The 144179-nt window shown below is 35.0% G+C and overlaps 1 pseudogene; it reads left to right on the forward strand.

Moving 5' to 3' along the window:
• The first annotated feature begins 19777 nt into the window (after nt 1–19777).
• Nucleotides 19778–94121, forward strand: LOC113183172 (coiled-coil domain-containing protein 43 pseudogene; annotated as a pseudogene).
• The last annotated feature ends 50058 nt before the right edge of the window (nt 94122–144179 follow it).

Here is a 144179-nt window from a genome sequence, read left to right on the forward strand (position 1 = left end):
CCATCTATCTGAAGACTCAATTGACTCACTCTTCTTCTAGATTATATATCTATGTCTTTCTTGGATTACTCTCTTGTTTACTCATTTTCAAGTAATTTCCTGAGAAGGGTATATAGTAGTTTAATAACTTGTAGTTCACTTGTCTGAAAGATATAGCAAATTCACTTTACTTTGATTCTACTGAATACTATAGATCTGGATATTTGTTAAAGTTCTGGGCTAGTTTGCTTGTTTGTTTACTATTTATTTTTAATAGCATACTTTTCTTGTTTAATGAATATAATACCTTTTGTTTAAAATGGCCTCTTTCACTTTAGAGTTTCTTTTCCTTTTCTTCTATTTGTCCTTAATGTTTTATTATTGAATATGTTTAATTGTAGTTGTGCATGGTTCTATTTAAGTTGAGGATAATTTAGCTATACACACGTCTGTTGATCTTTTCACTGAGTTATGAAACCTGAGGTAAATCCCTATGTATAATTAAACACAACTAACTGAGCACTTCTGTGAACTTATTGTTTTTTACCATATGTTTGGATATTACCTTGGTAACACTAAATATTGTTTTACTGTATTTATGCTCCTGGCTTTATTGTAATCATTAATTTCTTAAACATCTTTTTGTCTTTTCTATATAGTCACTAATATTTCATCAAGCCTACCTCATTGTCATAGTCTGTTTGTGCTACTATAACAGAGTACCACAGACTGGGTGACTATAATGAATAAAATTTTATTGGCTTAAAATTCTGGAGACTAGAAAGTTCAAGTCTGAGGAGCCAGTGTCTGATGAGAGGCTTCTTGTTTTCATAAAATGGCAGAAGACAACACATGAAAGCATGGCAAAGAAAGGTGAGAGAGAGAATATGAACCCATTCTTGTGACATGGGCACTAATCCATTCATGAAAGATGTGCTACCATGACCTTAACTACTCTCATTAGGTCTTACCAAACAACACCTTTGCCTTGGCAATTGTATTTCAACATGACTTCTGGAGGGGACAAACATTCAAACCATAGTACTCACTATTAGGAATGTGATCCTTGAATAAGTTAATTTTTTTTTTCCACATTTAATTGTAGTGGTGTTCTTTTAGTTAGGTAATCTTTATTTTCAACTAAATTCTCTAATTATTAACTCACTCATCTTTGATACTTAATTTCATTGGAATTTAACCTTTTTTGCACACTGTGAATCACTCATCAGAAATATTATTTTAAACTTTGGGTCATATTTTTGTTTTTTGTCTTCACCCCATTTTTACAATGTCTATTCATTTTTTTTTCTTTTCTTAAAACTATGTTTTCATACTTTCCTTTGCATTTTCTGTTATTTTCATTGATTTAGCTTGACATGAGGACTTTGATTCAAACTTTCACTTTTAATATGAAATCAGTGGATTTTTCTGTAACCTTTTCCGATCTTATTTAAGAATAGGTTGTCTTCACTTCAGCATTCCAGTGTGTTATGATCTGCTTTCTCTATGTAGCCTGAGGTACTGGGAGGAGCCTTGTGTGTTTATCAGGGTCTGTGGGGAGCAAAGGACAAAAGGAAAAGGTCTGTTGGAGAATGGGCCATCTTTGATGGAAGCTGTGGATTCTAATCTCTTTTGTTCGATTTTTAACATACCAATAGTTGGGAGCATCCCAGCAATGATCTATTTAAGGAGTTTGAATCAATCATACAATTTCAAGCCCTCTCCCTTCACTGCCCATAAACTTAAGATCTATTTTCTATCAAGGAATCACAGTGAGTTGTTAACTTCACTTTCTCCCTAAAAGATTTTGTGAGCCATCATTACAAACATCACCTAGGAGCCTGTTACAGGTGCTGAATCTGAAACTCCCTGGGGAATTCCTGACTGAGATCCTGCATTGACACAGGGACCATAGTAGGGTACCTGTGGCCACAATGTTGATGTATGGGAGGAGGGACTGTCACCCACCAACAGGGGTTTCTTATGTGTCCTCATTTTTTTGTTCTTCTAAAGAGATCATCTTATTTCTCTTGATATTCAATTCTATTATATTCCATTTCATTTCCTGACACTCAGATTCATTAGATTTGGATTATTAATCCCCACCTCTCTTGCTGTACTCTCCTCTTGCCAAACCAAGAGGCGAAGCCCAGGTGACTCTTCCTCATCACAAAGGTCCTTGTCTCCCAATAGCCTGTCTGTGATTATTTTTCCCAGACAGTCATTCAGTCCCTCAGCTGGCTTCCCTCTTAGTCAAGTAGTTCCTTTAAATTCACTTGTTTGCTTTCTCTTTCCAGCATTCTACTGAAGATGAGAGGGGCAGGAGAGAAACAGCATGGCAAAGCAAAAGCCAAGTCAGATACATCTGCCTCTATGCTGAGCTGCCATACTGCTGCTTACCATTACTGTCTAGGTACTGTCTAGGTAGTCTTGGTGTCCTCCGTTCCCTTTCTTTTTCTCTTGGTTTAGAGGAGATTTTGTGGGAGAGAGGTGCCAGGCTTTAATTTCACTCTGCTATCTTTACCCTTAGGCCATTGAAACTCAGCCTAGAATTCATGCAGATTTTACGAAAGCACTATCTTGTTAAGACAAATGTTAATGGACAGTGTCCTCTTCCCAAGGAGAGCTGAAATAAAGATACCAGAAAGGAGTGCTCTGAATTTCAAATCTATGGTTTACCTTGAAGTGCTTCAGCAGCCGGGTGATCCTGGTATTTTTACATACTGTGTATTATGGCTCTTAATCTGAACAAGTTTTCAGGCAAGAACACTTGATACATGCCTTTAAGTCCACCACTCAAAAATGCCCATGCACTTGTCTTTGCAGGGGTTGTGTTGTACTCATAGTCTGGGAAACTGTGAGGGTCCTAGTGTGAGCTTCCATATATGTCTTTCAGCCTTTACCAGGAAGGGCAAACCTCTCAGGGTGAGAGATAATTCTGTTTTTATGCTCACTCCTAATGAACTGTGCTGCATTATGCGTGATCTGACTGGAGTGGTGCAGGTCAGTGGTGTGCTCCATACTTCTTACTGAGGAGTAACAGAACATGTAAGGACAAACCAAAGTTTGTGTAACCATAGAGAAAGTTAGTGTAATCGTAGAGAAAAAGCTCCAGGGTCTATGCACAAAGGTAGGGTTGTAGTAATTCAGGATACATTAAACGCTCATATTCTTTGATAACCTGTGAGGAATCTGAGGCATTTCCAAGTGTACTTGAACAAGTGACAGCAGGAGACAGCACAGAAATGAAAGGACGGTAGGAAAGAAGGTGATATGCAGGATCAGTGCATTTCAAAAGCCGATGTGATTAAAATGATCATAGCCTATCCGAGACTGACATTTAACTTATGCAAAACTTGCATTCTGGAGTCAAATTGTTTTTATACTCTTGCCTCTCTGAATTGAACTCAACTAATCAAACCTTGAATTTTTAATTTTAGAATTAGAAGGAACATTTTGATGGCATGGTTTCCTTCCAAAAATATTTCATATAAAAGATATGTCTCCATTTTTTTGGAATGGGTCTTTAGGCATTAAATTATTTGGATTCCTTTTTCTGTATTAACTTCCTAATAGAATTGTTTTCGTCAGCTTCTTTTTTTTTTTTTTTTTTTTTTTTTTTTTACTGCTGTGACTAAAGGAACCGACCAGAATAGTTTTAGAGGAAAATTTTATTTGAGGACTTATGGTTTCAGAGGTCTTAGTCCATAGAAGGGCAGCTCCATTCCTCCAGCTTGAGGTGAGACAGGACATCATGGAGGAAGAGCAGCAGAGGGAAGCTACTCACCTGATGATCAGAGAACAGAGAGAGCAGACTCCATACTCCAGATACAAAATATATACCCCTTAGCCATGTGTTAAGGTCTGTAAACAAGTCAGGATGGTGCCTGGCAAATGTTAGAGTCTGTAAACAACTCTGGATGGCGCCTGGCATTTTGCCAGAGGGAGTGGTTTGTGAAGTAACTCCAGGGAGCCATTAAGTGTGGAGATTCCTTATTGGTTGACTGATGTATCTAGTTTATGTTAATTAAGATAAGCTGTATGGAATGTATAAATACCTCTCCTGTCCTACAATCAGCGGCTCCCACTCCTGCTGTATCAATGTACACAAGTTGTTCGTCACCCCCCCCCCGCACCCCCCCCCTTATTTTGCTGCAGCCGGACTGCAGCAGCCATGCCCCTAATGAGCCACTCCCTCCAGCCACATCCCACCTGCCTATAGTTAACACTTAATTAATCCCAACAGGGATTAATTTAGTGATTAGGATAAGACTATCACAATCCAATCATTTCTCCTCCAATCCTTCTTGCATTGTTTTCCACATGAGCTTTTGGGGGACACAATATCTACACCATAATAAGAACTATATGATTCAAGTAGAAGAATCATCATACCTTACTCAATGTATCTAATAAGGCAGGTAAAGGGTAGAAGTAAACAAAAGAGAACTTCAGTAGATTGTTTTGTAAAGCTAGAAACTATTTGTTTTACCCTCTGTGCATGTTTTCCAAATTCTGCTTTTCCCTAAATTGAAGAGTCACTGTGAATTTATAGACCATCTACTCCATTTAGCAGGATACTGTTATTATGCAGATAGGTTTCACAAGCAAAATTATCACAGGAGAGTAACTAATGATTTCACCATACTGCTCAATTTCTATGTGGAGCTAAGCTTACAGGCAAATAGCTTGCTTAGAAATACATCATGGTTGAAAGAAAGGAACTTTACTCATCTCCCAGCAAAAAATGTATTTGCATCATTTTAGAAAGAATCACAGAAGGCAAATCCTCCCAAACAATGGGAACTCTTTTGTTTGTTCATAGTACAAATATTTACTGAACACCTTTCAGCTGCTGGGCATCATACCAAAAACCAAGATCATTCTAAGACATCAATAAACCAAAATATAAAGATACTAGCACACCTACAACAGCTTCCATATCACTGAAGCTATATAGTTGGAAATGAATTGGTACATAGTGCTAAAATATTTTGTTTTATTATTGTATTACTCAACATACTCATGTATATTGTTTATTTTTCTGTTTACTTCACATTATTTCCCCTTCCCTTTGTGAATTTCTTTTTTTTTAATTTATCTTTGCTTCTTTTTTATTTTTTTAATTTACTTTTTGCTTGTTTGTTTTTTAGATATACGTACAGTGGAGTGTAATTTAACATAGTATACATACATGGAGTATAACTTATTCTAATTAGAATTCCATTCTTATGGCTGTACATGATGTGGAGTTTTACTAGTGGTGTATTCATATGTAAATAGAGGTGTAATGATCAATTTGAATTATGAATTTCATTGGATTAAGAAATAGAGAAGATTAAGAGGCTTCTGGATGTGTCATTGAGGTTATGTCTAGGAATGATTGGCATATGGGATAATGGACTGAAATGGAGACTAAGTGTAAGTAGCACTGTCCAGTAGGATAGTGTCTTGGATGTGATAAAATTTGGAAGAACAAGGAACAGTGGCAGAGGCCAGCTCAATTCTTCTTGCACAGGTTCTTGTTCCATGTTGGGATCGCCTCAGGACATCAGACTTTCAATCCTTCAGGCTTCCAAAGTGGATTCTTCCAGTGATTCTCCAGGGAGTTTCTAGAAGCTTTTGGTTTTGAGCTGGGGTAGCATCATTGATCCCTGTTGTTCTGAGGTTTCAGCCTCTTGGACTGCACAGATGAGGGTTCCTCCAGCTCTCCAGCCTACAGATGGCCATTGTGGACTTTCCAGTTTCTGGTCATGTAAGCCAATCTAATAAATCCCCTTTTTAGAGTCATACATACTCTTTGTTCTGTGCTTCTAGAAAACCCTAACACAAGAGAAAAGTGACGTCAGTTTTACTCTACTGTCTTTCCTACTCCTATCCTCTCTTCTTTGTGAATTTCTGTTAAAAAAAAAAATGTCGTGATTGTTTGATCTAGCCTGCTTTAAAAATGGAAAAATAGCTAAGAGATGACATGGCCTAGTGAGACTGGCTTGGAGAAGACTGCACTGAATCCTGGAGCACTCCAAGAATTGGTGAATCCAGGGAAGAAGTGCTAGAAAGTGGAATTGCCCAGGAATACCGTATGGAAAAGGTAGTCTGCCAATTACCACAGTTTTCAGTCTTTAAATTTGCAAAGTGTGTATGGTCCTTTTCTAGAGCCTCACTGTCGTGCTTGCAAGACTTCTCTAATTATGCCCCTAACTCAAAGCTTCTCAGTCACAAAGGTGTTGACATTTGGGGCTAATTCTTCTTTACAAGCAGGGCTGCCCTGTGTATTGCACTGTAGAATGTTTAGCAACATCCCTGTTTCTACTTGCTACATGCCAGCAGTAACCCCTAAGTTAACGTTTTTGGTAAAAACCAAAAATAATTTGAGAATTTCCCAAATATCTCATGGGCACAAAATTACTCAGGTTCAGAATTGCTGCTCTAAATAAATGTAAATAATCTGAAGAAATATTGATTCCTAATGGCTAAAACAATAGAAGAAAATGGAAATAGGTGTCTGTTCCCATAGAAAAATTAACTGAACTATTTTGGAAATATTTTATAGCTTGTTATCACTGTTTTTTTTTGCCAAATAAATGTGATGCATGTTTATGTATAAACTTAAGTATCTATATTAATGAAGAGTTCTGTAAGCTCCTGCAGGATTTGGGGAACATAAGCAAAAGAAAACCTTTCTTGTGGTTGCCATCATTCCTTTAAAAGTTATTTAGTCAAAGAAATTCAGAAAGATTTTCACTAGATGAATCTCTCTCAGCTCCATTTCTCTTCTGAGCTTTGACTGCAAATACAAATCTTCTGGCTATTTTTTTTTGTTTTTGTTTTTACTTCCAAACCCAGTCCTAACTCAGATAATAAAACATTCATTCTTTGTAACAATGCAGATTCCTAACTTGACCTAACACTGATTCTTCTCCTTTCCTGTAGGCTCGGGCCTATTTAGGACAGGTGTAGACATGGAAGTATGGCTTCTTTCTGGCTCCTCTTTGCAATCCCTCTTCCTTCTCTGCAGCATGATGTTATTTTCCCCGACCTTCTGAAGTTTAGGTTTAGGAGCAGATGATAGTGATTATGTGGAAAGAGTAGAGCCCCATGTGGCAGATCCCAATGTCGACTAGCATCAAGATCCTGTGGCTGGCAGATACTTAAGCTGTCTTTCATATCATCGGTACTTTTATGAATTCTTCCTGTCCCATAGGATCCTTCTGACAAAATCCCATTACCTGGCTCTTGCATCTTTATGCCTCTGTTTTCGGATGATTCCCAGGCCATGGTTTTCCAGTGGTCCATTTCTATCACCCTTCTCTCTGTTGAATCCATTACCTTTCCAGACAGTTTTCTTAAGGAGAAATCCAAAAGGCTGCACATGGGCTGTCTTCTATGTGTGTTCCCTATCTGGGGCATGAATATATTATATCCTCTGTCCAGTCAACTTCAGGAGTACAGCCACTGTTCTTTACTGATACAATATTAAAAAACAAACAAAAACAAACAAATCTTACTTTGTATTCTTTAGTTTTCATCAGCTTATTTTTCTTATTTATTAGTAAAGGAATTCTATTTTTAATATTAGGTACGTTTAGAAATTTTAAAACATGGGTGGGTTTCCTTAATCCATAAGTACATATAGAGTACCTATCATGGAGTATCTAGAATTTGCTATTAGAACATATGAATGTCAATGAACAGCTGAATTTACTGCTTTCAAAGAAAAAAAAAGACATTTCTACAACTTTTTACCATGTGTAGAATAAATTATCTTAAAAGAATCTCATATCAAGAGTCATCACATAAGAAAATATCAGTTGATATGGCCAAAATACTCTGTAAATCTTTAGGACACATGTACAACTGTGGTCTTTATTTACGAGAATGGCTGTTTAAAATTGCTGACTCTTTCTTTAGCTATATTTTGTATTCACAATAGTTTCCTGTAGACTTAGTAGAAGTTTTTCAACAATTCAAACAATATTTCTAGGAAGCATTTTTCTAATTTTCTCAGCTTTAATTGAATTGTCCATATATCTTAATACTATAATATCTAGTAAGGTGAACCAAACGATGAAATTAATGGTGTGAAAAGACTTTTTCAGTGTTGTTGAAAATGTACCCTTTCTTCAGTTCTATCTCAGGAACATGACTAATTCATACATCTTTAGAATTGCATATCAGTTACCTTCATCTTCATTCTTTGGCATGCTAAGGAGAATATGAACATTTTTTGACATTTAAAAAATTCTCAACTTACCAGTTTATTTTACAATAGAGAGATGATGGAGAAAGGGGATATGTATGAAGGAGAAAAAAGAAATGCATGTCTTGAAGTTTGACTTTTTATATACTGACTTACATGAAATTTGTCCTGCTAGATTTGTAGGTCTACTCGTTTTATAGATAACAAAAACCATAATGACAGCTAATATGTATTGCATGATTTTTTATGTGTACTAATTGCTACAACATCATCTTAAGACAGATACTATTATAACGAGTTTTTGAATTTCATTTCATCTTTCATGTTCACTTCATTCATGGTTTATCAATTTGATGGTTTATTTACATTACCCAAGAAGCCCATCTTATTTCATTGAAGATTTGCTTCTATAGATTATTTGGCATTCTTTTGATCAATAAATATATAGAAAGGCATATGATGCAACATGGAAAGAAACTATTGAATCTTTGGTTGGTCCTGCAGGATGCCATAAACAGACAAAACCTAAAATGTATGCATAAAAGTACTCACATTTCTTATAAGTATTTCCTTTTTTTGATCGCAGAGGGAATTATGAAGAAAACAGTAACTCAAATGACTAAGGTATTTTTATAATTCTGCTGATGTTTGAGAAATTCATTGATAGCAGGGATTGTTTGAATCAGCTTTAGTTTGTTTAAAAGGATTATTGCTATTTTCTTCATTGTCCCTTTTTGTCCATTGGACAATGGTCTGGCCTAAATGATGAGGCTATCCTTCTATGTTTTCCAAAGCTAGACTGTGGGATGGGAGAAATGCATGATGAGCTTGTTAGCGGAAGGGTACTCCTAGTTGACTCCATTTATTTCCATGAGAAGGTAGGGGGAAGGGATGGGATGGAATGATTATTAGAGTAAAGAGAAGGAGAAAACAACTCTGGGTTCATATCAGTGTAATGTTGGCATGTTCACCATCAGAGCCTGGCCCTGTCTGTTATCTCATAGCCTCATCCCTTCGAGTTCTTCTTTTCAGTTTAATTTTTTAAAATATTCTTTTATTTCTTATTTATTTATTTATTTATTAATTATTAAGATCCTTCTATTTCCCTGCTCCCATCTACTTAAGAAGTATAATTCATTCTTTGAACATTTCTTTTTTCTCTTCCACACACTTGTTTCCTTTTAAAGTCTACCTTTGTGGTTGATGAATTCCCTTCATTTTAGAGTAGGTCAATCTTAACCAGGACATGGAGAATGCTGGCTCTACTCTGGAAAAGAACTAGACCAAACTTTCTTCAAGGACAGGTAATTAGATTAATTGGGCTTCTGAGAAATTTGTAGCTCAGAGTCTTCTTAATCTACATAGAGTCTTGGCTTTTTCATCTGAGGGAAAAAGCTCTTTCCTATCATTCTATGGAAATAATCATTATTTTATTATAAGTAAACATATTCCTTAGTATATTGGTTGTGAAATAAGTAAACAAAGGTTCTTTCCAGTGGAAAATTTGATTCCTCTTTAGTATAGATTTTGGTGTAAAGGCATTGTGTTCAAATATTATTTAGCCATAACAACTTTGGTAAATTAAAATTTGATCTTATAATCTGTTAATTAAAAGCAATATATAGGACAGTATAGATACGTAATGCAAATCTTTTGATATTTTCTAAAGTATCATATGGAGTACAGTAGATAACTTGATAATATTAACTTAAGGAATAAGAAATAAATGCAGATTAACTAAGAATTTTCTGCTTCTATTTAAATTTCATTAAGTAATCAGTATTTAAATTATACTTTAATTTTAATAAGCTTTAACTATAACACAGGTTCATGAAATTTAAGAAATATCTAGTTGCCTTAGAGCATCTATAAAAATTTTTAATTAAAATATAGGTGAGCCAGGTATAATGGCACATGCCTGTAATCCTAGTGAATCAGGAGGCTGAAACAGGACTATTGCAAGTTTGAGGGCAGCCTCAGCAACTCAGCGAGGCCATAAGCAATTTAGGGAGACCCTGTCTTAAAATAAAAAAAAAAAAAAATTAACAAGGGCTGCAGATGTAGCTCAGAAATTAAGGGCCCTGAGTTCAATTCCTGGTACAATAAATAAATAAATAAAGTATGTGGGTGAATATTTGATTCTGTGGCCCAAATAAGTTATATCCACCAGGAATTAAATTTTTATAATGAAAATCATATTTTGAAGCATTCTCTAAAATAAAGGTGCCTAGTGTTTCTTTCGTTTATGTTATTATATTTTTTAACAGATCAAATTTTTCCAGGTCATTACAGAGCTAATATTGCAACACATATAAACAGCTTTCACAACAATAAAAAAGTAACTACCAATTTGCCACAACATAGGCTGTAAAGGAAATAGGTTAAGTAATTTTAAATAGCATAACAACATAGCTATGTATCATAACTCTTTCCAAAACCTCTGTTCTGTTGCCTTCACCTTCCCAGAAAATGTTCAAACATGAACATAATCAATAAAACTGGCAGGTTACATGAAAAAAAAATCTAGTTGAAAGCATTATTGAACATTGGGGAAAGGGCCTGAGTGCAAATCGTCAGATAACCAAGTTTAAATGCAACTTAAGTGACATTCAAGGTGAAGGTGGCTCCATTAGGGCTCTAACAATGACAACACTATACTGTAGTGGCAAATAACTTGATCTAGTTTCTTTCTTGAGCATCAACTTAAAATAGTACCATATGTTGCATGCACAATTCACATACTCAATGTCTTTCTTAATACAGTGCTTAGGGAAATCAGGGAGACATTTTTTAAAACAAACAACAAAAATTTAAAGACAGATCAGATAAAGTTGTGGTTAAGAGGAAACGAGGTATACCATGGCTTTATAATCATAGACACTGAATTTGTATCCTAACTGTGGAAAAATATTTTGTAGCCTTTCTTCTCAATAGTAGGATTTCCTTAGGGAATCTAGTTTGAGAGCCATAAAAGGGGCTTGTTGTCATGGACTATGGGGATGTAATTTGGACACTCATGTTTGTAACAAAGTGTATACTTTGAAATGTGGCCAAGTATTGAAGCTTTTATGCATCAGAGAATATAAGTTTTAGTATGTAAGTTTTGGTAAAAAAGAGGTGATATAATTTCCCTTTTAAGCAGTTTAATGAAATGAATACTAGTATAGAAAGGCAAATTGCTGGAGAGCATTTTGGGGTTAACCCTGAACACCAGTTACATTTTCCATGAGATTAGAATCATCAGGTTGGTCGCCTGTGTTATCCAAGACCACATGATATCAATTCATGTTTCTTACACTTCAAGGTGTTGCACATGTAGGATGAAGTCCCTGGTATAACACGCTCTGAAGAGATTGTAACACACAATAAGCAGAACATTTTAATCTAGAATGTCTGACCTTCATTTTCATTGGAACCCCTGAACATTTCACATGATCAATGTTCTGGCCTTTAAGTTAGTTGCTGGAAAATTATATGACCAAACTAGACTTTAAACCACACTGTGTTGTGTCTGATTTATTGTAACCAGTAAACGGAAGAGGGTCATTTGCTTCCTGCCTTGGAGGACCTCTGTTCGCCTGTGTCTTTTGCACTCTCCCTGAGATGTGTTCCAAAGGGTCAGACACTGAGCACTCAGGCGGATGGCATGAACCAGGTGTTAAAAATGGAGGCTGCCTGTGCAGTTGAGCTCTTGACAAAATGGCTCTTTCTGTCAGCTGCAGTGATGGACTATGCTACTTGTTTAAGTCATTCTTTCCCAGAAGGCTCCTTGAGGATTACTTTGTGGTCCTTATTGACACCTTTAAACTTTCAATAGCCATTATACTTACACTTTTTTTTTTATCCTGTCATAACATTTTCCATCAGAATTATATTGATTTCTTTTTGTGAAAAATATAATGATCCTCATAGTGACTGAATTTTTCTATTTCTGCCAGAAAGAAAACTATTAACATGCTTGCACATCTTCTTCCAACTGATACTATGCATTTAAAATACTTTTGTAATAATAAATACCACACAGACATATGTATCCAGTAAAGGGTTTCCATTTTTTATGACACTTGCTTCTCAAGAACAGACATATTCTTTAAAGGAAATAAAAAGTTGCCAGCTCTGAATTGATTGACATTTGTTTACTTAACTCTCTCCTTTTGAAAGCCTGCACACCTATTTCAACCTTGAACAGTTTCCAACTGTGGTATACTGGAACATTTTTTCATTTATTAAGTTCAGTGTTGCCAACCCAAACAAAGTATAATCAGCGATGATCCGAGCAGACCAAGCTGTCTAGCACCATACAATGTATCTGCATACTAATTTCCAAATTCCCTCACATTTCCAGGGAACTAATGGGATCATTTTCATTCTGTTACAGCAACTCAACAGTTACTGAATCACCATCTGTGTTTTCGTTAACCTGAATCAGATATGAATTCTGTTATTGCAAGGTAGAGCAGCTTGTTTAATGATTCTTAATCTTTTCTTTAATTAAATCATGCAGCCAACCTGAAAAATCTATCTTAATGCAAATTAGGAGCTTTTTTGGCATTCGCTTACAGTAATGCACTAATAAGGTTAATTTATGAAGGTTCTCTTCCAGTCTGTACAGATGATATTTGTTCACTGCATATTTTTAGCATATTGTCCCTTTTTGTAATATTTTAAGTAATAAAAACATAGTTATTTTTCACTTACACAAATGAAAGATACTGTAAGCAGCACTCTCTGCTAACCAAAACTAAGTACGAAAAATATAAAGAATCCTAGGTAAGAGGAGAATTCATTTTGCTGAATTTCAAATGCCAGCTTTCTGGAAATAACTGTCTCTCTCTAACCATTTTTAGCTTCTTAAATGTGTGAGAGGAGAGAGCTGAATAATTAGTTGAGGGTTCCCTTGAACTATTTTTATTCTTTTGGACAAGAGTTCTTAGTACCAAAAGTAAACAAAAATATCACAATTCTATCAGAATTTGGCCATTACCTAATTATTATAAATTACATTTTGATAATCTGAAAATACCTTTATCTTAACAAGTTTTTCTCAATTATGTATTATGATTTTTATTTCTCATATGCTAAATCAAATAAAAACAGCATCATGGAGATAGAATAGATGATAAGAAATTGTGCAGGATAAAAAGAAATGGCAAGTTATGAGACAGTGGGATTAAAATTTAATAAACAAAAGAATAATCAAACTCTGTAATTCCAATGCTTACCTATACATGTTGTCTTTATGTTCCCGGCGCTATTTATACTGTCATAAAACATATCATTTCATAATCAAGATACATAAATACCTACTGTTTTCCAAGTTTTTTTCAAATCTAGAGCTAATGTTTGATTAAATGACACTAAGAATGATTAAAGTAGTATACAACTTATTGGCATAAGTGTGTTATATTAAATGTAAGAATTTATTGAGAATCACATGCATGCAAAAATATTATGCAAGCATATACATAACATACAAATACAAAGAGGGCATAATATCTGTTCTCAAAACTTCAGAATTTAATGGGAGGTTTATTAGCTTGGCATCCAGATCTGGTAGTGTGATTTCGAGTTAGATGCTAGTATTTCCTCAAGTGTTAGTGTCTTTCTTGTAGGGGATGGCCAATTTGCCTGATTTGTCTATAGTTAGGTGGTCATTTGTTAAGAATGGATGAAATTCTTAATAAGTCATTAATAACTTCTGTTCACATGTCCTATAGTAACATGCTTTTTAACAAATTAAGAAATTGAACCGTGTAAGGTATTTTTTGTTGTTGTTTTGTTTTGTTTTAAGCTCATCTATTCCCATGATATTTAGACTCAATCTCTAAATGATTGTCTGATTAAGTATATTTTAATATTATAATCTATTTCTTGGAACACCTCAAGTATTGGTTATTTTGAAAACACAGTTTTAAGCACAACTTACTTGTAACTAAATTACCCATGAGCCATTCGTCATTTGTAAAATTAAAATTAAAGTGGGTTTTTTCTTTTTTTAAAGCATGTTGGCAGATGGGGTTGTGAAGTATGAGTATGTCATCCGTCCCCAAAAGCACTGGGAAACATGTAGTAAAAGATGAGTACTCTGGCCTTAAAAAAGTAATAAATCGCAGAGCACATTGCATCAGTCATGACCAGGCCCCTAAGCTGACCTCTTTCATGCATAGTATAAAATATGCAAATCTTGACCTGGTTTGTACCTCCTAGACTTGGAAAAGATAAAAACACACTGATAAATGAGGTAACAAATGTATTATTGCCTTTAACTTGCAAAGTCCAGTAAGGCTGTTGACTCTATTTATTATACCTTCAGGTAAAATTCAGTCTAGGGGGACCTGAGACCAATAGCAAGCATCAGTCATTTGGAGAATAATTATATGGCTTAATTATAATTAGAATCAAAGCAAGACACTGTTGTTTAATTTGCTACCAGAAAGCACAACAAGGTATTTCAAATATTTCCAGTCAAGGATTAGAAGATGTATAGGCATTACAAATATTTTTTGGCCTGAGAGAGATTTTTGTTTTCAGAACCAAAGAACATAGTAATGGCTTTATCCAACACTTTGGTAAGTCACATTGCTTTTTTATTTCTTTGAGGCAGAAACTATAAAATACTGAATTATTACCTTAGAGCAAAGCTGCTAGTTTAAGAATTTTAAACTAATATTGACTGCTGTCAGATCAGTTTCTAGATTTATTGACTTAAGAAGTAGATATAAACTGAGGTGAAGGCAAGGTCAGGTCAATATTTATCTTGTGAATCAATAGATTTTGATACTAACAAAAAATAAAGCTCAATATAAGAGCAAGGTTGATAGGAAAAGGAAACATCTGATCAAAAAGTTTCCAATTTTGAAATTTCCTTAGCAAATTTAACTTGTCAGTTTCAAGTATTATCAGATATTACTTCCCCTAAGGGTATAAAAAATAAAGAATTCTGAATAGTAATCCTGAGAACATAGGCTACGTAATATATATTGTTCTGTCTCCACAAGACAGATGATTTTCAATCAGTTTGCATTATTAGTTATTCAAATTCTTTCCTTGTTTTAGCTTTTATTTATCTACCACAGAAGAAAAAAGAAACTAATGAGAAAATATCTGTGTTGAAATTTGCTTAATTTTTTAAACCAAATGTCATTTGAAATATAGTTTTTGAGAAGGGAGCTATAATTGCTTAACTTACTTTTATCTTGTTCATCTTTATAGTGCATGTACCAAACCACCTGAAATATGATAGACTCATAAACCTTTAATTAAAAAATACATAGTTTTTCTGTAGTCACAGGCTTGATACTCTTAAGACTTCCCAATAGGAAGAGCAAATCTCTGACCCCAAATCAGTTCCAGACAACAGAAAGTTGGTCAACATCTATTGATGTCCACCTCTAAGTAGAGAAACATTTAAGAAAAAATTCCAATAAATAAATAAATAAATAAAAGAGATGGTCTCTCCTCCAGGTTCTTACTCATCTACTCTGGGATGACAGAGCATACCAAACATTAAAGTGTAATTAGAGAGGTTTGCATTGTAAAACAGGAATCGGCATAGTGCACGGCATGTGCAAGGGGCCAAGGGATACAAGATGTGGTCACATCAGGAGAACTGACCAATATTCCTTGTATTTCAAAGTTACAAATGAAATCAAAGAGAACAGAGAAGAGATGAACAGATCACCTGTTGCTTTATCAGAGCATTTCTAGAAACAAATAATTTGGTTTAAAAATTATGACAGGAAAATGTATTCAGAGAAATCCATGAGATTTTATTTTTAATGTCTAAGCCAAAATATACCTTCAATATTCTACAAGTTCACATTTATTTCTAACCTATAGGGTATGTACCTGCCTGAAATCTCACATTGTGCTAACTAGATTGTTCTTTTTACACGTACAACCTCCTACTTTCCATATTACAAACAATGTCTTCGACTTTTTGAGGGCAGGAAGCGTTATGTATGTGACGTTGCTATTACCTCCAGCACCAAACAGCGTGATCTGCACATATGATGTTCTTCAACAAATGTTGAAGTTGAATGAAACCTTCATGAAAATTTCATTTCTGTAATATACCACTATTGTCTTCAACTAGAATTTGTTCTAATCAATTCCCAGACAAAATGATTTATTACCTAGATATCCAAGAAAAAAGATAAAATTAGAATTTTTTAGAGTGAAAATGGAATGAGTTAAACATTTTGTATATTCCCAGAGTTTTGCATATGACTCCAACTAAACAATTATTTTATGTCTACTTCTTATACCAAATTGTGTCCTTTCAAGAAAATAGACACTGTTTTCTTTGCCTTCATAGCACTTTTAACACATTACCTTCTGTCTTGGTTCATTTCCTGTTGTTTTAACAGAGTACTGTAGACTGGGTATTTTATACACAATGTTGGCTCACAGTTCCAGAGGCTGGGAGGTCTAAAGGCAGGGTCCTGGAATCTAGCAAAGGCTTTTGTATTGCATGATATATATGGAAAAACAGAAGAGCACAGTCAGGCAGGAGGCAAGTGAGCACACTTGAGACAGTGAGAAGCAATCTGGCCAAACTTATGTTGTATCAGGACCCACTCCAGTGATAACTAACACACTGCCATGATAAAAGCCTTCATCCAGTCATGAGTATAAAACCTTCCTGGCCTAATCACCTCTGAAAGTCCCTCCATCTCTTAATATTGTCACAGCAGTGATTAAAATTTAACATGGGGTTTTGAGGGGACTTCAAAACCTGCATAGAGTGGGAACTCAATATGTGATGAAAAATAATCCTTAAATAAAATCTTGTGATAAATGACATGTGTTCTATTCAATCAGGAGGGAAAACTTTTAGGACTGCTTCTCCTTGCTGTGAAAACACCTACTTAATTTGTGAAAAGTGGGAGGAAAAGATGGAAGACTGTAAATTTCTCTGTTTTTAATGTATCCTCTTTTGTTTTGTTCCCATTGACAGATTCATCAGAGTCTTTTTGCACATAGCTGATTCCCTTTGAAGTATATAAACAAATTCTTATAGGTTTGTAGGCTCACTGAAAAATTGTGCTTTAGTGTGAGTCTAGTAACTTATGTGAATAATCCAAGCACAAATTAATAAGGTTTGATTGCATGAAGAAAAAAGAAGGAACTCATGGAACTTCAGGGTGAAGTGGCCAGGAGAAGTGGAGAAGAGGGGAAGAAGGACCACCATTCAGGATGCCGGACTCTATCATTAAGAGCCTGATCCAGTACACATCCACTTGCTGCTTTCCAACTCCGGAGTCACACTCCACTGAGAGGCAATGCCTGTGTGCTCCTTGAAGTGTGGTCTGTGGGTAGGACGTCCCTTTTATTATCATCTAAATCAAAATACTTTTAAGAGTTAAAGAGGGTACTCTTAATGCCCTGTTTCTTATTAATATTAGAAGCACAGCTGGGACTCTCTAGTGAGGCCAGGATAGATGGTTACCATGTGGGGACCACTTGTAACAATTCTGTGTGCTTAAAATGTGAATTATGAGCTCTACATTCATTTCATTGAATCAGACTCTCTAAAAACTGGGCTGGTGTTCCACTTTTAACAATCACCCTGATGGCTCCAAGCCACAGTGATGCTGGGCAAGTTAGCACTGAAACAAATACAAACAGGGTCAAATCAGGGGGGAAAGGCAAGTAGTAACACTTCATTCACATTTGCCCAGGGCACACAATATTGTTCCTTACCATACATAAATATGTTACATCAAGATTCAGTAAGATTTGCATGAGTCAGAATATAGAATTTTAATGGTGGGACCTTGAACAGCTTTTGGTATATTATAAATCCCCTATTTTACAAAGGTAGCCAATAAAATCAGGCTGAGTGGAGATGAGAGCTCAGGTCTTCACACGAGCTGTGTTGTTTTTGTGCAATATCACTACGGACTCCAAGAACAAATGTGGGAATTGAACAAGCCAGCTTTAAAAACCTGCTTCCCTGTCACTCCAACTGCAATCCTGGGAAGTCCAATGCAATAACTATAAAGTAGAAAGACACAAACTTCTGTCCTTAAATAAATTAAAAACTATTGAAAGCATGTGTTTTAAGATCATAGTCTTAAAGTCAATATAAATCCTTCACTTTAAGATCATATTATTTTAACTTAAAATACATTCAAATAGATTCAAGGAAAATATATTATTACTCAGAAAAAAAAATGTTCAGAGCCTCTGACTATTGCACCCATCACTCTTATTTTATACAGTGAACTTGAGCTTGTAAAAGGCAAAGAGTGCTTCATCCAGAACCAAAAAAGAAATCATTTCATTTATATTCAACTTTTCCAAAACATGACTCTTTTCTTGTGGGTTTTCTGAAGAAGACTGATCTGCCAAGATACAAAAAAGGGTAGAAACAACCTTCTGCAACATGAGGAAAGTTGTTTTCTTAGCATCAATTGTGATATATGCAAATTTCTATATTTAAAATGAAAACATTAAAATTATAGCTTAAATGATTAAATATTATTTGACCCAAAATAAAAGAAATAAATTCACCAATTGTAGTTTCTCAAAGCCGAAAGGACTATTTCTCATCCAGAACAAAAAAGGCACCATTTGTTTGATATCATTTTGATGAATTATTAATTTTATCACAGCTAAGATGACAGCTAATATTAGAACATTGAATTATTAATTTTCAAATGTGCAATAAAAAGCAGAATAAACATAAACTGAGATGTGTTTTACGTATGGGTTGCATTGCTTACATATTCTATTTAAGAAAAATATCAGGGGAAACAGAAGGAATTAAAAATCTTGTCAACACTTCTGATGAATTCTTTTACTCAGTACTTTGTATGCCTTTTCAAAATGCAAAACACAAATAATGTGCATTATCTGATAATAAATGTGATTACTGAACACTAAAGATATACCTTATCCATATTACATACCACCTTTGAGTAGGTCCAAATATGATAGTTAAATTACAAAGCCATTGTAAGAGTGCAAAGCATCTGTGATCTTGCAGGATTCACCTGTAATCCTCCCAGGATTATTTTACTGTGATTTACATACAAACTTTTTTTTTTTTTAAAAAACTTTAATTCTTTTTAAATTCTTTTTAGATACATGAAAGTAGAGTGTATTGTGCCATATTATACATTCATAGAGTAAAACTTATTCTAATTAGGAACCCATTTTTGCAGTTGTACATAATGTGGAGATTTGCTGGTCCTATATTCACATATGAATATAGGAAAGTTACGTCAGATTCATTCCAGTATCTTTTCTATTTCCATCCCCCTTAGCTTAATTTCTTTTTCCCCCTTTAGCAGTTTTTCTTTCTACCTTACAGAATAAGTACTAAAAAAGGCCCCCGTCTGCTTCAAATGCAGCATTGGTGATGTTTCAATCCTAAGACAACATAAAACTATACAGTTCTACTGCACTCGAGGCAATTATTGGTTGTCCTATCAAATACCTCCTTAAAAACATCCCCTGGACTAGAGCCTTCAGGCCAAAGCCCCTGACTCTTTAACAAGAAAGTGTCCCCATGAGGACTGCCATCACAAGCACTCAGTGAAGAACAGAGCCACTGCTCAGAGCAAAGAGACAGTTAGGGGACATGGAGAAATGGCTTCCTGGCAAAAACCCAATGGACAAGTCCAGAGCATGATTACCTGGCAGAAGAAAGAAAAAGCAGGTAATCATCCAAGAGTTCACAGGGATTAAATCCAGACAAAAGATGGATTCACTTCCATTAAAAAAACAAAATGTGTGGTTTTTTGTTTTTCCTCTATTATTACATTTTCTATTTAGGCACGAGGATCAGGAGAGTACGAAAAAGCGCAAGTTGCACAAATAAATGTCTTTTTCATTGACGTAGGACCTAGAGGAGAAAATTATATGACTGATACTTTATCTAAGTTAGATAAGAATGATCTTAACCAGAAATGCATCTGTGATGATAATATTCAAAGTAGGGATGTTTAATCACTGTTTTTCACACTTCCTCATTGCTGTGTATGCCCCCTATGGGGGTTCTGTTTAAGCTGCCAGAGGACTGTTATTAAGAAATTGAAATATGGTATCTACTAATTAAAACACATGCTCTGTATATTATAATTACATCATCAAAAACCAAATTCACTAATAATCCTGTTCACAAATGACATGAGAAAACCTAGCATTATGTTCAAGGACTGTCCACATTTTGTAAAATGGATTTTCTATATGCATCTATATTTTAAGAGATTAAGTAACTTGTGCAGTATTACATAACTGGTATGAATTCAAATGCACATCTGTGTGAATACAAATTTCTTCTTTTTCATATCTCCCTCTTGAATATTCACGTTAGACTTAATGTGTCTGAGAACCTTAATATCAATTGTGTATATGTACTTAATTTAGCATTATTTTCCTTTGCTTTACATAATTGAGTCATTCCAACAACTCAATAAGCTAACATTGTTATTATTTTATTTTTACTTGCAAGATGGGTGAAATATATGAGTAGTTATGGGAGGGCTAAAATTTGAACTCAGGTATCTGAGTCTCTGAACCTTGGTGTCGTACATAAATGTTCATGTATAGAGTAGATGATATTAAAATCTACATAATATGACATACTAAATTGAAGGTGTTAAAAATCAAAACCAATAAAGACTATTAGGTTCTGTGGCTCCTTGGCTCATCTGGATAAAGAGATATGAGCTGCTTTCCTTAATCAAAGAGAGATGAGTTGACTTCTAGAATATGGAGATTCTCTCTACCTTTCTCCCCCATAATTTCCATAAGTTGGTTCAGAGACTCTTTCCTTCTGCCTGGCCTCTGCTTTTTCATGGTCATGAGCCCACATGGGGCCCAGAACACTGTGTGCCTGGAAGGAGCTGTGACTGCTCATGACCCTTGCTGTTACAGGCTTTCCACCAAGTAGACCAGGGGGTCACTCTACTTGTGCTCCTTGTTGATGTTTACATCATTTAGCATGATAAATCCAAGTTCTGATTCCCTGCCCTCCAGTGCACATATGTCTCTGTGTATCCATGCTTGTTTCAACTTCTTCCTGTTCTTCATGTGCAGCATTCATAGGGAGACAAGGAGGGAATTATGGAGAGGTGATACTCCCATCTTGTGTCTGAACGTCTAAAGAGTGCTGAGCACATGACTTTATACTTCTTAAAGCTAAGTCTAATTATTACTGAGACCTAGAGATCAGTCATCCTGGTACTTCTTACTTTAGAAATGAATTTGGTTATCCACTGGTTTGTTCATAAATCATTCAGATTATTTCCAGCAGATATTCACTCCCTGCTCTTCACCAGCTTTCTCTTCTGTCCCCAAGTTAGTTCCATGGTCTCATGGTGGGGAGAATGTACTTTCCCACTCCTTGGCTGATGTCTAGTAGCTGGATGTAAGAGGAGGGCATGGAGGGAAGCTTGAGAAGTGCTTGCATTATTGAGCCCATGTTTTATGCTCCTGCTTTTTTAGTTTGAGAAGAACATGCCTTAAATAGATATTGCTGTTGACCCAAAGAAGATCAGAGACATGTGCAGCAGATCTGAACCAAATCCACATCTTGGAGTCAAATCAAACTAAGCTTAGGCAAGATCAGCCCAACTTTGAAGACCTGTGGATTGTGACTGACAAGTTAAATATTTGTCATAAACCACTGAGTTTAGGGATGGTTTTAATAGATGATTGTTGTGAAGAGAACTAACTGCCCTTTCCCTGTCTCTCCTTTCTAAAATTGTTTGAAGGAATTTGGGTTAGCCCAGAGAAATCATATTACTTCAATATCCTTAATAAAAATAAAAGAAATGCTGCTTGTGCCTAACACCAAATCACTGAGAAATGGAAAAAGGTTGTGGTAAGTCACATAGCGAGTCTTTAATTTTTGTTGAACCCTCCTAGATATTCCTTCTGTGAAATTACAAAATACATATACATTAAAATGTCCAATGCGGCTTCCACTTTAAATACAGAAATCAATTATTCCACTTGTCACCAAAACCCTAGGTATTCACTGGAGTTGTTGGTAACGGAACAAAAACAGTCAGTTGAGCCTTATGAAAGTTGCCAGTTCCTGAAGCTGCTTGGCTAACTCTAGAAATCCAAGAATGTCTCAAAATAATAGGTAGCTATGTGGAAAATCGAAAGGGGAAGACTAAACTTTTCTCAAACACCACACAGCCTTTGTGACAGCAGGCTACCATTTATTTCTTGAAGTACATTTAGCACAACATTCTTGTAGCCCAGGAACCTTTGGCCATGCAAAACAGGATGTTATTCTCTTACATCTGCTGCCAGAGGGACTGGAAGAGCAACAGCCTTAAAGGAAGTGTAAACATCTTTTATTTAGCTAAATGGAGTGTGAACTAGCATTGCTATATTAAAGAAGGAGCCAAGATAGACACACATAAACACACACACACACACACACACATGTGCACATGCATGCACACATACAATTATCTCCTGCTTATATATTTTTTTAATCAGATACCTTGGAAGACTTAAATGAGAATTTTGAAAGCCTGTCTCTTTGTACTGGATGAGGCTTACCTTACTGGAATTTACTTCTGTGTGTAATTATTGTAATTTTGAATTAGTAAGGAAACATAAAGTTCTTGCTTTTTGTAAGACCCTTTTCTGAGCAATTTGTTAAAATTAATTCAATGCATTTTCAAAGTAACCCGATAATGTCGATAATGTCCATCTAACCCCAGTAGCAGCCATGTTCTTCTCAACTGCTCACAGAAGATTCTGTAGCATAGTCATATGAAGTCACCAATCAAGTCTCAACCAATTTAAGTTGGATATAATACCAAGTATCACTTTCAACCACAGTGGTAAGAAACTAGAAGTCAATAACAGGATGGATCTTAAAACATTCAAAATAACTGTAGAAGCAAAGTAATTTTATTATCCTCATATGACTCATAATGTAAATAAGACACAGAGAACCCAAGTGGTTTGCCTAGCATCACACAGTAAATAGTTGAAGTTAGATTGCTTTTCAGAAACTTTGTCCAACAAAATGAAATTCTGTTGCACATTACATCACTACAAAAATAGGACAGTCTGCAATAAAATATGTAATTTATTTAACAATAATTATTTCAGATCTCATTGTGTTTATAACTTAGAAAAAACGATTTAAATGTGTTTTTATTTTATTCATTGACTACTTGGTTTTATTTAAGTCTAATTATAAAAAAAAGCATTTGCCTTTTGTCATGAACACTTTAGTGAACTAACTGATGTGCATTCATAATACACATAGAGAAAACTTCATTTAATACGTGAAGAGGGGAGAGTGGGAGGAAGGCAGAAGAGAGGGGGTAGTGTTACCCAAATCAAGTAAACAAAAATCATATAATTGTTACTTTAAAAAATAAATCAAGCTGAGCATTTTGTCATGCACTGTGGCATCCCAGGTACTGGAGAGACTGAGACAGGGGGTCGAAAATTTGAGGCCAGACTCAGCAATGTAGTGAGACCCTGTCTCACAATAAAAATGTCTGGAAATATAGCTCGAGCATGGTAAAGCATCCCTGGCTCCATCCCGAACACCAAAAGGGAAAAAGGAAGAAAAAAAAAATAAAAGAGGAAATCATAAATTTTAGTACCGTAAAACCATAAGGAATATGGGAGACAACAATATGAATTCAGTGAGGTTTTAGCAGGGACTGTGTTATCTTCAGGTCATTATTGGAGGCTTCGCTCTGAAGAGTAAATAAGCATTCGGTAAGAAATGTAATTATAGGTGGTTGGACACTCAGGATTTCAGAAGTTTTAACTCCTTGTCACATAATAGGCAGTTCAAAGATAGAGTTATATGGTTTGGGGTATTCAAGATGTGTTTACTTCTCTTAGGTCTGATCTCTTGTCCCACATTGGATAAGTAGCTGTTAAAATTCCATGATGCCTGAGGAATGCTGAGAAGCAGTAATTGCTAAGATGCCTTTCAAAGCTACTTTAGGGGCTAGGGACATAGCTCAGTTGGTAGAATACTTGTTTTGCATACACAAGGCCCTGGGTTCAATCCCCAGCACCAACTAACAAAAAGGCTACTTTATATTGAACACTGCTGTTCAATGCTGTTATGTTGCCTGTGGTCTCTCCTTCAATCTTCATGACCCAGTGAAGTTAGTGATGTTATTACTGTTCCCATTTTTACCGATAGGGAAGTCGAGGCCACCTGGTGCTGAACATGATCCCACAGATGCACATCCAGCCAATCTTATTACAGGAACTGTGCTATTATCTAGCCTTTCTTTCTCTAATCCTTGCTAGAGGAACTTCATTATTCAGTGTTATGGCTTTAAAAACGTGACAGAGAGGTCTCTGTTGAATGCATATATTTCATTTGGAAGAAAGATGAATGCAAAGTATTAAAAGCTGTAGTAGGGTACTGACTTGGGTGTGAGCACCGGGCTGCCAGGAGGGTGCAGCAGGGTAGCAAAATCATAATTACCCAAGAGCCCAGCTCAGAAAGGAATGAGATACACATGAGGATAATTGATCAAGTCAACTCTCCTTGTCCCATAATTACTTCCATGATTGGCTTTAACAGCTGCCAAAGTTCTTGCGGCAACAGTCTTTGATTTTTCCAGGAGCTGAGCCACAGTGCTCAGCCAGCCTGGGAGGTGAATGCAGCTTCATTTCTATCACCAACTGGAGTGGACCTTTCAGCCCTAAGCGTGGTAGTTGTATCTGTGTCGAATTCAGGACACCCAATCAGCCAAGAGAGCTTATGTTCACCTGAACCATTCTTCAACCTCTAAGGCCACACATTCTTGATGACTGCATCCTCCCTGTTTTTCAATTATAGTCCACCAATCTTCCCTCTGGAAATGAAGCATCGTTTTGAACATTACATTCCTTAACTGGTCCAGGCACCTTTCAAAGAGTAACTTGGCCTTTTTTTCTGACTCATTTCTTTCTACAGATCAACTGCTTACCAGGAATATGCTTCAGCCTCCCCCACAATAACCACCTCAAAACGTGGGACATGGCACACCTAACATGTTAAGCCCTGCTATTATTTAGCAAACATTGTCATTTGGCTGCGCCTACTAGATTATCCCCTTGGAAAGAATACCACCTAAAGGGTCATTTAGTTCCCCGCCACAGGGAACAGCTTGTATGGGTTGTCCTATTTTCTGGCTCCTGATTATTTTTTAATTTTTTTTTATTTTCCATGTCTCCCCTCAGCCTTTATTTGGGTTCCAAAGTGTCTTGAGTGCCAGGCCCACACAGGCTGTGACAGGCTTTACTTTTATCACTAGCTGGAAATGTAAAGAAAATCTACATTGAAGGAAACCTTTTCAAGTTGAACCTCTGTCAAGCACTTGGAGGAGCATGTGGTTTTGTGGTAAGATTTGTCAGAGTGAGTTGTGGAAGTGGCTAAGTGTTGCAAGTGGTAAATGACTACTTCACTGCTCACAGAGCTGTGTGAAGGGTGCCTGCTTCTTACCCATCAGTTTCTGATTTTTTTCTGAAGCTCAGAAAAAGAGTCCTTCATTATTTGAAAAACAATGTCACAAACTACTTTTCAGTTTTATTAACTTTATTATTATATAGAGAATAGCCCATCTGCAGTTTAAAACTATAGTTTCCTGATGCAAATTATTTTGAGAAATTACACTAATGTGAGGAACCCATACATTGTAATTAGAGGATCTCTAGAGTGTTCATCTTTTCTTAAGGTAAACTTAATAATTCTGTGGTAGGGGCTTAAGATACATGTTGCTTGAGAGAAAAAGTAGAATAAAAGTTAAAAAAAATAAAAACAAAGACATGTCTAAATTTTAAGATGATCAGGTTTAAGTTACACATGACAAGCAGGCAGAGGAGACACCTTTGTGAGTGAGTTTAGCAAATGGAAACAAATGAAAGCAATTCAACATGGCTGCCGCAAGGTGGAAGAGTAACAGCAATGACATGATGATCTTTCAGAGAGAGAAAAAGAGAGCAGGGGTCAGATGATTAGAGCCCATGACAAGTGGTAAGTGTTAGGGACATTTTCCTGTTCAATGAGAAATTATTTTAAGGTTTTAAGCAGTAGCATGACATTATTGAATTTTATTTACTATTAAAGGATTATGCTCATTTCAGTAAAAGGATAAATAGGGTAATTAGGAGAGATACGTACTGTCTTTCATTAGAGCTGGTGATAGAGGGTAAAATGAGTTGAATGAAGAGATTAGGAAAATTGGACAGAATTGAAAATTGTTCAAAAGGTTAAATCTTTTAACTACAATAGAGCTCCATTTTCATGATCTCACAGAACCTACCTCACCAGCTTTAGCTAAAACCATTTTCTTTTTATTCTCCAACCACAGTCACCTTGCTTTTTCCTCAATCTCAAAAACCTCTTTCCAGCTCTAATATTTCTACATATACAATCCCCATGCCTGGAATATCCTCTCTACCCAATGCCTCTAATTTCAAGTCTTCCCAAGATCTTGTCCTGGGGCCCTAATTCAAGCTCCAGTTATATATTCCCATTATACACTGATTTGTTGTTGCCGTTTTTAGAAGACCCTTAAATTATACTTTAGTACCTTGGCATGAATAGAGATGGTCCTTGTCTATTATAGCTGTGGTCTTGACTACCAGGCTCTTCACCATATTCTCAGTATTAGAACACTCTACACCTAACACATGCTCAGTATATATTTGCCAAATAAATAAGTGGACTTGGATAAAGCATCTTTATTAAGTCTGCCTTAGCAAATATGCCCACCAATGTAGTAGAATAACTGTTATAGAAGGTTTGCTTCCTATGAGATTCTGCAGGAATAAATGCTTGACAATGACTATCTACTGCTTATAAGAAAGGCTCATGACTTCTGATCAATAGCATGGGCAGCTGAGTCTGATTCCAGTGGTTCTCCATCCCTGGTGCCCAGTAGCCTGAGTAGCCTTTGAAAGTACTGATGTTCTAATTGCATCCCAGAGTTATTGACTCACACTCTCTGAGACTAGAAGGTATATGCTAATATTTTTAGATGATCATCCAAATACCAAAAGGCACAAGAGATTATTACTAGGTGATTTTCACTCATCTGTATCAAATAAAATATCACAGATGTACAGACCTAATATTCAGATACATTATTTTATATATTAAGCTCATAAAACCAATGACTGCATCTATGTCAGCTTTGAAATTTTTTTGCTCAATTTTCCAGATGTTTTCATTGAGTACCTGTTATCCATTAGACAATAGAGATGCAGGCATTTTCAAGATGGAGCTTTAGAAATAACTTTGATTTTCTACCTGAGATTTTTTAAAATAGTGATTCTAGATCTGTAAAATGGATGGCTGTGTATGTATACCCACTTCAGTTATCAATATTTTCATTGACTTGATTTTGAAAGGCCATGTTTTATTTTATCTTCTAAATCAGTTATGCTCATGGTTATTTTTATGTGTTCACATGTTTTTGTCACAGATCTTCCCAATATACTGGATTTTTAAATGTTCTTAAATTAGACCTAATCATAAAATAAAAAAGATCTTCTCCTAGCCTTCTCCTAGCCTTCTGTGTCTTTTCCCCTTATTTAAACTATAATGGAAGACACAAGTATTCTAAACACTGTTCCTTTTTATGAAAGAAAATTACCTTATACATAATTTTACCTAGAAAGTATGTTCCTTGGAATGTAGAGAAAGAAAAAAAATAGTCTACTTTAGTGAATGCTGAGCAACCAGGACCTGTATACACTGTAAAGCTAATTGATGCTCAATAATCTATAAGGAGTCTAAGACTGTATCCATACATTTTTTTTATGACCCTTTGTTTCTTTATAAATGGATCTCAGGATACATGGTAAAAACAGATCTTTGCAAGGAAATTTCCCTCTGCATAACTTTGAATGAACTATGCGTCAGTCAGCAGCTTGTAATGTGTCTGCTTCAACTTCTCAGCCTCATCCTTAGGTTTCTTGAATGTATTCAAGTCATAACTGATTTGTAAACATCATTACTAATGGAACCATTTCCCTCATTCTAGGAGCCCTTCCAGAACTGCTGTGTGACAGAGAGGCACATCCTCGTATTTTTTCATGTCATTTTCTTATGATTTTAACCAATTACACAAAGTCTCAGGTCTGTTACCATGCAGAACCCTCGAATCATTCCTTTATGGTTATGTGAATTCCCTGCATGGGATAGGATCGAAGGATTATTTTAATCACGAAATCATGGACACTATCTTTCTATCTCTTAGAGATTTATGTAAATTTTTGCCAAATTTCAGATAATTTTCTTGGCCAATGAATGTTTTCTAAGTGTATCTTTTCACAGTCCCTTCCTTTCTTCTCAACATTCATTATTGAAAGAAACTGAAATATAAGAAGTGCTGAAACACTGATTTATTATGACAACTACATTTAAAGAAGCGATCCAATCAAATGAATTTCCATGTAAAGAACATATTTTCAAAGAAGGTTTTAGAAATCATAATAGCCAAATGGGAATGTAGTGTATTACAAAGAAAAGAACTAAAACTTAGATGCTGTACAGAACACAGATTGAAACTAGGACATTCCATTTGCTAATTCTGAGCTTTTAAAATAATAATCTCAAATTTTAGCTTCCTAAAACTGTTGACTCACTTGTAAAAATTAATTAAAAATTTGTGTTTACTAAGGAAGTTGTTTCCTGTGCCAATATATGGAGTGTTGGACCTCCATGTTCTCCTAGAAGTTGAAGAATTTCAGGTCTACTTCCTAAGTCTTGCTCCACTTTGAGGTGACTTTTGTTCAGAGTAAGAGATAGGGGTCCAGTTTCATTCTTCTACACAAGGATATCTAGTTTCTCTAACACCATTTTAAAAAAGACCAACTTTTCTTCAAAGTATATTTTTGGCACCTTTGTTTAGTATCAGATAACTATTTCCATGGATTTGTCTCTGTGCCTTCTATTTTATTCCATTGGTCTTCATATCTGTTTTGGTGCTGGCACATGCTGTTTTCATTAGTATAATTTCAGGTCTGGTATTGTGATACCTTGAGTATCATTCTTGCTCAGATTTGCTTTAGCTATTCTGGATCTCTTATTTCTCAGATGAATTTTAGTATTTCTTTTTCTAGTTCTGTGAAGAATTTCATTATTATTTTGATGGGAATTGCACTGATTCTGTATAACTCTTTTGGTAGTATGGCCATGTTGACAATATTAATTCTTCCCGTCCAAGAACATGAGAGGTCTTCCATTTTCAAAGGTTTTCTTTAATTTCTTTTTTGGTGTTCTATAGTTTTCACTGTAGAGGTCTTTCACCTTCTTTGTTAGATTAATTCCCAGGTGTTTTTTTTTTTTAAAGTTATTGTGAATGGGATAGATTTCCTAATTTCTTTTTCAGTGGATTCATTATTGGAGTATAAAAAAGTCAAATTCCTAACAGGATCCTTAAAGCACAAGAAATAAAACCAAAAAACATTGAATGGAATATCATCAAATCAAAAGGCTTCTGTATAACGAAGAAAAACAGAACATAAAGTGAGAGCCTGGTGGAAAAAAATGTTTTGCCACCTGCTCCTCAAAGAGGACATTAATATACAGAATATAAAATGAACCCCCAAAACAGCATCAAAACCCCCACAAACAAACCCAATTAATATATAGGAAAGAGAAATAAAAATACACTTCTCAAAAGAAGAAATACAAATGGCTAACAAATATATGAAAAAAATAATCAACATCCCTAGCAATTAGGTAGATGCAAATCAAAGCCACACTGAGATATCATCTTACTCCGATGAGAATGACAGTTATCAAGAATACATATATTAGTGTTGTCAAGAATGTGGAGAGAAAGGTACACTCATTCATTGTTGGTGGAACTACAAATTAGTGGAAATGCTCTGGAAGGCACTATGGAGATACCTCACAAACTAGGAAGGGAACCCACCATATGACCTAGCTAGCCCATTCCTTGGTACACATCCAAAAGATCTAAAAGCAGCATACTTTGGGCATACATCCACATACATTTTTATAGCATCCCTATTTACAATAACCAAGCTATGGAAGCAACCTAGATTCCTTTCAACAGATGAACAGATTAAGAAAATATGGTATATTGTGGGCTGGGGATGTGGCTCAAGTGGTAGTGCGCTCACCTGGCATACATGTGGCCCAGGTTCGATCCTCAGCACCACATGCAAACAAAGATGTTGTGTCCGCCGAGAACTAAAAAATAAATATTAAAAATTCTGTCATCTTCAATTTCAGCTGTTAGCTTTTCTTTCTAATGCCCTTTTCCAGTCAAGTTCAAACGAAGGAGCAAAGGTAGCTGGAGTGTGTGTCTTCTTTGCAGTTCTACAACAGTTCAGCACAATGCTCTATACCTACTTTTGAGAACAATTTTGAATATTAATAAGACAATGTCTATGGGATGATCTCCATGTAAATGCAATAAATTATAATTTATTACTTCTCCTATGTTACATGATATAAGGTATTCAACTGGATCTGTGTTATTAATAAAAAAGTAAAACATTACAAGAAATAGCAATTCAGAATCTGCAAAAATTTGGAATGCATCATCATTGATATAAAATGTCTGTTGAGTCATTAGTTATTCTGGTTTCATGAGCTACTTTGTGGATTGTGATTTCTGCAACATCTAGAAGGGGAGAACTTTGAGATGCACATGGAGGCTCTTCTGAAGCAAAAGAAAAACTAAATAAATTATTTTAATATTTTGAATGTACTAGAAAGATTCACATATAATTATTTTTTAAAATTTATTTTAATGGTAATTGACACAATACCTTAATTTTATTTCTTTATTTTTATGTGGTACTGAGGATCAAACCCAGGAACTCGCACATGCGAGGTGCACACTCTACCACTGAGCCACAACCCCAACTCCCACATATAATTATTGAAACAACTTTTTATGTCCTGATAATTTTATTCAGTTTACCATAATTTGTTCTTAATTTTTTTTCTTGATTCACCATTTTTTTTCAATTAGAAAATATATTGAATGAACCTGACATTGTATCATGACAAATTTCTATTAGTCATAAGAAATAATTAATTTATTTCTTGGTTTATATCCAAAAGATTTAAAATCACCTTAAAATATATAATGGCTGGAGATGTGGCTTAGTGGTCAAGCACCCCTGGGTTAAATACCTTGTATTAAAATAAAATAAGAGAGAGAGAGACTAAGAAGAAGGAAGAAGGAAGGCAGGAAGAAAGGAAGGGAAAGAGGAGGAGAAGAAGGAGGAGGAGAGAAAAACCTGTACAGGGGATAATTTAATCAGAATTAAAGAAAAATCAATAGAGTAGATGAAGGGAATTGTGGGGGATGGGAGGTAATACAGTCACATCACTGTTTACAGCAGTTCAATACACAATAGCTGAACATTTTATTTTTATTTTTTATTTTTATTTTTTTTTTTATTATGTAACCAACCTAGATTCCCTTTAGCAGATGAATGGATAGAGAAATTGGGGAATTGTGGTATAGACACAAAATGGAGTATTACTTAGCCATAAAGAAGAATGACTTTATGACATTTGCAAGTAACTGGATGAAACTGCAGACTATTTTGCTAAGTGAAATGAGCTGGTCTCCCCAAACCAAAAGTTGAATGTATTTGCTGGTTTGTGGAAGCTAACTCACAGTAAGGAAAAAGAGGGGAAGAATAGACATATTCAGTAGATTAGACAAAAGGGCATGAAGGGAAGGGAAGGGGATAGAAAAGGGAAAGACAGCAGGATGAATCTGAAAAAAAAAAATTTCCTATTTACTTAAATGAATACACCATCATGTAGATGCATAAGAATGGGATCCTAACTAGAATAAGATATATCCCATGCTTGTACAATTATATCAAAATGAATTCTACTGTCATATATATCTAAACAGAACCTATACAAAAGAAATAACTAATTTAGTTACTTCTATTGATTGGAGTGACAGATCTGAAGATATTATTATTGAACTGAACCAATAGATCAACAATATAGAATGTTCAAACTCGGGCCTGATAATTTGTATTCTTAAAATGCTCACCAAGTGATTCTGACATACAGCCCAGGAATTGAATACAGGTCACAAGTTCATAGTATTATCAACAAGTACATCTCCAGCATTTTACCTGATCTTAATATTGACTACATTACCTGCCAAGTCCACAGACCTTTCTAAATAAAGCTGTCATGTCCAGATGTTCTAGTAAATAAGAATGATTTTGCCATGTGGTCCATGGACAATTGATTAATGGAAAGGCAGAGATCTTACATTTGTACTCTGGCTCAAAATGATTAACTGGATCAATTAGATTATTTTTCTATGGTCTATAAATGATCAAGTATGGAAAGAAAGATGGAAGTGTTCATGGGTTCTAAAATGTAAAGGTCACAACAGAGACACTGATTGGGTCACATACAATAAATATGTATAAGGGTGCTGGGAAAAAAAAAAAAAACTCAGTTCAAGAAGCTCTGAGGTCGAGGACAGAACACACACTAAACACTGGCCAATGAATAAAGTAAATAAGAATGCTATGAGGAACTGACACACAGACTTGCAAGTAGTAAGTGAGTGACTAGGAACAACTGAGTCAAGAAAGAAGATCCATTACCTCCCCTGGCTGGTGCCTCTAGTGCTGAATCCAGACTACATTCATATTTCTGGTCCAAACATCTGCCCCAGCACCCCCACTAACCCCTACCCCACCCACCAGTCTTGGAATTCCACACCTTTGTATTCTTAGAAGAAATGATTTACTATTTGACATAACTGTGTTCTTGTGTTTCATAATCAATTATCAGTAACATCCATTCCTTATACTTGCAGATGAGACAGACAGAAACTTTTTAGATAACCAGCTCATCCATTAACATTAGATCCTCAGAAATGGTATTGATTTCTAGCACCTACACCACCTTCACCACCTTTAACTGAGAACACTTTCCAGGTGATGTGTGAAAATTAATAATGCATTCATTTTTTTTTTTTGCCTATGTAATTAGGCAATTAGATTTAGCAAATTTCCTTGAGTGCTTATTAAATACATGGCATTATGTTAAGTATTCATAGGAGTAGTCTCACTTTATTCCAGAGTGCCATCGTGGGAGAAGGGACGGAATGGCATGAATGATGACACCCTGAGAGTTCAGTGAAGGACAGTGAAGGAGAGACAGACCCGGAAGTGGAACAAGACTCCGGGACAAGCTTAATTCAAGGAAGGGGTGAAACAAGACATGGGGTCATGTCATCTTTGGGTTGCAGTGTTTGCAAAAGACAATATTTTAGAATTATTGTAATGGTCACTTATACCTATTTTAATTGAGTGACCATATTAAAAAGGTCATGTACTAAGTACTTTAAAAGCCAAACTCCACGTGTATTGAATAATGGGAGGAAAGAGAGATTTATTTTCTTCTAGTAACTTTATACAACTCCCCTTTTTCTTCACAGCTAAACTTTTTATTTATTTATTTTTTTTTTTTTAATATTCTACATTCACCTTACTTTTTTGGTAACTTTAAGTCTCCCTTTAACATCTTAGGCCATAATTACTTCAAAAAAAAAAGTTCTCAGTAAGGTCAACAATAATCTCAAAGTCACTCAAATCAGTGAATATTAATTTTTTAAGTATTCTTCTTTCTTTACATTCCTTATTCTGGAAATACCTTCTTGCTTTGACTTTATGCCCCAGTTTCTCTCTCCCTCTTGCTCTCCATCTCTTCCCCTCTTTCTTTTTCACATTCATGTGTGTTCTTTATTCTTCTTTTGTTCTTTCATTCTTTTAATTTATTCTTTTATCGATGCATTATAATTATACCTAAGAGTGGGATTCACTGTGATCTACTTGCACATGAACATAAGCTAAATAGGTCAATTCCATTGTCCAGCACCTTCCCTCTCCTCACTCTTGCCTCCCCTTCCCACCCCTGTTCTCTACTCCTACTCGTTCTCTCTTCTATTTTCCTGATGACACAGTTTCTTTCTGAGAGATTTTTTTTCAGTATCCTTTTCAGGCTCACCCTCATCCACCCACGCTGCCATGGACTTCCAGAGTCCTTCCTGGTTTGGTCTCAGTCATCTTTGTCCTCCTATTTTCATTCATTCTCTTTGTTTTCTCATCCCTGTGGTTTCAATGACTGTATTCGGATGCTTCTCAATCTCTATTTCCAGGCACACCTCTCCTGTGAGAGGGATAACCAGGTACTGACTCAAAATTCAAAGGTACTTCAAATTCAACATGTATATCCCTTGACCACAAATTTCTTCAAACCATGTAAATTAAAAAAATAATGCAGGAGGGGCTATCACCCTTAATTTAGCTGCACTGGCCAGAAAACTCAGAGTCATTTACAATTCCAACTATTTTCTTACTTCTATATAAAAACACAACCTGTTGGTTTAACTTTTATATTCCTCTTCATCCCTACTTCTTCTCCAAGGCCCCATGTCATAACTAGCATTATTGCCTGATGGGGAGTACTTCATTTGGCAATTAATTCTTCCACATTATTCAGTCTGGTTCCTCACTAACCCCTTCTCAATAAAGCTATAAAAATATTTTCAAAAAACTAAACTGATTATATGACACCTACTCAATTCTTCCAATTCCTTCTATTGTATTTTATTATTTTTAGGATAAAATTCAAATTCTTAAATGCTCCATGGGATCCCTCCATTTGTATCTTGCATTGTCTCTGCTTGCTCTCTTGTTCAAGTCTTATTTGCCCGTTTTTAATTCCCATTTCATCCAGATTACTCTGTGGCTTAAGAAACATTGTTTGAGATTCACTTTGTTTTCCTTAAAACATTTCCAATCTCCTGCTCCAGCCCCCCCACATAAATCCATCCCTCCTTTAGCATCAGATCTTAAATGAAGTGACCTTTCTTATAGGGATCTTTCTTGATCCAGGTCCTATGTCAATTTTTTTTCATATATATAATCACACAAAAAATGTTCTTTTCCTTTGGAATCCTTATCTCTATTCATTATTATATCATCATTTAATAGAATGAAGTGCTTGATAAATATCTCACTAAATTCCACTTTCAAGAGATAAGGCACTGAATGTTTGTTCAACATTATTACTCTATGTTTAGAGGTATGCCTAGCACCTAGTGATGGCTCAGTTAAATACTGTTGAATAAAAGCACAGTGCATATAAGAAAATTTTTGAAGTGAGATGGTAACAGTGAACATGTTAGGTGCAAGGGAAAAGAAAGAGTATTCCTCACAGTGCACTTTACACAACGTGAGGAAAGGTACTTTCTAAAGACATAAACCTTCTCAATTAAGAAAGTTGGGGGATTTAGCACCATGGTTGGAGTCCAAGGTCAGAATGCATCTTTGGGTTTCTATCAGTGCTGAAATCAGGACTGAAAATATAGGGATTGAGATGGGCCTATTTATTTTTTTAGGGCTATATCATTTTACATATCTTCTGTCTGAGTACTTTTATTTTATTCTTAGTTTTAACAAGATTGGCTTTCTCTTCTTTAAGTTCCATTTAGAAACCTGGCAACATTTTGTTAAAATGATCATACTAATCATGGGAACTATTTCTTTATCTGTTTCTTTAAATTCTTGAGAAGACATTGCTACAAGTATGATTTGATTGGAGTATCTACACCTGATCCAGAGAGCTAGGACCAGAGGGCTAAGATCACCAACGTGGTTACATATTTTTCCTTATTCCACAAAAAAACAGATTGCAGTCATTTTCCCAGAATTGTAGTTGGATAAGTAACACTTTGGGGTCTGCTATGCTAAGCAACAGAATGGATATGGGGGATACTAGATTGACTGATGGTGGGAAACAAGTCTAACATTTATGGGCTGACTTATAGAAAAGATCACGGTGCTGTTGGCAGAACTAGGAAGTTAGAGGTAGGAACTAGAATGGAGAGGAGGGTTAAGAATAGGGTCCTGTAACATTGTAAGGGAGACATTGTGAGTTTCATTTGAAGAAAATTGAGTCATTTATCATGGGATCATAAAGATCTTTTACCTTCATGTGTGAGATACTGACCTGAATAAGACATTGCGTAAATAAAAGTCCCCATATATCTTGATTTCTCATTCTAACCTACGGACTCTTTTCCTTTGCTCTCAATTTACATATATGGACTGGATTACCTATTTTCTCTACCTATCATCTTAGGCATCATTGCCACTTTTTACTGATTGACATTTGAAATAATATAACAACAGATGAAGTTGTGAAAATTTAAGCACGGCATGAATTAAGACAATCCTCTGAAAAAAAATGACGACAGCAAATTCAGTGTTTCTTCTAATGACAAGATTACATCTATGTGCCACCTTTAAAACTAAGGATGATGAACTGGGCAGTGCACTCTGAATCTAGGAAAAGTAAGTCATAGGATAAGACATGCTCATTTTCATTGAAAACATTTTTTTTTATTACAAATCTAAAAATATTTGCCCGAAATATTTGAGTTGGCAGTATAACTGCATATGCTGTGGGCAGCTGAACTGAATGGATCGTGCCTTACAATTAGATGGTATTTTAAGGATCATTTTCAAAAGCGCAATTGCAATTGACTTTGTTAGAAAATGAAACAATATGTGATAGAAAAGAGTGAACTACTCCTGTCACATTTCACTTTTTATGATGCTTTTTAACACCGCACAATATTTTTATTCAGAATGATAGCTTTAGTTATATACATCTTTTAAAACTACCACGGCAAAAACACATCAAGGAATTCATCACAGAATAAAATAACATGACAAAGCATATCAGAAACCGAGATGAGAATTTATACACAACAGCATGTGTTTTGTGGGTAGCGATAGCCCACTGAAATCTAATTTAATCAAATATTTAAAGAGGTAATAATTAATTTTTAAAGAATTGAAGTGAACCATAACCAGGAAGAAATGTTATTGTTTATTTTTAATGCCAGAAGAGTATTCCTGATGCAATTTTAATATTTCATTAAGGCAGTAACTTTCATATTGTGGGTTTTATCCCAGGTTTTTATGTTTGATGATATATTTTTTTCTCATGAAAAAAAAAGTTGGAATTTTATTGCCTAGCAGTGGTGGACTATGGGAAGTGCTGTTTCCCTATTCATTTGATTATGTTCTAGTATCACTAAATTACTAGGGCTTAATCAAGCAAACTATGAAAAGCATATTGGCTTATGTTAAAAACAACTTACTCTCATACACAGTGCTCCATATTTTAATGGGAACTACCCAGAAATACTTTTTTGTGTGCCTTTCTTCAAAAGTTTTCTTATGCTGAATAGCTCTTAGGTGTGTCAGTTAGAAATTCAGTGAATTAGACAAAGGGAAATGAAGGAATGGGAGAGGAGATAGAAATAAGAAAGACAATAGAATGAATCAGACAAAACTTTTTTATGTGCATATATGAATACAATACCAGTGAAATGCTACCATCGCATACATCTGCAAGAATGGAATCCTAAGTAGAATAAGTTATACTTCATGTTTGTATAAACATGTCAAAATGTAATTTATAGTCAAGTATATCTAAAAAGAACAAATTAAAAAAGTTTAAAGTGTGTGAAGTTCTTTGTCTTGCATTTTTTATTAATTTTGAAATCCAGTATATTTTTCACATTTTGAACAAATGTTTCAGAGGTACAGGCAATTCATTGAACATTCTAATCTTAGCCATTGTTAAATATGTGAATTACTAAAGCTGAAAGGGTGTGCACACATTAACATGGCTGTGGAAACAGTCTTTGGAGAAGGATGCATGTGAAATGGGTGTTTGACTAAAGGGATTCATTATTAAAAATTGGTGAAGGAAAATAGCACTATCTAAATTGACCCAAATAGATGTCAAGAGTTTTTCCCAGCTGATTGGACAGTAGGGATTATGTAAAGCATGACACTTGTAGGTGAGAGGCCTTGGCTGACAAATTTCTCTAGCACTTATGGATGACAATTACCTTGGCAATTAAGTTTTGTCCTCATCTTCTGAGATTTTCAAAGTGGATAATATTAGAAGCTACCTTACCTGCATATTGTAAGGCAGGCATGAAAAAGCAGACACAAATTCTGTAAAAGAATTTGTTTAATTAATGGTAGAAATTTGTTAGAAATTATTGGACATTCACTCTATACAATCTATACTTTGTTAATTACATTTATATTTGCTGTCTGGTATTTTTAATATACTTGTCACTTCTTATATTCTTGTTTTGAGAAGATTTCTAATTATAGAACTTGCAGTTAGATATCTGCTCCATGAGCAAAACAAGGATAGACACAATATCTCACTTCTTTCTCCTTCACTTTCTCTTCAGTTCCCAGTAAAATTATGGACATATATTTACTTAATCACAGTAAGGGATCAGCTTATCTATGTCTATATCTATATCTATTTCTCATGATAAACTCCTTACTTCACAGCTTCAGCCATCCCAAATAGTAAAGCTTGATTCTCACTCTCGCACAAATGGTGAAATAACAAACCAAGAGTAAAAAAAAATCAACTATATCACAGAATATTGAAAATATTACCTGAGCATCTTATACCTAACTGGACTTAACAAGGCATCTTGGATCTTTGTCTAATGTTCAGAGTTCTATAATCTTAAAGTTTTTCTCTTCAGATATGCTGTTGTTGCACCTGTTCTAATAGTGTAGTTTTGAAGAATATGTTTCTTCTTATGTCTTAAACTATAGGTAGAAATATGTAATTACAAGTACATGTTTATGTATATATGGGTATATATGTACATACCTGCATATACGTATGTATATATATATATATATACATATATTTATATATTTATTTCCATTTATTTTATAATGTGTTAGTAAAAACTAACTGATCGACATTTTGATTTTCTTTAACATTGGAGGTTTTTTTTTGTGTGTGTGATATATGCAAACACAAATGTGCCTTTTTTGAGCAAAGGTACATATGATACAGGGTATGCTCATTAATAATGAAGTAAATGCCACTCCTATATTTGTTCACTGTTTCTTCATTTTCATGCTTTTAGAAAGATTATTTGTCATTTTTTAATATTTACTTAAACCAAGCCAATATACCCTAATTATTGCACATTTTATTACTTGTAATTTAAAATATAATTGTTCCAACAGTGAAAAAAGTCCTCACTGGCTAACTTTTTTCCCCATAGTTTTTAATGGAAGTTTTTCTCTTTAATCAGGATTTTGAGCCCTTCAATTGCTGAACTAGCAAAGTGTTTGTAAGTTACATACGGTACTAGCCAAAACTGCAGACTTTGCAAGACTTTCCAAGAATTTCAGAAGTGGCACAAAAGGAAATATTAAGTGTATCTAGTAGTAAAGGTATGATGAGGAAGACACATTCAATGGCAAAGTAAATTTGCTCAGAAAAGAGCTGCACAGGCAATCAAGATAGCCAGTGTCACCACATGACTCCCAAGGGAGGTATTGAAAATTCTAGCCTCCATCTTCTCAAGAGATAAACTCATCACTTCACACTTCAGCCATCCCAAATAGAAAAATGCTTGATTCTCACTCTCTTACAAATGGGTGAAATAACAAACCAAGTAAAGGAAGCATTTTTCAATAGTCAGAAAAGCCACCTTCTACCTTCTTCCAGAAATCCTTCAGACCAATCCATGTACCATCCAAAATTAGATGTATTAAATTTATTTTACGAGATCTTCATAATAGCTTTGGTCCAACAACTTAGCAAACTAATGAAACTAACTTCTGACTCAGTAACATTTATTTCCATCTGCAAATAGTCCAGCCATGGAAATTTCTTTTTTGGAAAATAATATAGAAGGCAAATAATAATCTTTTAAAAGTATGATAAATGAATTGTGAATAAAGTAGCATGCCAATGGTGAAGAGGAAAGAGGCATGGCTGATTTTGACAGTGTCTATATAGCTGGGTCCTTTTTGGAAGTTGGGGATGATTGGACAATCTGTTTTGTTGTGCATGGAGCTTCCTGTCGGCTGGCCTCACATAGTGCATTATTAAGTAGTTTGGGCTAGAGCATCATTATTCTCCATGAAGAATTTAAAGAAGGTCTTTACTTGAGCTGACTGCAAGAGGAATCATGCTGTGCCATGGGGTACAAAAATATCATCAGTCTTATGCCCCTGGCTCATTTGAACACCTAGTGGGATAAGCCAGGCATCATGTTCAAGGTTTTATATAAGGTAACAGCTGCTATGGTCAGACAGTTAATTAAATATGTTAATTTCCCATACAACCAACAGTAGCGACCACAGATCAAAGAGGGATTTTATGATATTTCTGGGTTCTCTCCTATACCCAGGACGATGGACTGTGCCCACATCATCTCCAATCTCTTTGTGGAGTGATGCTGCCTTTCTCCTTTGGAAACAACCCTGTTCTATGACACTGCAAATATTGTACATGCTTTGGAACCACAAAACCCCTGCCAATTGTCACCACTCCAGTCCTGAAAGGCTATTTGGTTCTGATCCCATTGCTGTTGTTTGGTTAGTCAGTAAATATCACAAATCATGCTGAAGGCAGAGAATGGGCTCTTTCTCCATTTATGTCATTCTAACTTGGCATTTAGGTTTTATCTTTATGGAATTGATAGGGCTCAGATTGTAAATCACTGCAAGAGTGTTGACTATATTCTGTCCTAGATATGTAGAAGCACCAAAAGATTGTTCTAGATGGTGTTATGAGTTAACCACATGGAGTCACAAAATTCAAGTGACATTGTTTAAACATAGTAATACTCAAATGTATTTTCTAGCAAAATTTGGCAATATAAAAAGAAAGAAAATGTTTTCATGAAAATCATCAGAATTGGTAGCTAGGGGTTATAAATATAACAGTGACTTGGGATCATTTATAGTATTTTAGGGGTCACATGGGAACCTTTGAGGATTGCATAGGAAGATTTCATTCTCTTCATGATGACATGTTTGCTTCTCCAGACCCATGTTATACACCAGCATGAAGGGCTCAGAGAAATACTGTTGAATAACAATTGGAATAAGAGAGAATTTGGTGATTAGCATATAGTTTCTCAGAGAAATTCAAAATGTTCATGATTGATGATTAATTAATCACTAGAATATATATATATATATTCTCATTTATAATTTAAAAAGAAGTACAAGGATTATGTAGTACATGATTGGTAATATTGTTTAAAAATATCTATAGTCATTACACCTGAATGTAAAGCAACTTGGTAGGAAAGTTTAATGAGTCATAATTTTTGTCATAATTGTCAGTATGTATTTATTTTATTTTATATTTATTTATTTTCTCATTTGATAAGTGAGAGGCTTGAGGAAATGAACTTTGAGATTACAACCAGGTTTTATATTCTATTTGAGGCACTGTAGCATAATAAAACTACTCTGCCTATCATCAACTCCTGGTAAGTCTGAGAAATTCACTTAACTATTCTGATCTCCAAAATTCTTTGTATATAAAGATGTATATATATGAGTATATTAGTGAATTACAAATAGATATAAAATATTATTTATAATATTTTAAGTAATTCTGTTTTAAAATTTTAGTTCATTCTTTCAAAAAAAGATACAAGCTTTGGAACAATGGTGAACACTAAAGAGGAACATATGAATATCTAAGCTGATGGACAGAAAGATTGAAGATAAAATATGTAGAACCTTTTCACAAGAAAGTGTGATTTCTTAATTAAGTTTAAAATTTGAGTGAATTAGATTGTTTTCTGGAAAATAACCATTCTATTGCTTACCACTAGGATGATATACAAGAATGGAAGCATAACTATGCACAATTTTATATATATATGAATATATATATATTATATATGAATATATAATATATATATATATATATATTATATGAGAATAATGAATATTTGCAGAAATTCAGTAAATAAGAAATAGTATAATTTATGCCAGTAATCCCAGTGGCTTAGGAGGCTGAGGCAGAGGATCCTGAGTTCAAAGTCACCTTCAGCAACATTGAGGCAACTCAGTGAAGCCCTGCCTCTAAATACAATACAAAATAGGGCTGATATGGCTCAGTGATTGAGTGCCCCTGAATTCAATTCCCTATTTCTCCCCAAAAATTACAATGGAGTAACTACAATGATATTGTGGGAATAAACTGCACACTTCCAAGAAACAAATGAAAATAGGAATGACCCTACCTCATTAGATACATTGTAACAATAACATGTAATTGTAATGAAGAATTCATCTAGCCATGAACCTCAAGAAGAACCATTACTTTTGTCTTTGGTCATGTCATAAATGTTTATCTATTTTGCTGAAATTTTTCTATCACTACAAGTGAAGGAAGCAATGGAAGCCATTGTTCAGCAAAACCAATTTCCAAATGCCAAGGAAATGGTTGATGAAATGAATATGATAATTATTTCAGGACTACATAATCACCCTCTCTGAGTTTCTAATGGTAGAGCAAACTTAGAACATGTCTTTGGGAAAACACATTTGTAAAAGTTTAGAAAAAAAATATAGATATGATCACATGGCTTGGAACGCTAAGAAGAAATATGAACAAAATCTAGGAAGTCTTTAAAAATTAGACTCAATTTCCTCTTAAATCAATCCCTAGCACCATAAGAAAAGGAAAAAAAAATGTTAAGTATTTTAAATAGTAAAGTTAAGTGTTTTAAAAATAAATGAGCAGTGGAAAAAAATGGAAATTCTAGGAAAGAATCAAAAATAAGTTCTAAAGATACAAAAAAATTGTAACAAAACTGAAGAGTGCCTTTGATTACTTATTGGTAGAACAGAAACCACTGAGGATAGAATCTCTGCCATGAGAATCTTTTAAGAGAAATCACTAAAACTGAAAAGGAAAGAGGAAAAAAAAACTGAGGAAAAATCCAGAACAGAAATTTTAAAACTCTGGGACAACTTACAATGTATATCATATGTGTAATGGTAATTCTAAGAGGAAAAAAAAAGAGAATAGAAGAGATATTTAAAAAAAGAAGATGATTGAGAATTTCCCCAGAATTAACATCAGACACCAAATCAGACATAGGAATTTTAGAGAATATTGAGCAAAATAAATGAAAAAAGAAAGAACAACAATAACAACAACAAAACAAAACAAAATAAAAACACACTATATCCAGGCATATTCTTTTCCAACTGTAGTCAATCAAAGATAAAGGAAAAATTCTGGATCAGCCTCCAAAGATGAGCAGTTGGTGGGCCTTTGATGGAACACAATCAAATCATACCCAAATCAAATAAAATGTCAACCAAATACATTCTGAGAGAAACAAAATTTTAAAAAGTCTGAAACTCGGGTCTATATAAAGAAATGAAGAGCATCAAAGCAGGAAAAAGTGAAAGTAAAAACTTTTATTTATTTATTTTTATTATTTATTGATTTAACAGATCAAAACATAATAATATCAATGTATCCAATTATATTAGATGAAGTGAATAACAGCAATGATGGAAGAAACTGGGTAAATAAATGAATTAACTTGCTATGATAAGTTATCATAAAGTTCCACTCATATTACAAGGTACTCGTTATATCCATGAAGTGGTAGTTTTACTTGAAGTTAAATTTAAATTAATTATAAATACATACTGAAAACTTTAGGGCAATTATTTAAAACAATTTTAATGGCTGGGATGTTAGTGGCAAAGTGAATTTGGCAAGAATGAGGTCTTGGGTTCAATTCTCTGCACCCACAGAAGTTTATTTTAAAAAGAAATGTAAATGATAAGCTGAGAAAAGAGAGAAAGTGGCAATCATATAAAATGCTAAGTTAACACCAAAAGAGAAAAACATTAGAACAAAAAATGAGGGGAAAAATTGGTTAGGGATGTAACTTTATTGATAGTGTTTGCCTAGTAAGTGCAAAGGCCTTAAGTTTTATCTGAAGCACTGTCAAAATCAAGCAAACAACAAACAAATAAAAATAAAAAGCAACCCAAAAATGCCTAAAAATAAAAAAGCCTAAAAGGAAACAGTAAAGTGTACTAACTGAAAATGAAAATAAAATTGGTTAAATTTGTGGGTTGCAGCAAAAGCAGCACTTAGAGGGCAATTTATAGCTTTAAATACATTTCTTAGAAAAGAAGTTTCCACCAAGTAAATCTAGTGTAAGCAGGAGAAAAGAAATAAAAATTAGAGCAGAAGTCAATGATATTAAAAACAGAAAATCAATAGAAAAATCAACAAATCAACGAAATAAAAAGTTGGATCTTTGAAAAGATCTATTAAAAACCTTAATCATGTTAAAAAAGAATAAGAGGACATAAATTATTATATTGGAAATGAAAGAAGAATCATTGCTATAGATCCCATAGACATTAAGTGAACAATGCAGGAAGTTTTCTGTTATGAACAAATCATAAAGGACATTTAAGAAAGATGATTGTAAAAATATAATCAGAGATGCATATCAAATCTAGCATAGGCCTTTTGAGTATTATTATATAGCTAAAGTACAGAATAAGTTGGGGTCTACAAAATAAATCCTGAAGGAAGAACAAAGCCATTGTTAGAGTAAGAATGGGAATGATTCAGGAATATATATATTAGGTGCTAATTTCCCACTTTCTAACAAAAGAAACTTTTTTGTTAGAATGTGGGAAATTAGCACCTAATCTAGGAAGGCATAATTGTGACTCTTATTGTCATCAGAAAGATCAGTGAAAATTCCAATCAGGAGAGAGAAGAATCAATCTCTCTCTCTCTCTCTCTTTCTCACACACACACACACACACACACACACACACACACACACACAAGATTTTTAAGGCAAATGAAGGACAAGAAATTCAATAACTAATTATTTCATTTGATTTCAAGGTTCTAGGTCCATTGGAATTTTCTCCTAAGGGAACAAATGTAGATTCTAACTAGGAATAGATATTGCATGAGACACCTTACTGGTTGGAAGAGTGAGAAGAGGTGTGTTTATTGAAATTATAAAAAATGTGATCGTTAAGTTGATATTCAGCATATTTAATGTATACTTTAGAAGCCATTTAAAAATAATAATGATAGTTGATTTGAAAGTCTTGTCTTCTTTCTTAAATGGGAGATGTAAGGGACACACAGCTAGCCATTTTCTGCAGCCACAGTTCTGCATATCAATCCAAGGCACAAAGACTAAAGGAGGTATTTTGAGATTTCCATGTCAATACCAAGTTAACCAATATTGAGCTGGTTTCCCCAATGCAAATATGCTTAATGAAATAATTTTTTTAAAAAAAATTAAAAAGTATAAAGATCCCAAATCACAAGATTTCAGTTCATGAATAAGAAATTGTACAATCACAGTCAGACATTTGCTTCAGTTTTGTGTGCAGTGACTGCATCTCAGCGATGGTTCTCTAAGAAAACAGTTAAAAAAGAATATGGGACTTGTGAACTGGCTAACAAGCATCACACTCAATTGACCTCATTTAAATTCAGGGATTCCCATAATCCCTTCAAGATTGATAATTTAATAAAACAATTTACAGGACTCTCTGAAAGCATTGTAGTTATGATTGCACTTTTATTATAAAGAATATAAATCAGAAGCAACTAAACATAGGGACACATAGTGTAAGACCTGTGTGGGGAGCTCTTAATGAGGAGCTTCTGTGCCCTCTTCTAATGGGATCTCACATATCACTATCCCAGAGCATCAACATATTGGCCACCCAGGAAACTCCACTGAGCCTTGCTTTCCAGAATTTTTAGTGGGGTTTCATTAAGTAGGCATGATTGCATCACTGTTCACCTGACTGAACTCAATCTCCAGTTTACTTGCCTCTCCTCATTTTGGGAAGATCCAAACTTCCAAAGTTCCAACTTTTTAACCATGTGTTTGGGCTTTCTGGAACCAATTGTGCTAAAACTGTCTAAAGTCCCTCCAGGAGTCACCTCATATTAATGTAAAAAACACCTCTATTACTAGGGAGATTCTAAGGGTTTTTGAAATTCTGTGTCAGGAACCAGGGGCAAAGATAGATGTATGCTTTATTATTTCTCTTCTCTCCTCTTCTCTCCTTTTCCCTACCCTCCCCTCCTCTCCCTTTCTCTACTCTCTCTTCCCCTCCCCTCCCCTCCTCTCTCTCTCCCTCTATCTCTCTCTGTGTCTTCTATCATTCTAGCAGCTTAATGTAGTTATGATTAAAAAGACAAATATTCCTTATACAACCACATTTAACTTCGGGAATGTATTTAGTAAATTTGGTTTGGTTATGGTCAAGCATTCAGAAATTTCATGTTTAAAAAGATTTTCCCATTTGTTGATGAATAATAGAAAAGTTTTGGTGTTTTTTTTATTGATTAGGTATATGCACGGAGTTTCCTACCACTGTAGGCACATTGCACCTTTCAAAATAAGTTATTTACTTGAAGGAAAAGTGGTCACATGGGAGTAAATCCAAGTTGCATGATTAGAAAGAGTCACAATTTCTTCCCCTACTCTTTTGTAAATGAAGCACTGGCTTTAAGCTTTCTCTTTACCATGAAGCATTCACTGTGATATTTTAATTAAGCAGCTCTGTATAACCAACAACTCAATCTGATGCTTTTCATGGAGATTTTTTTTTTGTCTAAGTATATATCTAGGAGCAAAGGTATATTATCTTTTGTGTCAGGAAGTGACATGATCTTTCTACTTGTTAATCTATAAATAAGGATGTCTATCACAGGCAGAGAAAATGAAGGGTTGGGGAAGAGACTGCATAGCAGCAGGGTTCCTGTGTGTGTTTAGCGGAGCATGAGAATATGAGGATGACACTGGCTTAGTTTTCATTCTATTCATTACTGAAGTTGTATAGGTAATAAACGACTATGTAGTTCCTTTAATTCAATATAATGTGCATGCACTTTACAAGGTTTATAGCTTTCCTCAGGTTTTGTGGCAATGCTCATAGAACTTTAAAAAAAAATGTGAGACCTAAAGGGGATGAATTCTCTGAGAAATGAAGTGCTCTGTCAGACAGGCTGAAGACTAAGGGCATTCATCCTGCTTATGCACGCTGAAGTTTTGATGCAAATGCTGAAATGGCAGGTAAAGAGACAATTACCATGACTCTTCTTAGTCCTGAAATAACCTCGGTTGGATAAATCATCTTGTCACGGGAGAAACAGACTATCTGGTATTTTGACAAGGAAGAGTTTACAAACAGTAGAGAAATCTTGGACCTTCGGCAAAAAAGAAATGACAAGAGGAGGCAGGTACACAGAGTCAAACCAGGGGATGTCTACATGAAAATTAGCCCATGATAAGCAACATAGCACAAGAAGCTAATTATGGAAGTGTTAGTGGCAGAGAAGGCAGGGTAGCAGTTTGGGGCATCTATTACTTGTGTATTTTATGCCATAAGAAACACAGCATGAACTTTTATTAAAAATCATTCTGAATAATTTCTAACTAAGTTGAGGCAAAGAGGGAATGTAAGACTTAAATAGAGATCTTTATATCTTGAGAATAAAATGACTTCATGCTGATAGACTGACTTGAGTGAGCTACAGTAGCCACCTTGATGGAGAACTTGTATAACTGTTATAACTCTTTACATTCTTTATGGCTTCTATAACTCATTAAGTGAAGGAGGAACAAGAGGAGAGGGGTCTTGACTGAAGGCTCTGCCTCAGCCTCAAGGAGGTTACAAAAAAGGGAATGCTATCTTGGGTGACACTTGCAGTTTCTTATATTGACAAGTTCTCATTTAATTTGCTGCCATGTCCTTCTGTGTAACCATAGCTACTGCAAAGGTTTCATTATTCATTAAATAAGTGATGAATATACTCAAAAAATTGTAGCCACATGGGCTGCACAAATGCATTTTCATATTATTAACATGTTGCCAACTTGCAACTCTTGGAAGTCTTAGTAAATGTTTTGACAAGAAGAGACAGCAAGGACAAATAAGAAGTTGAGGTCTTGAAGAAATTCAGCCCCAGTTCTAACAGCTTTAAAGTCTTAAGAGTGTTTTCACTGGGGCAGTACCAGATAAATTGCTCTTATATGTGCATGCAAGAGACTAAAATTCCTTTGAAAGTTTATAATTTCTCATGGGAAAACACAACATAAAAGTTACTTTTACTCATAGAAAAACAAAACCATATTTTCTTGTCAACCTTTGCTGTTGGGAATTTCAAACTTTTTGCATTTTTTCCCTGTGATTCTTAGCTGGCCCAAGGGACAGGCGTTTACAACATAATTTACTTTCAACGTGTCTCTGTAAATCATTGTAATACTCTCTATTGCTTGTGGAGAGAGAAAAAAAGAAAGAAAGAAAGAAAAAAGAACCCTCCCCACAGAGCTTTTTGTCCCACTTTTCCTAGATTTCTACAGCCCGGCATAAACAGAAACTTCCCAGACCCAAAGACACACACACACACAAAAAGATACATACACACTGAGTGCAGGTAAACTTAGAACTATGGGCAGCCTTCTAGGAAAGAAATTATATTTCAAGGTTAATTGGGAGAGGGGAGATTTTCCCCTAGGTGATATGGCAATTGTAGAAATATTGGAGTCATTCTGAAGTAGATAGGTTGCCTTTAGCCAAATGACTTCAAACCTTTCCTTTTTATTTTTTCACTTTTTTTTTTTCATAAAAATCCTAAGGACCTCTTAACACACTTTTGCCAAGCTATTAATATCAAGGATCATTCAGTTTTATACGAGAATTTGATGACTATCCACTAGTTGAACCTTCACCTTTTACAACCTTAATGGGGATTTATTAGCTATTTCACAGTGTATAAATTTGAATCTAGGTCAGACGAGAGAAAAATAGGGCATATCCAAGTTTAAAAAGTCAGCTGAAAAATAATAAAAACACGAAAGAAAGAAGGAGTACAGAATTAAACACACTTAAGTGTCTTCAGCAACCTCAGATTTGAAGATGGAACTTGGTAAATTAGGACTCATTATAGAACATGGGAGCTCAAATGCAGGTGCCTTGTGAATCTGATTCCTACACAAGTACTGTAGAATAAGGAGTTAAACTATCTTAAGGACCTGATTCTGCTAACTGTCCATAACAGGAAATGTAACCCAGGTGGGTTTGATATTCACAAGATTAAAGCTTATGTCTACCATCAAATGGTGACCACATTAAAGCTCTTTTAATGAGGCTGTGGGAGATAATGAATGAATGTTGCTAATTCACTGCAGAGGAGACAGCCTGACCTTCTTCTGACCTCTTTGCTGCCAGGTATCTTAAACAACATATTAGTTCTGCTTAAAGCCAAAATGGGATGGTCCGTAAGATAAAAACAAGCCAAATGCTTAGGAGAATGACTTTTGCCAGTGCTAAAGCCAGAAATATTTTTTTTTTCTCCCTGGAGTCCATATAAAAAGTACACTGTGTAACAGGATGAAAATCATCCTTACTGTCACCTTTATCACAGATACAGCTGTCAGTTTCATGAGACTGTTTGTAATAATAGTGCCCCTCAAAATTGTCAGGGAATATTACTGAAGGAAAATGTCACATGGGTGGAGGACAATTAATTAAGAATGTAACTTGATCTGGAGAAAATTTTAGAGGATTCAGAGGGACTACTGATCCTTTCAGGTAGGCCTTTATGGTATCTGAGAAAGTGGTGTATTAGAGCTTGCACTTGCTAGAAAATCTAGCAAGTACAGTTCTCTGTTGCTTAATTTATTGTTTTCAGCATCCCACTCAGCAGGAATAGGGGGTTGGTTTGGGTGAAAACCGAGGACCCAGTGATGGCTTTTCTTTAATAAAGCTAAAATGTGGAATAATTATAATTAATGAAGAAATGATAGGCATAGAATATACTGTCACCTATTTTGATCATTGCATACAAAAACTATCAAATAAAGTAAACCTAATACAAGTAAGAATATATTTTATAACTTGATTAACATGAATCCAATAAGCACTTGAAGGTACAAGTTACGATGGTTTCATTTTTTTTTTTCCTGTAAGAAACTCATTGGGTGGAAAATTGATGGAGGTTACATGAGCTTAGTATTGAAATAGATTTTCTCCTTATAAATTGAAGAAAGTTTGTAGATATCCTAAATGAATACTACGATTCTCTATATATCACAGTCTCAGCTTTTTAAGTATATCTGTAGTTAAAAATACTGAACAAAATTTAAGAAAGGGGAAAATCCTCAAAATTATTTTCCAGGCCAGATTTATTTTGGCAGTCAGATTCAGGAAACTATGTAGTGTACCAAGTTTTGAGTATTGTATTTGGACACTAATCCATAACTGTAGTCATCAGTTTACTGACAACCATCTGCTTGGACACCACTCCCTCCTCCTAATAAGTAATGTTAAGTTAAAGTGGCAACAGACAATTTCAACAGTAAAAGTAAAAATGGCAATAGCACTCAAACACTCACAAGGGTTATGAGTCAAGTAGTGATCCTATTTTGTCATTATCTAAACACCTTTAGATAAAGCTATCTAAAGCTTTCTATCACTACTAAGATCCTTGAAAAAATGACTTACATTTATCTTTGCTTCTTTATCTGTAAATCTCTACCCACAGAAATACTTTTCAGTTAGTGTATTTTCCTGATGAGCCCTTCTATTAGGTAAAAAAGAAAGTTTAATGTCCTTGTCTTATTTGACCTGCATCATTTGATGTTATGGAGGTAAGATAAGAAGTTCGGTAAGTGAACCTATCCCCTCTTTGATGTTTCCTCGGTCCAACTACCATACATATCTGAATGGCTCTCCAATACCCGGGCCTTACCTACTCCTCTCTCAGGAGAAAAAGACCTATATAATCAATGACTTATAAGGTATTTCCTTTTAAATGTTTCACAGGCACATTTAAGTAGAAATGTTCAAAATCAAACAGTTTTTCCATTCCCCCCACATCCACACCTACAACACTCAACAAACCTGCCAAAAATCTCAGGGGGAAAAAAAAATCACTGTCTACTCATTTACCCACTTCAAAATCTAGAATTATCCTGTTTTATTTTTCATAAACCAATTTATCACAAGATCCTGCAAATTAGATTATAAGCCATGAATGTACAATATAAATTTGCTTAAGAATAAGAACAAAATAAAAATATGACTCATTAACCTGAGAAGTTCAGGCAGAACTAGTGGTATGGCTTAAATTCTCCACCTCCTTTGAAGACTATCCATCTCATGGTTCAGCAATCTTCCATATTGTTTCCTTTGTTGGTAGAATTTCCACTGAGTGTGGCTAGATGGTTGCTAGCTGCTCATATCCCACCCACTTAAAAATTCCAACTTAGAAAAAAGACCCCTTCCTAAAATCTGAAATCTAATCTTACTCTCTGACCTGAATTATATCAAATATGTATCCTTGGATCCAACCAGTGTGGGTAGGAAGATGTAGTGATCTGATAGATCAGGTCTGAATTACCATCCACACCTGGAAGAGAGCTGAGGCCAAAGCCACTTAAAGCACAAGAATGAAAATGGCAGTGGATCCATAGTATGAAAATCACGAGGGAGGTGGATACTTGCATAATAGTGCAAGATTGTAATTTTTAAACATTTTCCTCAATGTGAAGCAAAAGAAAAATACATAAAGAGAAAAATAAAAGTATGAATATATTAAACCATGACCTTAATATGACTTGAATTATACCTTGGGAATCGGTGAAAAGTAGGCATAACTTGGAAGTCATCCGGGCAAGTCTGGTTACCAGGTGGGCTCCTTGGAAAGCTTCTCTCTGAATTTATCTCCTGAACAAACACCACTTTTTATGTGCAATAAGTGTTGTTGCACTTTCTAAAAGGATTCTGGCTTTAAAATTAATAGGTAATAATTTGAGCTTTTCCCACCAAACAGTAAAATAATATTTCAAGATAGAGTGAAAATAACAGAAAAAGGTGTTTTTAGTTTGAAGGAAAAAAAAAAAAACTCAGAAATGACTTAAATCATGGACATGGACATTATGTTTATAAAGATTTTTCATACTAATTCTGTCCACCAGCTGTTTCTTTACACTGCGTATTAGACAAAGGAAAAGGCTTAATTTGCAGAAAGCAGATTTAGATTAGGCATAAGGAATATGATGTATTCAGGCATATTGAGTGCCCCTATAGCAAGGGCAGATAGCTCTTCAGCCTTGACTTGAAGTTGTTCCTTACTTTCCAATAGGATGATGTTATCATCTTTTTTTTCTTTTGAGAGAGAGAATGAATCTTTTTTGTAGATAGACACAACACAATGCCTTTATTTTTGTGTGATGCTGAGAATTGAACCCGAGTCCCGCCTGCGGTAAGCAAGCACTCAACTGCTGAGCCACAATCCCAGCCCGTCATCTTCTTACTCTATGCCCCTCTCCCATTCTTTCTGAATATGGAAGCAGGAAAGCTCTCAAAGGTTTGGGGTTCTAAAATACACTTGCCATGAAAGGGTCTGCGTCTTTCTCTTCTGTTTCATTTCTAATAAGTTATGAAAGAGGCAAACTGCTCAGAATGGCTCATACTTGTAGTTCTCAAAAAATCAGGCATCAGAGTCAACTTGGAGAGCTTATTAAAACAAATGGTTTTCCACCCACACCCTTATCGATTTGATAAGTAAGTATAGGATGGATCTGGACTTTCCATTTATAAAACCTTCCCAGATGAGGCTGAAGCTGCTACTCTGGGCATTCATTTTACCTTGAGAACCACTAGTTTCAGTTTTGCCCTGTTGTGGTTAAAACAAACAAACAAACAACAACAACAAAAGATTAACCCTGTTGTGGTTAAAAAAATAAATAAATAAGAGTGTCTAGGTAATTCTATATGTTTAATACATTTATTAAAGTATTTCTTAGAATCCTTTTAGTAAACTGAGTCCATATAAAAATTTTCTCACCATTTCTTAGAAATTAAAGGCACTGGAAATCTTACTTTTAGAGAACTCGGCCTTGGGTTTTTTTCCCCCAAAGAATGCACATTTTCCTATAAGCCTAGGTCCACACTATTTCCTAACCTCAACAAAACAACGACCTAATCAGAATTTCAGATGAGGTCTAGGTCTTCATACTTTTATAAGTCACCCTCTGCAGGGAAAATAAAATGCCTATATGTCCTAATGTTTTTCCAGTGGATTCTCATGGTTCAGTATAAATATCCAGTGATGCTATTAGACACAGATTCCAATGCACTACATCTTCAACTACTTAGATGTCAATGTAGGTGGGGTTCTTTCAAAATCAAGTTTATGTGAAAAGTGGTTCTGTTGTGAAGAAGACACTGCTATCAAAAAGTCAGACAGGGACTCTGCATACAGTTGTCTCATGATGTGGGAGTATGAGATGAAAAGCATATTTCTAAGAGAACATATTTCATGATAAAAGTGATTTTATAAATGTGAAAAAATAACATTATGAATATATTAGATCGCCTAATGAGGAAACAAAATGCTCCAAACATACTTTCCTTTTTTTCTGAAATGAACTGGTTCTTGGCTCCATTGAATACTTCACTCATGGACTCATAACCTACTCAAGCTAGATTTACAAATTCCAAGACACAACATTGCTTCCAGTTCTGTTTGAGAGAGACTGAGAACACTTTTGTTCTAAGTATTTAAAATTTACCCTTTCCTATTTTTGTCTGATATGTAAAGTCAAAGGTACAGAGAACAGGAGAACCTTGAGAGATGTAACCTGTTTGTCTATATTTTTCTTTAGACACCCCCCCCCCACACCCAACACTGGAGGACGAGGGTCTGATTTACTTGATAACACTTCTGTGTCAGATGAAAAGTTTCCCATCATTTTGGAACTTTTCTCTTAAAATTAACAGAAAGAGATGTCTTATTGCCCATTTTCTGTATGTGGAAATTAGGTTCTTAGAAAAAATAATCACTGAAACAATGTATGTAAAGCAGTCCTTTCAGAACCCAGCACCTGAAATACATAAATCACAGCACATTTCTGCAGAAATTTATACAGATTAAGCAATTCATGGCAATAAACTCTGTAATAGGTTTGAGTATGAAGAGAAATGGGAAACAGAGAAAGGACCAAATAAACCTGTATGAGAGGCTAGCAAGTACATCTCACAAATGGGATTCTTGAACCTGTACTGCAGCATGAGGTAGGAACAGTACTAAGTCAATACATACGAACATACATGATTTGACCATGAAATTTAAATAACATGATGTCCTATTCTTATGCAATATAAATAGATGAACTTAATGGAACTCCTCTTCTTCTATTTTTCCCCCTGTCCTTTTCAGTTGAATTGCAGTGTCTAGTCAATGGTTTCCAAAGCTTATGACTCATCCAAATAATAAAGGAACTATTAATGAACACAACTCTGAGACACTTTGCAAATTAGTTCAATTTCATAGATAGGAAAGAGCATGAGTAGAGGCAGCAAATGCGGCTATGCTTTTCATGAGCTCCCAGGAGTTCCTGGTTATCAGCCTTATTTAGAAACTGTGGCTTAAGTATAGTTGTTCTCTTCCCTGGCTGAACCTTGGAAGCATGCGATGCTCTTTTCAAACTACTTAAACCTTAACCCTGTCCTAGTAACATTTTTTTTTAAAGTTCTATAGGTAATTTTAATGTGCAATCAAGGTTGAGAATCACTAATTAAAAGTAATCCTATAAATTACACATAACAAAAGACAAGAATAAAGCAAACATTAGAAATAACAAGGCCTTCTCCTGAAAATTTTATTACGACTCATTAAAACTTGTAATCTATTATTTTACAAGCCCCCTGTTATGGCTTGGATGTGAGGTATCCTCCAAAGGCTCCCATGTGAGACAATGCAAGAAGGTTTGGAGAAGTGATTGCATAATGACCTTAACCCAATCAGTAAATTAATTCCTGATGAGATTAATTGAGTAGTCACTGTAGGCAGGTGGGGTGTGGCTGGAGGAATTGGTTCATTGGGAACGTGGCTATGGGGTATATATTTTGTATCTGGAGGATGGAGACTGTCTCTCTCTCTCTCTGCTTCCTGATCATCTTGTGAGCTGGGTCCTTCTGCCTCACTCTTCCGCCATGGTGTTCTACATCACCTTGACACCACAGGTATGGAAAAGCTGCCTAAAATATCCCCCTACCACCTCCAAACTTTGAATCCTTTAAGAACACAGAGGGCAGCAGATATTAGTTCTGGTTCTAATTTCCACTAAGCAATTCAGTCTGAAATGTTTCTTTCAGTGAATGCTTGAAGGTTTTAGTGAGAAGAAATGAAGACTTGGTCTCCAGAGCACCTCAGTTTAAAATGATACAGCTCTGTCTTTTCAATAAGTAGGATGTTTTATCTAGTCTTTGTACCCAAAAAGTTATATCTAGTCAGTCACCATTTCTAATTTTCACTGTGGTCAAAAATGTGTTTCAGAAAATATCCAAAATTTTCACTGCCCTCTTTTTTAAAATGTTTATACAACTCATTTTGAAGGAAAGAAAGAAACAGAGTTATAAGGTGAGAGATGAATCAAGTGATTATCTTTCAGATGGCAAATTTTAAAGACTCAAGATGAGGACACACTTTGGAAAGGATCATAACTGACATTTCTATTTTAAGAACCACTGAACACAGGCCTTTAGAAAGATGGGTCTTTAAGGAGTCTTCATTCTGGATGGTCTCATTGTGAACGAATGTATGAAAGCTGTTTTTCAGTTTGCTTGCTCATTTTCATATCTGTTCAATTTCATATCTGTTATTTGGGCTTTAAGAAACTTTGAAGACTTTGAATGATTCTGAGGACTTCAGCTATTCTATTTAAGGTTGTTATGATTTTTCTCTAATTAAGTATGTAGTTCAAATACCACCATAAAAAATAAAATGTGAAATTTTTTTCCCTTTAAGGCATTTATTCTACAGTTCTGAAGAAGGGAATAAGAAAGTCCTAAGTAGATGGAAGTAACAGTATAACTTAAATTTTTCATATTTATGTTGTATGCTAGTTATCTTTCCATTGCCATGACAAAATACTCGAGGTTGATACTTTAATGTAGAAAAGATTTATTTTGGCTCATAGTTTCAAAGGATTTAGTCCATCATTTCTTGGCCCCATTTCTTTGGACCTAAAATGATGTCAAACATCAAATGCAGAGTGGAGTAAAGCTGCTCACATCATGGCAACTGAGAAGTGGAAAGAGACAGAGGAGGAAGAGCTGAGGGCATGCCCCTGGTAACCTCACTTAACTAGGCCCCATCTCCTAAAGTTTGTGCCATCTTCTGATACTACCTCAGGCTGGGAAGCAAGCCTTTCTTTATACATGGACTTTGGGGCACATTTAAGATCTGATTCTTAACATGTTACAGTGTTGGTGACAATATTTCCAAAGTGTACAATATATTTAAATAAGTAAAAATTAAGCAGTATCCCTTCAATTCCTCATATAATTATTATAATTATTTGGCCTCTGCCCATTTTCTTAAAGCATATTTACCTGTAGTTTTTTCTGTCTGTTATCTATCAAAGTGTCAAAGTTAAAGAGCCAACCATGAGTGAGTATACATGAATTTTATGAGTTAACTCTAAGGCTAGGTTTTCCAGAGAAAATGGAGCTATATAATATATGCCACTTAGAATGTAAGGTGGATGCATATAATTTATCATAAGAAATTGATCACAGAAGTGACAGATGTTGAGTGGTCCAAAGAAATGCAAGATATGCAGTTAGTCAGCTACAGGTCTGTACCTGTAAGAACTGAGGGTATAGTTCCCGTCTAATTGTGTGTGAAGCCCAATGCCCCAGCACAAAGATAATCGGGCAGAGAGGACAAATTTCCCCTTAATTCATTTTATGTCTTATTTGTGCCTTCATTGGATTAGATGAGGTCCAATCACACTGGAGAGAGCAATCTAGTTTACTAAGTCTACTCTTTCAAATGTTCAATCTCATCCAGAAACATCATCACAGATATATTCAGAATAATGCTTAGCCAAATATCTGGGTACCTAATGGCCTAGTCAAGATACTTAAATTTAGACATTACACTATATATATAATTTGTTTGTAAATGTGTGTGTACATGTATACATATATATAATACACATATTTATGTTGATGCATGATATTTTATTTTTCCTTTCCTCAAAACATTCTTTTCTCCTTATCTTGCTCTGCTTTGAAAAAATTGGTTTTATTTATTGGTTCAATAAGTATTAATTTTAATCCAATTAAAGTGTGAGGTAGAATGTCATTCTTTTGGCTTTTGTCCTATCTTCGTATATTTTGATATTAGAGCTTAATGATCATATCTTTTCAAGTTTTAAAACAAGAAAATACTCCAGCGTATATTTTGCATTGAATTTTAAATGTCTTTCATAGATCATAGAGTAAGACTGAGTGCTAGCCATTAGTTACTAAGCAATACTATTTACACCATATATCATTTATTTATGATATATGAATGTTTTATGTGATGTGGAGGTACTATAGCTGTTTCCTGTTTTATCTCTATGATTAAATTTCCTGCATGCTTCTGTGGAGGATGGAACATGACACAATTCAAATGAGTAGGAACAGTTCTTGAAGTCATGAATCCTATCCCACCTCAACCCACTTATAATATTGCTCTTCAAGGAACTCCTTATATAACACTAAATAATTAAAGAGAAGGGTTGATTTATTTTCCTTCCCTGTAACTGTAATGACCTTAAAGGAGGAAGGTGAGAAGGGAAAAAGAATGTTGGTTCTGTTAATAACTATATGCAGTCTTTTACCATGGTTTGCTGCTGTAAGAGTTGGAGCTCAATTTTCCTCTTCCTTAGCAGGGCCCTTGGGATGGAGAAAGCACTCCAGATTGGACCTATAAAGCATCCACTTGTTCTCAGCAGGTGCCAGACTGTACTGGCATATTGCCCATGTCTACATAGGCAGATACATATGTGTATATGTGTATATGTGCATGCCATATATAAGTAATTTTCTTCTGAAAAGAACTGACCTGTCAGGTGAGCCTTAAAAAGGAAAACAAATCACAGGACCCTGTCTGGTGAGGTCCACCTTCTTCCACTCAGAGAACACATAGGTACATACATTTTTACCAGACTGGGATAACTCTAGTATTCAGAATCTCCCCATCAGTCAAAAGTATTAATTTTCTATGTGTTAAGTAGTTATTAGTATATATTTTTTTAAAAAAATTAAAAATAATTAACAATGCACAATTAGGACACAGATTACTGTGAATAAAGATATTATGTTTCACATTTTGTGTATTTCGACTCGCTTTCAAAGTGGTGAAGTTTTTCTAAATCATTTTATTTTTCCCTACTCAGTTTTGTTTCAAACACCATGTTTAAAAAAATGCTACTTTGCTTTGATTTGGTTAATCATGACAATTAGTACTTTAAATTTTACCTCTTTTCTGAAACTGCTGAAATGTGCTTGTTCGCCCATTCATCTAACAAATATTTATTAAGTGCTGAAGCATGGATTCCGTACTTGATGGGTAAGGAACTTGGACTTCTATTTCCTTCTTCTTCCTCTGATGTTCTATTTCCTTCTTCTTCTTCTGATGTTTATAATCATCCTTGACCTTTTTATCAGGAGAAGCACTGGAAAAAAGGAATCAAACAATGTTCCCAACATTGCTTTTTTTTTTTTTTTTTTGGCTTTTATGCTATCCTAAAAAGCAGTGTGGTTTCATTTATGGAGTCCGAAGTTACTAGCAATCTTTGCTTGTATGTTTTATGTCTCTTTGGAAAGTGAACTCAGAAACCCATGATGATAGAAACATTTTGTATTAGATTTTTGGCCTGCTGTAACAAAGTACCACAAAGGGAGCAGGTAAAAGCAATAGGAATTTATTGTCTTAAAGTCTCAGAGGTTGGAAGTCTTAGAACAAGGTATTGGCAGGGTTGATTCCTTCTGAGAGCTGTGAGGGAGAATCTGTTCCACACCTTAGCTCTAGATTCTGGTGATTTGCTGGTTATTTCATGACTTGTAGCACATCTTCCCTCTATCTGCCTTCATGTTCATATGGCATTCTACCTGTGTGTGTGTGTGTGTGTGTGTGTGTGTGTGTGTTCAAATTCCCTGCTTTATAAAGAGGCCAGTTGTATTGGATTAGGGGCTACCATACTCCAATGTGACCATGATAATCTTAGTTACATTTGCATTGGACCTATTTCCAAATAGTAACATTTTGAGGTGTTAGGGTTAGAACTTCAACCTAAGAATTTTGGGGTCTACAAATGAACCTATGATATGTCCCTATCAACTGTGAAACACAGAAAAGTGAAGAAGGAAGAGTTGAACACAATGACCTCTGTGTGTGTGCTCTTCATAACTTCTTTCAAATCTTTTTCTATATCCAGTTGGGTCTTCTCGAAAGCTAGACTGCTTCATAATTTCGAAGAGAGACACGTGGATATACTACTCTATTAGGAAGGAAGGAGATTTGAGGTATTTATTTTTGAAGAGAGTGCAGCTGGGACATATTATAATTTTATATATAATAACTTATGCCCCAATGAAGAAAATTTTCTTTCAGATAAAATTTTTTATTGTTCAAATGTTTTAACAAATAAACTTTCTTCAACTTGGTAGCAGTACTCAAATGCCATGGTTGTCTAGGCATTTTTTTGGCCAGTTCTCATGGTTAGAAGCTGCAGGGTTGGGTGGAGTGTTTAGAAACTCAGGGTCTCATTTCTGCTTTATTGTCTTCAGAGCAATTTGCAATAACTTATTAATACATCAAAAACAATTCCAATGATTGCCTTTTGTTATTTTCAATGTTATGTGAAAAGGATCATTCTGTGTAATAACATCCAATTCAGTTGGGATATTTATTTTCTTTGAGTTGCTTTTGGTCTTACACTATAAAATAAGAAATAATAATATAAAAAATTACCTTTAATTTTAATTAGATATTTATATCTCCATTGTCTATACTATCAGCTGATCTATTAAAAGGTATCAACTCACCATTAAAAGATACTCTCTGGAAATGTAGAAATAATTGGATAGAAATTTTTAAAATTTGTACTTGCATGGTTTCCTACAGCCACTGTGTGTGTGTGTGTGTGTGTGTGTGTGTGTGAGAGAGAGAGAGAGAGAGAGAGAGAGAGAGAGAGAGAGAGAATGATTTTACATGTCTGTGTTATGACAATAACTAAAATCCCCAAAGAGCATGCTTCTCTATAGATGTTTTTGCTTGATGTTGCACACATTTATGTTTGGTACATTTAAGGATCCTGTGTTTATTTGTATCGCCTCATGACTTAAAAATACCTACCTCTTGCCAGTATTTGCCCTAGTCATCACCTTCCCATTAAAAACAGAAAGGGAGAAAAGGAAGGAAGGAAGGAAGGAAGGAAGGAAGGAAGGAAGGAAGGAAGGAAGGAAGGAAGGAAGGAAGACAGGCAGGCACTGTACACACATGGATGAAGTTAAAGCACAGGGGATTGTTTCTGACTTTGCTATAAACAAATCATTGAAAATCTGTTTGACTGGAAACATTTCAATGAAAGAGCAGACTGTGGGTTTGTGGAAACAAGTCCCGTGTACCTGATGCTGGGTGGCTGATAAACTGACTGAAGGTGAATACATTCGAAGGTGTGTGTTTTTTTGTGAGCAGTTGGACAGCTCTTCCCAGTTCTTTCCAACATATTGGCTTCACTATGTTTTCACAGTTCAAATGATTTTTTCCAGATAAGATACCACCCAGAGTCTAAGACCTATTTGACAGTCAGCTAATCACCTAGACCAAGTCTTCTCAAGGGCTTCGGAGTCTATGTTATGTGTACCTTAAGCTGTTTTAACATGGAGCCTAATGATGAGGAGAACTAGAGAGAATACTTTTGGTAATATTTCAAGAGGTTTTCTAGAAGTCTAAGAAAGTTAAGAAGATAGACTTGTTAGTCTTATTAAACTTTTCCCCTCTGAACCAAACTTCCTATCCCCTTCCTAATAAGATAAACAATAGATTCTGAACTAAACCCCTGATTTCTCGTTTTATTTTCAGCTTTTAAGATTTGCATGGTAAAATTTCTCATTTAAGCCATGAAAGTGGGTTGGTTTCTGTTGTTTCTTTGTTTGCCAGATTTATATAGCACCTTTGACCCAAGGTCTAGGGCACTTTCTTAGGTCAGCTCCTTCCCCACCTTTTTAAAATTGATCACTTGAGATGTAATCTTTGAATCACCCCAGTGACTCCATGTAAGCTCCCACTGGCATCATACACTGGCTGCTCATGTCAGAACCACAGAAAACTACAGCATGTCAGATCCATGCAACGCCAGCTCTCCACGGAAAAAGACATCCGTCAATGTCTCATTGCAGTGGATGCCCACTATGGGAATTTTGTTGTTGTAAAATTGTGGCTATGAGACTAATAAAAAAAAAATCTGCACATATACAAAAAAAAAGTGCAATTGGTTGTTACTTTTGCCCCTTTTTATTTTCATCAAAGAACAATATCTTAACAGAAAAAGGTACATTGTGTTCACTCTGTAATGACAGTGCTGAAAACCACACAAATCTTCAAAGAGACAGCTGAGCCCATTAAAAGCAAGTGAGCACAGACAAATCAGGAATCTGGAAAGAGGAGGGATGGTCAAGATGGGGCAAATCTTCTCTGTGCAAAGCTACTTTTCTGATGAGTAAGCTTTTCTCTGCGGCTCCTTGTTCCTCCATTTAAAAGGGGGGGGGGGTGCGGATGGAAGCTGCCTTAGTTAATTGTCACCTCACACCTTTCTTTAATGAGTTTCCTAGAAGTTTATGGTTAAGTTACCCTGGTGACTCAGGTAGGGTTTCTTTCAACTCCAGCTGAGACTGTCAGAATAGGAAAAAGGGGGTCCATTTTCTGATTAATGAAAATAATAATTATGTACAGATGAAAGCAAAAAGAGAAAGCAAAGAGCTTCCATGTTACTTTAAACAAAGAAGAGTTAAGGCCTTATCTTAACTATGCATTGGCACCGCAATGCGAAATGGTCATGCAAAATTAATTTTTAATGTGTTCAATTTATATTAAAAATTTCTGCAAGTGTGTGAATTTTTTTTCCAAGGCTGGAGTGCTACTTCATTTACAATATTCCCTGAAGGTGTTTTTTTTTAAAGAGACTCTTAAACTGAAGCCATTTTAAGGGTTTTATGAGACATTATGTGAGCTTTCATATGCAAGTTAGTCGTTAAGTACCAGATATTATATTCTGTAATATGCTTAAGTGATATTAGAGGCTGTATATAGCCTGCAGTAATGGCTATTGCTGCTTTTTTAATTTATCAAGAAAATGTTGCTTAAATAAGGAGCAAATCAATGCTGGGTTGTACAAAATATAAATGTAAGGAAGTAACAGTATTTTTTATATACTTGCTTCTTCCAGCTTCACTGGAAGGGAAAAATACAACCTACTTTCAGGACTTGGATTGACAGGAATTTTAATAAAAATAAATAAATAAAATAATATAGCATATTTCCAATTAGAGAGGTGCTAAAAGTACATAAAACAACATTGAACAATGGATACCCGTTGCTACTCTGCTTCTAGATGAGTATAAAGATGAATTTTATGCTTTTGATAATTGTTTTTTTGTATGCATTCTGGCATTCACACAAAGCAAAATCTTTTACTTGGATTAAAACCAGTTACAGCTTTGACTATTCGGCCTGCAAAAGGAAATATTAGCATTAAGTTGGATTTATTGGTCAAGCTTTGAAAACCATACAGAAAGACCCCACCTGATGAGTGAAATTGACTTAAAAAAATTAAAGATGGATTCTTGTAAACCACTCCTCCCTACAATCCCCTACCACCTTCTTCACAATGTGGATAATTTTGTGGATATTCATTCTTTTAATATGGTTCCAGATTGAATTTTTATTTGGCAGAAATAAAACATGATAGTTATTGACAAGCTATGTATTGTGTCCAGGGGCTTATAATTATGGATATAGGAGTTGGGCCTAAAAATAAATCATTTCTTATAAAAAATATTATCTCAAAGTGGTAAATATCCTTAAGCAAAATAAATTTGGCATGACAGACTTTACTTTTACTTACAATTTCACATTAAAAGCAAATAATTCCTTTCTTGATAGTATAGCTTAAACATAAATTTTAGATATAAATTGCCCATTGAAATAATGCCTGATTTTAGCTTCCCATCTTTTCATACGTGGGTAAGAAATATATCTAGGTTTTTTAAAATAAGGATTGCAAAGATTTGAGATCTATAATCAAGTGTTAAACTTGAAAATAAACAAATTAGAACAATTAGTTTTCCCAATAGGAGAAAGAATAGCAATTATTTGGATACTATTTCTGTCTACTATAGGCATTACCTATGTCTAGATCTACATCATTTACATGGTTTCTTAAATAGTATCTTATGTGTCACCAATATCACCAATGTGCTGTGGAAGTTTCACACACTAGACACAAATTCATTCAGAATACAAAAAGGAAAAAGAAAAAATGAAAGAAAGTTCAATTGGATTTTCCTTGACAGTATATTTTGTGAGGCAAATAACAAGAAAATAAGACAATATACAATAACTTTCAGAGAATGTTAGGGACTTAGTATATGTTTAGAACTTCTATATATAAAATATCAGTTGATGATTTATTGATTCATCTTCATAATCGTTCCATGAATCTCTACCAAATGCCAACTGTATTCCTCATATTTAAAAAAATGCTCTGAGATTGAGAGCTCTTAAATTGCTTTCAAAATCAATAGCAAAAAAAAAAAAAAAAAAAAATTAGGGGCTGTAGCTGTAGCTCAGTGGCAGAGTGCTTGCCTAGCATGCGTGAGGCCCTGGGTTCAATTCTCAGCACCACATACAAATATACAAATAAAATAAAGGCATTCTGTTCATCTGTAACTACAAAAATTTTTTTAAATGTTTAAAACAGTAAATTATATTCTTTATCATACCATCACTTCAATGGTCAGTGTATTTTCAGTAAACATACAATGGAGATCATTACCAGATAATTGAATGTTTGTTTATATTACATGGTTCCATAGGCAATACTTTAGATTTCTGCTGTTAGTTTTGATCTTGAGATGAATCCCACTCTGTTTACTAACTCTCTTCCTTGTCATTATTATTATGTTAACCCTGGCATGCAGAGTTTTCCATTTGTAGCTTCTTCAAGCTGTAGAATCTTTTTGTGTATTCACAAGTTACTTGGTCCCCTTGGGTCCCAGAAAACCCAAAGCTGCACATTTTAAATGGATACAATATTCTAACCTAGCTCCCCGACTTCCTCAGCCCAGCTGCAGATCTCTCTCCCCTTCACTCTCCTCTCTGCATTATGATTTAATACATTTAAAATCAAAATCATCTCTTCCACTCGCCTTCCCTCTCCCAGCTGCTGATTCCCACCCGATCATGCTTTTGGAGTCAGATTTAATACGAATATTTAAAATCAAAATCATCTTCTGTTTCTTTGCCCTAGCCTAGCAGCTGCAGATTCCTACTCCCAGTACTGTTCTCCGTCTGTAGCTCACCAAAATATGTCTCAGGAAAAACATGAAATTATTTTTTTCTTCTAAAACTGCTAGAGCTCATGGCGTCTTCTTTCATCCTGTTTTATAAGGATGGGGAGCATAATCTTGCTAGAAATTGTGTCAAGCTCTGGTGTTTTCGTCAGGGGTTAAGGTCACTTCAGCTTAATTAATATTGGTACAAAATGGCAAGTAGGGTCATCCATACCACTCTTATACAACCTATTCAAACACATATGCCTATGCTGTACATTTTTTAAAATCAATACAGGAAAATAAAACTGAATAGAGCTTAGCTCTACCAGATCTTAAAATAAATACTCAGAAGAAATAAAGAAAAATAAGCAAATAAAGTTTTTTTGGCAGAGAGTTTATTTATTTAGCAACAGCGATGCAGTTGCTTACACTTTCTGCAAATGTTTTATCTCTTTTTCCGTAGCACCTGTCCCTGAGTGAATAGAACCACATCTGTCTCATCTTGGCATAACAAGTACACATCTACATCTGTGAATGATGATTCCATTTTTTAAGGAAACAGTGTATACTTTTGCACTCCTGCAGTCTGGTGAAATAAAAATGCACAATAGATTTTGTGTTTTTCAGGAAGTCTTCAGAACAGTGAGTAGAAAGTTCTGAACTGCTATAAAATTATTAAATTTGGAATTTAGGAAAGCTATGAGTTGTGCCTACATCTGTGCATGCATACTGTCCATGTAAATGTCTATCTGTATCTATAGATAGATATACACATATAATCACAAAATAATGGTAAAGAAAGGATTCACCTAATAGAAGGCATAATTTAGAAAAGAAAATACTTTGTAAATATTTCAATATTTGACATGCTCATAGGATGGTCATGGTTTGCATATTGCTTCAGAAATATTTTGAAGGAACATGATTAATTTTAGGTAAGGAAGAATTTGAGGTCTTAATTGATACCAATTAGAGTTACTGATGGTGATAATTCAGGGCATTTTGTATTTTGCACATTTCAATTTTAATACAAATAACCAATCTTTATGCAGAATCTTCTAATAATTAATGAATGGGGAGAGTATAAGTGACAGATCCTGATAACTTCACATTCAAGGGAGAAGATACAGTACTAAAGATCTTTTTTTTTTTTTTCTTTCCCCTAAGCTGTGGTCTCTATTAGAAATCAGGAAAGAGGGCATCATTTCTCTTTTTCTTTCATGTGGTCTCTAGAGTTGCTGTGGTCTCTATTTGAAATCAGGAAAGAGGACATCCTTTCTCTTTTTTCTTTCTTTCCCCATGTCCACTCCAATCTCTTGGCCCTAGTTCATTTCACTGCATCTTCTATCTTGTTATAATTCACCATTTATTATCTGGATTCTGGAAAAGACTCTAAATTGATCTTTTGGCCTCAATACTAGCTTCTCTCCAATCTCTGGTCCAACTAAAACCAGAAGAAACATTTTTGACTTCACCACTGATCTCCAATTTTCCTGCTTAAAACATTCAATGGCTCCCTATTCCCCTCATGAGAAAGCCCAAACTCAGCCTTCACTGTGGAATAAAACAACCAACAGTTGTGATCCTGACATTGACCAGCCTGAACTCTCTTCGCTTTTCTCTGTCCTTCCACAAATCTTCAACCACTGAATTCTTTTTAGGTTTTTATACTCTTCCCAGGTTATCACTTCTCTCTCCAGTCTTTTCACATGTTATTTCTTGCACCTGGAATAATTTTTCCACTCCACTCCTCTCTGCCAGCCCTCCTCATTACTCTACTGCACAGTGACAAGAGGGGATGTGTGGCTCTATGTAGAAGGTGGGAAGTAAGTGGCTGAAGGAAGTATGAACACAAATTTCATGCCCTCTCCCCCCCTTTTTTTCCTATTTATTATATGCAGAACCCTAACTTAGTCACTGTGGCACTATATTTAAAATGTTGAAATTTAATCAAAGCTCTTAGAAAAACCTACTTGATGGGAGCCGAGTGTGATGGTATACAAAACAGCAGTGACAAAGGAGGGTATATAGGAAATAGCCAATTATTTTGCTGCTTAGTGCAAAAAGTGAAGCTAGTTCTTTGACCTAGTATCCTTTGATATGCCATTACCACACATTATTTTTTTGTATACAAATAAAATAGGCAAGTTTTTTTTTCGGGGGGGGGGTAATGCTGATATAATGATTTGAGACTTTCGAACATAATCTTTTAGGTAATTCTGTAATCTCCCTAGTGACCATTTCGCAGAACTTCACAGGCCTGGCATTTATGCCTTCAGACTTATTCCTCCTCTTTCTCTGAAATATTTATTTTTTTTTCTTGATCACTTCACAGTGAAAAGCAGGAACAGCTGCTCTCCATGGCTGTGTCTGTTCACGTTGCTCAAGTCCTGTGTCTCACCTATCTTTCAAATAGCACTAGGTTCTCGAAGGAAAAACTGGCTGCGAACTTAACTGGGTTTTGTTTTTATTTCAAGTGCACCGCTGGTCCCAAGGCAGATGATGCATGGTTGTATTACCATCTCCTCACTTTCTGTGAGAACCTCCCAACTGCTCTCAGGGCTCGAAGCTTTACTTTGTTCCCTTGGGTTGGAACAGCCTCCTTGTGGCTGCAGAGCTGACCACCAGCCTGCACCTTCCTATGTACTTTTTTTTTTTTTTTTTTTTCATCTGAAGGCGAGAAGAGCAAACTGCATAATTTACCAGCACTTCCTGGGTGGTCACACCTTCCTTTTCTCTCCTATCTGGCCTACCCCAGCTGCCATCTGTTCTCCTAAGCACCCCAGGCCCTCCTGCGTTTGACAATACACTGTGGTGTTACAGGCAGAAAAATGAGCTGTGATAGGAATCTGAAATTCTTTCTGCATCTATAGGATATCCAGTTTCCTGTGTTCCATCCAGTTTACATGTACATTTGTAAGTTTCCCTTTGCTTGTTTTTGCCCCCCAAAAGGACAAATTAAAAAAAGAAAGAAATCAACAACGCAGCTTAAATAATGTGCGATTTATTGATAGCATCCAGACTTTTCAGCAAACATGTAAGAATTTAGTTTCTGAAAATTCTTATCATATACCCAAGAGAATAGGAAGAGTTGTTTCAATCTACTTCGGAAATCATATATTTAGTGTATTTTTCAAAACACATTACTCCATCCATTTTACTTGCCAATTCTGTTTGAATTTAGATATTTTTAAAATGCACACTACAAAGACTATAGATAAGAAGAATTTTTATCTGCTGGGTATCCCCCTCCCCCTAATTTTGGGCATGCCTATCATTTACAAATTCCTCAGATTTCTCAGCTGATCCCTGCTGCTATGTTCAGAGTTAACATTATTATCTAGAAAAAAAATCTGTAATAAAATACCCAGTAATGAACAATGAGTATTTAAAAGTTGCAAGAGAGACTTTGGCTCATTTCTTTATGTTCAGCACAGTTTTAATTCTTAGAAGAAAAGATATTTTGCTGTCAGTATAAACTTCACACATATCTACCTCTTTTGGTCATTTTTTTTTAACCTGCAGGACCAGGAATTTCAATTGTTTTAATTCAAAATTACTGTGTATCCTCAAACACAGAATTGAGCTATCAAGTTTTATTTAATGAACCTTCAGTTTTGTAGCATTTATTTATTTATTTATTTATTGGCAGTTTGGATAATCAGTAAAAGTTAGAATCACTGTGATTGCCATTTACATTCTGGATTCAGAACTGTGAGAAAGAGATCCTAGGCCCAAAATGTTTTGAGCAAAGCTAAGGTTGCTCTATTGAAATTTTAAGTGTACATTTACTTCAATTTTCTCTAACTTGAGAAGGAGAGAGATTGAAAAACAGAATAATTTAAAATCAGAAATATGTTATTTTTATTTAATGCTAGGGAAAAACGTCAAAGTAATGTTGTTCTAATTGTGACTTAAAATAGTCTTCATTTCCTAGTATATGTGCCAATACCACCAGTGGAAAGAGTGTATGTCTATGACTATATCAACAAAACATTTATTGAGTAGCTAATGTGACAGTAACATTTCTAATTATTGTTAACTATAGCGGTTACTGGAAATGTTCTGTAATTATCTTTTACTTATATGGATTCCCAGGTTTAACCGTGGTTGGTTTACTCTTCCCAGTGTCCATAAGGTTAGCTAAAGTCCTCTCGCATTAGGTGTGTAACTTTCCTCCATTTGCTCTTGGTTGTTCCCTCTGTAAATGGAAATGATGGTAGATCTGCTTTTTATTAAATAAGGAGTCAGCAAACTATAACCTACAAATCAGATCTAGTCTATACCTGTTTGGGGGTAGTATAGGAGTCAGAAATGGTTTTTATATCTGTAATATATTGTAAAATGACAACAGAAGCAAAGAAACTACACCAGAGAGAGCTTATGTAGCCTAAAAAACTTAAATATTTACAAGTTGGCCATTTTGATGTTTTCCTATCCCAAATTATATCATAGAATTGTCCTAAAGAGTAAATGAGATGCCAGACATTTGGGACAGGCTCAGTGAATGTCACCTTTTATTGCGTTTAGTAATACCAGTAATAAAGCAGCATTAATATTTTTCTTAAAGTGCTCATCAATTGATGGGATCTCATTTAATCTGTTTCTCATATTCTTCCTATTGGAAAGACCATTTATGCTAGATAAAATTAAAGGGCATTCTTTTGTTTTGGTGAGGGGACCATAACTAAATATTCTATTTTATTTTTGGTATTGAGGATTGAACTAAGGGGCAATATACCACTAAGCTACACCTCCAGCACTTTTTATATTTATTTTGAGATAGGGTCTCCATAGGTTTCCAAGACTGACCTTGAATTTGGAAATCCTCTTCCTCAGCCTCCCGAGTCACTGTGATTACAAGTGTGTCCCACTCCCCTCAGCTAAGAGTGTACATTTTAAAGGAAAGTTATCAGTGCATACTGACTTATTTTAATCAATGAATGAATTTTAAAATAAATTTAATGCAACTCTCATATGAGAAGCTATATCTAGAGGGAAGGAAATTCTAAAAGTAGAGTCATAAGGCATGTCATAGATCTCTACAAAGAAAGTCTCTTGTTCTTGTGTGTGTGTTTATTCTGATTCCTCTTGTAGAAGAAAGAATTTTAGTTATGGAATTTCTCCTTTTCTGAAGAGTGTCCTCAATTTGGAAAGAGTGACCATTTCTCCAAGAGAGTGGGGGAGTTGGATGGGAAGATGAAAAAGAGAAATAAGTTTATTGTTCTGTTTTATCTTCAGAAAATGCTGAGCATTAAATCCCATGCTTTCTGAAGGCCCTGGCAATCTTACAGAAGCCTACAACACATTAAGGCTCATCCAAGAAAACATTCCTCCCTTCCTTAGGCCTTAAATTTAAATGCATTAAAAAATAAAGCTCAATTATCAGTCTGGGTAGCGGAATCTTATGGATCCCAGCCAGTGGTTCCTTGGGAATGTCATGGGGATTGGACCAAGACAGTGGGGAACAGAGCAGAGATACCTGCTCAGGTCAGAGTCATTTTAGATTCAAAGTTAAATTCAGCTAAATGCATGTGGAGGGGGAACCCCAGGATCTCTTACACACTAATGCACAAACACAAATACATACAGAAATGCACCAAAATTCCCACACTAAATAAATGAAGTGGGAAAACCAGCAGGGGTTCACATTAAAAGAAACAGCCTTAAAAACAGACCTGATTTGGTCAGGCAGTAGCAGGATTCATGAAGGCTATGGATGGGTAGAAATTAAATAGGCCATGAATATCCCACTAAATTCCTTTGAAAATAGGATTTCAGTGTTTCTACAGGAGATTTCCTTTGTCTTCTATATGCTGATGGCCCAGTCACAGAATCTTGGAGCCATTGAAGCTGTCAATGTCCTAGATCCACACTTAACACTAAGAGGCATTTAAAAAAAAAAATATTTTTTAGTTGTAGTTGACACAATATTTTTATTCTATTTATTGATTTATATGTGGGGCTGAGGATCGAACCCAAGGCCTCGCACATGCTAGGCGCACATTCTACCACTGAGCCCCAATCCCAGCCCCTAAGAGGCATTTTTGAGATCTCTATTAAAACACTAACATGTAAACATTTTTGTTACAAACGTTCCTAGAGTTAGGAAGAAAAATGGTGATGGGTTGTCTAAGTGTTTGATAAGATGGAGAAAATCATCTCATCTTTCCACAATCTTTGATTCAGGCCATTTCAGAAAATGTGCCATGGCCAGTGTCTTTCAGGTCAAACTTTGGTGGTAGAGAAAGGAAGTGATGTCAGAGGGAGTCACATGGGCAGAGAGGAAGTCCACGAAAAGGTGTGTCAGGCAGAGGAATGGGATGCTTATGGTAGGTCATATGAAGTGCCCTCCAGAAGACTGTGGGAAGAACATGTGCTGATAACCCTGCTGGACACGGTCAGTCCCTACCAGTGATTGCCAACTCTGAAATGACAACCTGCTATTGTTCAAGTTTGTCTTATTGGGCTGGCCTCTACCCACTGGTGCTTCTGTGGATTCCAAATCTAGGAACACTTGGGCAGTTCTGAAGATTCAGGATCTGGATGAGGACATCCCTTCTCACCAAATCTTACATTAACTCACAGGTTGATTCTGAAAACCTCTTCTCAAAGTTATCAAAAAAAAAAAAAAAAAAAAAACCACAACTCTTCAAAGTTATCACTCATAAAGATGTTTTAATGTAGCTCTGCTGATTAACTATTAACAGTAGCACTTACTTTTCAAACATTGTGTGAATAAAGGGAAGTAATTCAGCTAGTGTACATATAAAGATAAAATATTATTTAATCTTACTTTACATATGGAATTATTCTTCTTATTATTTTTTAACCTGCAATGCCTTTACCAGTGTCCTGGCAAAACTTAGGATCTCAGTTTTTAGGACACACAGGCTACTTCTGTTGTTACAAACAGGTTGATGTAGAAGCACAGGATACCAGGGAGGAAAAAAAATGAAGAGCAGTCCCTACCTAAAACTGGAAGTCTTGTTCTCTTAAAAAGGAATTGTACAAGATTTACTGCGAATCAACTGGTAATTTCCAGAGATATCTACGTCTGCTGTTTTGACTTAAAGTGAATTCCAAGGAGAGGCTGAACTTCTATCAAATATTAAAATATATTTCCTACTAAACTCTTCTTTAAAATCTGAAATTTACCTCCAGAAAAATCTCAGTCTTTTTTTTTCAGGGAAATGTCTTCCTCCGGGCATGTCTATAAATTGTTTTAATAAGTATGCAAATTTCAGAATAGAAACAAACTATAAAATACTAAATATTGAGTTGTTTTGCTTGTAAATGTCCACATTTCCTACCACTTCAAAGGATGAAACAAAGAAGGTACGGGATGTTTCTTTCTCATATGAACATCTGTTAAATGGTCACATTGGTCAACATACTTGGAAAAAAGTTGCTAATTTCTGAAGACATGTCCTCACATTACAGCAGTACATACAGCCTGGTAGCCACTACCTACCCAGAGCCGACAGGAAGGCATATGTTTCAGACCTGCCTCTAAGAACCCTGTGCATTCTCAGGCGAGGACTGGTGTGGTCCATCGGTATCCTCCAGAGAGGCAAATTCTTCTATTTATCTTTTTTTTTTTGTCTTTTTTCTTCTTCACTTTTTCCTATGCTTCCTGCTTCTTCCTTTTCCTGCTTAATTTTTCTCTTTGTTAAAATTTCTGGCTGTTGAATGTGTTGAAAATGTGGCTTGGAGGTTTGAAACTAGGAAAGATTGCTTTTTGTTGACTTATATCGTCTAATATGCTCGCTGTGATACATTAGTCTGTGATTTTGAAGGGAATGTGAAAATAGGTAAAAAGGAAATGAAGAAAGAAAATAAACATTTATTACCTGTTGACTGTATGCCAGGAAATGAGATATTCATTCTAAAGAACATTATTGCATTTAAATGATCATATTGACACTAGGAAGTAAAAAAAAAAGTAATTTTATTTATCAAATGAAAGTAGAATTTTAAAATAAAAAATGTGTTTAAGATCATATAGTTTGGGCTGGGTTTGTGGCTCAGTGGTAGAGAGTTTGCCTAGCATGTGTGAGGCACTGGGTTCGATTCCCAGTGCCACATAAAAAATAAAGATATTGTGTTCATCTACAGCTAAGAATATTTTTTAAAAAAGATCATATAATTTGTAAATATCCAAACTGAATATGCATCCAAGTCTACCCCTACAAAGCCCATGCTCTTTCAGATAAATATACATAGGAAATTGAAGTTTATGTAAGTTTGTAGACAAAGGGATATTGTAGGGAAATTCCGTGAAATGCATTATTTCTTAATTCTGAGTATAAAAACATTTGAAATTTCTAATATACAGCAGCCTCCATGCTAACATGATTAATGTGATTGCTGAATATCACATGATTTCTGTTCTCTAGAGGTTTCCATCATGCCAGGAAGACAAAGAAGGAATGATTACATAAGTACACAAATTGAGTAAGCAGGGATCAGGATAGAAACTAGACCAGGTGAGATACCAGAGTTTCACGGGGAGGGGAGGGAATCTACTTATGTTAGGTGTCCAGAGAAGGCTTCTCTAGGCAGATGACATATATGATTCTATGTGGAGGGTGAAAAGAAGCCAAACTTTCCAAGACCTGGCAAATGAATGTCCCAGGCACATGGAACAGAAGGCCAAAGGGAAGGAGCATACAACAGGGAAAGAGAGAGATTGGTGAGAATGATGGGTACGTGAACCTCAGTGTGTAACACATATTTGATGTGTGGGAAGCCAATAAAGATCTGATGTAGAGGACTGATAAGATATTATCTGCACTAAAGAAATTCTATCAGGCTCTGAACGTATGTATGTCTAGTCTAGGAAGTTAAAGTGCACTTTACAATTCTGTGTTAAACATGAGGGCACTGAAGGAGATTATGACCTGTGTGTGCTTTCCTTACCCCAAATGGATCACTTAGTGTAAATGCCATTGGTTTTCTCTTATCTGTATGCCAGTCGATGAGCAAGTTATGATATCTGAGATTACAAAATGTATATTTAGCTCAAAATACCATTGCCACTTCACTTATCAGTGTGACAGTGGATTAGCACCAGCAAACTGCTTTCCATTGGTGAGGGTTTCCACCTGGTCTATATGAGCGGGTCTTGGGGTTGTTTTGTACCATAGTCATGCCCAAGACATTTTGTTGACTTAAACATCCTGTAGCATTTTCAGTAAGAAAATGGTCTAGAACCACACTGTTTAGAATCCTGGCTCTGCCAGTTATTAGCCAGGAACCCTTGGGTGACTTACTTCACTCTGTTCCAGATTTCTCACATCTCATGTAGAAATAAATAATATAATTTAGCTCATGAGATTATTGTGAGGACTAATGAATTAAAACTTATATAGCACTTGGAATAGTGTCTGGAACATAGTAATCAGTAAACAGCGTTAGCTGTATCTGAAATTGTTGGATTAGAATTGGGATTAGGATACTCTTAAAAGGTAGTCTGCCAAGACTTGTTTATCCATCCCTTTGCAAGTGGACAAGAAGATAAACACTCCTTTTCCAGTAACGGAGTGTTTGAACCTCAATAAGATGATGTTTATTGGGAAATCTACTTGAAAGAATGAGAAGAAAAAAATAATCACCACGGAACTCTGAAGAGTATCATTATTCAAGAAAAGGAAGAAGAGTAGTAAAAATTGATTTCAGGGAAGAATGATCTAGAAAGTTATAAGGATAACCAGGTGAAACTAGGGTTAGAGGAACAAGGAAAGAGGACAAAGAAGGACTGAGGGCCAGCTGAGGGTAACATAAATAAGCTTATCAATGAACCAATGTGCCTCCATGTATTTCTAATGGATTAGTATAAAATACTTTGCCAAGATAGGCTGATAATAACAACATGAGCTCCTGTTCAATAAGTTGACTTTTTTAAAAAATCATTTTTTGAGCACTGTTCCTTTCGTACTTCCTTCTTTTTTATTTTTTTTTTTTGGGGGGGGGAAACATGAAAGTATGATTTTTAAAATTTGTACTTTTAAGTTATATATGACAGTAGAGCCTATTTTGACATATTTATACAAACATGGAGTATATCTTGTTCTAATTATGGTCCCAGTCTTGTGGATGTACATGATGTTGAGATTCACTCTGGTGAAAAGTTATATCAGATTTATTCCACTATCTTTTTTATTCTTAACATTCTCCTTTCCCTTTATTTCCCTTTGTCTAGTCCACTGAACTTCTAATCTTTCCTTCCTTCACTTGTTGTGTGTCAGCATCAACATATCAGAGAAAACATTTGACCTTTGGTTTAGGGGGGATTGGGTTGTTTTACTTAGCATGATAGTCTTCAGATCCTTCCACTTACCACCAAATGCCATAAAGTCATTCTTTTTTATGGCTGAGTAATATTCCATTGTGTGTATGTATGTGTGTGTGTGTATGTGTATCTATCTATCTATCTATCTATATATATATATATATATCACATTTCCTTTATCCACTCATTTATTGAAGGACACCTAGCTTAGTTCCATAGCTTACCTATTGTGAATTGAGCTGCTATAAACACTGATGTGATTGCATCACTGTAGTGAGCTGATTTTAACTCCTTTGTATATATACGGAAGAGTTTTATTAACTGGGTCAATGGTGGTTCCATTCCTAGACTTTGAGGAGTCTCCATGCTGTTTTCTGGAGTATTTGCACCAGTTCGCAGCCCCACTGGCAATGTATGAGTGTACTCTTTTCCCTACATCCTTGCCAATATTTATTGTTATTTGTATTATTAATAATTGCCAATCTGACTGGAATGAGGTGAAATATCAGTGTAGTTTTAGTTTTCATTTCCTTAATTACTGGAGATGTTAAATCACTCTACCAAAAGAGGTGAAAGATCTCTACAATGAAAACTACAGAATTACAACAGAAAGAAATTGAAGAAGACCTTAGAATCTGAAAGGATTCCCCATGTTCTTAGATAGGCAAATGGCCATACCAAAATGACCATACTACAAAAAGTGCTTTACAGATTTAATACAATTCCTATTAAAATTTCAATGACATTCTTCATAGAAATAGAAAAAGCAGCTGGGTGCAGTGATATACACTATAATCCCAGCAGCTCAGGAGGCTGAGAGAGGAGGATTGTGGGTTCAAAGCCAGCCTCAGCAGCAGCAAGGCGCAAGGCAACTCAGTGAGAACCCGTCTCTAAATGAAATACAAAATAGGGGTGGGGATGTGGCTCAGTGGTTGAGTACCCATGAGTTCAATCCCAGTAGCCCCCCTCCAAAAAAAAAAAGAAAAGAAAAGAAAAGAAATAGAACAAGCAGTCATTTGGAAAAACAAAAGGCCGAGAATAGCCAAAGCAATCCTTGGTGAGAAAATTGAAGCAGAGGGCATCACAATATCAGACCTTAAATTATACTACAGAGCTATATTATCAGAAAGAGCATGGTACTGGCACAAAAACAGACATGAAGACCAATGGAACAGAATAGAAGACACAAACACAAATCCACATAAATACAATTATCTCATACTGGACAAAGGCATCAATAACTTAAAACTGGAGCAAAGATAATCATTTCAACAAATGGCTCTGGAAAAATTGGAAATACATATGTAATAGAATCATATTTAACTCTTTATCTTTCACCCTGCAAAAAAAACTCAAAGTGGATCAAAGACCAAGGTATTAGACCAGAAACCCTGAGCATACTAGAAGAAAATGTAGGCCAAACAATCCAATGTGTCAGCTTAGGAAATCACGTCCCCCCAAATACTCCTAAAGCACAAGAAGTAAAATAAAAAAATCAATAAATATGATGGTATCAAATTAAAAGTCTTCTTCACAGCAAAGGAAATAATCAAACTCATGAAGAGAGATCCAACAAAATAGGAAGAAAATCTTTGCCACCTGCAGCTGATATAAAGCGTTTATTTACAGCAGATACGAAGAACTCAAAAAGCTTAACACCAGAAAACAAAACAAAACATAAACAAAAACAAATAACCCAATCAATAAATGGGCACAGGAACGAAGCATACACTTCTCAAAAGAAGAAATACCAAAGGTCAACTAACATGAAAATTGTCCTACTTCCTTCTTGCCCTCTGCTCCTTGACTTCAAATGTCACTAGACAACATTTGCCCTCCTCTGTCTCATACTCACTTCCTTCACATGGTGATTTCTGCTGTTATTTATTTATTTATTTTTCTCCCTGATACCTCTCTCCAATTTTATTGTTTCTCTCCCTGGAGACTTTTTACATTTCCTTTATTTCTGTTAGGGTGGGAGTGAGGAGAGTAGCTAAACGGTTGTCTTTCCTCCAAATATTCATTCATCTTTATACGTGTAATATCCTACTATTCGGAGTCAATGAAGGAGCTTAAAAGTATTTTATGCCATCAAAGCTGGAAACTTTGAACTCTCCCATTTGAAGTTCACTTGTCTTGTGTGTTTTAAGTCAGTTACTCAACTAATTCTGAACTGACAGAAAGTTTGATGGGTCTGGAGGTACACTGAAGAGCTTTTAATCTGGGAAGAAGTGGATAGACTTAAATCAAATTAGGACATAATGAATGTACATAAACAACGTGAATAATGTCTCTGGAGGGAGAGAAGTCTTTTCAAGATTGTGGCCTCCCCCTGGTTTCTTCTCAATATGTTTTACTATCTCTTCTACCCCTGGAAATCCACTCTGGGGTGTCTCCTTCATTCTAAACTTTACTAACAATCCTGCCTGAGACCCTGTGTCCTCGCTTGCCTCCAGGTGGCTCCTGCCTGCCTGCCTCTGTGATTCCAGAGAGAACGATATTCTCTCTTGTCTGTGCACCTTCCCTTTCCCTCTCCACTAGCTTTTTCTCTCCCTATCTCCAGCAAGACTAAGTCTGGGTTGTTTAGAAATAGATGGTCCCCTTTCGTGCTCCTGTACCTGAGTTTCAGCTGTTTCCTCTGCCAGGAAATCCCACACCAGGCACAGGCTCCATCCAGACCCAAACAGTTAACCGACTTCTTTGGGAATACTTAGCCTGCTCTTTCCTGTCCGGCATCGCTTTAATGACTTTTGCTTGTGCCATTTGGTGCTTTTACCTGTTAGATTATAAACTCCTTGAGACAGCGATTATGTTATAATTTATGGATTCTGATCTTCAGCCCAATGATGGACCAATTGTAAGCATTCAATAAATATTTGTTGATTATTTCATGAGAAATATTTAAAAAGGTAATCAAAATGCCCTCAAGGGAAATGGTGTGTGTGTGTGTGTGTGTGTGTGTGTGTGTGTGAGAGAGAGAGAGAGAGAGAGAGAGAGAGAGAGAGCACTTTGATATTTTTATTTATTTTTCCGTCTTTTCCCATTATTTACATACACATATAAATATGGAAAACCATAAACAAATGTATTGAAAGAAGGCATAAAAAGAAAAAAAATAACATGTGAATTTTCTCTGGAGTTGAGCATTTTTGCTTTTTATTATTTCAATAAATAGACACTGAAACCATGCTTCCGATTGTCAAAAACTACCAGTCAAAATTGGCTTTACTTCAGGAAACATATTTATAAAAGGAATGTAGGAAGACTGATAGTTGATATTTTTTTTAAGATGATGATTTCCTTTAACTGGTTGACTTGTGTGCAAATCACTGGCCCACTTTTAACTGGAGGAGAATAATAGGTTGGTTTAGGTTGGTATCAAAATTAAAGTCTAAAGTCTGCATTTAAATGATGAGATGCTTGCTTGTGAGAAATTTCCTAACTGGGACTGCTTCCAAAAGCACTTCACTGTAGCTTCATGGAATTTTCTCAACTGTTTTATTTGTTCCTTCTCCATACCTCTTCCCTGGTGCATAGAGGCACATCTGTCTGTTTTCTGCCTTATCAAGCATGCATCTACATCTGCAAGGAGACCTCCACTTCCTTGGCTGAAAACCTGTATCTGATTGTGGTAATAAAGCTCTACTTCCTCAGTTCAAAACATACATCAGACAAGACCAATTACTTCAAATGACTCATAGTAACAGGCAAAGCAAAAGTCGTCTTCTTGGGCCTTTGAACTTCTACTGCTTCAAAGGTGTACTAAAATGTGGTTATGAGGCGATTGTCTAAAATTGCCAAATTACCAGTTTCCAAGCTTTGACATTTGTTATTTCGAGTAACTAGACAAAGGAAATCATTGAGATTACCTACCAGGAGAAAAGAGACAAAAAATAAGGGGAAGGAGGCAGATAAAAAAAAAAAATAGCTATGACATAGGTAAGGTTCATGGCTATGATATCCTTTTTTAAGCAAAGGTCAGGAAATCAGTTTAATTAACTATTACTACAATAGGATACCAAGTTTAATAAGAAAAAATTATTCTTGCTATGAAAATCATAAAAAATCTTAGTCTGAGAAAAATGAGGAAATATTTTTTTTTTTTCTTAACAGAAGCTACTGACTAGAAGTACTGCCTGATACTTTGAATTCTGGCAAAAAGATCCCTGATGTTCATTTGATGTTTCACAAGCATCAACAGTGGTAAACAGTGGTCAAAAATCATGACTGCCTACCAGCTATTTAAGAACTCCTATGGCCATTCCTGTTCTTGTCCTTTCTCCAGGAGTAAATTTAGTAGGGACTCTCTGCAAGAGAAATGTTTTCTCTTGTGTTCCTGGCATGCATTTTCAATTGTATAAAAGGCTTATTCTTTTGCCTCTCATGAAACTCTTCAAAACTTCCACCTTCTTTATACAACCTCTTCCTAGGAACTGTCGGTTATACAGAGAGAGACAGTGTCATACAGGACACTGTATGACAATGGACATAGTCTCTAAAGTCCAACTCCAAGATGTAACTTGGAGTTATGATACATGACTTTATGAAAGTTGCTGAACTTCCCTTTCAGTTTCTACATCTATGAAATGGGGATAATAGATGGCACCTACCTCAATGTGATGCTATGAGCATTAAATACATTTATATTTATAAAGATTTTCAAATAGTACCTGGCACGCGATAACCATTATTTGTGTTTTTTAAAATTTTTTAAAAGATGAAAAAAATAGTCAATTTACCTTCTATGATGTGATAAAATTGGTGGCATGATATATTTTGTTTAAAATATAAAATTTTTAACTACTGCCTGATTCCAAGGAAAGCTGTTGGTAGCCCAAACTAGGCAGCTGCCTCTGTAATCTGTACCACATTGAGCCATAAAAGGTGTCACACAGCTGAAATCTAGAGATACCACATCCAGTAGGTCAAACTTTATCTCAAAATAGCTTTGATTATTTTCTTAGACTGTCATTCCTGTTAAAATGAGGAACAAAAAATTCCCCACCCTGGAAAACATACCCTTTCTGAGCCATAAATGGTTAGTTTTAATGACGTGATATTATTCACACTTTATAAATACCTAGCAGTCAGTCAGTCATGGGTCTACCACTGATTCTTAGAAATTTAGATCAAGAGAGGCACATTAAATGATTTAGTTCAAGCCTCTCAATTTGCAGAATAAAGAGACTTCAATGAGACAGGCATCAGGTGAATCTTCCAGGATCACAGTCAATTAGGAATGAAGTCAGACCTCACCAATGAAGAACATGCCTTCTGTAGTTAGTTCAGTTTCCAACTCTCCCATTTTATACTCTGCAACATGTCTTAATCTGAGCCTCCTCAACCTCATAATAAGATAATGAGATCATATTTGCAGATGAGATAATTTTAAAGCAATTAGCACATGAGTTGGCTGGTAGCAAATCTCAATAAATGGCATCTTCAAAGTCTGTTCAACATGACATTGGTTTGTCAATGCCTAGGTGGCACCTATCTTTGTCGGGCAAAGGCTACAGAGTCAAATGTTCATACTCATTTTTAAATATAGCTCAGACCCTGTAAATAAACCTGTGGAGTCAAGTTTTATCTTGTCCACTTTGTATTACTCAGCTCTTGTACAGGAAATGGAGTGTATTTAATATTGATGACTCTGTATGTGTCATTTAATCGTCTCTATTGATTGGATTTCATCAGAGTGTGGGGCTTGGACAGAGCTTTGATTAGACTGTAAGGATTCTTGGCCGTTTTCTTTTACCCGACACCATATCAATGTACCTTCTGGTGTGATATCACTTTCACAATCAATATCTGAAAAAAGCCCTACACATAGGCCTCTAGGAAAAGAGAGAAGGCACTGGCTCTAAGCCCCTTATACACATAGATTAAACCTCTCCAATTGAAAAAGGTTTATTGCATGTTTTAGAGCAGGATAGAGTGAGAAAAAAGACCTGAAGGAGTCTCCGTAGATTTCTTGTGTAATTTGTGCATCATTTTTTATTTAAAAGTGTCAAATTTTCCCTTTTAATGGTGGTTGACATTTGAGAATGGATCATTTTTATCAGTGAAATTTTACAGTTTCAATCTACTGGGTTTTTTTTCCCCTAGATGTAATAATAGTCTATAAATATATTATTTGGGCAAATTGATATCTTAGACAGACTATTCTTGTCCAAATTCATTTTGCATGGATTTTACTGCTCTGAAAAGTCCTCTGGGCCTCCCCGACTAATCTTCCACTGAGGCAAAGTTTATTCTTCTATTTGCCAAAGTTTTTTTCACCAGGAATCCACACAGCTCAGGCTCCAGATTTAAATAACACAAACTAAGCAGCATGAAGTACCAAATGCGTCTCTTTATACTAGGTTCATGGAGTTTGTGGTGGTCTTTCGATGTTGAGTGGGAAAGGGGTTGGGCTAAAATGCTTATTTATCTCTTCTCAGAAACATGGAGTTTTCAAAGGAGCTGGGATCTTGCTCGTCAGGGTTGCACTGAAACTCCTGGAAGAAGATGAGGCCATTTCAATAATGTCAGATTACTTTAAGCATCAAAACTCTGGGTTTTGGAAATAACATTCTATCATGGAAAATGCAGATTCCCATTAAGACATAATACTAAGTATCATGATAAGTGGTGTTGTACCCTGAGATTGAAGCTTCCTGCTATAACATAGTATGGAAGAAAGGGTAAAAAAACACTTGAAATCCATTTTTTTTTCTATTTCATAGTTTTATATAGTCATTTCCAAGCAAAGTAACTAAAAAAATGTTTTTTTGAGTTAATGCTTATTTTGCTGATATTATAAAAGAACAGGTAATAATGATACAAGGGGTGGGTTTTATGTGGCCACTTTTGGGGCAGAATAATCTTCAATCTCTCATTTTATATATGTGTGATTTGTGGCATTGAGAGTTGAGAAAGGAGGCAGGTTTTGGCATCATTCATTGATCCTTATTCAAGAGACTAATATTTTATTTCTCATTTGAATTCATCTTTAAAGGGTGAAGGTTCTGATGAAATCAGTAGGAAACGAATACATTTGATGGCCCAGCACTGTGTCCTGAGGCTACAGAGCTGAGTAAGAAGTTCACAGCCCTGTTAGGTGGAGGGGAGGGGATAGACACAGGAACAGAGCATCACTGCTGTGTAGTGAATGCAGAGGTCACGTCTGGACAGCCAGAATCCAGAAGAGACACACCTAGGCTCCAGGGGACTTAAGGAAGGCATTAAGGGGAGACTGCATTGAGCAGAAAATTTCTTCTGGAATCTGCTAACAACCGCTTTGACTATTTTAAGTGAAAGCTTGTCCTTTAAAAAACATTTTTTTCTATTTAATTATACATAATAACAGAATGTATTTTGATATATTACACATATATGGAGTATAAATTCTCATTCTTCTGGTTGTACATGATGTAGAATCACACTGGTCGTGCAATCAAATATGCACATAGGATAGAAATGTCTGATTCATTCTACTATCTTTCACATTCCCATTCCTTCTCCCTTGCTTTCATTCTCCTTTGTCTAATCCAAAGTACTTCTATTTTTCCCTAACCTCACTTATTGTGAATTAGAATCCACATATCAGAGAAAATATTTAGCCTTTGGTTTTTGGGGATTGCTTTATTTCCCTTAACATGATAATCTCCAGTTACATTGATTTCCCAGCAAATGCCATAATTTCATTCTTCTTTATGGCTGAGTAATACTCTATTGTATATATATGCCACATTTTCTTTATCCATTCATCTGGTGAAGGGCAGCTTGGTTGCTTCCATAGTTTAGGTATTGTGAATTCAGCTGCTTAAACATTGATGTGGCTCTGTCACTGTAGTATGCTGATTTTAAGTCTTTTGTGTGTAAACCAAGGAGTGGGATAACTGAGTCAAGTGGAGGTTCCATTACAAGTTTTTTGAGGACTCTCTCTTGTTTTAATATCACTTTCTTCATTTTGGCAACAGTTTTCCCTTACTATAACTGCAACATTTCCCTCTTTATTTTCTTCTATCTTCGTGATCTTCCTTTTATTATATGTTACTATAGAAAGTGCTTGGCAAACCAAGGGCCATAAGCCAACCCTTGCAGTTTATTGTGTATATAAAGTTTTATTGGAACACATCTACACCCATTTGTTCAACTACTGTCCATGATTGCTCTCTCATTACAACGAAAAAGAGAAATACTGTGAAAGAAACCATGGAAGCAGGCTGAGTACTATTTTTTGCCATCTGGCCCTTCACAGAGAAATTTTTTAGACCCTTGCTAGAGAAGAAATTTTCATTGTTGAAGAACAAACTTTATGTTGGAGAAGTTAAAGAGGAATTCAGTTCCTCTGCAAAATGCCACCCTGTTCTCTGGTGATCATTGTAGATTCTGATTCTGCATATCTCCTATATTCCATTTCTAAAGTTATAAATATTTGACTTTACTGCTATGTATTTTTATATAATTTCCTCAATACCAGAAGCTATTATGAAAATGTAGGGCTGTACATTTTGTTCTTGCAAATTCTCTGGTGATATCAGAAGGTAATCTTTTAAAAACATCTTTTGTGATTTCCTCTATCCCTATAAGTGTTTAACTGAAACAAAGATTCTAAAGTATTACCTTTCCCAAACTGTTTTAAAATCTAATAAATAGAAGTAACTAATATTAATTAAGCATTTAGTAGGCATTAAGTCTTCTAGATGACACATTTTTCCCCCTTCTGTGGTGCCAGGGACAACATCAAGGGTCTGCATATGCTAGGCAATCACTCTTCTACTGAGCTACATCCTCAGCTAGGTGTGTCATTTCCATTCATCCCCCTAACAACTTCCAGAGGAGACTCTAGAGGAGGAGACTAAACCTCAGAATTTAGACAACTAGAGTCAAAGGCAAGTGTTCCCAGGTTTATAGCTCAAGCCTTTCCACAATACCAGGTGCTTTTGACTGAAGACCACTCTCTGTGGCATGCAAAATTAAGTAGTGCTAAAGACTAATTTCAGTAGGAATTTAAGGAGAGGTGAGATCCATACAATCTTCAAAAAAGAATTAGCAACTTTCTTTATTCTATTGAGAATAAAGCTGGTAAAATTTGGGTAAAGAATTATATTCTGTTTGCTTGTACTAACGTGAAACCATGGAGAAAAGATTTCTGTGGCAATTCACAAGTTAGGATCTCAAGGGAAGCTTTCATTTTCAGGTGAAGCATCTGCATACACATTTGGAGCATTCTCTTTCCTGTGACCCAGGGCTGAAGCCATCAGTGGGATGATGCTGCTATCAGTATGAAATGAGGCTATGTGATGCACTTCATGGAGGCCCAAAGGGATTTGGGCTGTGAACACTGGGGTCCCTCATCTTGCTTTGTTCTTGACATGAGACATGCATGTGGATAATTTTGCTAAAAGTTTGCTTTGACCAGGTCTTTCCCCTACTCACTAACTTTCTAAAATTAATAATAATAATAATAATAATAATACTTAAAATAAATTTTCTAAAGAAAAATTTATTTTAAGAAATTTTCTCAGAAAAAGATCTCTTTGGCTACATCTTCTATAACTTTTCTTCTTTTGGAAAAGGAGAGGGGAATTTCTTGGAAGTTACGAAGTCTGAAGTGTGACCATGGAAATTGCCATGTAAAAGCTATAAGCCATCAGCAATAATGGTCTTTAATTTTCTTTGAAATATCTGTCTGAAAGGATCATTTCTTTAGGCAGATGCAGGATAATCATTATCTTCACAAATACCTTCATGAAAATGATAAAGATTGCCTAGGCAGAATTACTTCAATGACAACTATGTTTCTTCCTCCTTTGAGAATGTTTTCTCACAGTCTATGTTATAAATCAAGGAGATGGTGCAGGCAGGGGTGGTGTGTGTGTGTGTGTGTGTGTGTGTGTGTGTGTGTGTGTGTGTGTGTAAGCATGCATGCATGAGTGGACAGCAGAAAGGATATGAGAAGGAGACTAAGCACAGGATGGGGTTTACACATAGAAAAGAGACTGAGCTGGGGCAAGATATTTGCTCCACTCCAGATTGGGGAGGTTTCATGGGTGGTGTGACTTAAGAAAAAAAACTCTAATATACCTCAATGTTGGACACAGGGTCAGATCCAGCTTATGTGGTCCCTGAAAATTATACAATTTAGAATCTCTCCTTAAGAAAAAGAAATAGAGGGCTGGAGATGTGGCTCAGCGGTAGCGCGCTCGCCTGGCATGCGTGCGGCCCGGGTTCGATCCTCAGCACCACATACAAACAAAGATGTTGTGTCCGCCGAGAACTAAAAAATAAATATTAAAAAAAAAATTCTCTCTCTCTCTCTCTCCTCTCTCACTCTCTCTTAAAAAAAAAAAAAGAAAAAGAAATAGAACATTGGGATGGGCCTTACATTTTAGGTTTTTCAATTCCCTAATGGATCTGCTTCTGCTTCTGGTTCATATTCCTTGTAAGTTAATTTTCCTGTTTGGCCTAAATGTCCCTGTGCAGAGGATGAAGAGTAGCCCAAAGACCTTGACAGCCAAACATCCAGGGAGGGGTGAAGCTGAAGTTGTGCACTAGACTGTTTTATAAGAAGAATTGTGACTTCTCTCTCAGGTGGTCTAGACTTCAAAATTTAGGCACATAAGAAATCTCCTGATCAGGGAACTGCACTGAGTTTTGTCATCTGGAGAATGGTTTGGATCCAAAATAGGCTAGTGCTATATTGGACCCTGAGAATGGGTCCAAACCTGCAGTTCAGAGAGGCCACCAATGGCAATGGCAGTGGTTCCATGATGATCTTTATTATTATCTTTATACCTATGGCAAGAGTTGTGGGAAGAGTTACAGATGAACTTCTCTTTTACGGTGAATAATTCAGGAAAGAACCTGAACTAAATAAATGGATACACACACAAAAAATCACTGTTCATTCCTTAGGTCCAAGGGGGGGGGGTGTTGGGGAGTAGCATCACCTTCACAGGACCATGGGCAGCAGAGGCAGAGACAGGACACTTTGATCAGAGTGAAAGCACCTGAGAAACCTAATCCTGGGTGGAGAGGAGATAGCACTGTACAGAAAATGACTGGGGACATTTGATGGGACAGGAAGTTCCTACTTGGACACGTTGGATCCTGTTTGTGTTTTTATCAAATGCATCACCACTTTGTGGAACAGGTTTATGGGGCTTTGTATGCATTCAGTCAAAGCCAATAAATGCTAAATGCATATCCTTATTTTTCTGTCACTAAGCTTTTGTTCCCATGTCCCTTCCTTCTTAGTTAGCATCGGGTCTTCTCCAATTTGTCAGCACTTGATGAAAATGACCTACCTATGAAATTTATCTCAACATACTCCCCCCCCCCTCAATTGGAAACCTTTCCTGATATGCTCAGCCACTATGGTCTTTCTTTTTAAAACATTTTGTCTTCTCTGTATGCCATTTTACACTGACACTTAAAATAATGGTTACTTTTGTGTACATCTGGGTTAGTTACTTCTGTCTACATGGATGGGAAAGTCCCCCAGGTCATTTAGAATTGTTTGGGCTTCAGTTTGCATATCTGTTTTTGCATAATGGCAACGTGCACACACAACTCTCATGGGAAGCATGAGGTTGCCCTAGAACCGAGCTGCCAGGATGAAAACTAAGCTGGGAAACTGAAGGAACCCATAGAGCTTGCGGGTAAGCCCTACAGGAAGGAACCACAACTCATTCATCTCTGAATGAGAGGAAGGGTAGTGCCTCCCACAAGGGGCCTTCAGCGTTTTGTGCTCCAGTGGATCAAAGTTCGCCTGAGTCATAGAATGATTGTGTTTCTTAGAGGAAGACACCATTGGGAATGAGTGAACCAAATTATCCATATATTAATAATTTTTCCTCCCCTCCCCCTCAGTTGTCTTTCACCCAAGACAAAAATCTTTCCTCTGAAAACTTGGTCATTAAACACTTAGGCAATGCTGAGTGTCTAGACTTCATATACTCCACTTGTCATCTGCTCTGTGTATCCCTCAGAGCAAGGGTCTGGCACACAGTAGGCTGTCAATGAATGTTGGTTGATTGGGTGGCTAGCAGTCAGCTATAATATATTTCTGCATACACACTACATGTAAGCTACAAGGGTTTGGGACTTTTTTCTCTTATATAGTCAATATTTTCACTAAGAGAAGGAGAGAAATTATTAGTCTTTGATGTACAGCCCTCTTCATTTTTTTTAAAAAAAACAGGCAAATTGTCTTTTTAGAAAACCAGTACATAGCTGTACTTAAAATGGTTCTGAGGCTTATGAACGCTACTCTATTATCTGATGAAATTGATTTAGGAAGAGGGAACTAAAGAATAGAAAATAATTCAAATATTAAAAAAATTTACATGGAATTAAAGTTCTTGGAGAAGACATAAAACGTCTGCATCTGGGATCTGGATGGGGTTGAGGGAAGGCTTTTATTTTTAGCTGATGAGCTGAAGAAAAATAAGGAGTATGTCATATGTTGTGTGAAATAATCCTGAGTTGGCACTAGCTGGAAAGGTAGGATTTGCCTGCTTCTTTGAACATTAGTTCATATCCTTCATGTTCATTATACTGTAGACCATTAAGCTATTTTATGGGCAAGAAAGAAGTTCAAGTACAGAACAAGTTGCCAAAAGGATTATGAAGTTCATTTTGATTGATCAATAATTAACTGTACCTTGTGAAATTACAGGCTTGACTAACTGTGGAACGTTATTGTAGTGAACAGCTCTGGCTGCCAGAGAGAACAGAGAAGATAGAAGAAAAAGCAATGGAAACCGAAACATCTGTCCCCTTTGTGCTGCTGGTACCCAAGATCTCACTGTTTCCTCCTCTACCCAAAGCACGAACCATACAAAGCAGGATCAGATTGATATGGGACATTACAGAAGATGTTTGCTTATAATTATTTGTAGCACTGTTTTGAAGCTCAAGGATAAAACATTCCCAATTATTCATCAAGCTCTTGGAACTCACAGGCCTCTGTAATAGGGATTTAGCAGAACAACAAATAGCATACGAGCATACAGATGAAAAGAAGGAATGTGGAGGGATTATTGCCATCAAAAAGGCAAATGGCTATTTGATGGAATTTCAACGATACAGGGAGTCAGAAAGAGATAGCGAAATAATACTAATTGTCAAATGCATAGCTGTTTAGCACTGATGTAAATTTTAAATTATTTCATGACTGTGGAATTATTATTTATGCTGTTTTATTTTCACAAGTGGGTGTTAAGGTAAATATATGTACTTATGTAGGTGTTCATATTTACCTTTTGAAAGATAACTATTTGAGGGGGGGCAAATTGTATTATTTCAGTGGCCGTCTTGGAAAAGCTACACACATTCAAACTTTGACAGTTCTAAATTTAAAAATATTTAACTTTTAATAAGTTTACCAGCTTTAGACTACCCAAAAGATATAAGTTTTTCTTTTTCTTTTTTTTAAATTACTTATTCATGGTTTGCACCCTGCCTATTCCTAAACAGGTTTTGAACAGTGTTTAACATAGACTATCTGAAATCCCAAACAAAGCCTGGGACTGGCTTCTTCTACATCTTTTCCTCCTGTGCTAGTACAGAGAAAAGTTATATTATCTACAGATAATGACAATTATAGCAGAGATAGGCTTTAAAAAGTTGCATTTGGCAGAATTTTAGATGCTGGGTGGTCTCAGAGTAGAAGACAAAATTGCTTTCCAGATAGCAGGGTTATCCCTTTGGCAATATACCTCAGGGCAAGGGATAGATAACATTTAAAGACTTTTTAGTTACCACTAATTAGATGAAAAAATATATTTATTTAATAACAAAATAAAACATTTTAAGAAAAAGGTAACAAGGAATTCAAATTAAATGGCAATCTCAGAATTCCCTCTACTGATCCCAACTCTAAAATCCCACCTCTGGTTTCTCTATTTAGCAATGAAGTTGAAGACCTCAGTGCTCCATTTCATCCTGAGCTCTGCTGACCCAGCATTATCATAGGAGGGCAAAGAGCTGCTTAAAGACTAAATAGTTTTCATTTTTTCTTTGTTTTTTTAAACTATATATTTTATATATAACTCAAATGTCTATTTTGAGACACACATAATATAATTGCTAGAACAACTAAGCATCTAAGAGTCCTGCTGGTAGAGCATAATTAAAAAAAATAGTTTCACTATATGGTAGAGTTGTACCTTAAAGGATTTAGAAAGTCAAATTTATAGGTTTCAAAGACACTTTTTTTTTAAATTAAGACCTATCTGCCAGTAATATAGCAGTAATACATATTAAAGAAGATTAACATTAAACAGGGAGGTGGGAGGGAAAGGGAGAGAGAAGGGAAATTGCATGGAAATGGAAGGAGACCCTCATTGTTATACAAAATTACATATAAGAGGAAGTGAGGGGAAAGGGAAAAAAACAAGGGAGAGAAATGAATTACAGTAGATGGGGTAGAGAGAGAAGATGGGAGGGGAAGTGAGGGGAGGGGGGATAGTAGAGGATAGGAAGGGCAACAGAATACAACAGACACTAGAATGGCAATATGTAAAGACGTGGATGTGTAACTGATGTGATGATGTGATTCTGCAATCTGTATACGGGGTAAAAATGGGAGTTCATAACCCACTTGAATCAAATGTATGAAATATGATATGTCAAGAACTATGTAATGTTTTGAACAACTAATAATCAAAAATAAAATAAAAATAAAAAGTAATACATATTAACATCATAAATGTGCATAACTGCAGCCTTGAACATCAGAACCATTCTTGGTCAGTTTGGAGGGGATCAGTAAAAGAGATGTGTACTACCAAAGCTATGCTAGAGAATTTCAAAGGAACTGATACTTTTAGAATAACAGACAGATCAAGAAATACACCCGTATGGAATAAGATTCTAGCTAATTTTTGAACAGGGAGAGCATTTGAGGGTGGGGATTGAGAGAGAAAATAGGAAAAAATATGTCGTCATTTTCTATGTATCTCTCTCCTGAAGTTGGAAATAGGAAAGATATTTCAGTTTTATACTGATTTTCTTATGCCTTTTGGAAGTTATTTATTTACATTACACTAAAATAAATACTACAATAAAGTTTTTGTTCATGATGATTTAAAGTAAAGTAAATGTTTTATGACCAGAATTTAAAGTTACATTTGTGACTGCAAATAATTCTTAGAAATGAATATTTCCCTGTTTTGCTTTTATACTAAACAAATCTGCAGCATGTTACTTTAAAAATGAAATAAAGCTTGTGTTCATAGTGACAGTCAATAACACGGCAGCATAATAATCAATTGCTATTTGTAGCAGCGGGACAAGCAGTGGGGGCAGATCAGTGCAAATTACTGTCACTGTGTGCTGTCATGTATGCAGCCAGCCTGTAGAACCCAAGACAAATGATGCCCGATGCCATAGAACAAGACAGTATTTAGTCATACCTGCACAACAGCAGAGCAACGAGTGCCAGCATCAACTATAACAGGAAAGAGTAAATAAATCTAAAACATTGATGGGTGGGAAAAATAAATTAATCCAGCTATGACTTCTCCCAAGATTTAAAGCTAAATGCTTGTACTTTCTTCTTTGAGCTGGAAATAGGTGGATTACAGGTGTCTGGGGATCTACAAAAAGGTTAGATTGCTTTTTAGAGAACATCAGAGATGTCTTTGCTATACTTTACTCCAATGTTGCAGAGATGATTCTAAGACCAGACACTGAGCATAAATCACTTGTGTTGGCCAATTCTAATGACAAATTGAAGTGATAATTTATTTTCCTTACAAATAAGAAACAACCTCAATGGGGGTTGGGGGACATGTTTATCACCAGCATTGATCATTGAGTTATCTTTTAAAAATCTTTTCCATTTTTATATTTAATTCAAAGGAAAAAATAGGAGATCTCAAGTTTCTTTTTGGGAAACCTTGAATCTTTGAACAAAACAATCTCTTAATTTTGAAGATAGTCCTGCTTACATTCTACCTCAGTTTCCTTGATGAATCAGGAGTGACAAGGAGACAGAACTGGTTTGCTCATTCAAGTCCTCCTATGCACATATTTACAGGAACCAAGTTGGGCAAATAGGTGGCATATTAATCTCTCCATCCCTAACACTCCAGCAGTTAATTAAGACTGCAGAGAGATATATTAACTCATTCAGGAGAAAAATGCTTCAAATATTACCTTGAACAGGATCAGGAATGGCTATCTGATTTACTGCACCCTGTGCAAAATGAATCTTTGGGACCCTTAGTTCAAAAAAGTTAAGAATTCAAGATGGCAACAATGAAATATCAAACTAAGCCTGGTACCCTTCTAAGTGTGTGGCCCCTAAATACTACACAGGTCATATGTCCATGAAACCAACTCACAATGGGATAATTTATCTTCCTACTCTGAACCTCACAGAAAACACCTGCTTAGTTTGGTTTATGTTACTTAATCAACCCTTGACAAATTGATTTCTAAACTAAGGGATGGAGACTGATAGCCTTCAGGCTAAAGTCAGCCCAAAGACATATTTTGTTTTGCCTGATAGGTAACATATAGGGGGTAAGACTAAGTGACAGCTGATTTCTTTGGCTGAGTCTTACTCTCTCCAGTTTTTTGTAGTTTCCGTTATTTCTCTTTTTTTTTTCCCAATAAGGTATTTTTGCCCCTAACATTACCTGCTTAGCCCCAATTGTCATTTGAGTTTGCCATTCATGACATGGTAATGAAAATCTTTGGCCAGCATCTCACATGCCTAAAAGCCACACAAATAATTATAAAAACTCCATGCTTGTAAAACTACATGGTCATTAAAACAATATTTGGTAAGACACAAATAAGATAATAGTATTGATGAAATGTATGTTCTGAGAACTATGTTCTCAAGAAAAATTAGCATCAACTCAGTAGGCTTTTTAGCGAAAACCTGTCAGGACCAAACATTATTCCATAATTTACCGATATAGATGGCAAAACTCAAAACATTCACTTATTCAACATGCTGAGCCTTTTACGATTCTGAAATCACACGAAAAGCAACTAGCAAACACCAAGGTGAGAAATGGGATTTAAATAAAATGAAGCAGCCCTCAGAAGTAAACTGTGATCCACAAAAAAACGGCAACTCTTTTTCCAGGAATAATGGCTTTATCAAATATGCTTAAAATATGCACACTATTCAGAAATCTGATAAATCCACTTCACTATTAGATATCTCAGTGACAAATTGTAATATTTCAAAAGAAGCAAATGACCTGTAAAATAATGCACCTGAAATTGAAGAAATAATTCTGCTCAACAGGACAATGTTTTGAGTTCAATATATTGGTTTCCTCATCCATAGTACATATTATTAATGGCTGAAAAGTACCACCATGTTTAAGAACCTCATCACTAGTGAATGCAGTTGAAAACCCAACATTACTACTTTTAAGTTGCTAAGTTATTTATGAAATAGGTGGTGTATATCAATTTAATTGTGATTAGACTTAACTTCTGAACTAGGCTAATATATATGTGTTCCTCAACATTTTTTTTTTTTTGGTAAATGTTTAATGTTTACATATGACTACTCTTTCTAGTTCCTAACTAACAAAAAGAAGAACAAAAAAGAAAAAAAAAACTTAGCATAAACTTTTGGGTTCTTTAGTGTTTTACCAATAAAACTGTTTGCCTTATTCAAAACTTTTGGGGAAAAAATGAACATATATAGCAAGACCCTTGAATTAATCTCATACCATTCTGTCTGGGTTGTTAGTTTTACATAAATTCTTTTTTTTATTAAATTCTTTTTTTAATCCATAGTTCTTCCTCCACACCCCCAATTGTAATTTTATTCAAAGTAATATTTACCATGTAACCTAGCATGGATTGGAAGTATTACTAGGGGAATTCTTTTAAAATATTGTTGGTATTTACCTGGCCCAGAACGATAAAGCTACTATTATGATATGCACTTTTCCTAAATGATGTGCCTTTTCATGATGGAAACTGTAATGTTTTGAGGTACTTTTAAATATTTTAAAATATTTAATATATTTACCACAGAGCTTAAACCAGTTGTGAAAGAAATGGATTTTCTTTTAATTAGTTCAAGGTGGGTATTATGTGCCACAGAAAATAGGTCCATGGACAAATCTATCTCATGAGGCCCCGGGGGGCTACAAAGACAGCACAGCTAGACTATTTCTGAGTAGGCTGCTTTTTCCAAGATAGTCAAGATATATCTTCTCTCCTTTCTTGATAGCCATCTTTCTCACATACATATTTTATAATTGGTAAATTCTATTTCATATTTTTTCTGTAATATCACTATCTCTTCAGTAAGAAAAGCTGGATCATGAATAAAACTTGGCCTTGACAAGAATGCAATAGCAGTAAATGGAAACAAGCTTTGCACATATTATTCCATTATGTAGAACCATCTGAAACCCAAAGGGCAAGGGATGAGGCTGACTTTGCATCACTGTCTTTGACTAACCTGTGAAAAAGTTGAGATCCCCCATAAATGTTAGGGAAAGTATTTGTACCTATTATTTAATAGACCTGGAAGTGAGAGGGTTTTTTTTTTCTTCTTCTTCTTTCTCCATGTGTGTTATCTCAAATGTGCTGTACAACATGCACACAGAAGTTTTTAGGAACAAAATTAAATAGTTAATATTTTAGTTAAATGGTAAATACTACACAGGTATTTTCTTAATGACTGTAAGCAAACACAGGAAAAGACAATTTGTCGCTCATCATTATATGTTTGTGAAATAGTTTCCAAGAAGGACCCCCCCACACACCCCTGCGATGTGGCCATAGCAACCTCCGGTGAAAGTGATGGTGGGGGCGAGATTTCTGATCCTGGGTGCTCTGACGGTTGGAGGCTCTGGGAGTGGACCAAGCCAGTTATGGTTCCTCCATCCATGGTGTCTTGCAGGAGGAGAAGGAAGAAGAGAAGGTGGACACTCCACAGGGTATCCTTTCTGCTTTTCTGGAAGAAACTTCCCTTCTTTATATCTACAGGGAGATTGTGGAACGATGGACTGAAACTCAGTATGTTGTCACCAAAGTAAAAAAAAAAAAAAAAAAGATGAGGTACAGACCATTGCCACCCCAATTGGGAAGCAGGCACAGATTGTGTGGAAGCCCAGGATGGTGTCAGAAGAGGAAAAACAGAAAAGCTGCCCGTGGGCCCAGTGTGCTGATGTAACAACTCGAAAGGACTCTGTTTCCAAACACCAATGTAGAAGATGTCCTCAATGCTCAGAAATTGGTGACTTACTTCAGGATGAGTCCCAAAGGAAGAAGGAACAGGACAAGCTGCAGAGGGAGAGAGACCAACAAGCCAAGCTGGAGCTCAAGGAAAAGGAAAAGAAAAGGACACAGAGAGGGGAGTGAAAGCTATAACCCTGGCCTGTTCAATTCTTCCCCTGCTTCAAGAATTTGATGAATGGGAAAACTGGTTTTCAAATGTGTGTTTAAGAGAAATGAGTAGAACATTGCATAATTAATTCCCAAGGCATTTCCCTTTGTTTACATGGTCAATAGGAAAATCAGAATCACTTTGATTACAAAATGTGCCATGTTGTGGTGGTGTGGGCGATCAGATTATTATAGTGGATGTCTGTACCAAAGAGCAGCAATTGGTACAGCAATTTATTTTTTAATAATAAAGTCCTGTGCTCCTTTAGGCTCCTGTTTTTACAAAATGTCTTCTCTCACCTTCAATAAATTTTCCTTGGATAAAATAGCAGGATTCAGAAAGCTAACAGTTACCATTTTCATCTGGGAGAAGAAACATGACCATTCCTCTGAGATGAATAGTGCTTTATAGGCAATATTGACTCCTAAATATAGTTTAGTTCTGTGGCTGATATATAGAGCTAATAAGGAAGCCAGGTGGGGTGGTGCACACCTGTAATCCGAGCTCCTGGGGAGGCTTGAAGCAGGAGGATCACAAGTTTGAGGCTAGCTTGGGCAACTTAGTGAGACCAGTCTTAAAAAAAAAAAAAAAAAAAAAAAAAAGAAAGAAAAGAAAAGAAAAGAAAAAAAAGCCTAGATAGAGACTTACCTGGGTGATAGAGCACCACTGGGTTCAATCCCCAGTGCTGCCAGGAAAAAAAAAAAAGAAAACACTAATAAGAAACTCTACCTGGATCCAGATTTCCAGATTTTATGTTACATGACAGCAAACTAGGAAAGTTGGGAAGAAATTGTTTGGAGAGTGTTCAACATCTGAGATCTTTTTTTAAAGAAAGTTTCAACCAATGGGTGAAAAAAGTATCTTCTTAAGTAAAGAGAATTACATATTTTTCCTTATTTTAGGCTGAGACATTAAGATGGATGTGTCAATATTAAGTGCAACATATTATTGTTAAGCTAGATTCATTTTTTTTACATAATCATGAATTCTCTTGAGTTCTGATAGAAATTTGAACCCCAATTTCCCCTAAATCATCAATATTAAGACCTGGTAATTCCTGATTTAGAGAAAATGGAGTAATTGGCCTTTTAAAGAAAAGAAACAGGACTGGGGTTGTGGCTCTCTATAGAGTGCTTGCCTAACATGTGCAAGGCCCTGGGTTAGGTCCTCAGCACCACATAAAAACAAATAAAATGAAGGTGTTGTATCCAACTACAACTAAAAATTAAATATTAAAAAAAGAAACATTGGAAGTCTTGCTAACACAAAATACTTAGAGTTTACATAGAAGGTGTTTAACAAATTTATTGAATGAATGAATGAATGAATGAATGAATGAATGGAAAAACTTCCTGGGAGAGTCAAAAGTGAGGAAGAACTTTCCATTTCTACCTTTTTCACAAGCCACATTAAATTATAAATAAGACTCTTCTCTACTTGACTTCAGGCAATAGTAGACTGTCAAGAAGCCTAAAGAACGTTTTCCCTCATAAGAAAAAGTAGATATTTTATACCATGAGACAGCAAACTACCAACTGCAGGGTGAATTTGGCCATCTTATTTTGTATGGTACAAAATAAAGTGGTTTTTACATTTTGAAGAGGTTTTAGATAAAGAACACATGACAAAGACCATATTGTGGCCTGTAAAACCTGAAATATTTACTATCTAGCCCTTTGGAGAAAGTTTGCTGGCCTTTGTATGTCATTAACTATGAGATTAACAAAACTTTTACTTTGTGCAGATGATTGAAAATAAAAAAGAATGGTTAAGGAAAAGGAAATTATGTTACCTCTTCATCAAGTCTTATAACCAGGCATTGCAAAAATAACCACAGTTTTTTAAAAAACACACAAACAAAACCCCCAAAATAATTGGTACAAATATCAATCTTATAACTATCACCTTTATACATTTCATATTTACTTAAAAATAAAATGCAAACTCAGTGTTATAATAACTTTGACAATTAACTAAGTTTACAATCTGTAATTTTATCACAAACTTTCCAGGTTATATAAACACTAGTGTTTTTTTTCTTTTCTTTTTTTTTGGGGGGGTGGATAGTGGGGATTGAACTCAGAGTCACTCAACCACTAAGCCACATCTTCGGCACTATTTTGTATTTTATTTAAAGACAGTGTCTCCTGAGCTGCTTAGTGCCTTGCTTTTGCTGAGGCTGGCTTTGAACTTGTGATCTTCCTGCCTCAGCACTCAAACCACTGGGATTACAGATGTGCAGTACCGCACCTGTCTAAACAGGTGTTATTTTTGATGCCCTTCCTATGTTTTCTACAAATTCTCATATGAAATAAATAGTAGTATAGTTAATTCCATCATTCATTGTTAATACTGTTCCTTATAAACAGAAAAAAAAGCTATACTAAAGTTCAATTATTTTATGTATCATGTATATGATAAAGAATATATCAAGATTTTTATTAAAATATCGACTCACATTGAATGTTTGCTTACAGTGCTGATAGTATGCTCATAACTGTTGTTTCCAAAAACATTGTGAAGAATTTTCATGATCTGAATTGTAAGAAATGCATTAGCATTAACTAAAGGTGGTGACAAATCTACTTCTAATTTACAAACTATTTTTTTTTAAATCACTTTCTTTCCTTACATTGGATTTTGTCACATGGATAGGTATAGTCTTATGGGAAGATGTGAGATTGACTGGGTAGCAACAGCTTAAATCTTAATAGATGTTGTGAAGGCAATGGTTAACAATTTAAGGGATCTTGATTCAATATTCAGAAATAAGAATAAAACTAATCAACTTTGTATATTCCATATATAAGGTAATTTTTATTATGTTATTTAACAATGACAAATATTACATATTACCTGATTTGAGAAAAAAACTTCAAATTCCATAGAACATAGTATACTGTGTACAGCTTATAAGAAAAAAAAAAAGAATAATGCCTGTCTAAGGGAGACTGAGGGAGAAATGCCTGCTTAAAATCGAGAAAATCATTGCAACTAGTTCTATGTTAGTTTATTAGTGCTAAAAATTTTCCCAATTAGTAATTCTGTATACTACTTAAAGGAAAATGGACAAACATTCTACCCCTAACAAGTTATTTTATTTCTCAAATATGACCTTTGAGATATTTTGTTGTACTTAGAATTCATCAAAGTATAACATTTGTAATATGGAAAACTAGCCTTCAATCATAGCCCTTCCTTTAAAATGGTGGCTGTTGACAATGACCTGATGTGATTTTGCAAAGAAAAAAAAAAGTGCCTTGTGCACTTCAGTCAAGAGCTGATTTAATCGTATTACAAGAACTATAATGGTTTTATTGAACTCTCAACTAGTCTCTATTGGTCTAGTCATGTGGACAAAAAATTACTTCCTGATTTTTTTTGTTCTTTTAACTTAAGATGCATTGGAAAAGGAAAATAAGCCAAGTTATCAAGATGATATTATAGTTGATGCTAACAATAAGAAAGCCTTGAAAAGTTTTAAAAGTAGATTTCTTGGAGGAATGTCAGGTAGGCTTCCATGGAGTGCTGGGATGCATTATGCCAGTGATAATGGACATACCACCCTCTTAGCAGAGAGAGGGACCTAGTATTGGCTTCATATTACATTTTAAATTTCCAGAAATCGATCCTTTTGCACACAATAGTGTAGATCATATAGTTCCAAGGTCCCACACAAGTTAAACAAATCTATTTGAGAGGTTGACAAACTAAAATAACATAAGTTACCTTTCTGAATACATTTACCTACCTGAGAAAAAAAAAAGTAATTTTTATGGAGTTAAAACATTTTGGAAATGTAGCACAACGTATACAAAGTGAACTGTTGTAATTAACTGCCAAGGGATAGTGAGTTTTAAGGTTTCCTTAGGAGACTATGGTTTAGTTATCCATTTGTGCAATAAAGGGACTAAAGAATTACCAAATAATAGGAAACTTCTGGTGAGCTTAGATGCTACTCTACACAATTATTTAATCTTCAGAATTGGCTTATTGAACTCTCATTGACAATCACAAAACTGGCTTGGTCTCTGGATCAAATCTTGCTCCCAAGTGGAAAAATATGGTGTCAGTATGAGCTTCAAATAAATCTTGATTTTGTTTAGAACATGTAGCTCCCATAACTAGGCTTAAGATTTTCTCTTAAAACTAAGTTCAAGTCTTATAGTACTTTTAGGAACTCAACCTTTGTAATGCCATAGTTACCAGAGCCATTTCTTCTGTAACAAGAATCTATCTTGTGAAATTCTCCCACTGTTTAGAAACCTGTTGGGAGCCGGCAACCCTGAAAATGGCGCTGGCTTCCTGCTTCTGATGACTTAGCGGTTAGAGTTGTTAGAAGTAAACAACTCCTTGTAAGGCTGTGGGCTGGGCTCTGGCCTGCTTCCACTGCGCTCTACCTACTAGACTCCTCCACGTGGTGCTAGTTCATTGGCGAGGCTGGGTACTTAAGCTAGGGCAGACCGACCACTCTCTCTCTTGTTCCTGTTTTCTCATCATGATTCAAAGGTCCTGAGTAAACTGCCGAAAGAAGAATCCTGTGTCGTGTTTCCCTTGCCGGCGAGGGGTCGCAACAGAAACCTGTTTTTAAATCTTATTCTTTGTGACTGGATTCTGGCTACTCATTCTTAGATCTACTGATCTTATGTGGAACTTTGGCTATTTCCTGAGAAAATCACCTGAAGTTTTGTTCCTGAACCACACAAACTTTTTTTTTTTTTTTGTACCAGGGATTGAATCCAGGGGTGCTTAACCACTGAGACACACACCCAGCTCTCTTTTGTATTTTATTTAGAGACAAGGTCTCACTGAATTGCTTACTGCCTCTCTTTTGCTGAGGCTGGCTTTGAACTCCAGACCCTGCTACCTCAGCATCTGGAGTCACTGGGATTAAGGGCATGTGCCACTGCTCCTGCTCAAACATTATGAACCATATAAAATGCATTTACTGAATATTGATAGGTACTCAAACTGTGCTAGTGAAATAACAAGTTTTATCTGTGTTCCTAGAGTGTACATGCTAAAGGGGAAGACTGACATCAAGCATGTGAACAGAACAGAGTTTGGTGTTGCAAAGAAGCCTGGAGAGGGGCCCTAGCAGTGCAGCATCAAGGGTGATCAAGGAATGCCTTCTGGTGAGAGGAGAGCTCAGCTGTGATGGGAAACAGAAATTAGGAAGTAAACACAGGCAGAATAACATTTATGTAGATGGAAATACATATTTGAAGGCCTAGAATCACAAAAAGGATGGTTGACTGGAGAAAATAAAAATCAATATGACTGAACTGTAAATGGGGTCCCTGTCTAAAACATCACCTTGCTCTCCTTCAAGGTTTTTGTAGTTCATCTGTGTCCTTTTCTGATAGGGACATTTTATAAAATGACCTTTAGAAGTGAAATGAAGCAGTCCCAGCTATGTATTAGTTCTAATACCATAATTATATATATATATACATATATATATATATACACACACACACGTATATATATAGTTATATAGTTATACAGATGTTATATATATATAGTTACATATATATAAAACACACACACACACACACACACACACATATATGTGTGTGTGTGTGGTGTCTAAAATGACAGTCCAATCTCCACAATGATCCTGGCCCCCTCCTATGCATGGCCTTTTGTATGTATGTGTGTGTGTGTGTGTGTGTGTGTGTGTGTGTGTGTATCATTATGATTTTGGAGCTAAACATATATTATTGTTTGGGCATTCCTTGTCTTTCTCCATTGACACTTGTTGAAATATCCTTTTACATTTTTCTTTTCATATCTAAATTAATACTTATGCTGTACATATTATGGTTGACAAATTAATATTCAATTTTCACTAGTTGTCATTGTTCAGGGTCAAATTTAGAAGGCCTACACCACTAAAGTGAGCTTATACCATCAAGGTTTCCAACTCCCCAGACAAGTACCCATTGAAGGTAAGTATGGACTTACTGCATCAGTCATCCCTCAGATCAGCAAGGATAGGATAGAGGATGCACCTGGGACAGGTGGAAGATGCAGAGCAATAGTAGAATTCCAGTTGTTACCAAGAATAGAAACAGTTGGCATGGTCTAGAAGAGTCAACTTAAAAGAGTAGTAAATTTGTCTTTTCCCAAAGCCTATATTTCCTTTTGAAGACTATGGTCATTTTATATGTATAATTTTTTGTTTTAGCCTTGCACAGACCTGTTCCTTCAACCCAACTTCAGTCTTCCTCTGATTAAACGAACCAAAAGTGAGCTCAAATACCAAATTCAGGAATTCTGAGGGCATTAACCAATTCATTTTCAAAAACACCTAATTACAATGATGAATCAGTCTGGACCCTTGATACATTTCTTAAGCCTATTTTAGAAAACATTTTCTGTTGGAGAGAGACAGAGATGCACTTTAAATTTTACCTGGCAGGGGCACCAAGGAGATGACCTAGGCAGCCTCTACAGAGATGGCCCTAAACCCACAATGATGCTGTCCCCTCCTGTGCATGGCCTTTTGTAATAAACTTGCTTTTAGTGTAGTTTAGACTTAGTGAATCATTTCTAATAAAAAGAATAGCATAAAAATGATGAGATATTTCTTATAAGATTATGCAATTACCTAGCAATTGTTTTGTTGGGCATTTTCCCCAGAGAAATGAGAACTTATGTTCATATAAAAACCTGTATACAAATGCTCATAGCAGCTTTATTTATCATTGTCAAAAACTGGCATCAGCCCCAATATTCTTCAACAGGTGGATGCATGAGCACACAGTAACATGTACCTACCATGGAAGACAATTCATAACAAACTGATACTAACTATTGACACACACATAATAACTTGAATGAATATTCTGTCAATTATGCTGAGTGAAAAAAGTCAGCTGAAAAATGTTGCACAGTGTATAATTTAATGTATATAATATATTTAAAATGAGATATTACAGACACGAAGAGAGATTAGTAGTTGCCAGGGAATAGGAGCATGGTAAGATAGGGAGAATGATGTAGCTATCATTACAAAGGGGAAATATGAGAAATGATTTTGCTACTGGAACAGTTCAATACCTTGACTGGGGTGATGGATACATGAACTTATAGATGTGATAAAACTGGAAGGAATTAAATACACACATGTATATCACAAAATAACAGTGAACATGACAAAATTAAAAGAAAGATTGATGAATGTATCTAGGTTCATATCCTGGATGTGACATTTTGAAAAAAAAATGATATTAATGAAAACCAAGTAAAGTACACACAAGATCTCTCTGTATAGTTGCTTACAATTGAATGTGACTATATGATTATCTAAAAAAAAATCAATAAAAAAACCTGATGGGTTGTCACATTCAAGAGGAGGTTATCCAAAGACATATCTTCCTCTTCCCCTTCTCCTGGCCCCTTTCTCTTTCTTTCCTTCTCTTTTCCCCCACCCCCTTGCTCAAGGGGAAGCCTGCTGCCATGTGGTAAACAGCCTGATAAAAGGGATACATACATACATACACACACACACACACACACACACACACACGCACCAAACAAACAAAAACTCCCAAAACCTAATGTCTCCAAGCTCTAATAGCCACCAAGAACTTGAGTAAAGTGAATAGCTATGCCAGCGACCTTAAAAATGGCATCCTAAGCACCTTGTGAATAGTCCTGTGTCTGAGCTTGAAAGCACATCCTTCCCCAGAGCATTGAGATGGTTGTAGCACATGCCCAAACTTTGAAGTCAGTCTTGAGAGTCAACCTGAGTCAGAGGTGCCCAGATAAGCCAGCCAGGATTTCCAGCCTAAATAATCAATAAGAAAATAAACATTTGCTATTTTATGTTGCTGAGCTTTTGGATGATTTGTTAGACAGCAGTAGATATAATAGCAAAAAAATTATGCAACTTAAATGATATACCCCCAAAATGTCCTCATTTAGTTACTCACTGTGTCTTACAATGGCACTGTCCCCATTCTCCCTCCAACTTTTAACCTCCCCCTACACATGCAAATATACCAATGAAGTTTCAGCCCTTGGCATATTGCCTTTGAGATCCACTCCACTCACAATCCACCTTACTCTAAGCCTGAAAGGATGGAGGTGTGAACAGCTGTGGATCTCTTGCTCTCTGGTTTCTTTGTGTTGGGAGCCAGCGACCGCACCCTGAATATGGCGCTGGTCTCTGCTTCCGCTTCGTTAGCGGTTAGAGTTGTTAGAGGTAAACAACTCCTTGTAAGGCTGTGGGGCTGGGCTCTGGCCTGCTTCCGCTGCGCTGTACCTATTAGACTTTCCCGCGTGGTGCTAATTCATTGGCGGGGCTGGGTACTTAAGCTAGGGCAGACCGACCACTCTCTCTCTTGTTCCTGTTTTCTCATCATGATTCAAAGGTCTTGAGTAAACTTCCGAAAGAAGAATCCTGTGTCGTGTTTCCCTTGCCGGCGAGGGGTCGCGACATCTTTGGGGTTGGATCAATGGGAAATAGTCTTAGGAGATTGGAGATAGGGATGACAGTGGATTTAGATTTACATTTCCCCCTCCCTCCCTTTAAGGTCCTCTGAACCAGGCTATATGACTGTATCTATCCCCAGAAAGAAGTTATGCCCCTCTTAAAGCAGCCTGTAGTCCTGTACTATGGACTCCCATTCTTTGGTTCTGCCCTCATCAGATCCAGGAATGTCTACAGTCTCTAATATTGACAGTTCTGAGGTCCTGAACAATTCAATGTTAATACTCTACACTCCAACCATACCTTTACAAATAGACCCTGGAACATTATCCCACATGATAATATCATCTACTTCCTCCTGTGACTTAAGAGTTCTAAAATCTCACTCACCTTTCTCTTCTCTCATTCTCATTGCTATTTCGTAAACTTTTCTTTCTACTAAAAGACATTTTTTTTTCCTTTTCCCCCCACTGATGTTCTTTGTAATGAAAATCAATTTGGTTTCTTTTTTTTTTTCCAGAACCCTGAACTTTGCAAAAAAAAAAAAAAAAAAAAAAAAAACGTATTTCTTAGAAAGCAGAAGATATGGACTGTTGTGAAGATGTTTGTATGGCATAAAATTTCTTTTTAGTAGGAGCAAATATGTGATTAAATCTATAATAGATTGTGCTCCACCTATCAGACTTTAAAGCCAGGCACAGGATAGCAGCCCCTGATTCAGGAAGGTGACACATGTATTTTCTCCTAAATGTTCCTTCTGCTGGCCAAGTCATGGTCCCAGAGGTATCTTTCTAAATAACACCACAGACATTCTGTGTTCTGTGAGGTTCTCTTTTGTCTCTGTTACATGAGAACTCTCGTTTATATTGTCCACAAAATACTGTACTAGAACAGAATCCTTCAAACAAATGGGAAGAATTTCTGGATCAGAATGTGTTTTTTTTTTTTTTTTTTTTTTTTTTTTTTTTAACATAGGAAGCTAAAGGAACATATCTACTCTGCTTAGGTTAAAAAAAAAAAAATAACCATCCTGTTTCCCTTCAGCTGGCAAAGTTTCCTTCATTTGTAATAGTTCTGTATTCATCATCTTTCAGATTTCTGTAGCCTATTGAATGGCAGCCAACACGATTGGGCTTCAATGAAAACATGAAATTAAGCCATAATGTAAGATATTTTTAAAGCTAATTTGGCACCTCAGTTTCACCAAAGCCCTATGTGCTTCAAGTTCTTCTCAGCAGAATAACACACCCTAATGACTTATCAGTAGAGCAAAATGTAAATGTAACACACACACACACACACACACACACACACACACACAGTCTAAGCATAAACATGGAATTCCATCTTTTAAGTATTAAGGAGTTTGGATAAAAGTTGACCTGTGAATTATCTATAGACAAGCTTTCTCATTCAGACATTCTGTTTTTTTATTCATTCAATCATAATATAGTCTATTTGACAGTCTTCAGGTATCCTGTGCTTTGAGGTTCCTGAGTCTGCATGCTTTATGAAGGAATCCAGTTTCTTCTCATCTGGATATGCAGTGCATTGCATAGAATAAAACAGTCGTTCCCAGGGCACCTGAGATTTATTTTCATAAAATTGTGCTTCCTAAAATGGCCCTTTGGTGTGATTCTCTCAGTGGAGCTGAACCTTTTCTTTTGCCTCTTAAACAAAAAGTAGTGTGAAAATTTGGGGGCAATCATTTAATTTGGAATGAGAGTGTCATGATTAAATGAATCCATGTCACCTTTCCTTGAATTCAAAATATAGCATGGATTTAATTTTGTTAAATATTCTTGACGTAAACATTAATTTCTTAAATTTCTAAATGCTGAATTAATTCTCACTAAAATTGCACTTTAAAATCATCTCTACTATGACTTAGTGAGTATTATAAGAATACTGGGTTTTAGAAATACTGCTTTCATCTCTGATATGTTTTAGTCGAAATATTTGACTTGTAAAGAAGGTAATAAAAAGATACTCTTGGATTTTACCTTCAGTAGTACTTTTTCCTAAAACAAGTAAATAAAAATGGGAAGTGAGATAAACATTAAACATAAAATGTTTCTTGAATATGATAGGGTATAATTAAAGCTCTTACAAAATGTGATTTTTTTCTCTTGTAAGCTATCTTTTATAAACCATTTGATTTTATAATATGATTACAAAGTAGGCAGAAAAGAATTTGTTAAGCCAGAGATTCAAGATTTTTATGTACATTTGTTTATAAATATATTTGAATATTCTTTTTTTCTATATTTCCTATTTGTTGTCCAATTGCAAACTGATCACTTACAATTGTACTTGAGTGTTTAGTGACCAGAAAATTTACAAATGCTCTGCTGCCAGAGAAACTGAAAGTGTGCAAGCAGATTGAAGAAAATACTACAGGCAAAAATTAGCCATCATTAGTTACCCCTGCTAATATTGCAGAAAATTGAAATGCTTGCCTCACTGAGAACTGAAGAACGTTTCTGAAGTTTATTTGAAAGAACCAAAAATATGTTTTTATATATCTAGTTATAATCATTTTATGACATTGTGTTGTTCTATTTTGCAATCATATTTTAAAATAAATTTGCACTCAAGAGATGTAAGATATTCTTAAAATTAAAATTTTAAACTTATTTGCATTTTATGACTATATATTTAAAATCCTACACTATAGGTAAAGCTTTAGGCCATAAATTCTGAAATTAATTATTTGTTTTATTTTCTTGAGTTCTTTAATACCAATTATCATATTGATATCTTAAATATGTCACAAAAATTTTCTCAGAATTAAGATATTTTCTTTGAAAATATCCTCACTAAATCATCATTATATTATTAGTCAATCAGTGCTTTTTTTGGTAAACTGACTGGACTTTGAATTAAAACTTAAGTTTCGTTTGGAAAATATACTAGGAGAACATGAACTGTGTTCATTGGCACTATTTTAAGTCTTATGAAGAATTAAACTAAATAAGAGGAATTATATTACCTAGTGAGGGAGACATATATGTCAGTATTCAAAATATCAGGTGGAATGTTCTGAAAGTTCTAACAGTTCTTCCAAATAAACACGCTGATCACATTAAGAAAATACTCATCAAATTTCTCAATGCATTCAGCTTATTTATTTAGGTTTTATTTTTTTACTTGCAATGACTGTTTTCTATGTTCAAGCTCAATCTTCCTCCATTTTTCAGATATAATGAAAAAGAGAACAAATTATGAGATAAAATAAATGTCTTTAAAATGTATTCTTTGTGCCAGTTTTGTTGGTGATATTGTTTTTGAGGAGACCATAGTTGATTCTTTTTTTTATATTGCTTTTTTCCCCTCTTGGACCATTCATGTCTACATACTATTAATGCTGTTTTCTGTTTTCATGCTTACAGTTGACCTTACTGTCAATATCTCTGTCAAGTACATTTGCCTAACACCTGTTATAAAATGCTACAGGCTTCCATGCACATGTGACACCATATTGGAATGATCCAGTTCATTTGACATAATGCAAATAGGTAGAGTACATGTTGCCTAACATATTTAAGCAGCATTATATTTTGATCAAGGGAGACTTTAAGAAGATTTTGGATGGCATAATGTATAAAGATTCTTTCAGAGTACTTATTATTAAAATCAACCAACCAAAGAGATGCCATTGAAAAACATGCCATTCTTGGTTAAAGATAATGCTGAAACATATGATAAAAGATGTGTAATTAAATTAGAGTTCTCCAAAGCCACTACACATATATCTGTAAGTTTAAATGTGTTGGTGTATTGTTTTTAATGTATATGGATACTTAGTTGCTACTGAATCTTTCTTGAGGGCGTTTTAATTTTTAAGATTTTTAAAATAGTTTAAAATAGACAAATGGAAGATATCCTGTTGAAATTTTGACTTTTGAATCATGTCCTATGTGTTTTGAGACCATCAAACAGTTAGTACAATTTATCAGTATGAAAGTGATAGAGATTTCTTTCTGTTATTGATTTCTCTACCTGTTCATGTTCAATGGGATCACCATAATACAAAGTGGAAAAAACTTTTTAGATTAACTGAATATCCTCATTTTATTCAACAAAAATGTTTTTGTTTCTATTGTTTTAAGTATCTTTTTGTTTGGCTTGTTAATTTATAAGTGAAAAAGAACCAACTGTTATCTTCAAGAAATTTTTATTATATATAGACACATACTTATATGCTCAGATGTATATTCCATATAGCCAAGACTTTCTCCCTATTCAAGCATAAGGTTGTGACCCGAAGGAAGACACTGTTACTTGGGAACATAAAACAAACAAAAAAAACCCTGCAAAATAGTGTCATTTTTCTTTCCTCTGAGACTCTAAATGCAGATTCTTTCCCTTAAGAGACAAGAGAGTTCAGGATATAGTGTGATACCCAGGAACCTAGCAATTGGTACAGAAAATAGAGCACTATCCAGGTGTCCGGCAGTGAGAATTAGATAGACAGGTATGTGGATATCTATTTACTGTCAAGACCGCAAAGGTAAGTTCTTCGCACAGTTTCACTTTCAGGTAAAAAAAGAAGGTAATGATTGACATTTTTAAAGACCACACGACAAACACTTACTTCACCATAAATCTTATGTTTCCCAAGTGTAAAACCATAATTCTTTTACTTCTGTAAAGAACAGTGATTTATGTGTTCTATTATGGTATATAGTATTTGCTTGGTATATGACTAGATTTTATTTTATTAATCTTTCTGTAATAGCCTGAATTCTACTTTTTCTCCCTAAAATATATGTGTTAAGGTTGTAATATATCATTTCCAGTTGTTAATTGAAATAAAAATTTAAAAATCAACTGATTAAATATTTCCTCATCTGTAACTTATTGCCTAAATGATAGGTTTCTAATGCCAAAAACATATTTTTTTTTATTTGCAAGAGTCAACCCACATAGATGATCAATATGTTTCTTATTTAATTATTTTGTAATAAATGTGTCTTGTCATACATCAAGTAATTATTAGGAAAAGGAAAAACCAACATCAACTGGAAATGCACAGCTCCATTGTAATATGACAAGTTCCCAAAGCATGGTTAGTCTTAGTTCTTTAGCCTTTAAGACTTAGCAAAAATGCAAGCATAAATATAGTACACATCAAATAACAAATTGAGTAGGAAGGAACATAAACAATATTGAATTCATAAGCTGTACTGCTATAGTTGTTTATACACAGGGCTTAGTTTTGATTAGGTGGCATGGGATGATGCAAATGGCATAACAAATCTCTATTAATTGGGAAAGATTTCCCAAAGGATGCTGATTTGAAATTCTCTTCTAAAGGAGTTGAGTCAAACAGAATGCTAGAGAAGGGATTTTTACATGTGTGATATCTTGTTTCCATAAAGGAGTAATAAAAGATTAGGTATGTTGGAGGCAAAATTCATTTTGGATATTTATTGGGAGAACTTGAAGATTTTTATATACATAGCCAGTGATGGATCAAATTCTCTTTTGGGAAACTGGGTGACTGATGGGATCACTATTGAGGGGAGCAATTTGAGGTGGAAAACCCAACTTGATGATGATAAAGTGTGCAAGGGCTATGGTAAGGATCATGGTGGTGATGAGAATAAATTATATAGACATAATTTATATGTAATACATTGATTTAATAGATGGATAGATCTCAGTTTGTTTAATTTTTTTCATAAAATTCTTGCATTCAGTGGCAGAACAGAATGGGGTTTATATAAGACCTTTTTAATGACAAAGAAATATGTAATGTCTTACGTCAAAGAAACAGAAATATGGAATAGAGAAAGGAACTGAATCCAGGTTTTCTGATATTTAGTCCAAGGCTCTTTTGGAAAGAAATTAGCAAGGCTTGATAATGAGGCAGCTGCACAAGATGACTTTTCCAAGGCTAGTGATTCACTTATTCCTGGATAACATGATTATCAGCTAAAGAAAGCCTTGCTGTCTTTCAGGTCTCTTGATATTTCAAATTTTTCTATTTAGGAATCTGACCAGAGAAAAACAGCAGATATCTTAATTATTCTCTGGAAGGAAAAACCCTGGGAATTATCAAATTTTTCATTGCATGAAGTTGTCTTTGCCCATTGATATGAGGACTATGACAAACTTGGGCATGTTATAGTCTCTCATCAAAGAAAGCCACTTAAACAATATGACAGTCTAATTTCATTAAGCATTGATGCCAATGGGAAGATTGAGTGAAAAGCAGAGAATCAGATGTGAGGTTTTCCATGTAAAGGTGATAGTAAGAGATTTAAGCTCAGGAGAGGCAAAAAAACAGCATTGTCTCAAAGCCATAAATAGATCAACTTTTTAAGTAATTTAATAAAAGTATGCCCTGAATTGTAGTTAAATACATGGCCCCTTCTGACTGTCTACATTTAGTTCCATTAGATATAAGAAAGATGTGGTTGGAAATAAGCTCACCAATAGTTCTTACCCAAAGAACTTCTTTTATTTTTAGTTCAAAGTAAGTAACCATGCTTTTAGATCCATCCATTCAGGAGAATGATATTCTTACTGATTAAGATGGTCACATAGAGGAGATTTGTTGTTGTCTATTCTGAGTGTGACCTATGCCAGCCTTGAAATATTTGGTGTAGTGAGAACAGTACATGGTTTATGGGCTCATTATAATGGCATGCTGTTCCATCCCTCATTTTCCATTGATAGTTAAACCATTAAAGAAACAGTTCACAAGTACCAAATTAAAAGAAGTTGACTTGAATCCACAGTGCATATAAACTGCTTTGGTTCCAAATATAATCCAACCAAATGGCTAAGAATCAAGTTTAATTTGATAATTGGTAGAGGAAGTGCATATTTAGGGCTATCTCCCATTACTCAGACCTTTAGTTCAGTAAATATCATCTGCACATTCTGGCAGATGCTGACTGCAATGATGCCCAAATGGAAAAAAAAAATCCCTGTAGTCAATCACACATTTCCTAAATGATTTTATGGCAAATCAAGGGTTCTAGCATGGAGTCACCTTCACAAATCCAAACTAAAGCTTTTTTTGCCTTGAGATGTAAAGAATTAATAATTACTTGTCACAAAATGATCAAAATATGTTGCAAAAGCATTTCATGTGAATTCAGAATGTAGTAGGGTGTATTGCTCACTATAAAGAATCCTTGTTCTAACTTTTCCAAAGTTGTATAAGCTTGAAGATACTTGTGCTCAAAATCACAGCACCTGTGTTGTCCACTGTGAGTTTAATTCTTTGGAAATTTGTTACTTGTCATGAGGTAATAAGTTAATAATTTGTAATTTTTGTTCATTGGATTGTATAGCCCATGTTTTGCTGATTATGGAAGCAATATTCAGGATAAAGAGAAAGGTGGGGAAACAATATAAATGGAACAAAGGACAACTCAAAAAGAAGTTGATATAAATGATGAGATTTTTTTAAAAACTTCTAGAATATCCATCTTGTTGGTATTGTTTAAAGATATTTCTGTAATGACTCAGAGATGCTTCATGTCCTTATGCACAGTCAAAGCTGTTTATTTCATATGAAAATATCAGCTACAGATGATTTTTCAAGTTGTTTTTTTCCTCTTAGACATTTAGCAAAACCTGGTTACAAATAAGGTTTGAAGAAGAGTATTTTTCTTATTGGTGATTTAGATTGGATCTGAGGAAACAAAGGGTAATTTATAAGTTTAATTTACTAAAAGCATGTGAATTGAATATGCTAGAATTCAATAACAGTACTGTGATGCTTACCTCCAGCTGTATCTGTCTTTGTGAATGGTGATTAAAAAAGGCAAATTTGCTTACATGTTTCCTTGCTGACACTGAGGTCATTGCTTTATGGGTTTGCTTTCATTTGCTCATCCATAGTAATCTCTATTTTGGGCTTCTCTTGCAAAAATTAGATGCCTTGGATCAAAATAGATATTCTCTTAGTTCCATTGTAACACCAGGCAAAAGTTACTGTATATGAAAAAAGAAGAAGAGGAATATGGCAGATTTCATCATAAAACATAACCCATAGCATGATATTTAGCATGGAGAAAACCTTCCACACACAGCTCTTTGTTAGCACAGAAAATGCCTCTGTAATGGTTGTTCCCTGACATGAGGTCTTTATAAAAGAAATAATTTATTGCTCTACCTGTAACTGAAATAATGACTAAATCATTAAAGAAAAAGTCTAGTAGCTCCTTCAGAGTAAATCTTCCACAACTTGCTATAGTGCTAATCGTGAGCCTGTTATACAGTAAGTTAGCCTGAAGCTAAGTTAAGCAGGCAGATTAGGACTGTAATATAGTATCAGGACTCATAAATCAAGCGTGCTTGCAGATTTCCTTTCACTTACTGCTCCTTCTTACAGTTCAGACAAGTCATAATTACACATCAGTAGGCATTGTGAACAGAGGAATGAGCTACAACATAACGCACAATAAACCCTGTCATATAAAAGCAAACTGGATAAAATAACAGAAGCAATACTCCATTTTACAACATCACACTAAAGAATTACACCGTGCCATTGTGTATTATTCTTATCAATCATGAATCCATCCACAATTGACAGCTCAGTGGGCAAAAATTTACCATTGAAGAATAGTTTACAGTTTTATTATTTTCTTGTTTGATTATACACATTAAGTACAAGACTGTGTGTGATTCTGAAAAGCCACAGGTACATAATATAACACTGCCCTGCACACATTGCAATTAAATAAATTCTGCTAATGCTCTTTTAAAGCTCTCTTTTATTAGACATGCTTAAAATAATTCATACCGGATGAACTGTAAGTGGTTCTTTATTCATGTTTTATTAGTATTATAATTTTGAGTAATTATTCAGGTATTCTTGTTACCTTAGACCAAAGAGATGTTGACTCTGAAGTCTTTTCTGTTATTTTCAGGCTTAGATGATATTACCACTAAGCTCAAAGGGCCCTCCTTTATCACTAGGTTTGAGCTGAACATTGAATATGGGATTTAATGAAACATGAGCAAATATTGGTTGTTTCAATTCTAATAAAACATTTAAAAGAACTAATAAATGTTAGGTAATTGTTGAATGCTAATCTAAAATTGCTACTCTTTACCAGTTATATTTTACAGTTAGAGCTCAGCAGGTGTTGGGGGATATATTTTTCACATTATTCACCAAATATTGTTTTGAGAGGCATGGGTGTATTTTACCTGGTCAGCATTTGTAAGAATATAATTACGGCTAATATATTAAAGATGTCATAAATATAGAGAAAATAATTTTAGAGTCAGAGAATAAATTATAATGTACAATGGTATTTCCTCCCAGATGTTGCTGGATTCACAAATTTAACTATTATTTATGTGTACCTAAAGGAGTACTTACTGAAAAATGAGGAGCTAGTATAACTACTTTTAATTACTGATTGTTGGGGTATTTCTCTCCCTACATGATAGTGTTTTGGACTGTTTTGTAGATATTATGATTTAGAAAGAAAGAAGGGAATAGTTGACTGAGAAGAATTTGTAAGAGCTCAAAGGCATGAATGTGTTTCAGGCATATTTTATGCATGCACCTATAACCTTGAACCCAGAATTTCTGGGTCGAGGCTGGAGTTGACTTAAACTCTGCTACATTTTTGAGAATCACAGCCATATTTATGATGTCTGTCCTAATACTGTGTTTGTGATATAGTTTTCATCTGATCCAGAAAAAAAATTCCTGAAATTCCTATGTTCTCAGAAGATTCTGTGCTAAACTCTGACATAGCAATGAATAGCTTCCACTACAATTATCTATCTGTTTACTGGTATTCTTATCTGTTTTGAGGTCAATACCAGTAATAATATCAATCTATTTGACATTCTATACCCTTGATTAAAGGACAGAGTTTGCTGGTAAAGAGATAAAGCACAAATATTAGTTGTTTAGACATGACTCAATAATAATAATAATATTTATTGATCAAATTCTGTATATATGCTTTATAGATTTGATCTTGTTTAATACTCAGAAAAATTGGAGATACACACACACACACACATGCACACACACAACACTACTATTATTCTTCTATTTATTTAGTGTGAAAATTGCTTACAATCATACAGCTGGTTAAATGGAGGCCCCAGGATCTAACTGAGACAGTACAACTCCAAAGGCCTTGCTGGCAACTCTGCCCCATAATAAGATCTTGGATCAGCCCCATAATCCTTCATATTGTAGTAAATTTAATTCTCCCCTTCAGGAGGTGGTCCCTATCTAAATGGTTGAAGTCATGGTTTGATGCTGGCTATGTCCCATACTGGCTAGAGGGGAATATTACAGAAACCTCCACTGAGAATGTCCTCCCACAGAGAATTGACACACAGAGATCTACTGGTGTCTTTTCCAGCATTACTTGCATTTTTTCTTCCTGACAGAGAACACTGATTTGTGGGTTTGCTTTCATTTATTAATCATCTGGACTTATTTGTATTTATCTTTTGTTTGGTTTTGGTTTCGTCCAACCCTTCTGAAAACCAAAGCTGGATTTTCCAGTACAGAGGGATGGGTGTTATTAGACTCCATAGTTAAAATAATATTTGGTAGAATTAGGATGGAATAATTTCCTGCATTATGGCTTGCTTTGTTGACAACATGGACATGTTTGCACCTTTTCTATTTCATTGCTACTTGAACAATATTTAATTGAGATTGAATCAACTAATCAATTTAGGCTCCATCATCAAATAACTGTGAATACCTATGAGAAACTGTCAACTTGGCAATTGGCAACTAGATGATCAAATATTTGACAGTTTGTCTCTTGGTTTGTTATTGGTGAAATGTCACCTTATAGGACCCGGAGAAGTATGAAAAACCAGAGCACATCCAAATTCAGCAGAGGTAGAAACATTTAGATAGTTGTGAACAGGAATTTTTAAGTGATTTATAGCCCTAAAATAACCAATCGGCCTACAATTTCACTTTATCAAATAATCTTAGCTCCTTTTCTGTATGAATCTTTTATATCAACTACCAATAAATACTTGAAAGCAACTTGTAACTTTTTATATACAGTTTATTTTGTTCATTATTTTAGTGAATTTTAAAAGGTGAATAAAAATTGGAAATATAAGGAGGAGCAAGAAGACCTGCTAGTGTCCAAATTGGAGGGGAAAAAAACTTAGTAATTGAGAAATCTCTGTCTCTTTTCATAGGCATGCATGCTCACAGTTAATTTATTAGAAATTACATTAAATACCAAGATCAGCAGCTTGAGTAATGAACTGTTGGACTCTTCTCCAGTATGGGGCCAAGTCAACAATTTATGAATTAGTTACTTAAAATTGACAACACATCAGGCATTTCCCAATAAGGAAACAGAGAAGGTTATGAAGTTCTAAGAACTATCAAATGCAGAAACTGAGTACAAAAAGATTAAGTGGCTCTGTCAAGCTGAAAGGTGGCAGAGGGTAATTTTGTCTTTAACTGGAAATGTTGCTAACGTCAGGAGGAATTAGTATAAAAAAGTATTATGTGAGACATCTGTTAACTTGTTCGGCCAAATTAGAAAAAAAAATCCTTTAAATTTTCTAAATAGTCATCACTTTTCAATGGGTATCATCTATGTGGACAGCAAAACTGTTTGCAATACAGTCTAACTTCAACTGAATAAAAAAGACATTTTGGCAATAGAAAAATATTGGTTGGAATATATGGACACTGAAATAATGAGTAATTCATAGTTGATTTGCAGTTTGGGGATTATATAAGTATATGCAGACGCAGGGTTAAAAAGCCTTTTTCTTTCTCATTTATTTTCTTAGAAAGTGTTATTATCCAGCCTGTTTAAATAGCAACTATGCAAATTTCTCAAGCTTTATAAGTGTTTCACCAAAGAATTCCCAACCAATCAATTAATTCTATTTATTTTTTGTGATTGTCAGCAGATGAATATCTAGTGAAAATTTCTCTCTCTCTCTCTCTCTCTCTCTCTCTCTCTCTCTCTCTTGCTTGCTCGCTTGGTCTTTCTCTTAGGCAGTTTGTACAGAAATATAAATCTGTTTTCTGTGGAAGACTTTTGGAAGGGGGTCTAGAGTGAATCATATAAAAGGAATTATTTTCTTTCCCCAAAACATTAACTCTTCTTTTTCATCCCTTCTCTCTCTTCTTTGTAGCTGGAATCTGGAAGAGAGAAAAATATAGTACAAGAACTTTGATATGAAATTTGATCTAATAAGAATTTCATAGTAGGTATTAGGAATATTTTGCAGGCATTTGAGCTTATATTCATCTTAACATACCTCTCACTTTGACCTATATCTGTATGTTCTAGAAAATGACATAAAATCTTTGAAACATAAAATCTGTTTTTCAAGGAACATTTGATTGAGAACAACATATTAGATAGATAACAAGTGAAACCATGAGCCTGGATGAAGCTTTCATGGGAGCGAGGACACGTCCACAAGAGAACATTATGACCAAGTTCAATGGATGCAATATCACAAGGCTAGGAAGAGGGAGAGAAAAAAATAAGAGTCTGGGGTGAAGCAAACTGTGATGTAGAATAGAAGTCATTTGAGAGCCACATGAGGAAAGTGCTTACATATCATGCTTGTTAGAAACTGCGTGTGAGGCATCAGATTCAGCAAGGTGGAGAGAAAAGGTAACATTGATGAAGGTAGCATAGAGAGTGTTTCTGATAAAACTTGAATGAATGGGCATTGGAGAGAATGAGGGTAGAGAAAATGGTGACGACGAGGCAAGTTTGAACAATCCTTATGAGGAATATTTTTCTGTAAAGAGGTGTGGAGTGATGGGGCCATAACTGGAAAGGGAAGCAGGGTTTAGAAAGCAAGTAGGATAGAATGGCATCTAAGCAATAACAAACAGCATGCTTATGTGAGGAGAGTAAGACACGGATGTTATATGAGAGGACAATTGATGGTACAGTACATGAGAGTAAAAGAGGATTGGGTTCAGCACACAAATAGGGGGATTGGGTTGGAATTGGAACACCTGTTATATCAACAGCTATGGCTATGGCTATCTGAATCCATTTAGCTCCATCCATTCACATGTTAGTGCCCATTGCACAAAAACATATTATTAGTAACTGAGGGAAAACTATATGGTGAGTGGGTGGATGTGGTGGCTGGAGACAGTAGAAATTCTCTTCTCAAAGCTTCAGAGTTCTTAATGACATAGGAAGACTAGTGAAAACATCAATGTACAAGGAGGAGTTTTTGGAGTTTTGGGTAGAAAGAAGGATGCAATAATGTGGAAGGGTGGAATGATTAAATGTGGTCTGTCTCCCTGATGGAAAATGATTCTTTTTTTTTTTTTTTTTTTTTTTTTTTTTGCATCTTAGAAAAGAACAAGGGATAGGTTGTATGGCAGAGTGGAATGACAATTGGGTTGATCCCTTGCCGCAGTCCAGCTGCAGCAAAATAACCAGGGGGTGACGAGCAACTTGTGTACATTGATACAGCAGGAGTGGGAGCCATTTATTGTAGGACAGGAGGGGTATATATACATTGCACACAGCTTATCTTAATTAACATAAACTAGATACAGCAGTCAACCAATAAGGCATCTCCACACTTAATGGCTCGCTGGCGTTACTTCACAAACCACTCCCTCTGGCAAAATGCCAGGCGCCATCTTGACTTGTTTACAGACCGTAAGAACCCCTATTTTAGCTTCCCAGAGAAACAATTCAACAGTAAGGAAAGTAAAGCGATTGGGATTGCAAGCGAAGAAATGGTCGTCCTGATTGACCTTGGAAATCAGGCTTTGACTGACTTGTGTGATATGGTGCAACCTTTTCCTAAGTGTTGTCCTTAGCTCCTTTTCCCTTTACATCTCTATTTTCAGTTCTGTCACAAACAATCTGTACTACAGAGAGCTGGACAGTCATTCCTCTCTTGTTCCAAGGGGTACTCATTGTTCTTAGGAGAACGTGCACACTTGGCATGACTTTAAATTCTGGCTTCAACTTATACCTGGCTTCTTTATGCCTGAGTTCATTGTCAACATTACCCAGTTATGGCACATTCTTTCAAATGTATCCTTTTGCCATATTTTTCTCTGCTAAAAAGTCTCTTCTCCAATCCTTCTAGCACTTATTCAACTTGGAAAATCCAAGAAGAATTTACTGCTTAGTAAAATTTTCTTAGTTCTTTTTTTTTCTTTTTCAAGGCATACATTGCTCTCTTTCCTTTTTTCCATTCACCTGGTTTATATTTTTTTGGGACAGTTTAACCCTTCATTGTAACTAACTATTGACATGTCTGGATAATTCCAAGTCAACTTTAAAGCTTTAGAATAGATATTATTCATATATTTTATTCTTATGATTCCAATAATGTCAGGAGGTATTTTTATAAAAGAATACATGAATAGATATTTTGAAATTATATCACACATTGTAGTGATAAATACTTTTTTGGTATGGTAGAAAATATAGGAATTAAATTTGATATGGTACATGTACATTTTAAACAAAAATTGATAAAAATTCTACAGTTTTGCTTTGGGAGGATTATGCCATAGTGTCAAAAAGGGAAAGGGGAGAGAGTGTCTATTTTAAAGGGAATGGCAACATATCGGAGAGGTTATTGGATAACTATACCTCTGGCCTAGAGACTGAACAAACCCATCATTCCTGCAGTAACGATCACTCTAAGGTGCTGTCATCTCCTCATTTAGTGGGATTTGTAATTTTTCCAGGTTGCTCTAGCATCCAGATAACTTCTTAAGCATGTGTGTGGCCGATTGTGTGCTTATCTGGCAACATTTACTTGTTCTCTTGGTGCAGTATCGATTAGTACTGTGCCTCAGCTTCCCTTCAGAAGAGGAATGGTGATGATTTTTTTTGTTTTGTTTTGTTTCTACCTGCAAATTTGGGGGATTATAATAAGGAAATGGATATGAGTATCTCTGTAAGTGATGGATATATAAAAGTGACTACTAATCAAAATAAGAAGGAAAATCTGAAATATTAATTGCATTGTGAACAATGCAAAAAGTTAGGCATGTACCCACTTCATTTATTTAATAAACAAACACTAATTTAATGGGAAAACTAAATATTTATGTCAACTATTCTACTTGAGTCCAAAAATGCACTCAGAGGGGACATGAATAACTTTGAGCTTTAGCTATTGAATAACTAAGAAAAAATCTGGCAACAGTACTAATGACTGGAATGTTCCCACGATATCAGTACTTTTTTTTTTATGGTATACAAAACAGTAAAGTTAACAACATGCTGAAGGGTTTTTCCAAACAAGGGAGACTGAAGGCTTTGAAAAAATCTTCGTTACTTATGTAGAGTTTCAATAACTTTAGCAAAAACTAAACCAGAAGAAAAGTCAGAGAAGGAAAATACAGAGAGGAAAAAAGTTTGTTTTCAAAAATTCAGAGAATTGATTAAAAAGATAATAATAAAAATGAGCTAAATTACCTAAGAACTTTCACTCGGGATTCTTGGCTTTCAAGGTCTGAAAGAAAATATGGTAATCTGAAAAGCAACCAGTCTGTCTGGACTTCTGTCATTGAACTCATCATTAGGGTCATGGGTGGTAACTGCAGGATAACCTTTGTGTGCTAGTTGAAAGAGTTTTGTGACCAACTATAGTTCTGAACCTATTGGGGACTTTTCGCTGTGGCTGACATGTATTTGAATGAAGTTCTTGATTATGTGTCCAGCATGTTGCATTTTCAATCTAAAGTCTTAATAAGTCTCTGTTATGGGTATATGTCTGAAAATACTTACAGCCAAAGTGAAGAAAAGGGAGTAATGCTTTCTTTCCTAAAGTAAATATATTTTTTTTAATCAATAAGAAGAGACATGTATAACAAGCAAAATCTTTAATGGGGTTGGTTCTCATTAGGCATTGATTTAAAGGGTATCTTAAAAGAAAATACTGTTTGAAATCTTATAGATACACAATTTTTAAAATACATTAATTTTCTTGTGTAAAATCTTCAGAGAATTTGTAATCTTCAACATTATAGGAAGGGGAATCTTTAAGCAAAGGAACTTTTAATTACAAACATGGGATTTTTCTTGACCTTTCTCCCATGCTATAACTCTTAAATTATAAAAAAGATTGCCTTCCAACAAAATTTACCAACTAGATGCCAGCATGCCAGAGATGGCCCATAGGCATATAGCATCTTTGAAAAACAGAGTGCCTCAGAAATATTGAATTGATTCCCAAGATTTTAAAATTGGGAGATTTCACATTTAAAAATCAGAAACATCCAGAAATAAATTTAAAGAGACTAAAACACTGAATACACACTGTTGCCTGGAAGCAAGTAGGTGGGTCTTGTAGCAGCAGCTCATGCTGAAAATGAGGCATCCATCTGTCTGATCACCAAGCTCATCCTCATTTCCCATTTGGCTTATAACATGCTGACTTCGCTCTTTGAAGTTTCCTGACTGGTACTTATTAGCATCCTATTTTAAACCCTCACCCTTAATAGGGTCCTGACCTCCTTTGAAAAAACTTGACTTTGGATCCTATGTTGCCATGTTAAAATTTCTACTATATAATGAGGAATCAGTGTAACTACAGAGATAAGAACAAAATATCATTTCATTTGAAATTGACATCCCCCAAAATAATGACTTAGCATCTTAACGGTATAAATAGAATTATTCTTCAAGTAGAAATGAGGGTGGCTAATCCAGACTATTTGATTAAATAGTTGATTAAAACAAAATCAGACTTGAAATTAGATCAGCAGTTGGTAGTAAGAAATAGAAATCATATAGATATAAGAATTGGGGTCTCTTGTAGATGGTTATATGTAAACCAAAACCAGCAAAATGAAGTTTTAAAAGCACCCATATAAAAATCCAGACATAATGGTCTCAAACAAATACTATAGATTTAAAAAGTGCCACGATATCATTTCTAAATAGAGTGGATTTTTAGAAATATAAAATAATCATATGTTCTTTTTTTCCCATTTGAACCAGATTTCTAGGATTAAATTGCTATTTAAGTTGAATTTGATAAAGATAAAATCCATAATGTATGCGGAATATATTCATAATAATATTGCACCTTGCAGAAAAAGTAGATGAAGTAGATAATATGATATTTTTATTGGACCTATAAATAAAAGGCAATTCTCAAGCCCCAAAGTCTCAAGTACATTTTCACTTTAAATGAACACATTCGTGAAGGATTTTATTGCAACATTTTCTTGTGGGAATATATAGGTAAGTGGCTGTAAGAATGTGAATGCTCATGGTAAACTGTAAAGCTCTGTTTAAAAATTCTTTACATTGTTTGCATACTACTGGACTCTTTATAATATCTGTGTGCCATCATCAACATCTGTCTTACAGAATTAAGATAAATGACAAGAGAAAGGACCAGTAAACATTCCATCACATGTAGAAAATGATTGAACTAACATTATGACAAAAGTGTTGATTTAGCAGCAATGTTAACAAACATAATTATATACTCATAATGGAAATTTGCATAATTGTTATATGGTTATATTTTCAATTATATGATTGCAATACTAATAGCTAACATTTATTGAATGTTTACTATGTGCCAGTAAGGATTTTCTGTGTATCAACTAATTTAATTTTTATACCAATCCTAGGAGATTGAAATTACCTTTTCCAAAATACTTGGGACCAGAATTGTTTTGGGTTTTGGAAAGATTTGGGGTTGGAATATTTACATATTACTGATTATCCAAAGGATGAGTCTAAATATGAAATTCATTTATGCTTTATATATACCTAATACATTTAGCTTGAAGTTAATTTTATATGGCATTTTAAGTAACTGTGCATAAAACAAAGTTTCAACTTGTAGTGTCATGGCAAACATTCAAAAATTTTCAGAATTTAGAGCATTTCAAATTCAGACTTTCAAATTCAATATGCTCCTTCTATATTACTATTTGTATGTTAAATGTGAGGAAACTGAGGCATGGATTTCAAATACATTCTTTAAGATCACACAGTTAAAAGGTGGCAGAGTTGAGTTGTTAACAAATTTGGCTTCAGAGCCTGTAATTGATAAGATGAAAAACCTTAGGGCAAAGGACAATGACATGCTATGATGATGATGATATTTCCATAGCCTTCTTCATTCCCTGTATAATTTTTTAAAATGCATCATCTGCATCAGAGTAAAGGTAAGACTGTATGTATGCAATAAAAAATAGTTAAGCTGGCATACAGAAAGCATGTTACACTGTATACAAATCTAGATTCTTCAAGAATAGGGGTTCAGATGTATTACTGGTATAGTCTAATAAAATTTTCATATGGTTATTAATTATTATAATAATTGACCATATTTACAATTGAAAAGTACATTTACTGTTAAAAAATGTTGGGGGAGGTAAAATGAGCTACTCATCTGTAAAATTTTGTCTTTACTGATAAAAACACAAAGAAAATATTAATATCATATAATGTAGCCTAAGTAAAGTATAAGCAAATATTTTTTTATAGTTGACTTAAACATGACTATTAACATTTGATAAAACTTTTGAGAAGAACTAAAATTTAGTTCTTCATAATTGGTCACCATCTTCTTTAAGGTTAACATTGTATTTGAATAATTAATTCATATTTATTTGTTATAGATTATTGAAATCAATAAAATTAACTTTCTCTACATGCAAATCAATAGAAATTAATTATGGAGTAAAACTTGTTCAAATGTATACAGTTGTGTTAACCTTACAGTCTTGCCCCATGCCACAAAATTATCAAGGTAGTAGAATGTGGATGTCAAGATGAGGTATTGGGGATAAAACTGATGAGAGCTAGCCACAGAGAGTAGGGCAGTCTTCCTCATATCCTGAGTAGATACAGACATTGGGAGGGAGAGAAAAAAAATAGAAAGCTATAATCTGAAGTTATTCCACATTTGGAATACACACAAATTTGTGGCAAGCATTTAGTGATTAGCAACAGAGGGAACATGGAACATTAAATGAAAATAAGAGTGGTAGTGAATAGGGTTGGAAGTTACAAAAGGAGTCCACAGAGAACAGAAGTCTCAGACCAGTGCTTCCCTCTATTTAACACCATGCAGAACCTTCTGTTTTAGGTGCAACAGTAAGGAACAAGTACAACATGAAATGAATGAGTTCAAACCTAAATGAAGTGGAAACAACAATTTGACTGAATTTATCAGAAAGTGATTAGGTTAAACAGTCTTATCAGTTTTCATGGAATGTCAAAAGATCTACTCTTGACATGTCAGATTATAAATTCCTTGAAAACCATGCTTATCATAGAAAATATTGTAGAAATATTACATAATAGAAATATAATAGAAAACAGAAATATGATGTAGAAATATCATCAAAAATCAAGGCAAATCATTGTGTAACAGTTATATCTCAAGAAGAGCATTTCCTATATAGCATATTTTAAAAAAATTGCTTCTAAACCTAAAACTAATTTACATACAGCAAGTGAAAAGAGAAAATCACTAATTTAGTACATACAAATATTATACAAATGTATAATATTGTATTATATTATACATATATGTATATATGTAATATACTTAGGAATAAAACTTCTAGGTGCCCTTCAACAGATGAGTGAATAAAGAAAATGTGGTACATATACACAATGAACTATTACTCAGCCATAAAAAAGAATGAAATCATGGCATTTGATAGTAATGAATGTAACTGCAGACTATCATGCTAAGTGAAATAAGCCAGTCACAAAAAAACAAAGGCCAAATGTTCTCTTTGATATGCAGACTCTGACTTACAATAGGGGAGGAAGGAGGAGTGGAGGTTCACCAGATTGGACAGAAGGAAATGAGAGGAAAAGAGGGGGGGATGGAAGTGGGAAAGATAGTAGAATAAATCAGACATAACTTTCCTATCTTCATATGTGAACACATGTACAGTGTAACTTCACTTCATGTACAAGTGAATGAGAAGAATGAGAAGTTATACTCCTTGCATTTATGATATGTCAAAATATATTCTACTGTCATGTATAACTAAAAAAAAATAAGAAAAGGATGCAGCACTCATATGGCATAAATACTGAATTTTTGTTGAGAAACTGAATAGTAAATAAATGAAAAGGCCTATGATCTTATATGCAAAGACCATGATATGGAATTTTTCCAATTTAATGCAATTCCATTTGAATAAAAAATAACATGTTCTTTGGGGAAAATTTTCTAAATTTTGTTCGAAAAAATCAAGTAATAAAACAATGAAATTGTGAAGATGAAAATTAATAAGTAAGGAACTCTCACTGCAAACCATTGAAATGTATACTAAATGATACTGATACTTATCATAATGAGGAACTGGTTCCAGAAAAGTGGAGATGTCAATGGAATAAAGAAGAAAGCAGAGATGTAAACTCTGCTTTCTATGTATAGTGTGTGTGTGTGTGTGTGTGTGTGTGTGTGTGTGCGCGTGCATGTGGGTTTGTACTGAGAGATGATAATATTCTTTAAAATTAGTGGTATAAAAAGATTATAATAGTTCTGAAACAATTATTAACTCTGAAAATGGATCATTTATGTTATTGCTTATGTCATAATAATTCTGAGTTGGATTCAAATGTCAAAAGTAATGCCCAGAAGAAGCAAGAAGACAAGCTGGTGTTTTTAAATTTGTAAGGTGCAAATATTTTTTTTACATGATAATATCACAAGTGAATAGATTGATATATTTGACCATATAAAAGGAATTATTTTTCTGATTGACAAAGCTTAACTCAGAGCAAAATTTCCACCACGAACAAAGTGAAGACAAACAAAATAGAGAAAAATTTATTACAAGTGTAAGGTATCTTGGATGGTTATAGTTAATGTATAAAGAAATCCTACAACTAAATAATTACAAATTGAATATTAAAGTGGAAAAGAAGAAGTCATATATAAAAATATTCAATTTTCTTAGTATGCTTTTGATCTATCAGATTAACAATTTGTTATGATAACATCTATTTTGGTTTAGGGAAAGAAAGGTTATTCTAATACATTGCCATGAGCAAGGTGGATTAATACAACTTCCTGGAGGATAATGTGGTAATATTTTGCATAAGTCCAAAAAGAACACAGTCATTGACCCAGTAATTCCATTATTGTAAGGAACTAATCAGACAGTTATATAAATGATTTTCATTAAAATGTTGTTTATAATATTAAAAACCTTAAAAGAACCTAAATGTCCAATAATAACAAAGCAAATGGTAGCAAAATTCATAAAATGTAATATCACAAAAAGTGATACTGATTTTCTTAGATGTGTATTTGTGCCTCTCTGTGGGTGTTTTATATATATTTGTTGTTGTTTTTTAACCCATTTTATATCCTACACAGAATATATATATATTCATACATACATATTTGCATATTTCTACATCTATCCATGCAAGATGTTCTGCATATAGACAAATAATTTACCACATATAAATGTATGTGTAAATAAACACACATATATGTATATACATGCCTATTGTATCTATGTATAGCCCTTTTTACATCATATTCATTGATCTTTGTGTGCATTTATTTTTCTCAACTAATATAGACCATCAATTTAACTGATTTTCTCCATTTGGTAGGAACAAGATGATTTTGATATTGTCTTTATGCTTAAACTTTTCTATAACATGTATACTGCTGTCTAATTAAATAAATAATATGGATAATTGGCCCATCATGAATTAGTAACCAACATCTTGGTTCTTTCATTTAAGTGCAGTTCTGATTAGATTTTGTGCTTGGGTGAAAATAAAAAGTTCATTCCTCATTTTTAATCAACCCTGGCATTAATCTCTGGCAGTCATTGGGTACATCAAACTGTTCTTTCAGCATTGATCTGGTGGAAGGTAACTGATTTTCCTCAAATGCCCCTATAAAGAACCACCTATTGATATTGGGCTGGGACTCATTAGCCTTGTACTGTAAGCTAATATTTAAAAACAAGAGGAGAGTTTATGACTGACACGAATTTCCAGTAATGAAGTACGCTAAGATTTTTTTTCTCAAAAGTACAATGAGTAGAGCTCTCTGGATTTATTTTAAATTCTCAGTGAATATTCTCCATTAAGAACATACCATCTTTCTTTGACTGCAGTGCATGTCATCCTTGCCTAGTGGGAACCCTAATTTGCTTTGAATTGCCAAAGTGCTCATTATGGAATGCTTAGTAGCTAGAGTTTGTACATAATATTTGAAAATCAACCTTAATTTTTCTGCCTGAGATGAACACTTGGATTCCATAGTAAACATAATCAGAGATTTACAGAAACCTAGTGAACTCTGTTTATTATACTTGCCTGGAATAGCTACAGAAAAGGTCAGAGGTCCAATGTCTTCATGCAGAGACAGATCATGTTCTAGCTGGTTCTGAGGAGGAAAAAAACAGTAGGTGATGCTTTAATGAATGGCTTATCATGTGAAACACACTATGTGATAATAGCAGTGTTGGTAAGACAAGAAGGAAGCTTTTTTTCTGCCTTTTTTTTTTTGGTAAGGGTTTAGTTAGTCTTACATTGCTTTCATGCTTACATTTCTGTAGTAGCAGGCAAAACAGTTAATTCACTGAGAAATTATTAAATTCTGCACTGAGTTCTGAGAAACTTAGATATCAGGTTGGACTGAAAACACTTTAAAATTTCATTTAATTATTTGCGTTGGCAAACTCTAGTCTTTTATATGTTAAGTGCCTGAATTGGAAGTCTTGATTTCTTGAATTTATGATTTGTGTTTTCAGTGGTCTCTGTTTAAGTTGGCCTTCAGTGGAGAAAACAGAAGCCTCACAGAGGTTTTATTTAAAAAGTGGTCTTATAGCCCAAGATGACACACTGGGAAGACAGCTAGGATGTGCAAAAGTACCCCTTGTTTTTTGAGTGACTTTTACAAAACACATTGAACCGATGAATACAGTAAGTTAACTAGAATATCCTGACCACAACAAACTTTCCACCATCATAAGGCCTGAGAAACAAGAACAGGCTCAATAACCAAAAGAAAGAATTGTGTGCACATGCCTATCAATCTTCAATTTGCATATGATGATGTTGATCAGATCATTCTTTGTGTGATAAGGTTATGCAAAAATGAACAACAGTGATTAAAAAGATAATTCTGCACATCAAAAAATATTAGAACAGAATGGAAAATGAGAAAGAGGTACCAATATAATAAGAATTTAGTAAATTATGAAGATAGATACATTAATCAATAAAGAAAGAAGGATTTAGCCTATCATTGATGTTGAGGAAATTGGTTAGGTCTTTGCTGCAGAGAAAAATCACATTTCTCTCTCATCAGTAACAAATTCAGCACTAGGGATATTGTGAAATTTTGTATGAAGTTCAGTACTGGAGAATAAATCAAGTTATAAACTATAAAATAAGTAGAAAGAATAAGTGGGATCATTTTATATACAAGCAGAAATGTGAAGGAAAACAACTGACATGTTTCGTTTTGAAAAGAAATAAATTCATGTTTTTATCATATGAAAATAATAAAGAGTCCAAATAAGCTATGCACCTATTTGCAAAATGTAGCATCCTTAGTAAAAAATTATTCCTGGGCTCATGGTGTACCTCAGTGGTAGAGAAGTTTCCTAACATGAACATAGCCTTGGGTTGTATCCCCAGACCCTTAAAAAATAAATAAAGTTAAATATTCTTAAAAGCTTTTATATTCTGGCCAAGGAATCTTACTTATTTTAGGAAAATTTTCAGATATATGCATAGAGATGTTCTTATATAGATGTTAATCACAGTTGAAGTGATATTATTAAAGAAAAAAATATTTAAATAAAACATCTATAAATAAGCTGTAATATATAGATTGTAAAATACTATAAAAATGTTCAAATGGTAGTTTAGAGGAATGTTTAGCATCAATGGAAATTCTCATGGTTAAAGTGTGAAACAAATTATTAAATTCTATCAAAGATATGTATATATATACACACACACACACACACACACACACACACATAAATAATGTACATTGGGTTAATGTATGTATGAAAAAGTAGACATAAAGTAGGTAGATAAACATTCACACAGAAGAAGAAATTGTTTGAAAAACATTTTTACAAATATTTTCTTTGGTTTATGAGATTATGATGATATTCCTTGATTCCTGAGGCCCTTCTATAAATTCAAATTTCCTGCAACAAAATGTTTTTTATAATAAAAAAACTATAGTGATTTTTAAAAAATAAGATTTATTAATCTAGAAAAAATGTTTTTGATGTCACAACAATTTTTGTACTGCCTGACAAAACTTAAATCAAACAAAGTCCCAAGAATTCTGCGATTTTGCAGCCTCTCCTCTTATACCTAACTAATGCAAATGGGACTCGGAGAATATAAGTCAGAATCCAAATTATTTTTCATTTTTGGTTTGTCAATCATAAGCCATTATTAAGCATCTATGATATGTCTAGCACTCTGTTAATACATCTGTTTGTAAGAATATCCTAATGTTAGCATGAAAAAATATACAAACTTAGATGAAAAAAAGTTTCATTTTTTTCTTTTTAAGAAATAAGGACACACTTCCACTTTATTTTTTTTAATTTTTACTTTGTCTACTCAAAAATACAGTTCTATTGAGGAAAGAAATATCATTGCTTTTTTAAATGATTTTTTATATATGGTGGTGGAATGCATTACAATTCATATTACACATATAGAGCACAATTTTTCATACCTCTGATTGTATGTAACGTAAATTCATACCAACTTATGTCTTCATACATGTACTTTGGATAATAAATGGGATGGATTCAAACTAAAAAGTTTCTTCTCAGCAAAAGAAACAATCTGTGAAGTAAATAGAGAGCCTATATCTCGGGAGCAAATTTTTACCCCTCATACAGCAGATAGAGCATAATCTCTAGAATATATAAAAAACTCAAGAAACTAAACACCAACATATATCATTGCTGTAGTGAGGATACAAGATGTGAGGGCCACTCTACATGTTATGTGGAATGCTCCTTTGCAAAATAAGTATTACTTTATATATTTCAGATTCAGTAATTCAGGTGTTATGGTTTAGATGTTAGGTGTCCCTTAAAGGCTCATGTGTAAGACAACTCGAGAGGGTTTGGAAGGGCAATGGTTGGATTGTATGAGCCTTAACCCAGTAAGTGAATTAATCATCTGATGGGATTAATTGAGTGGTAACTGAAGGCAGGTGGTGTGTGCCTGGAGGAGGTATAGCATTAGAGGTGTGGCTTTGGGGTATATACTTGTATCTGACAAGTGGAGATCTCGCTCTCTGCTTTTTGATCATGATGTGAGCTGCTTCCCTCTGCCATGCTTTCCTACCACAATGTTCAGCCTCACCTGGAGTCCCAAGGAATAGGAGGAATAGAGCTGGCCTTCTATGGACTAAGACTTCTGAAACCCTGAGCCCTCAAATAAACAGTTCCTCCTCCACAATTGTTCTGGCCAGGTCCTTTTAGTCACATCAGCAAAAAAGCTGACTAAAACGTGAGACTTGTTCAAGATTATAGAGAGAGAAATCCAGTCTCTCTAGGATTATAGCCAATATTTTTTATTTATGCTATATTGCCTATCTTCAGTGTTTTTCTTAATAACCAAGAAAAGAAAAGAAATAAAATGAAGAATTATACTCTAGAGTGTTATGGGTTTGCAACCAGGTGCTAGACTGTAGTACTTCTGGGTATATTCTGTTCTGGTTTCTTAGCCTGATGGTTGCCCATGATGAGGAAGCAGGCCCTAATTGAGTTATTTCAAGTCTGTTTTGTGACTGTTTTGTGATGTCCACTAGGGAATGTGTTCAATGTGTTCTGTGCCCATCAGTCATTTATTAAATTTCTCATGCACTCCAGAGAACTAAAAAATGGGCAAATTTGAAGGGAGTAGACAAATTCTTACAGCATGCTGATTATTTAAAAAAAAAAGGTTAAAGAGGTGATGGAATTTGTTTTGGGTCAACACTTCTATTGCAGGTTATAAGGAAACATGAGTGCAGCAGGTGCTCAAACAAGCAGAAGGCACCCTCCCTCCTATCTTCCAGTGCTTTCTACCAAAATTGAATAAGGTAGTCAAACATATTTATTTATTTTAATGTGAAAAAGTCCCCCTTGAGAAATACCCTTAAGAGTTGAAGTGGATCCAACCCAGGCCTTTCTTAATTATCTCAGACATTTTGTTCCAATAATGGAAAAGTGACTACATATGAAGCAAGTAAGGATTTTGGAATCTATAGAGGCATATGAATGTCATATACAGAACTTGAAGACTGGATATGGGAGGTGAGAGAGTCTCAATCATCAGAAGGGTCTATCACATGGTGATGATGGGTGCTATTGCCAGAGGTAGGGTTACTGGAACAGATTTGTAATAGGGAAGGTAAATCTAGTCACAGTTCAGCACATGCTAATCTAGTTCTGCACATGACACATCCAATTAAGCATATCTAGTAGGTATTTAGATTCATAATATCAATGATAGAACTGGAACAGTAAATTTGAAAATCTTCAGCATATAGGCAGTACTTAAAACAATATGGGAAGATGATATTTTCCAGATAAAACACATGAATGCAAAGTAAAGTATTGTACAAAAAAAAAAGATTTTAGATATCAGAGCAGCGTTTCTCAACATCAACAGTATTAATGTCTTGTGATGCAAAATGTCTTTTTTGGTTTTGGGGAGGTCATCCCATGCAATGCAGGATTAGGGGCAGGATCCTGGGTCTCTGCTCACTAGACTTCAGCAGCACCTCAAGTCTCTCTGGTTGTAAGGAAATGTATCTGCATATTACCAAGTGTCTTCTGGAGGACAAAAGTCAACTCTGGTTTAGAAGCACTAAAACAGAAGACAGGAAGATATGAAATAGACAAGACAAGACAGACATTCAGCACTAGAAGGAAAACTAGTAGTCAAGTGTTTCAGGAAAACATATAGAGCCAATGCTTTGAAAATAGAATATCTGTTGGTTGGAAAAGATAATTTAAAACCTTGGTATCATTCGTTAGATGTAGCAACATAATTATCTGTGATTGAATTTGCTAGAGTAAATTCACAGGGGTATGGAAGACTGTTTACCACAGGTTAATGGAATGCTTGAACTGCAGGCAACAAAAGTGGAATGGTCTTATGAAGTCTAGATGAGATGGAGAAATAGGGAACTAAGGCACCACTGAATAAGGGCACAAGAATTGGAAGCAGCTCTTTGGATTAAGAGAAGCAATAGGGAAATTTAGGGTTAAAAAGGGAGGAAGAAAATGGATGGAGTAAAGCCTGGAAGGGTATAAGATCAAGAGATCAAGTACAAAGGTCAACATTGACTTCCTGATCCTTTAAGCCTAGAGAAAAGGATGGCTTGTGAAATGGTGATCTTTTGCTTCATTACAAATTATCCCAAACCTTCAAGCTCAAAATAGCAATCTTCATCAATTCTCAGTTTCCATACGTTAGGAATCCAGGTGTGTCTTACCTAAGTCCTGTGTTTCCTGTTGTCTGACAGCAAGACCACAGGCCAGGGCTGAAGTCCTCAAAGACTGAGAGGGAAAGGATGCAATGTCCAGTTCACTTACCTAGCTACTGATAGGGTTCAGTTTCTTGGTAGTTCTTGGCTTGAGGGCCTTAATTTTTTTTGCAAGTTGCAATAGGCTGTCCTCAGTTCCTCATGCCATGGGTCTCTCCAGACACCTTATAACATAACAATTTGCTTCATTATCAGAATGAAAAAGCCAAGGGAAGTGTTAGAGAGTGTTTCTCACAGAGTAAGAAAGGGCAAGTATGAGATAGAGTTCTGATTTCTATAATCTAATACCAGAGGTGATATCCCATCACTATTTCCATGTTCTTCCTTAGAGGCAAGTAGCCAGATCATCCCCCACACAAGGGCATGAAGATTAGGAGATAGACATCATTAGAACCCTGTCAAAAATGACCTCCTGCGCTACAGAAATACGAATATATTTGTAAATTATGGGAATACAAAGTTGAAGGAGCTATCCAGTGATGGTGCAAATCTACCAAATGGGTCACCCTGAGAGCGATGTGGAAAGTAGTGCCTAGAAGGCTGAGGAAAGATGCAAATGTCTAAAATATCTGTGGAGAGTAAAAGAAAAAAGGAGTTGACTAAGAGTAACAGTCTTGAAAGAGCTAAGACCTCAGCTAAGATCAAGTCTAATGAATTTGATACCGATTTCTAATTTCTCTGTTTCCCATAGAAAAACATGTCATCCAGGTTCAGAAGGAAAAAAAAAATCTGACTTTTGGATCCACATTACTTTGGGATTTGTTCAGTGGGCACTGATGAATAAGGAGTCAGGCTACTGAGAGATGGTGAGAGGGTATTTACAGTTTAGTGTCATGGAGTTCACATAGGTAGCGAATGGTGGAGAGAGGAGACAGATCAGTGAAAGAGCATAATCCAGAGACTCAAGGACTATTTGAGAGAAGAGCAATTATTAGGGAAACTGGAGTGAGAGAGAGCATGATGAACGGGAGTTCATGTCCCAAATGTTTGACATGAAACCATTCTAGGTGACAGCAAAATCCCTCTGCCAGCATACTGAATCTACAATAAAGTGGTAAGGAAAATCAGTAGTGGGTGGAGAGCCAAAATATGTGAATGACCATATGTGTGAAGATTCAGATGGGGTTGGGTTGTTCAGTTCTTCAGGTATTCTCTACATGGTGTTGGCTGGAGCAGAAATGTTCACGATAACTTTAACATTCCCATGTCTGGTGCATGGGTCTGGATGGCCAAAATAGCTTTGCATTGGAAGCATCTCTTTCTCTCTCTTCACATGTTCTCTCCATGTGGCCACAATGGGCTTCCTCACATCATTGGTGATCTTGGGGTGTTCAAACTTTTGATATGACACCTGGCTTCCCCCTGAAGAAACATACCAAACAATAACAACAACAACAACAACAAAAACCAAGGTGGAAATCGAATGCTTATGGCCTTAGTTGTCTTATTGTAGCTCTTTTGCTGTTGGTGATTGAACCCAGGACCTTGCTCATGCTAAACACACATTCTGTCAATGAACTACAGCCTCAGCTCTTGTAGCATTAATTCTGTCACAATCTCTGACACAACTCTACCATAGAGTGTGTTTGGGGGGGGTCACCTCTTGGAGGCATGAGTGGAATACACATATATACTTATAAAGAGGGAGCAGAATTATCTCTCTTCATGGTTGGAACCTAGCTTTTGCATCTATTCCACCAATGAAGCCGCACATGGTATTCCTTTTTGTTTGCTTGTTTGCTGTTTTCTCTTCTACTCCCAGGGAATATTTGCTGAACTTCTGGCCCTGGCATTTTGAACATCATCATCTGTCTACTTATGGGCCCAATTTTCTGCTATGTCTATTTTAATTACAACATACATATTCCCACTGATTCAGAGACTATCTATGTGCAACCCACATATCCCATGCTGCTCTCTAGTCCCTGGTGTTGAGTGTGGGTCTCTATGTTTTTGGCCCTTTCCTTAGGGACCTGAGTGTGAAAGAGTGGCCTGGGGAATCTGGGGTACTTGAGATCCATTCAGGGATATCTATGAGGTCAACACTATTCTAGTAATATCATGACAGTATGGGACTTTTCACTTCCGTTCTGTCACAAAAGTATAGCTAAAATTTTTGTTGGTTATTTGCAAGATTTGTGTAATTCAGTGGACCAATGCCTGACCTTAGAAAATCCAGCATGGCTAACAGATTCATTCAAATTCCATGGCAGGTCAATTGCTAAGAAAGTAAAATGTTCAATATGTTTTTACACATTCCAAATAATGTTTAAGAAACCACTATTTGTAACATTTGGATACATTAAAGAATACAAAAAATATATTTAAAAAACTATAAAACTACCTCTCTGTTTTGCAACTACCCATGTGAAGTTGTTTTCCTCATATGCTTTGATCAAAAAATACATCTTGACAAATCAAATGTTAAAGCAGATAGAAGTACTCAAATGTCTTTTGTTATCAGATATTAAACATATTTGAAATATGTAAAGATGTTAAATATCTCGTCTTTTATTTTGAAAAATACAGTTTTTAGTAAAACGTCTAATGTATATGAACAGATTTGACTTTATTATTATTTTGCACTAAGTAGTAAACAAATACTTTCAAAATACCTTCATTTTCTAACTAATATATAAATGTTGAGAGATATAATCAACAGCTCTTTAGGGGGCATTGATAATCTTAACAGTGTAAATGGATCCTGAGGCCAAATGTTTGAGAAACATTGCCAGGACTCATTCAGAATTCAGTCAGTGCCTTGCAATTAATCAGGAATATGGGGCCAGAACCCCATGGAACACTTTCTTTCAGGAGTCCCTGCTTTTATGTAAATATGTCCACTTTAGAGGGACCAGCTCAGTGAGAGGTATGAGGAGTCAGTCACAAACAGGCTTCTTTATAACACATCTTTCCCATCTGAGAGTGGCTGACAAATGTGCTTTTATTTACATAAGCAAGAAGTCAAAAGAGTACAATTATTTTGGAGACAAAAACATCCTGTATTAAAGAGAGAAAACTTAAATGGCAACTTCTTTGTATGATGCTAACAACCAACAGGGCTCCCTGCTACTCATCAAACTTGCCAATGGCAACCTAAGTTATTCAAAAAAACATAACCAAAATCAAAATGACTGATTTCAGTTCAGCAAAGAAAATGCTTCTTATCACTGGCAAATTATGTGGGCCAATATCAATTCATCAAATACCTATTGAGGAATTGTTAGTTTTTAATTAAACTAACTAAACTAAATAATTTCTACTTGTGCAAATAAATTAATGTATTTGAATATCACTCATGATTTACAGAACTCTTTACTTATTTGGAAGAAGAAAAGTTTTGCATATTTGGTTACATATTTTTGATTATTTGTATAATTATAGACATTTTATATCTTACACATTTATATGTATACAATTGTATAAATTTGAATTTAAAAAACTTTTGCATTTCTCTAACTTAATATGGAATTCAAATATACTTGACAAAAAAAGTCTAATGCCATATCACAACTATGTAACTAGAGTTCCATTTTAATGAGAGTCACAAAACTTGTTTTCACAAAACAATTATTAAGTAAAGAAAATTGAAACTGTAGTTAATAGTCATAATTTGCCCTATCACTATCTGATTTTTCATCAAAAGTATGATTTAAGGTCAGGTTTCAAATCAGGTGTTTGTTAAGTTCCTGTGTTAAGGACCTATCTCTAGTTTGTTTATTACTTTATATATCTGTTCATTTAGATAATTATCTGACACCTGCTCACGGCAGATTGTTTTGACAGATTATATTGGCTGAGATCAGTTTGTCACCTGCCATCTGTCCAATAAAGGTGAGTTCAACATGCTGGCAATTTTTAGATCATTATAAATGATAATTTTTATGAGTTAGAATTGTTCTCTACCCTTAAGAATGTGTTGACCAGAAAAAAAATGTTATTGACAGATATGAGACATAGTATCCTAATGTTATCACATATATTTATTTATCTGAAACGATCATTTTAACATTATTTTTACTTAATCAGAACCATTATACAATATTAAAGAGAAAGTCTAATTTTAAATTAAGTATTTAATTTTGAAGAGCCGTGAATAGTATTATTTCATTTTTCTTTTTATTCTTTGGTTTTTGATACTTCAGTAAACTCAAGTTAAATTAGGATCAATCTTTTAAAAGCACATATACAATACTGTGAGCAACATTGTGATGTCAGGGTAACTCTATTATAGATTTTTTGAATCCATACAGTGTAAGGAACATTCAACGAAAGAAAATAAATTAATTTATTCAGTGTTGGTGTCTATAATGTATAAAACTCTTCTTAATAGCAGTGATGGTTATTTGAGATGAATCTTGAAACAAAGAATTTAAAGAAAACTGTAAAGACAACTATAACATACAATGAAAGCAAAACAAAGAGCAAGCAAAACCTCAGTATATCATTTCTTAAAATGAGCTTTAAAGAAATATAAAAGTATTCCTAATCAAATGCTTATTCAAATGAGTAATGAATTCTAGTGAAAGAAACAATAGCAGATTTACTCCATCTTATTCTTTTGCTTTTGTAATTATTTAACACATATTACGTGAACACTTAATCCTGTATCAGGTATAGGGGATATGATATTTAGCAAGGTGGATCTGGTCCCAACCCTTCTGCTGCTTAAGGTCTAACTTTCATTGCTGAGCTAAAGTAGCTAAGCTATGTGCTCTTACTCATGCCTCCCGCCATTGCTATTTGAATAAGCACATTTTCTTTAGCTATATGAGCTGACAAATAACAATTGTGAAACCTGTGTTGAATGCAAAATTAGAACAGTTTTAGGCATTTAGAAATATACCTAGAGGCTCGTGAAATGTCCTGTACTTTGGATGTGTATTTATTGGAGAGGAGAGGACCTGGGTTTCAGCTATCCTTGTAAATTTTGCCTGGTTATCTGGCACGATAGGAATTTTTCACAGACTGCTCTGAGAAAGTAGTACAACACTGGTTTGGAGTACTCTATTGGACTGTGGGGAGTTCAAAAAATGGAATAGGGCAAGTCCTTAAAGACCTTCTGCTACAATGGGAAGATGGCACCAACATAAATATATGGATATAAACACAAGTGACTCCAGGAAATAAATATACACAATCAACTGCTGGACCAAAGACTCTCTTGAGGGCCTCTTTGTGCTACATGATCTCATGATTTGTTGAACCATCGTTTCCTAGAGGAATATACAAACAGAGTTCCAAGAAGCATGAAGTTTGAATAACTGGCAGTCTTTAGCAGCTTTGTGGAAGGGCTTCATCAAAGTATTGAGTCTTAGGTCATACAGATCAGACACCAGCATCACACTCATCAGAGACAGAGCCAAATGGCCACCATGTCAACATGCTGCCAAAGTATTAGCAGAAGAATGAAAAATACGACCAACTGGGCCATTGTCTACATGGCATGGAAGAATTGCTCAACTCAGTTTTTTGATTGATGTGACCAGTTGTTCTGGCATCATGTCAAGACTGCATCATACACAAGTACCCTGTGTGAGTCATTACAGATTCCAGTGATGCTCAGATTTCTATCTGGCTGCATTTTGAAAACCAGGATTAGAGACATTTCCCAATAAATCTGTTGAGTTGTTCTCGATCTCACATCACAAAAAAAAATTTGCATCATTGACATAAAAAAGTATTTATATTGAAAATTTATGACACAACCTGATTACCTTATTTATGACAACTGAACTATTTTATTGAGAAAAAACTGCATTACATTTCATATGCTATACAATACTCAAAATAATTTAAGATGCAATTTTATTCTTTCTGATTAAAAAAAAACTCTCGTATGAATAAGTTAAATGACGGCAAATTCTCCTTGAAAAGTAGCTATTAGGAATAGTGTGGGAATACCTGTGCTACATAAAACAAACAGATGCAAATATAGTACAAACGAGAAGTGGCTTCCATTGATTTTTTTATTTTTAAATATATTGTTTTAGTTGTAGATGGACACAATACCTTCTTTATTTATTTGTGTATGGGGTGCTGAACATCAAACCCAGTGCCTCACACGTGCTAGGCAAGTGCTTTACCACTGAGCCACAGCCACAGCCCAACTTCAGTTCCTTTTTAGTGGCACACCTTTGAATATGACTCAGGAAACAAAAAGAATATAAGTCTTCAGATAAAAAGGGTATAATTGGAAGAAATAATTGGATACAAAAATGAGAGTGATGCTTGGTAGGTAAATCAGATAGGTTAGAATAAGGGTTTCAAGTATAGAACAGATGATTTGCAGAGAAAGGCAGTCTCAGTTTCCTTGTCCTTAGCTGAAGATAGAATGGCACCAAATAAATTAAGTGAGAGAGTAGTGATTTGGGGTGTACCATATACAGTTTCTAATTTGTATTGACACACTCTATTGATCTTATATAATTGAGCAATAAAAATAATATTGGAGAAAAAGAAAACATTGATAAGATTCACAATATAATAAAGAAATCATAAGAGAACTAGACTATCCTTAGAAATGAGATTAGGAAATCATACTATTAAACCAATGAAGAACCCAGTGCAAGTCTCTCATTGCTTATTTGGCGGCCCTTGCACTCATGGAGACCAAGGGACTTTTCCAAGTTCACACAAAGATGGTAGGATGAAGAAGAGGCACAGGTGTCTAAATCCATAGCTTAGTGCTCTTTCTATTAATTGCACATAAACAGGATAAAATGGAAGTGGAATTTTGACTATTGATCATGACATACAGAATGACAATAATTTTATCTAACTGTACTCTATATGATTGACTGTTTCTTTTTCTCAATTTTCCTATTAATTTTAAATGCTGATTACATGGATTTCTTGAAGTAGATTAATTTATAAGTCTGTCTTAGGTACTTTTTGCAAAATGAGATAACAGATATCTCTTAAACTGAAGGATTGGGTCTGTTGCTTGAGACTATAAGTTTGAATTTGAGTGTGAATATCCTAGTTTGCTCTTTTTTTAAAATCAATTTCTGAAAGATTTTCTCTTATTTACTGGTTTTTCTAATTAATTTTGCTCTCTCACCAATGTCCCTCACCTCTTTGACTGTTCATGAAGCAGGCTGGTAAAATTTCCATGAGAGTACAGTGAAAAATCTACAAAGAGAGGATGCATGGCCAAAAAATTCTCTTCATTTGTTTCTGAAAATGTCAAAGATATAGTTTATTTCTCCAGTTCAAAGCCAACCACCTGAGAATGACACAGATGTCCCTTCAATATAAGTAATTGTTTTGAAAATTGGCATAATACCAAACTACTGCAAAGCCTGTAGGATGAAGAAAATGGTGTAAGGTTCTATAATGTCAGAAAATCTGGAGACATCATGCAAGATAGTTTAACAGTTTAGTAGTGGAAGTAGCAAGATTTTGTACTATGGTCAAATATTTTTTACTTGTTTTTTTCTTGAGGATGAAAAGATAAATTACTTAAAACACCTTAGTACTAGTGACTTGGTACATTTCTAAAATAATTACCACAATACAGGCTTTCCACAACACATGCTTCATGGAGAATTTTATTTTTTTTCTTCATGGGGATCCTCTTCTTTTTGCTACTGTTCTACCAATTGTTCCTTCTTTGGATATGTATAAAAAGTTTTCCATGGTTCTATTCCCTTAATGATTTGGAAAATTTAATTTTAAATGGTGTCTGTTTCCTTGTTTTATGTTTCTAACATTTCTTCTTAAAATGGCATAGCCTCTAATTTGGAAATGCAATCATGAATTTTAAAATGATATATAAATATTTTTTGATTTAAAATTAATATTATATGTAATGATATATATGTATATATATATATGAAATTTATGACAAGCACATGGTCATGTACAGGATAAATACAAAAATGATATTTAAGGGTTTGTGTTGGAATCTAAACATCTATTAGTAAAAAGAGGATTTGGATTTGTTTACAGGTAACATTCCAAATATTAATGACTTCATGATAGTTCCTGTTATTGTCATCACCACCATCTTCATTCCATTTATTCTTGGATATGTCAAGAGATTCATTTATTCAGAAATACTTGGGATTCTTCCTGTGTATGAAGTGTTATAATGAATGTTACCAGAATATGCCAGTGAAACATATATCTAGTCTATTCCAAACAGAACAGGATAGAGTCAAGAGTGACATGGTGGAGGATAGATATCCATCTTTCAAAAGAATACAGACTTGGCCTCTTGGCTTATGAACTCCTTCATTCTTTCCTCAGTGTGGAGGACTCATTAATGTAAACAGTGAATTGGGATTGGAGCAAAACTACAAATATAATTTAGATTCAATGGTGTTTTTATTTACTTGGTACTCAGAAATTTGCACAGGGCAATTTACCTTCTGTGAGAAGGTATATGAGAAGAAGAAAAGAAGATGATTTGTGAATATGACAGAGTGAATTTAATGGAGAGTAATTATCCATCAGAATAATTCTCTAAAATCAGCTCTAATTAGTATTATAGATGACAATTTCATTTCTGTTGAACTGAACCTGGAAATTATAAGCACAATATAAAACAAAAGAGAAAGCTATTGCTATGGTTTAGAAGGCTTAAATAAAGCATTATTAAAGGGGTTAAATAAAGGTAGAAAAGACTCTAGCTCTGGTGGAAACACTTATAAAAATAAGCTTCGTGGACAGGAGCATATGAGTTGAATGAATGTCAGTAGAACTTAGACATATGGAGATGAGAGAATGATAAGAGTGAAAACACAGAAATGAGGAAATATGAAAACTATGTAAGAAATACAAGCAAAACAAGCAAAAAAAATTTGACAGGTGCACTGGGTTTATAAAATTCTCTTCAACAGCATTGGTCTCTCAGGAAATGGCAACGCCATCCTTCCAGTTGCTCAGGTCAAATAAAGAGTCATCCTTGCCTTCTTCCTTTCTCATATAACCCACATCCAACCTGTCAGCAAATCTGTTCATTCTAACTTCAAAATATACTTAGAACTTTTTCTTTTTCTTTTTATTGGCCTACAACCCTCCAAAGTCTCCCTTCTTCCTCAGAGGAAAAATAATGAAGAACTTTGAATAATCTATAAGACTTGACATGACCAGGAACCTGCATTGTTTCACTTGGTCTTGGACAAATGTTCACCTCTCTGAATTCTGGCCATCCTGTCACCCTTATTTGAACCAGGCTGTGGCGTTGTGATCTTTATATTGTGGCTTTGTTTGCTAAGGATACTACATCCAGGTATCTTATTCTCCTCTCTAGTTTAGGACAAAATATCATGCTGGAAAATTTGTCCCTTAGAATCCAATTTAAATCTGCCAATCAGTCCCATCCCAACACCATACTCCTTTACTTCTTTTCCCCACTTAGCTTTGAATAAAGCATCTATCACTAGATATTTTAAGCAGGTTAAATTAGACTCTACTGTAACAACTAGTTACCCTCAACCCCCAATGTTCTACATATGCATATTCATATGGGTCAGTTGTGGCTTGGCTGTTGGTGATTTTTCTCACTGAGACTTAGGACAAAGAGGGACTTTTATATGGAGCTCTATTGGTCTTTGGAGCAAGGGAAATTTAAAAATTGTGAATCATAAGCAGACTCCTAAAGCATTTTCCTGGAAGTCTCACATGCCTCTTCTACATATATTTCACAGCATTTAAAGCAAGAAATACATCTGAACCTAATATCAATGAGGTGATAAAATATAATTCTTATGTATGAGAGAGAATAGTACTAGAATATGTGGCAATCAGCAATGTAGTTCAGCACATATGCCCATAAAATATACATTATTTGTTTGGTTATTATCTGTATTGCACCATGTTTTAGATACAATTACTACGATGTGCATCCCATAACTTCATGCTGTAGTCTTTGAATATATATACAATAAAAAAGAAGAAGAGTTTGGCCACATGGAAAGAGGAGAGAAAAAGTGAGGAAAAACTTGAAGATGAAGAGATATGGCTTCAATAATGAAACAAATCAAACAAAGATAAAACGTGTTTTGGAAGCATCACTACAGAATGTTATCTCTCAGGATAGTAACACAGGTCTTGGGAACAGAAACACTTGCAATATTCACTCTAAAAATATATCTTGTGATTTGTATATCAGGTAACATTATATTTCTCTCATTGAATTATAAGACATGAATCATTTTTTATCTTGTGATTTGTTTGTAGAAACCTATTATCTGAATTATACCAATCTGTATCAGATTGGTATTGTAGAACTTTAAGGCTTGCAATAGTATCTGAAACACTGTAATTACTTAGAAATTATTAATTACCATTAGTTAGATGTGTAATGAAACACTATGTACTGACTAAGGCTGAGAGAATCATATCAGGAATTTCATGAACTAATCCTAGACATTATATAAGAACTTGAAAGATTATATGATGAGTCCAATATCCTCAGCACCATTTCCATCAAATTGGATGACTGCTTCTCACACCCTACTTGTACAGATACGTGTATCTACAGATAGTGAATGACATAAACAAACTATAACAAAGGAATATTTTAAGAAGGCTCAGAGTGTTATGAATGTTTTTGCTACTCTCCTGGAGAGTAGCATACAAAGCTATACAAGATATATTATACTTTTTTCACATGTTGGGTACCCAAGATTGTACAAATTATTCTATTAACTTTAATACATAATAATTTGGAAAGGGATCCTCTAAATATTCCTGTAATTCTATATAACCCATATGGCTTACCAAATTCCCAAGACTAGAATCCAATAAAAATGGTTAATACTATAATTAACAATTTGATTAATTAGTTCTATATTTTAAAATAAAAACTACATATTCATTATTTTGAGTTTTAAGTAATGTAATCTCATCCTCAATTCTCAGGTATTATATCTCATGAGATCCACTAAATTATAAAATATCAAGATTATTATAACTTAATTTCTCATAAAAAGCACACATTTCTGATACTTGGCACAGGGTCTGATGCAATAGATGCTCAAAGTATGGTTTAATAAATAAATCCATATAAATGAATACACAAATAAATGTACATAGGAATAGCAATAAATTTGTGAGTGAAATTTCAGTTATACATGTGTACAGTTTTTATTCAAATATTAATTTCTAAATATATGTTATGCCAAAAAAATTATTTGTGGATTGCTATGTACACAAATGCCATATTTTTCTACATTGATTTTTTTTCAAGCTAAACAAATGATTTTAAGTTCTTTCTAGCCCATGGCTAGATCAGAACATGATGCATTTCAAAAGCATCCACATACCTTTAAAGTATGGCTGAAATTTTCTCAAGGCATTGGGAAAAAGATAAAGCCTTCTTTTAAAAGTATTTTGCTCACCTTTCTTTAAAAACACGGGAGGGGTTAAGAATCTTGGGGTTTATTGAATCAGGCAAAGCCTCAATCCCAGAGTAACCTATTCAGGGGTGATATTGATCAATAGAGTCAAAGACATAAGAATCTAACTAAAATAAACAGTGACTTTTTTATCCTCAATGGGTTCTTCATGAACTTCCTGTAGGTAAGAACATAAATATGATTTTCCTTTAGAGATATGTTGTTTATTCCTAATAAACATGCCTCAGGAATTCCTACCATCAGTTAAGTCCACAGTGCATTCAATTGTGTTGGTTATTTTTCCTAAGAATTGTTAGAGATTTGACAAGTTCAGAAAGCCTACTGGTTAGAAATCAAAATAATCACCTATAATTCTTTTATAGAAATGTATGAGAATTTTAGGTATATTTTTTCATTGAATATTTAACAAATACCTCTCAACTGAGATTTTTTTAATAAGTACAAGCTCACTCATGAGTATTTATGATCACATGACCTGTGTCTGAATTAAAAATAGTTTTCCACAGCAGTTAAATACAACTTTTGATAATTTCAACTTTGCATGTCATTTGCAAATGTGGTAGTAAGATTCTATAATCCCATTTAATGCAATATCCTTTGAAATCATGTGTCTATTACCTTTTTTTAAAAAAAAAAAAAAAAAACTCTCTTTGGATCTTGGTATATTTTTTTCTCATTCATCCTTGCTTATTTTCTCAGTTTTCTTGTGTTCCATTTTTATTTTCAAATTTATCCTGCTGAAGTTTTCCTACAGAGGATATGGAATTCTTTCACTGCAAAGAGACACATGCATCAAAAAAAAAAAAAAAATAGAAATAGAGAGATTTGCTTGGGCATCCCCTGGCCCGTGTATAATTCTTGCTGGGGGGCTGGTGTCCCAAAGTCAACATGCATATGGAAATGCAGAAATGGGCAGAGTCAACAACAGTTTGGCTTCACATAATTAAAAATAATAATAAAAAAGCTTTCTAAAATTCAGGGGTTTGTGGTTATGTAGGTGCTATCCTCTATGAGTCTCTTGACCTCTCAAGCAGCTTTAATGCTTGGTCAAACAAGGAAGTCAAAATTAACCCTCAAGTCTTCTCCTCGATGCATGGTTAATGTTTTCTTCTCCCACGGCAATTATGCCATCTTCATTATGCTTCCTTCCTCACTATCACAGTTGTTAAAATGAAAAGCCTCTTTCTGAGTGCCACAGCTCCATTATGCAGGCCTATACCTGTGCTGGCAGCATGCTCTTCTTCTCACCTCATATTGCCTTTTGCTTGGGGAGGAGATCCCTGCCGTGCATCTCAAACTGAAAACTGAAAGAAAATTAAGTTGCTGTTTGGAGTTTGAGTGAATTATGGAAAACGGGCCCTTTTTTGTCTACCAGGCATGTTGGTATAAGCTATTACCCACCTTCTACCCCATTCCCTACCGTGGTAGCTGTCAGTATGGAAATCTCATCTAAACTTTTGATCAATTTGTACCTAAGGCAAGGACACACGCGCAAACTTTTCCTTCAGACTGCAGCTATGTGTTGAATGAAATGGCCACAGTGTGGTTGGAGTGTCTGTTTTAGTCATTTTAAGAATAACTTGAGGCAGTGAACTGCAAAGCTTTGGGAATTCAAAAATGATTAGGTTCTAATTAAGATAAACAAAAGACAAAATCTATTAGTTGGTAGCAAAAGGTAAGTAAAAACTAAGGATGAACCTGCCTTTAGCTAATCCAGAGGTCATTAAGACAAAATATATTATTTGCCTGTATATTTTATTTTTGCAGTTTCTGATATCTTTAGTTTTGGGTGAGAATATGTAAACTCCCATATATGCACAAAGAGTTGAAGCTTTAGCACTTAAATTAAGGACCTAAGTCAATTGGGAAACCTAAGTGCCCTTCATCCAGAAGGCAACCAAAAACGAAGCAAGCAGAAACATGATGTGTGATTGATTGCTAGTTATGGAAGAGCAAGCTTTGTGGGGGTTAGAACAATGGAGAGGCACAGAAGAATATCATAGTTGATGGTTTTGAAATAGTATTTCAATGTTATTATTTGAAATACAAAGTAGGCTGAGAACTCATATATGTTTTGTTTTGAGAATCTGCTATGAAAGAAATTCTTTCTAAAAATATTTCTAGACTCTTCATACCTGGGGCCTGTTAGCTTCTGTTAAGAAACAATATTGGATTGGGGGAATACAAAGAAGCCTCCTTAATTCACGAATATCTAGTTTGATCTGATTGTTGGAAACTCTGCCTTTCATGATCTCAGGAAAAGTAAATTTCAACATCTTTGATGTATAATTGTGAATTAGAAAAGCCAGAAAACTTGTTAATAGCTCTAGAAAAATATAGTGATTTTTGGTCAATAAAGTATCAGGAAATAGGAATCTAAGGCACTGGGACTCAGCAGGTAAAATGAGTAAAATCAAAAGAGAAATTTAATCCAACTACCAAATCAGTGTTAGCCAAACTGTTTAGTCTAGTGTCACTCTATACAAAAATAATTAAATATCTAAAATCCTAACTTCAGTTTAGAATAACATAATAACTAATCTTGCCTATCTTGCGCGCTCTCTCTCTCTCTCTCTCTCTCTCTCTCTCTCTCTCTCTCTATATATATATATATATATATATATATATATATATAATTTTAGGTCACTAAAATAAGATGTATTTTAAATATAAGAGCAATTTAAATTTTATTGTATTATATAGACATTTTAATTAATCATTGAAAT

The sequence above is a fragment of the Urocitellus parryii genome, chromosome 1 (assembly GCF_045843805.1).
Source record: "Urocitellus parryii isolate mUroPar1 chromosome 1, mUroPar1.hap1, whole genome shotgun sequence".
In the NCBI taxonomy this organism is placed as follows: domain Eukaryota; kingdom Metazoa; phylum Chordata; class Mammalia; order Rodentia; family Sciuridae; genus Urocitellus; species Urocitellus parryii.